The 144,179-nt window shown below is 33.4% G+C and overlaps 7 protein-coding genes across 9 annotated transcripts in view; 3 read left to right on the forward strand and 4 right to left on the reverse strand.

Moving 5' to 3' along the window:
• Positions 1-3,820: 3,820 nt before the first annotated feature.
• LOC113847082 (small glutamine-rich tetratricopeptide repeat-containing protein) lies at positions 3,821-15,443 on the reverse strand. 2 transcript variants are annotated; one of them, XM_027475946.1, is made up of 10 exons: positions 15,193-15,443; positions 14,631-14,902; positions 7,728-7,761; positions 6,816-6,949; positions 6,432-6,498; positions 6,059-6,158; positions 5,299-5,462; positions 4,780-4,826; positions 4,651-4,701; positions 3,821-4,514 (listed from the first exon to the last, which is right to left on the reverse strand). In XM_027475946.1, exons 1-10 carry the CDS (start codon positions 15,269-15,271, stop codon positions 4,152-4,154), a joined length of 1,311 nt encoding a protein of 436 aa, XP_027331747.1. In that variant the 5' UTR covers positions 15,272-15,443; the 3' UTR covers positions 3,821-4,151. The 2 variants fall into 2 exon arrangements, with proteins under 2 accessions (XP_027331747.1, XP_027331745.1); XM_027475944.1 differs by having other exon boundaries at positions 3,853-4,514; positions 6,816-6,952; positions 15,193-15,438.
• Positions 15,444-27,392: 11,949 nt separating this feature from the next.
• LOC113874314 (sister chromatid cohesion protein PDS5 homolog A) lies at positions 27,393-62,890 on the reverse strand. Its single transcript, XM_027512549.1, has 30 exons — positions 62,600-62,890; positions 61,869-62,102; positions 61,544-61,725; positions 61,015-61,150; positions 59,795-60,022; positions 59,439-59,655; positions 59,161-59,306; positions 58,931-59,088; positions 58,695-58,844; positions 58,567-58,615; positions 57,789-57,977; positions 56,460-56,636; positions 52,032-52,171; positions 48,862-48,982; positions 48,350-48,490; positions 48,149-48,226; positions 37,487-37,629; positions 36,813-36,930; positions 35,741-35,875; positions 32,732-32,925; positions 32,488-32,632; positions 32,293-32,406; positions 32,028-32,126; positions 31,469-31,924; positions 30,025-30,074; positions 28,968-29,025; positions 28,702-28,824; positions 28,569-28,601; positions 27,710-27,841; positions 27,393-27,572 (listed from the first exon to the last, which is right to left on the reverse strand). Exons 1-30 carry the CDS (start codon positions 62,693-62,695, stop codon positions 27,393-27,395), a joined length of 4,422 nt encoding a protein of 1,473 aa, XP_027368350.1. The 5' UTR covers positions 62,696-62,890.
• A 33,426-nt stretch (positions 62,891-96,316) lies between these two features.
• Positions 96,317-100,464, forward strand: LOC113847363 (UDP-galactose transporter 1). Its single transcript, XM_027476420.1, has 5 exons — positions 96,317-96,664; positions 97,274-97,523; positions 97,596-97,803; positions 99,240-99,471; positions 100,095-100,464. The coding sequence occupies exons 1-5, from the start codon at positions 96,554-96,556 to the stop codon at positions 100,296-100,298; spliced, it is 1,005 nt and encodes a 334-aa protein (XP_027332221.1). The 5' UTR covers positions 96,317-96,553; the 3' UTR covers positions 100,299-100,464.
• Positions 100,465-102,048: 1,584 nt separating this feature from the next.
• On the reverse strand, positions 102,049-104,282 carry LOC113848253. Its single transcript, XM_027477695.1, has 3 exons — positions 103,896-104,282; positions 103,278-103,399; positions 102,049-102,208 (listed from the first exon to the last, which is right to left on the reverse strand). Exons 1-3 carry the CDS (start codon positions 104,280-104,282, stop codon positions 102,049-102,051), a joined length of 669 nt encoding a protein of 222 aa, XP_027333496.1.
• Positions 104,283-114,112: 9,830 nt separating this feature from the next.
• Positions 114,113-114,634, forward strand: LOC113874315 (protein FAR1-RELATED SEQUENCE 5-like). The gene has a single exon (XM_027512550.1). It carries the CDS (start codon positions 114,113-114,115, stop codon positions 114,632-114,634), a length of 522 nt encoding a protein of 173 aa, XP_027368351.1.
• Positions 114,635-122,223: 7,589 nt separating this feature from the next.
• Positions 122,224-135,801, reverse strand: LOC113847527. Of its 2 annotated transcripts, XM_027476692.1 has the most exons (16): positions 135,612-135,727; positions 135,298-135,450; positions 134,640-134,936; positions 134,385-134,482; positions 134,043-134,200; positions 133,692-133,776; positions 133,342-133,560; positions 132,349-132,408; positions 127,181-127,257; positions 126,147-126,478; positions 125,960-126,051; positions 125,744-125,873; positions 123,432-124,603; positions 123,054-123,346; positions 122,756-122,914; positions 122,224-122,654 (listed from the first exon to the last, which is right to left on the reverse strand). In XM_027476692.1, the coding sequence occupies exons 5-16, from the start codon at positions 134,045-134,047 to the stop codon at positions 122,516-122,518; spliced, it is 2,763 nt and encodes a 920-aa protein (XP_027332493.1). In that variant the 5' UTR covers positions 134,048-134,200; positions 134,385-134,482; positions 134,640-134,936; positions 135,298-135,450; positions 135,612-135,727; the 3' UTR covers positions 122,224-122,515. The 2 variants fall into 2 exon arrangements, with proteins under 2 accessions (XP_027332493.1, XP_027332492.1); XM_027476691.1 differs by lacking the exon at positions 134,043-134,200 and having other exon boundaries at positions 135,612-135,801.
• Positions 135,802-143,761: 7,960 nt separating this feature from the next.
• LOC113874316 (lysM domain-containing GPI-anchored protein 1-like) overlaps positions 143,762-144,179 on the forward strand; it is a 2,768-nt gene continuing 2,350 nt past the window's right edge. The window contains exon 1 of the mRNA XM_027512551.1: positions 143,762-144,179. This exon is cut by the window's right edge and continues 255 nt beyond it. Coding sequence (XP_027368352.1) covers positions 143,762-144,179 — 418 coding nt within the window.

The raw sequence follows: 144,179 nt of genomic DNA on the forward strand, positions 1-144,179 counted from the left end.
ATTCCACTACAATGCTTTCACCAATTTGTACATATATAGTCATTTACACAATCAAGAAGTGATCCATATTGTCTATTTCACCCGTTTAACCTGCTCACCATCTTGACCGAGACTTGTCTATTTCAATTGATGTCTCTAATAATAATGGATCATAGTATAGAAATATTGGTTTACTTCAATTTTAAAATATTTAAATTAAATATGATTGAATCTGACCTATGTCTACCCCTAATAAAATCTAAATAATGCTAGACAGAATTATGACCAGCTATTTCTAGCCACTTACTTCCTATGTTAGTCGGACCACATAGATGTGGTTGTGATGGTGGAAGATTGATATACTCATCCATGATTTGTCAGCAGCTCTCATGCTTTGAAACTCTCTTTAAGACTTTGTTTGGTCTTAAGGGATCACAACTCACTCTCACTTCTCATCCTTTTTTCTTCATGTTCCACTTCGATAGATTATTGATATAATTATTTTTTTTAATACATGTCTAAGAATATGTAATAAAAATTTAATAAATATTTTTTAAAAAAATTATAGCATTTAATGTTACTAATGTATCATATTTTATAATTTTTAATAAAAAAATATTTTATTTAAGCTTTTATTGTGTGCCATTAAATATATATTAAAAAAACCTCTCATTAAAAATATTAAATTAGTGCTTTATTTTCTTTTCAATCAGTTTGATCCTTCAATTTATCTTTTTGTTTGGAATTTGTCTTCAAATGTCTCTAACACGAATAACCTTTAATTTTAGTATTATCAAGCGATTGCAGAGAACGAGGCCGTTTGAATATGTAAGCTAAAAAAAAGTTTTCAATGTTAGAAATAATATTAAATAAAGATAACAAGTAGAATTATGGATTCAGTTCACACATAAAAAGAAAACATTACTTTCAATAATAATAATAAAAAAAATACAACTTCGTAATAATTAAAAAGTTGAATGTATAAAGTAAATTCAAAGAATAAGTTTAGAATATTCTGGATTGAATCACACCATAAAGCATTGTCTTTATAAAAAAAATTCTTAAAAGAATAAAAATTAATGAACTCTTTAATAATAAGTTCACTCATCAGACTAATCGATGCATTTATATATATATGACTAATATCTATTATTATTATAATTGACAGCTTGCGTTCTTATCCAGACATTCACTGCCAATATTGCAAAAAGCAACTAATGAATTGCAATTTAATCAAACGAGCGAAATAACAAAAAATGAGATCGAATTGGAGATTTGCTTCATATAGATTATGTTGTCGATTAATGGGGGTTAAACATTGGTTTAGAACTAGTTAAAAGCTTTGACACAAATTTGAAATGTTTATTAACAAAAGGATTAAAATAACAACACATGATGTAAGTCATGAGTTTGGTATACCATCACATGGCGATATTCAGAATGCAAGAAAAAGGTAGAAAAATATAGTGCTGATGCGAAGACGAGGAAACAAGTTCCTAATCTCATTATGTTGCTTAAAAATAAATAAAAGAAAGTGACATATATTAAAATTAGGTGTAAAATTTATGCACTTACGCTGTTAAATAACTTCATGCCAAATTGATTGTTAAAATTTCATGATCAAATTGACATATTTTCAAATTAAGAAGGTGAAGGCAAGAGACTTGCACAAAAATAGTAAAGTTTAAGGGGTTGTAATCACTTATTTTGTTCTTTGAAATAAAATATTACATTAATCTTTAACTTTTATCTTTGTCAGATATTTTAGTCCTTAGACTTAGATAGTATTAATAGACAATAATAGAATAGTAACATGTCACGTCAAGTGACACTTGTAAGTGATTACGTGGTAAAAATAATATTTGTATGTGGTATGATATATACTTCCTTCGGTTTTTTTTATAAGAAATAAAATAGAGCATTTTTTTAGTCTTTATTATAAGAAACAAATGATAAATTCAATATGCATCAATTGCTAAATTTCTTTTATACTCTTTTTTATTAATATCATTAAATATATAAATTACTAACTATAACATTTAATGTCATAGATATTTTTGGAATAAAATTTATATTTATAGAAAACATAACATAATTAATTACTTTTCTTAGTCTTAGTGATTTAATCTTTTATTTCTTATAAAAAAGACCAGAAAGAGTATTTTCGTTTCATTTTAGTCTTTGAGATTATCACTTATCAAGTATTTTAGTTTCTAAGATTATCACCGACAAACATTTTAGTCTTTGCTCTTAAAATTTTTCAACTATCCATCCTTCTTCTTTATTTTCCTGGAAACCACTTTCTCACTATAATCATCCTGAGTCTCTTTCTCCCTATATCTTTCTTACTTTTAGCCATTCTCTAAGGTGTCCAATAAAATCTCCTTCACCACACCAACAAAAGAACTTAAAGAAGTGATGGAATTGGTAGTTTAAAAATCTTGGATATAGGTTGTGGTAGTGAAGGCCAGATTTGCCAGGCTCAATATGCCAAATATCTGAAAAACACAAATACAAGAATAGAGCAAGGCATTGAGTAGTTGCATCTAATAGATGGGATTTTAGACCCCCACATCCTTTTTCTGTTGCCCATCTTAGTGACTTTGATTTCTTTAGTGTTGTATTTTTTTCCTTTGTTGTAATGGTCAAGAAGGAATGAAAAGAAACTTTACTTTTCACTTTCTGCTGTAGATGCATTTGTAGTTCTAACTTTGTTGATTGATTCTAGTTCCAATCTAGAATGATATTGTTGATGGTCTTATTTTTTCATTTGCTCCTATAGCCTAAGTATATTTGGTTGTAATATATGCGTTCTGCAGTTATCAGAGATTTAATGTAAAGAAAGTATTCGGCATATGAGAGAGTGGCTAAGAGTAAGAAAGAGAGGGAGAAGGAAGCTAAGAATGATTATGATGAGAGTGGTAGTTTCTAAGAAAATGAAGAAGAAGAAAGATAGGTAGTTGAAAGATTTTAAGAGCAAGGGACTAAAATGTTAATCAATAACAATCTCAAAAACTAAAATGTCTGACAGATAATAATTTCAAGTACTAAAATGAAATAAAAATATATATCATACCACATATGACATTATTTTTCTCACATAATTAATCACACATGTTACTTAATGTGACATGTCAGAATTCTGTTACTGTCTAATAACGGTATTTGTGTCTAGAAACTTAAATGACCGACAGAGATGAAAGTTAAGAATTAACATGACATTTTAAAATTTTAAGGACTAAAATGTCTAACGCTTACTATATTAAGTAACAAAATGTGAGTTTAGTCTATTTTAAAATGATAATTGAAGTTCAAAACATATTACAAAATAAAGGAAACAACTAATTAAATTGTGAAACCTAAGACACCTCATTTGCACTTTTATATAACTTGTGTAAATCTCTTATGATATGACATAGTTGAATGGTATAGCTGCCTCTTAATCTCTTGCATGCCACTTTGTTCTAGAGCTCATCAATTCCAATAAAATGCATTTCAATTTTTTTTTTAAATCATAACCTCAACCTCGTTTAAAATTAAGTAACAAAATGAAAGAAGATTTTTTGATAAATTATAAATATCAATATTCTCTATTCTTTTTAAAACTTTTTTCATTTACCTTCTCTAAAACTTGAAAAAGATAAATTATTTTTAACTTATAAAAAAAAATTATTTATTTGTTGTATTGATTTGTTTGTCTTCTACAAGTATTTTTCTAAAAGCTTAGTTTATGTATAAAACCTTATTTGTTTCATCATTGCATACACTATTGAAGATTAGAAACAAGAGAGCTAACAGCACATTTTGTAATATACTCTTCCACGCACCAATCAAATTTTCAAAAAGTCAAAATCATAAAGATTATCAACTTATAAAGCAAATACTTTGACTTTTTAAAAAACACTTATCCAAAGGCTACATTACTGACATTTCTCTTGCAAACAATGATTATCTAAACTTAAAGATGATGCCCTTTAGTGAATCACAAGTCCCAGCCTCTGTATAAGTATGGACATTGGGTTGCTTCCCAAAAGGGGACGCCTCAATACTCCATAAATGATGTAAAAACGGGGAGAATCTTGTCAGTGAATGCTGTAATCAGTTAAAAAAGAAAAAGAAAAAATAATTTCACAAATTTGTGAGTCTTTACAATCTGACAATGCATAAATAGGCTAGTTTGGAGGTGTTCTTCCATTCATTTGATCATGTGGTTGGCCGGGGGGTACAGCCCCAGATAACATTTCCATCATAGATTGAAACGCTCCTGTTATATCCTCAGGCATTTGGTCAAAGTTTACACTAATATTTCCCCCAATTCTTATTTCGGGTTCATTAGCTCCACTACTGTTGCTATCTTCTTGCCTTTCCTGAGTATGTGACCCCTGATGCACATTTGTAGCATTTGCGGCTATGTTCATGAACATGCTTGCAAGATCGTTGGGGTTAAACGGCATTGAGGAAAATGGAGGCGGCACTGCATGGCTTCTTGATCCTCGTGCAGATTGGTTTTGGAACTCCTGAGATGATCTTGAACTCTTTACAGAATATGAAAAAAAGTTCAGTTGAAAACATTATGTTGGAGCAAACAGCCATCAGGTGTTATCCAAAGACTGCATATGGGTAACACCTGAATATTTGAAAAAGGAATGATAATAATAATAATAACAGTACCTGATTGTGATCTGCATGATGTTGCTCTTCTAACAATTTACGCTCAGCTACCTGTGGTTAACAACAGCATTACAATCACATAGAAAAAGTAATAGGAGAAGCAGAAGGAAATGGAAAAATAGAACAAACCAGAATATTTTCTTTGACAGACTCGTTATTTGGATCCAACTGCAAGGCTGCAGAGATATAAAAACACCTTTAGACAAATAAATTGAGTTCTTCAAGATTTACTGGATTTAACATTTCCAATTCCAAACAGCTTGGAAGTTGGAACCAATACTCATAATGATAATAAATTAATAACGGTTTAAATTCGGTAGACTGAATCATTTTCTCAGTAGAACGAATGAATACAAAATGCATTTTTAGTAAAATCAATTATTTAGACAATAATGATTATAACATGCTCCTGCAAGTGCAGGAAACCCAAATGGCTTAAAAGAAGCTAATCAATTATGAATTTTGAGAAAAACTTGTAAATTTCCATTAACCTTGCATTAGTAAGGTGATAGATCTCCACCATTTCACCTCGATTTGGAACAGTAGATAACAATTAAGTCAACATTCTCCACAGGATTCCAATAAAAACATAGGGTAAAACATATTGTAAGAACCAATAGCATGGGATGAATATAATCCTTTACCAACCTTTTATAAACCCTTTCTCAATAGCATCTCTGTAATTTCCTTGAGCATAATAAGCTAAACCCAATCGACTGTATGCTTTGCTGTAGTTTGGATCAATCTCAATTGATCTAAGGCAATCTTGGATTGCTTCCGTATATTTGTTAATCTGAGTGTAAGCAGCTGCCCTGACGTGTGCAAAAAATGAAGGAACAAAATGCCCCGTCAGTTTAATAAACTGGTGCCTAAGGTATTCTGAACCAGACAAATGTCTAAAATATATATTCTGAAATGTGAAGAAAATAAAGAGAGATGCATTTGAAAACAGGGACACATGTATACACGGGGTATTGTAATCCACCATCACTCCCTCTACCCTCATTTTTCATGGGTAAGGGTCCTTGACGTACCTAAAGGGCCCAAAACAAATTGGTTTATTATATGCGTACCTGAGTTTCGATGAAACAATATAATTTCTCCTGGATGAGTTAAAGGAGATATCCTTAGTTCTAATCTACACTACATAACAAAATTATATTTAGAACTTCGTAGAACTTGTTTCTCATAATTGTATAAGGGTGTCCCCTACATAACAACCATACTTTTTACTAAAATTTGATATCCCAAAAAATCTTAGCATTACCTTTAACAATGTCATGCCATCCCCTCCAAAGAATGGAGGTGGAACTTAATATTACAGATTAAAACAATATATTCAGTGAACTAAGAAATAATATAGCAATATATTTGAAATTTTGTAATACAGTATGAATCAGTGGCATACCTGTTGCAATAGTAAACAGCACTCTTTTCATGGAGTGCAATAGCATAATCATACAAATCTATTGCATCAGAGTATTGCTTAGCTTGCATTGCCTTGTTACCTGAGTGAAAACCCATTTTCAAGCATTAAATCATCTTGCAAAAACCTATCACTGTGTAGATATTCTTTAACAAAACTTGCATACACCCAAATTGAAAAACAATTTAATCACACCAATCTGCAGTGCAGTATGAAGACAGATTACAATTTAATCACACCTATCACTGTACTATGCACCATGCATGCCACAGTGTAAGAGTATGTGTGACAGAGATTTTCAATCCATCCACGGATAAAATCAAACTTTTTAAATTCAAAGTCACTTATATCATACCTAGTGATTTCAGTGATTCAGCCAAATTCTTCAAACTAAACTGATGACACCCAGACCTTTCCATCTCCTACATAGAAGCATCAAGTATAAAACAGACAGCTCTACTGAAATTTTGTTTTAGGATAAAATTGATAAGCCCAATAACATTGCTTGATCCACATAGCCACCCCCACCAAGTGGTATAAGACTTGGCTGTTTTTGTCGTAGAATTAAACAGACAAAAAGCAGGATACTAAAACGAATTACTTAAAATAACAAGAATGGTAGTAGAAATAATAATGTGCATATTATCAACTGATTAGAAGCAAACAAATAGGTATGTTTTGAGTTTCAACATCGATGGGAAATGCAGTATATGTTTATTCATGACATAATATGTCCTACCATAAAAGCCTCATCGAATAAACGACATGCTTTCTCCAGTTGCACTGGATCATCACTCCCATCAGTATTGGTCCCACAATAGTGATTTTTCTCCAGAGCAGCAAAGAATTGTCCACAGAGTTCATCTTTAGATACTGCTGTCAAATATCATGAAAATAATGTAACTTTACTTAAAACTTTTTAGGAACTACATAAGGTTCATTATGAGATATGTCACATGTTGAGGAATAAAAGAAAATCATTTAGTACTCAGTCTAATAAAGAACAATTATATATGCTTTTTGGTTTTTCAAAATATTACATGCTTTTACTTTTCATTTAGTAGTTCCTATTTTTCATTTCTTAACCTATGACCTAAAGGGGTACATTAGCAAAACCGCAAAAGAGAAAAATTGAAACCACTCTTGTTGACTACAAACAAATTTTCATGAAATCCAAATGACAACAAAAATGAGACACTAAATATTGTCAAAGACATCTTTTGTGGATTGAAAACATAAATCAACCTAAACAGGCTCATCTAGATTAACAACAATTCTTTTGGATAATAATTAACAAGAAAATTTTAATGCCTTTTACTTCCATAAATATGTTAAAACTGCAATTTTTACTTCCATAAATATCACTAACCAGAGGAATTATTATATTACTCCTTGTCATGCAAAACAACATAAAGTCATTTAATTAGTTATGTTCGTTATAATGCTTGTTAAGGGGTCTGCACCCTAGAGCATGCTCAAGGTACAACAAATAAAAGAATTGAAAGTTACAAAACTATAAACTTGTCCAGCAAGAAATGCTCCCTCATTAAGAACTTCAAGATCATACATAATATAATACACTCTCCGCATAAACAGTTAAATATATGATAACTCAAATTTCAAGTAAAATAAAGGGGACATATTATCCTACCAAAAGCATGCGAGTCCTGTGTCCAATCTTCATCCTAATCAAGTTACATATTGTGAAATAAATCAGAATCGAGTCAAACTTTCAATAAGACACAATTTTAAATTAATGTGATAGTGTGATGTGCTGCGAGGACAGTGAAAGTAGAGAGATTCAACATGAAACACTTCAGCATCAATGTGGCAACAATTGTTTATTTATTAGAAGTATTGGATTCTAGTGAGGAGTTTATAAAGCCTTGAGCTCTGAAACTATAACAACTAGCTTTTGTGGTGTGCCTCTCCTAATGTTCTTATCAATTGGTATTAGAAATCTTGCACCATGTCTCTTAATTGCAAGAGTGGCGCAGTGGTGAAACCAAAATTGCAGTATTCTCCCGAAACTAGTTAAGGGGCTAGTTCACAGCCAGCCTATGTGGGCATCAAGGTTGCAATACGTGACATAATGTAAGGATCCAATGCCAAGGTATGGAACTTAAGTTTCACATTAGACCTTAGAAGTATGAGATTCTATTGTAAGGTTCATAAGGCCTTGGGCTTTCCAACTACAACTACTAGCTTTTGAAGTATGGTTCTTCCAAAGTTCATAAAGTCATTAACCATTAAAGCACATAGGTAAGGCACATGAATGGTTTTATATCTCACACCCCCCACAAACAAGAGACTCTTGAGCTAGCAATGTGCACCAAGCACAAGCCAACTATCTTATGCTAAAATTTATTCTTTTATTAGAAGAATAGGGATAACAAGGATTGAACTCTCAACCGTAGGTCATATAGGCTCTAATACCATGTCATGAACCAACTATCCCAAAAGGTTTAATTTATTAGAAGAAGACATATGAATAGTTTTTATCTCGTTATATGATTATTTATTTAATTAGGATTAATAGTCTAAAATAAGTACAAATAAAGGTTAGTTCATTGTATTTTGTAACGCTTAATTACTCACCACATTTCAATATTATATTCTATTATTCAAAGTTTGTTCTCTCTTTTCCTCCTCCTCTACCTTATTGTTATATGTTAGAATCTATTAGAATCTTGTAAATATATTAATTGTATATCTTGTAATTATTTACTCTTCTCTATAAATTGGAATAACTCCGCTGTGCCCTAAATAGACAGATTCAATATTTTCTCTCTCAACATGGTATCTAGAGCCTAAGAGGCAATCCTAATCTGTTTTTTTTCCCGGTGGACCCACTATTCACCAGTGCCTTTTTTTTTCCGGCACCGCTGCCGCCGCCGCCACCATCCGACCTCCGATCACTACTGAAACCCTGCCGTCGTGATCGCCCTTGTCAAATCGGCCGAACTCTGCTGACCGCGCTTTTATCGGAGCCCTCATGCGCCCCCTTCTCCTCAAGCGGTTTTCTCACGCGCCACCTTCTCTCTCTGCACGTGACGGCGCGTCTGGCGTCCTTTCCTGACGCCGTCAACTGGGGTTTACTCGCCCCTCTCTCCTCTACCTGTATCTGCTCTCGGTTAGCTGTTTGGACATTTATTCCCCCTTGTTTTGCCCTTTTTCGCTGCTGTTTGGGCATTTTCTCTCTCTTCTCGCTGACCAATGGCTGCCTCTAGCACTCCAAAAGCCAATACCCAGATTTTTACCAACCATGTCACTGCACCTCTTTCTTCTGAGCAGTTGAACGGTAAGCACTACTCTTCCTGGACTTCTCACATTGAACTTTGGCTTGTTGGACAGGGTTATAAGACACATCTCACCCAAACAGCAGATGATGTCCCGGAGGCCGACCATCTTCTATGGAAAAAGGTTGACGCCCAACTATGTTGTATCATCCGAGCCACCATTCACCCATTTCTTTGTGATGTCTTTCACACTCACAAAACTTGCAAAGCTGTTTGGACACAAGTCCAACAACTCTTTACAAACAATTCTCGGCGACTCTACCAAGTTTGTGAAGACCTCATGATTGTCCTTAGTGCCCATCAGATTAAGAATTCTATGTCGACCTATCTAGGCTCGATATCAAGCCTTCTTTGTGAGTTCAACGAATTGCTTCCTTCCGCTGCCACTTTAGATGCAGAACTTGACAATCGCAAGAAGTTTTTCATGTCCTTGGCTCTATACGATTTGCCCCCAGAATATTCTCATGTTCGTGATCAGATCCTGGGGAGCCTCACATAAGCTACTATGGATAGTACCTAGGCGACCCTCCTCCGTGTGCCCCCCAAATCCTCCTCTGAGCCTTTGCTTCCTATTCCTATTGACTCTTTGGCTTTAGTTTCCCGCAACACCAACCGACCTTCACAGTGTAAGGGCGGCAAAGGACGTCCCTGATGTGATCATTGCCACCGCTCGGGACACACAATTGATAAGTGCTGGACTTTACATGGTCGACCTCCTCACATTGTCCAAGTGGCCCAAAGTTTTGTGTCTCCTTCATCCACTTCTGCTCCACCATTGGCTCCGGATCCACATCTATCACCTTCCTATGACAATTTCTTGAAATGGTATGACGATCGTTAGGCCTCCGGTTCCACTGCTGCTGTTGCACACACTGGTAATTCCTTCGTTGGTCTCTCTCACTCTTCAGGCCCTTGAGTCCTTGACTCTGGGGCCACCAATCACATCACTAGTAATAAATCTCTTTTTTCTTCTCTTTTTACTTCTGGTTATTTACCTTCTGTCACCATGGCAAATGGGTCTCAAACTCAGTCCCAAGGTATTGGTATTGTTCATCCTCTTCCTTCTCTTTCTATTAACAATGTCCTTTATGTCCCTAGGGCTCCCTTTAATTTATTGTCTATTAGTCAACTTACTCGGTCTCTTGATTAATGTCATATCTTTTACCAAAAATTTTGTTTCCCTGCAGGACCGGATTACGGGGAGGACGATTGGCTCCGGATGTGAGTCTCATGGCTTCTGTCAGCTCAACAAGCCCTCTCTTGTTGGTTCGACAGCAACGTCTCCACTTTTGATTCATGCTCGATTAAGACATCTAGGTCTTGATAAGTTGAAGCAGATATACCCTAGTCTTTCTAAGTCAGAGTCTTTGTCTTGTGAGTCATGTCAATTAGGCAAACATGTCATAATTCTTTTTCTAGTCGCATTATGAGTCGGGCTTCGTCCCCTTTTGTTTTAGTTCATTCAGATGTTTGGGGTCCAAGTCGTATTTCCTCTACATTAGGGTCTAGGTATTTTGTCACTTTTATAAACGATTTTTCCCGTTGTACTTGGTTATACTTACTGAAAGAACGTTCTGAAATTTTTTCAATTTTTCAGTCTTTTTTTATGAAATAAAAAATCAATTTGGTATCCCTATTCGTACTTTACAAAGTGATAATGCACGTGAATATCTGTCTACTCAGTTTCAGACCTTTATGGCATCACATGGTGTGTTACATCAAACATCTTGTCCTCATACTCCCCAACAGAATGGAGTTGGGGGACGCAAAAATAGGCATCTATTTGAGACCACCCAGACTCTTCTTCTCCACTCTCATGTTCCTAATCAGTTTTGGGATGATGCGGTACTCAGTGCATGTTATCTCATTAACCGCCTGCCTTCCTCTGTTTTACAAGGTAAAATCTCTCATCAAGTTCTATGCCCTCACCACTCTCTTCATCCTTCACCCCCTCTTTAGTTCTACATGTTTTGTTCATGCTCTTGGTCCTGGCATTGACAAGCTCTCTCCATAGTCTCATAAGTGTGTTTTTCTCGAGTACCCACAGTCTCAAAAAGGATACAAGTGTTATTCCCCTACTCTTCGCAGGTATTTCATTTCTGCTGATGTTACTTTCTTCGAGTCCATTCCATTCTTTGAACCTAGAACATCAACACTCGAGTCTTCTCCATCCACGACTGCCCCTAGTTCAATCCTTTTCTGTCCTCCAGAGGCGTCTCCATCGCCTCCACATCCATCGCCTCCACATCCATCTCCTCCACCTTTGCAGGTATATCAGCGTCGTACTCGTCCTGTTTTGGAGCCACCGAGCACTGACAACACCATGGACTCACCTTTAGAACCACCTCTTTCGCCTCATCTTCCGATCCCGCCCTCTGAATTTGACATTCCCATTGCCATTCGAAAAGGTATACGTTCTACTCATAATCCTTCTCCTCATTATATTTCTTTAAGTTATCATCGTCTTTCTCCTTCCTATTATTCTTGCCTTTTTTCCTTGTCCTCTGTTTCTATTCCTAAACGTGTAGGTGATGCATTTTCCCAACCCAGATGAAAACAAGCTATGCTAGACGAGATGTGTGCATTACAGAACAGCAGGACTTGGGACCTTGTTCTTCTACCACCAGGGAAGTCAGTTGTTGGTTGTCGGTGGGTGTATATAGTTAAGGATGGTCCAGACGGCAAGGTTGATCGGCTTAAGGCCCGTCTCGTCGCCAAAAGCTATACTCAAATCTTCGGGTTGGATTATGACGACACCTTCTCTCCCGTGACCAAATTGCCTTCTGTGCGACTATTCCTATCCATTGCTGCCATACGTCATTGGCCTCTCTATCAGTTGGATATCAAGCATGCTTTCTTACATGGTGATTTGCTCGAGGAAGTCTACATAGAGCAACTGCCTTGTTTTGTTGCTCAGGGGGAGTCATCTGGTCTTTTATGTCGATTGCGAAAATCTTTATATGGCCTCAAGCAGTCACCCAGAGCATAGTTCAGCAGATTCAACAGTTTGGCATGACTCGGAGTGAGGCTGACCATTCTGTCTTCTATCGTCACTCCACTACCGGTTGCATCTACTTGGTTGTTTATGTTGATGACATTGTCATCATAGATAGTGACCATCAGGGCATCGTACAGGTGAAGCAACATCTCTTCAAACATTTTCAGACAAAGGATCTTGGCAAACTCAAATATTTTTTAGGAATAGAAGTAGCACAGTCTAAAATGAGATCATCATTTCCCAAAGGAAGTATGCAATGGATATTTTGGAAGAAATAGAAATGTTAACTTCCAAACCAGTCGACACTCCCATGGATCCTAATGTCAAGTTCTGGCCAAATCAGGGGGAGCCTCTTCTAGATCCTGAAAGGTACAGACGGTTAGTAGGGAAGCTGAACTACCTTACTGTTACCCGTCCAGATATCTCATTCGCAGTGAGTGTAATAAGTCAATTCATCAACTCTCCATATAAGGAACATTGGGATGCAGTAATTCGCATTGTTCGATACATCAAAGGAGCTCCAGGAAAGGGTCTTTTGTATGAAGACAAAGGACACACTCGAGTTGTGGGATATTCTGATGCAGATTGGACAGGATCTCCCGTAGATAGAAGGTCCACCTCTGGATTCTGTATATTTGTCAGAGATAACCTTGTATCTTGGAAAAGTAAGAAGCAAAATGTTGTAGCCCGATCGAGTGCAGAAGCGGAGTATCAAGCTATGGCTATAGCGAGTCAGTAGCTTATATGGCTCAAACAGTTGCTTCAAGAACTATAGTTTGGAGAGGTCACACATATGTCACTTATATGTGATAATCAAGCCGCTATGGATATTGCCTCAAATCCAGTATTCCATGAGAAAACAAAGCACATTGAAGTTGATTGTCACTTTGTCAGAGAGAAAGTCATGTCCAGAGAAATATCTATTAGTTTTGTTAATTTCCATGACCAACTAGCAGACATCTTTACTAAGTCACTAAAGGATCATCGGATTAACTACATACGTAACAAGCTTGGTGCATATGACCTATATGCTCCAGCTTGAGGGAGAGTGTTAAAATCTATTAGAATCTTGTAAATATAGTAACTCCATATCTTATAATATTTACTCTTCTCTATAAATTAGAATAACTCCGCTATGCCCTAAACACACGGATTCAATATTTTCTCTCTCAACATTATCAATAACACACTGTAATATTGCTGTAGCACTACGAGACCATGGGCTGCAAAGTTTGAATAGCATTTTCAGATAGAAGTTGTTGCAGATGTATCCATGACCAAAATAATGGCCTTTTGTGGTGCTATAGCAGTGCCAAAGTAAAGAGCTTCATAAAAAAATTCCCTTGAAACAGCACTTTTTAGGGCTTTTTTAGTGACAAAGTTGAGATCTCCCTCTCCCTTTTCAGAACTTAATTGAATGCAGTTTCCAATGCTTCCCTCTACCGTGCAACACCCATACTCTACAGCGAACACCCACCCTTCTGCAGTATTTCTGGTGATATCCACACTCCATTCCTCCTTCTGTTCTGAACTTTGAATCACATTGGTTCTGAATTTTAGTGAAGTTTTTTTATGTTTGAGCTCTTTTATGTATATATTATAAATTATTCAATCTGTATAAAAAGTTTTAGAATAGAGGCCAGTCAGCCACCGCACTATATTGATCCCATTATAGCATTTTAGGGATTGGCCGCAAAGCACCACTATCTGATATTAATAATAAGTATGTGCTAACTAAAGAAGTTTCATCCTACATGACCCCCATCAATATCTGTTTCCTTATTTAATACACTATAAACAGGGTTAGTGCATACTGCATACTGCATTATGTTTGTGAGACATCATTACACACCAAATATCAATATTGTATTTTATTATTCAAACTTCAAAGTTAGCCCTCTGTTTTCCCCTTTCTCTACCTAAATCCCTACAACTATCAGTGAAACTACAAGTGAAACTAAACAAAGTGTAATGGAATGGTTGGGTAAATGGTGTATCACATTATCACGTGCTCCTCGCATATGTCAAATAGAACAAAACAAGAAAAGTGTGAAGCACATAAGAAAAAGACAAGCAATTTTTAATCAACTAAACAATTAAGGGAAAATATTAATTCAATCTACCAAAGAACAAGGTCGCAAAGATCAACAGTCAAAAAATTGATCTTTCAGGTGAATAACAACAACCAAAAAGTTAATACTTGACACGAATAAATTGGCCTAATGCAAGAGTAATGAGAGGGAAAATGAAAATTAACCATAGATTTCGATGCCTGAGAATGATTTTCTGCATGAGCAGGATTCTCGCCAGACAATGAACTGGAAGTGGCCACAGAATCAGGTTGAGGACCAATATCTGACTTACTCGTTTCACATTGCTTGTTAGCTTCAAGAGACTTGAAAATGTCAATCAGTGAATCAGGTTTCACAGGATCACCATTCACAGGAGATGAATTAAGCCTAAAAGCCTCCACCAAACACTCCCTTGCAACCTCAATCCCCTCAGCATCAACCCCTGGGCTGGGTTCAACTATTCCACGGCAACCAAATTAGAGGATATTATTGATTGAAACAAAAACAAAAAATTAAAACTAAATCAAAAAATTCGACAATTTAAATGAAAACCAAGTAACAATTTTCTCTACCCTGTTACATATTACCAGATTAAATGACAATTGGCAACTCGAACCCAATTAATCATGAAAAAATAAAGCGACCCAGTTCATAAAACCACACACAATGAATAAATACGCAGCAAAGATAATTTTTTTGCAGTGAGAATCAAATTGGGTATTAGTGCTTAGTGAGGAATGAGAATACCAGAGTTGAGGAATTGGAGGAAGGCACGAACAATGCGACGAGAGAGAGGGGAATCGGTGGTGATGTGATTATGAGTCATTTGATATGATATCTCAGAAACGGTGAATTGAAAAACGAAGGCAGATGAAGATGACGAAAAAGGCCATATTTTGGTGTGAAGAGTATAAGCGAAACTCGTGTCTTCCAGAAAGTTCGCAGATGAAGCAGCGAATCTAGCTTTAACTGGTTGAAGTCCTGACACTGTGTTTGCTGTGTTTGACGGATTTAAGTTCCGGTCCTTTATTTACAGATTATTTTTTCTGGCATTTCTTTTTACAGGTTTTTTAATTCTTCAAAAACAATTAATAACTTCATTTTTTTAAAAGTCTTTATACAAACTTTTTTTTTCTTAAAAGATAGACTGTTAAAACTTTTAACATTAAAATTTATTTATTTTTCTAAAATCTCGGTTAATAACTTTAAAATCAAATTTCTTTTAAATTTTGAATATTTATGTACTTTGAAATGATTTTAATTTATGTTTTTATGCTTTATATATAATATAGTATGATATAATATAAAAGAATAGTATAATAAAAGTGAAAAATATTAAACTCTTACAAATAAAAGAATTCTTGGAAGTCTGAGGGGATAAAACTTTTAAAAGAAGTTGAATTTTAAAAATAAAATAAAATGAAATTATATAAATATTAGTTTAGAATAATTTTTTATTAGTTGATCACGTATTTGATAATAAAATCATATAAATATTAATTTTTTATTTAAATTAAATTTTAATATATATATATATATATAAAGGAATTAAATTACATTAATATATTATATCAATTATTATTTTAAAATTTTATATTTAATATCTAATTTAAATATATAAAAATTAAAATTATTTAATTATAGTCTTGTCAAGTATGAGTGCATGCATTTAAAAATTTATTACATAAATTTAAAACACAAAAAAATACAAAATAAAAAACATCATACATTCATTCACAGAAAAATGAATAATGATTATACTTGTGTAATAACAATAAAAGTAAATAGATACTCTAATACACTAATGATAAAAAATAAAATAAAATTTATCCATCTTTACACATTTAAACTCCTTAATAAAATATATTTATATTGAAACATCATCAGTTGTATCGATATTATCAAAACTTTTAATATATATTAGCTAGTAACTTGTGCAACAATTCATTTTAGTTTTAAATAGGTATGTATATAATTTAATGATTAGAGGTGAATATATATATATATATATATATATAAGGAATTAAATTATAGCAATATAAGTTATACTAATTGTTATATTAAAAATTTTAAAAATATATAAATCACATTTATAAAATTTTAAATTTTTAAATTTAATATTTAATTTAAGTACATCAAAATTAATGTAATATTTAAAAATATATATAAAAACAAAAACTCCTTAATTATAGTCTTATCAAGTGTGAGTGTATGCATTTAAAAATTTATTACATCATAATTTTAAAACACAAAGCTAACAATAAAATTAAATAAATTATCTAAAACATTAATGATAAAAAAAAGTATCCATCTTTAGACATTTAAACTACTTAAGAAAAGGTATTTACACTCAACATCATCAGTTATATCTATATTATCAAGCTCTTATTTAGACACTTATTTTAATAATCATGACATCAATCTTTTAAAATAATAACATATTTCTTATTACTTCAGATAAAATAAGATGTGATTTGATAAATATATATAATTATAATAGGTATATTTTGAATTGATAAAAAAATTAAAAAATTACAACTCTTCAAATTATGTCATAATAAGATTTACGATTGAGTATCTAAATTCTAAGTACGTAATTTTTATTGTAGGCTAAAAAATGAAAGTTTGTGATAAAACTAATAAGGTCATAATCAAATAGAGTAAAAAAATACTGAAGGTTAACTATCTAAATACGAATCTGAGATAGAATTGTGGCACAAATTAATATTCTCTTTGATTTTATTGATGATTAAAAAAATATATTTTGATGCAAATCAAGAGTAAGAACAACCTAACTCAAGTTTTTCAAGAGATACTTTGCAAATCTCAAACGAACTCATTACAAAAGCACATGTCAGAAGGTCCAAAGATAAATTGTTGGAGTTTTGAACTAAAATGCTACAAAATAAGAAATTTAGACCATGAACCAGGCTTGAGCAAACTTTATTTGGCATTAATATTGTCATATTGGGTTAAATATAATATTTTCTAATTAGCTGATGTATTACAATAAATTTTAGGATTTGCTTTTCATATTTAGGCCCAGTAAATGTAGTTTATTCTCTAGACAAAATTTTTTTAAGGTGGAAATAAACGTAATTCTCTACGCCAATATTTACATAACTGCATAGGATAATTAAAGGCATTAACTGTTAATTAATTCTCTAGATCAACTAAAAATTCTATATATGTGAAAATTTTATAAATTAAAATAAAAAGAAAGATAAGAAATAGAGACAAGGAATAGTCAAGTCTTATATTATTCACATAAGAAATATTTATACAATCATAAGAATTATCAAGAGAAATTAAAAAACTTAAAATTATACAATATATTTTCAAAATTAAATCAGATCATGATAATCTTCTACACATCCATAATTTACACACTTTTCCTTAGATGAGTATACATTATTAATGACTAGTTAAATAAAATATAGTTGGATAAAAACTTATAAGGGGCAATTAAAGAAGAAAATGCATATAGTTCTTGATTATCCCAATTTAGGAAATGTTGCACTATGTGATAATGGAAAGGATTAACCATGATCAGACACTCTGCAGCCATACTTCTCTCCATCTCAAATCTAACGGTTTAAAAGGAGAAAAAGACAAAACTGAATTCACTTAAAGAAAAACGCGATAAGCAGCATATTGTGCATCTCCTCCCGCCAAAAGCAGCAACTCGGAGCTGGTGACGTTGGTCTTTAACGACATTATGGAATGAAGGAACACGACGTAGAGGTTGAAACTCCAATGCGTCGCTTGAACTCACCGGGTCACTGCGAATATAGCAAACACAAAGGAACACACTGCATCTTCCCTGCCCAAATAAGCAACCCGGCAAGTTCGAGCAATCCATAAGAGCTTCAATCTCCACACGGTGTTCTTTTGTTTCACCGTGCCATTACACCCTAACGTCACCAACTCCAATGCATTACTCAAATTTGTCATCTCATTGCTTTTGACGGAATAGAATCACAGTATGTTTCTTATCGCAACACTTGCTCATGCGAATTTTATTTTGTCCTTGTACTTTTTTGACCGTAGATTTAAATCCAAGCTCAGATTTAAGATGTAGGGAACTATGTGCTTTTTTTAACTGTACATTTAAATCCAACAGCTAAAAAAATTAAATGGAGGGAAGGACAAGCGCAAAGGATCCGATTCCTGATTAACCCCTCAATCTTGGGGTCGAGAAGGAGACAAATGTTGCCCCAAAATACGTACAATACGTCAGCTATAGTAATTATTTTTTAATGCAGTCTCAGTAAGCATCCAATTATAATTTACAGAATATTGGGTTCTAAACAAAACCCATTCTCCAATAAGAATTGAGAAATACTATGTGTATAAAACATTTGTAGAATCTTGATTACAACATAAAGAAATCAGAAAAAAAAAGGTGATAAGATGAATGATGTGATGGAGAAAAAAAGAAAAGAATTTGTTGTGGAAATATTATAACCAATAAGAATTTATGGAAGACGATGATTTCGACGAAGAAATAGTCATGAATCCCAAAAACTGAGCTGCGAAACGCATGAACAGAATATGCTGTCTTTTAACACCAAAATATACGGCGCAGAGACAGCATATGCATTCGTGATACTATTTTCTTGATTCAGTGGTATCTCTTTGGCTGGCTTTGCAACCTGCTGTAACAGTAGCAGTAATTTTCTTACATATTACTGAGAAGAACAATTCCCAGCAGAATCACTGCATGAATCACACAATGCCATTAAACTCAGTCAAAAATCAAATATTTAAAAATCTAATTAATCAAAATATTTATTTTAATAATTCATCTAAAGTTCTTTTGGGTCTCCCTTTTCACTAAACAAAGAATCCTGCAATTAACTCTCTTTATTAGTAACTCCAAAGTTCTTTTTTCACATGATTTTTGAAGATTTTTTTCCATTATAGATGCTACTTCAATATTCTTATATACTATCATTTCGTATCATATCATTTTTCATATGTTCACTCATTTATCTTTAACATTCTCATTTTTGTTATTCACACTTTATTCTTGTGTTATTCTTTTAAAGCTCAATATTCACTACCATATACAACATATAATGCTAAAAAAAATGCATAAATAGCATATGAATAATTATCCACAAAAAACATACAGAGAAAAAATAGTGGATTTTTCAAGAGACCATAACAAAGGCAGTACTGTAGAATCATAGAATAGAGAGAAGAAACGAAGTGAATTTTGCCAGAGAATTCATCGAAGAAGAGTAACTTTGCTGGATTGAAGATTGTTGCAAAGAAGGATCAAAGACAAAGATGAGAGGAGAGAGCATCAAATAGAGAATGGGAGAAGAAAAAAAGTAGGGTTTCGTCACGTGTCTCTAGTTGCAAAGCAAAACAGCAACAGAGATGAGAGAATGGGAAATCGAATAGAGAAAGAAAGAAAAGCATGGGAAAAAGTGAGATTTGGTATGAAAATTAAGACTATTTTACCCTTGAAAAAACCTCTAGACTGTCAGCTTATTTCTAAGAGATTAGAATTTAGAACCCTTTCTTCTCCTTGAAAAACCCTAAAATTCCTTCGTTCTGAGGGTAGAAAAGGAAAGTTGGCAACTTTTCTATGGTGGCGCTATTGCACTACAAAAGGCCGCGAATACAGCAGCAATGGCCACACAGCAAAATGCTCTGCTATGCCAAATCTATGGCAACCAAGGGCCACTCTGCCACGCATCGCCGATATTGCATGCTATTGACAATTATGATTTCAACATATACTTTGGTAATTTGATGTGTGCAATTCATGTATTAGTTTTTAGAATGTATTTCTATTTAGGTAATTAAGTCATGCATAATCTTACATTTAAAGAAAGTATTTTACTTGTTTTACACATTTTTTATGTAGAAGAGTGGATTTTGAAGCTAAAACATGGATAACATGGAACTTGGAATGAAGAAAATGAAGCTTAAGAAAAATAAACCTTGGCCAACAAACTATACAACCTGCCTGCGTCAAAAAACACCTAATTTTCTTGTCTCATCTAAAGAAACCGAACAAGTGTTTGGCAGCGACAAATTCAATCAGGTTGTGTTGTAGGGCATGTGTTCGCAATATTGACAACACTTACTGAATTAGATTGAACTTCTCCCTAATGACTCAAAAGAAAAACATTGAAGGCTTATCTACAAAAACCTTAAAAAAGAGAAAGGGGGCTGGAAACTTTTGACTCCGGGGAGTGCTTAGACTTTGAGGTTGAACAATCAGACAGAGAGCACCTTAGGAAAATGGAATTACATAGTAAGGAAGAAGCCACCATTGAAACCCAAAAAGATCAAAGTAGAAGTGAAGACTTTTTGAGGTAAGATCTTGAAAGAAAATTGTAGGTATTTACAAGAGCAACGTACTCCTAAGGGCAACAATTAAGATTCCTCCTTGTCTACTTTAAACTTTTATTGTTTTTGTTTTTCTCATTACATTTACACTATTTTTCTTAATTTGTAATTTGAACATAAGTAGTTTTCTTATTCTAGGTTTGGAAGTAGTGTTAATTAGGATTTATGATGATTTAATGAATCATTTGTTAATCTTGATTTAATTTTTGGACCCCTTATTATAACATGATTTTAGTTGTTAAGGATAAATCACATTGTTAAAAATCCCAAGATTGAACTAGTGATTTTAGACTATGAAAGTAAGCTATGTGTTAGAACTGATTCGATATCGATGGAAAACAAAACAACTGATTGTATTTTATTCAAAAGAATGCCCCTTGATCAAGGTGACCAAGAAATAAAAGGAAAATGCTACACGGTTCATAGGGTAGTTGGGTTCTCACCCCCTCTATCCTATTGTATACAATTTCTTAATAACCACCTCCAACTAATTTAGTTAGTTGGGTTCTGACCCCCTACTCTTTTAATTCTTTTGACGTACACTTGCTTTATTAATGGTTTGTAGTATGCATCTTATCTTGGAGCTTGATCTGCAGAGTAAGCTTGCCAAAATTTGCTATGATTTCACCGAGTCCTGCCAAACATGCCATACCAAGAACCAAATCTGCGCCACCCAACTCAAACAAGTAAAAGTCTTGTGTTGTACTAGCAGATCCTATATCTATACAGGTAGATCATTGCAATACCCTGGATGCTCACTTTGTGGCCATCTCCAACCTTTACCCAACACGGAGGTGTTTAAATAACTGGCAGATAAGAAGACCCACAATCAACTAGAGTCGAGACCTGTTTCCCTTGCATTGTTCCCCACAACTTGAGGGATCTTTTTGACGTAAGACCAGCCATACTACTAAGATCTAGCTGAATAGATTTTACTCCCCATTCTGTATTATCCCCTTCTTCCTTCTCTGTCACTTCCCCTGTTTCCTTCAGTTCCTCTTCCAACAGCATGACCCGTAATAGTTTGGACTTTGTTCTTGCATACATGTTCTGGGGAAAATTTCTCATCATCACACCTTGATTGAGCCCAATTCCAGATTGATCCTATTGAACCATTGGCCCATGAGACAAAGTCATTCCCTAAGAAATTGTTAGTATATTCACGGAAGAAAAGAAAAGGAGCTGACGTGGCATGAGAGAAGGGGGTGCAGGCAGTTAGAGGAGAGAGAGTGAGATATCTTTCTGTTATTTAGGGAATGATGAGGTGCTGAGGAGGGTGTGGGGGCAGTAAGGAGTCATCCTTCTTGCTTATTTCTTCTTTTGTCATTAATACAGGATCAAAGTCTATTTTCTTCTTTAATTCTCTATTTCACTTTTATATTTGTTGCTTGAGAACGTATTATTTGGTCCGACCTGCCGGATATTTGGGTCAGTGAATGCCAACAAAAAAAAAAAAAAGAGGACAAGCGGAACCAGCGGAAGAAATAGAAGCGAGGTTGGGAAAGGTAGAAGGAGAACTGGATAAAATCAAAAACACGATGGAAACCATACAACTTCAACCAATACAAAGCCAGTCAGTCATTGATGCTATGCGGAAGGAAGCAATAGAAAACCAGACGAAACTTATCGAAACCCTGAGAAGGGAGGCAGCGGAGAATCAAACGAGACTGGTGGAATTAATGACAAAAACTTTCAGTAAAGGCACTAATGAGGATGGGGAAAACTCCATGGGAGGAAGAAGGTCTGCAAATTCGAAGGGAAACGTTTATCAGGGCATGTCGGGATCAGGCCTGAAATCTTTGGAAGGTGAAGCTTTAGATGAATTTTGTCAATCCGCTAAGAAAATTGAGCTAGCCTTGTTCTACAGGGAGGATCCGTCAGGATGGATTACTCGAGCAGAAATTTACTTCAGAGTACAAGAGACCAGCGAGGAGGTAAAGTTGAACTTGGCTCAGATTTGTATGGAGGGTGGAACACTCCATTTCTTCAATGCGCTGTTAAATGATTATGAAGATCTCACATGGAAAATTTTGAAGAAGGAGTTGCTCCAGCGCTACGGTGGATTGGGTGAAGGGAGTGTGTTTGAGCAACTCACCTTTTTACAACAAACAGAAGGTGTAGAGGAGTATATCCAGCAATTCGAGTGTTTAGTGGCTCAGGTTCCGAGAATGGAAGATGAACAGTATTTTGCCTTCTTCATTCATGGGTTACGGGAAGAAATTCGCTCACGATTGAGGAGTCTCCATACTGCAAATCCGTTGAGTAGAGGAAGAATGATGAATACTGCACGAGCAGTAGAAGCAGAACTATCATCACGCAGGTCTGTTTGGCAGGGAAGACGAGACATGCGTACAGTAGGGTCATCAAATATGGGCCCCAAAACACATTTAAATGTGATGGGTCGAACTGGGTCACAAAATTATGGTTCAGGGAGTGGATGAATGGGCCTGGCCCAAATACTAAGGATGAGAATGGTGAAAAAAATAAAGGGGGCTTTAGAAACAGAGGTACCACTCACTTAGCTTATCAAGACTTGATTGAAAGACGACGGAAGGGACTTTGTTTTAAGTGCAGTGGCCCATACGGCCCATTACACTAATGCCCAATAAAGCAATTGAGGCTGATACTAGTTAATGAAGAAATTCAGGTAGCATGTGACGAGAATGACCCAATCACTCAAAATTCCGAGAACGATGACAGGGCAGATTTTGAAGGGGAGTGTAGTACTATCAGTTTACTCGGTTTGGAAGGAGAGCAAGAGAGGAACCCTAGCACAATGAAATTAAGAGGAAAGATTGGAGATATCCCTGTTTTGATTTTGATAGACAGTGGAGCTACCCACAATTTCCTCTCTAAGAAATTGGTGGAAGTCATGGGATGGGATTGGGAGTCCACGAAGAAAATGAAGGTTCTCATGGGCGACGGCCATAAGACTGAAACTCTTGGGGTTTGTCGCGGAATCAAACTTGAAACAGAGGCTGGAGAATTTACAATGGATGCTTTTTTGTTTGGATTGGAGGATCTTGACATTATTCTAGGTATGTCTTGGTTGGAGTCACTGGGGGAAACTGTGGTGGATTGGCAGAAGCACACAATGAAAATTGAAACAACTTTAGGAGCACGAGTATTAAGGGGAATAACACAGGGAGAACCATTCATCTCATCCCTTTGTGAAATGCTAAAGGAGTCGTCGATGCAGAAAGAGGAAGATATCACAGGAGATAGACAGAGAGACTTGGAGGAAATTTTATTACAGTATGATGACGTGTTTCAGGAACCCAAAGGACTCCCACCAGTCCGATCCAAGGAACACGTGATCACCTTGATTCCAGGACAGGGACCCATTAACGTGCGGCCGTATCGTTATCCCTATTACCACAAGAATGAGATTGAGAAACAAGTTGGAGTGTTGATGGACAACGGACACATTCGGCATAGCCAAAGTGAATATTCGAGTCCTGTCATTCTGGTGAAGAAGAACAATAAGTGGAGAATGTGTGTGGATTATAGAGCTCTCAACAAAGCCACTATACCAGACAAGTTTCCTATACCAGTGATCGAGGAATTACTTGATGAATTGCATGGTTCCCAATTCTTTTCCAAGCTCAACCTAAGATCCAGATATCATCAAGTGAGAATGAGGGAGGAAGACATTCCAAAAACAGCTTTCAGAACACATGAGGGCCATTACGAGTATTTAGTAATGCCCTTTGGGCTCACAAATGCCCCCTCCACATTTCAGTCTCTCATGAATGAAGTATTTCATGAATTCTTGAGAAAAGGTGTTTTAGTATTCTTTGACGACATACTAATATACAGCAGGACATGGGAGAATCATTTGGTGCAATTAATGGTTGTTCTGGAGGTCTTGAGACAGCAGAAGCTGTTTGCAAATAAGGAGAAATGCAGTTTTGGGAAAGGCAGTGTGGAGTACTTGGGCCACATTATTTCAGCACAAGGAGTGTTGGTAGATCCGTCAAAAGTGGCCAGTGTGATGGCATGGCCTGTTCCAAAAAACATCAAGAGAGTTCGTGGTTTCCTTGGACTAACGGGATATTACCGAAAGTTCATCAAAGACTACGGTAAAATAGCAATGCCCCTCACTGAACTCACTAAGAAGGATGAATTTGGATGGAATGATAAAGCTCAAATGGCCTTTGAGGAGCTTAAGAGAAGAATTACAACTGCACCAGTGCTAACTCTACCTAACTTTGAGGTAGATTTTGAGTTGGAATGTGATGCCTCAGGTATGGGAATTGGAGCAATCCTAATGCAGAATCGCAAACCGGTAGCATACTTTAGCAAGGCCCTGGGTAGTCAAAACTTAGCCAAATCTGCATATGAGAAGGAGTTAATGGCAGTGACTTTAGCAATACAACATTGGCGACCCTATCTCTTAGGGAGAAGGTTTAAGGTGTATTCAGATCAAAAGAGTTTGAAGCAACTGCTGCAGCAAAGGATTACAACAGGGAGTCAACAAAATTGGCTTGCGAAATTGCTTGGGTATGATTTTGAGATAATATACAAACCCGGTTTGGAGAATAAAGGGGCGGATGCACTATCAAGGAGTATAGGGGAAACAGAATTCAGGGCGTTAATATACATACCTGTGTGGTTAGATTGTCAAGAGGCCATAGCCGAAGTACACGCTGAGAGCAATTGGAAGAAGATTATTGAAGATCTGCAGCAAGGAAAAGAGGTAACTCCAGGGTTTACCTACAAACAAGGTATTCTGTTTTATAAAGATAGATTAGTAATTTCAGAAAAATCTGCTTGGATCCCCAAATTTTTAGAAGAGTTCCATGCGACACCACAAGGAGGACATTCTGGATTTTTACGTACTTATAGAAGGTTAGCTGCAAATTTGTATTGGAAGGGTATGAAGAATGACACTCTGAAGTTTGTGCAAGCTTGCGATACGTGTCAACGGCAGAATTATATGACTACTGCTCTAGGGGGCTCTTACAACCTCTCCCTCTTCCAGAAAAGGTATGGGAGGATATTAGCTTAGATTTTATAACCAGGTTGCCCAGGTCAAGGGGATTTGAAGCTGTCTTAGTTGTAGTGGACAGGCTGACTAAATATAGCCACTTTATTCCTCTCAAACACCCTTACACTGCATGCACCATCGCTGAGTTATTTGTGAAGGAAGTGGTAAGGCTACATGGAGTTCTGAATTCGGTAGTTAGTGACCGAGATCCTCTGTTTATGAGTTTGTTTTGGAAGGAGTTCTTCAAGAGGCAGGGAACGACGCTGAAAATGCGTACGGCTTACCATCCCCAAAAAGATGGCCAAACCGAAGTCACAAATCGTTGTTTGGAGACCTACTTAAGGTGTTTTATCACCGATCGGCCTAAAGGGTGGGTTGTGTGGCTTCCATAGGCAGAATATTGGTTCAATACTAATTTTCATTCGTCAATCGAAACTACCCCATTTGAGGCAGTCTATGGTCCTATGGACGAAAATCTCCTATGATGGTGAGATGTGTTCAAGGAGAAATTAGGGTTGAAGCAGTACAGAGGGAGCTCTTAGATCGTGATGAAGCATTGAGGCAACTTAAGAATCATCTAGTAAGAGCTCAAGAGAGGATGAAGTTCCAAGCTGACAAGCATAGACAGGAGAGAAGCTTTGAAATAGGGGACATGGTCTTCTTGAAGTTAAAACTGCATAGACAACATTCTATTGAGGCCAGAATCAGCCCAAAATTGAGTGCTAGGTACTATGGACCTTTTGAAGTCTTAGAAAGGATTGGAGAAGTTGCTTATCACTTGAAGCTGCCCCTGTATACAAGAGTACATCCGGTATTCCATGTCTCTTTGCTCAAAAAAGCAATAGGGGATTACAAGGCTGAACCCGAATTACCAACCGGCTTGGAGGATGATAGAGCAGAAATAAATGAACCCGGAGCAATACTTGCTACACAAAACATACATAGAAGAGGGGAGAACAAGGTTCAGTGGCTGGTACTTTGGAAAGGAAAGACTAGAGAGGAGGTTACATGGGAAGACACCTTAACAATTAGAAGCCAATTTCCTGAAGTTTGTCTTGAGGACAAGACAGCTATTGAAGAGGGGGGCAATGATAGAGCCCAATTCCAGATTGGTCCTATTGAACCATTGGCCCATGAGACAGTCATTCCCTAAGAAATTATTAGTATATTCACGGAAGAAAAGAAAAGGAGCTGACGTGGCATGAGAGAAGGGGGTGCAGGCAGTTAGAGGAGAGAGAGTGAGATATCTTTCTGTTATTTAGGGAATTATGAGGTGCTGAGGAGGGTGTGCTGTTTTTCTGATATTTTGGGTAGAGGAAACTCAGTGGTTTCTCTATTAGGAGCATTGCTCTGGGCGGTAAGGAGTCATCCTTCTTGCTGTATTTCTTCTTTTGTCATTAATACAGGATCAAAGTCTATTTTCTTCTTCAATTCTGTATTTCACTTTTATATTTGTTGCTTGAGAACGTATTACACCTAAAACAAAGGCCTTTCCTCTGTCTTTCATTGTACTCCGCAGCAGTCAGTTCTTTAAAATTCCTTTCTCTTTGACTAAATCCAGTATTTCCAAGAGGTTTGTTGATAGAATTCATGTACCATTGGACGCCGTAGATTCAACACGAGTAACCCCATTTCCTACTGTTGTTCCTCCCGACTTCAGCCTGCCACTGTAATCTCCTGCATATGTTCCTTTTCTCAAGGTTATCTGATTTTTTTCATCGATTAACTGTGCCATGTCCATCATTTCCACCAGAGATTCCATCCATGCCTGAGATAAAGAATGAGAATGACCTTAACTATTACAGGCTTCACCACAGGATAGAACTCATGGTTTCAGTATAATCAAATTGAAGCTGCTAGTAGAAACTTTGTGCAACCAAACATGCCTTTTGCAACCAAACAAGCCTTTTGCTTGTTAATATTACTATCAGGGTTTTCTATGATCCTAAAATACCCATTTGCAGCCAATGGCTTGCCTATGGGCAGGGAGAGGCACCAAGGTTCAAACAATATTGTCATTAATGCATCAAGTTCACACTGCATAGCAGCACACCAATTAAGATCTGCCAAAGCAGCATTTACAGTTGTTGACTCCAAGGTGTGTAATAAAGTTGAAACCAGCTTAGTTTATTTGACAAATTACCAGATTTTGACCTCAGATTGCAATGAGGAGATGAAATAGAGGTATTTGATGTGTTAAGCCGTTAAAGAGATCTAGGCAACATAAATAACATTATTTAGTCTTTATTTTGTCCTTTTCCTTAGAAAACCAACTATAGCTTTGATTCAGAGGAGGTATGCAGAAATGGCAGGTGAACCCTTTGAACGCTTTAATTCAGAGATGTTCGGAAATGTTGTGCCCTTCAGATATGAATTGACACGATTTTGAGTTTCTGCAATGAAGAAATTGTTTATCTTTTACCAGACTTACAAAGAACAGAATTTGAAAGGGAGGATTTTGAGCCAGGTGAAAACTGAAAAGGAGTATAGTTCCTGATCAATGTAGCCCCACAATTTATCACAGCTTGATTGTGATCTTCCTTTATTCTGAATCTGGAATGATTTGAAGGATTGACTACATAGTGCTTCAAATTGAAGCATCAAATTTGATTGAGATGGTATGAAAGAAGTATAGAACATATAACAACAATCAAGCCTTATCTCACTAGGTGAGGTCAGCTACATGGATCACAAGGCATCATTGAGTTCGGTCAAAAACCAAATTTTCAAAAATCTAGTTAATCAAAATGTCAAAGAACATAACATGAGCAAAATTAGAATTTGATGCTGAACACACCTGTCAATAACAATAAAAGTCATAAAGAGAACAGCTTAGATTGGAAAAAAAATGCTGAAAAAGACTGAATACTGGACAATATGCATAAAAAGTGTTGTACAGAGAAAATGACAGGAAGGATTAGAGTGAACTGAGCAAAGCAGGTTGCAGAGGCTGGCCAGAAAATACTGGAAAACGACAGAGAAGACAGGTGTTTGTCAGAGAGAGAACATATTGGAGATGACTGAAAATTTTGAACACCCATAAACAGCCATAAATGAATGTTTATGTAAATTTTGAATTTTTAATATTTTTCCTTTTCACCTCGCTGTTTCACCATGATTTTCTGTTGCTCAAGCAGCTAAAATGGTTATGGCAATGCCAAACTGCAACATGCTTCTCTGTAGCTGCCACGTAATGCAATAATGGCCCCATCACATAAACACTATGGACAATTATGTAGCAAGCCATGATAAAATTAGCTAATGACACAATGTTAGAAAATGATGAGTAGAGAAGGTGAGTGAAAACACAATAAGAAATCTCAGAATCTGAGATACAATCTGTTATGAAAATGAGAGGATTCCGAAAGTATTTTCTGTGATGGAGAGAGTGAAATATATATAGTACACCTAAAGCATAACTATAACAGGCTGTTGTTATAACCAACTACAGCTGTAGCTAATACAGATAACTGGCGGCAAATTACAGCTAACATATCACTTGATAATAACTAAGACTGCGCATGACATACTAAGTGTAATATTCATGCAACATTCCAACCAGCACTGTATCCTAGTGATCATTGCAGCAAATCATAATGCTTATTTCTCAAACATTCTAGCATCCCAGAGTTAAATTGTAGGCCAAATTTGCTGGAGTTAATATGATTTTTTTTCTTTTTTTAATGGGTTTAATTGCAACATACCTTTTTTCGTTTTTTTTATGGGTTTATTTGAGGGTGAGTGTTAAAATATGAGAAATATCCAATAATATCTTGATTGTATTAGATAATAGGATTGGTTTCCATGCCTCCTCATAATTCAAGATTTGCTTCCTAATTTAATTGAGATTATGATCAAGTACTAATATAAACAAGGGCTAATGCTTTATGTTTTGCATCATATTGTAAAATGTCATATCAATCTTAGCATGTTCAGTCTTTTTAAACGCCTTGTGCTTCCCCTGTACATAAAACCCTATAATTCCAACAAATTAATTCAAGAATTTGGTTTAGTCTTATGAAGATAAAGAAAGCAAACACAATTTTAGCTTATCACAGGACTCTCTCCTCCCAACCCTCATACTACTTTTATTTCATTTAATTTTGTACTAAATCATAAATATCAGTCAATATCTCTTTTCAAAACTGTTCAAAGAAATTTGAACTTCGTTACATAAAAAAGGGAAAAGACTAGAAATTAAAAGTTATCATAAAACTCACCAGAGGCTGAATTGATTTTTATTTGAAACATCTGCCAGTATATCTTGTCTCTATACCAAAAAGTCAAATGACATTCATGAGAATAGTTTCCGCAAAAAACACAGGCAACATTGCAAAAGTAAAAAGGAAAAGATGCATGATGTAAAAATGAAGCTCAAAACTGGGGATGTATCAATTCTATTTTAGAAAAGGCAGAAAACATTTTTGGCAATTAGCAACAAGGTATGGGTTAAACAAAGCATAAAGCTACTATGGATAAACTTCTCTCAACAAGCACTTATTAGGAGAAGAAAATAATAAATTTATCAAGAAGGTAAAAATGAATCAAACACATTGCACAAGTTGGAATCAACATATGCACTTCAACATTTTAAGAGACTTTCTCATCTAACTTTTCCATAAGCATCTATTTACAAACCTAATAGAACTTGGCACTTTTGCCTTAGAAAAATCTTAATAGTTGGATATTACAATAAAAAGCTCCCATAAAGTAGAAGCTAATCCAAATTCAGTAACAGTCAGTAACATTGAAAGCAAAGGATTTTGATGACTAAAACCCTAACAATAGGGCAGATAATGCTTGCTATTCCAGTTGCATATTATTAAGAAATTTGGGCCTAACTCACTCCCAAAATTTAGCTTGTAGGAGGAGGACTACACAAGCCCTTATAAGGAGTATTTTGACTCTATTCCTAGCCAATGTGGGACATCTTAACACATATAAGCCACATTATGATACAATTATTAATTGATTTAACATAACTAAGGGCTCAAGCTATCCCAAAAGCATGTGCTATTGCCTATTAGTATTAACCTAATAAATGGTTTACATGGCTTCAGTTGCATTGGGCTCAGAACCTATACAAAGAACCAATATAGATAAACTTAAACCTAGAGGGAAAAAAAAAAATACAAATCAAAGAAATAAAAAAAATCAAACTTGTTCCAAAAGTTAATAACTCGCACTTCAATTTTTTTTTATAAGCTCCATCGTCTAGTTTCTCCACAAGTTGAGTTGCATAAAATTAATTCACGAGAGAGATTTGATTCATATTACCTCCTTAATTTGTATTTTCTTCTTCAATAAATTCCTATTGAGAAGTTCTTCCAAACAACCTTAAAGCACAAGCCTTATGCTAGAATATTTCATTCAGAGAGTCAAGGTGGCAAGGATCAAACTCTAGACCACTTGTTCAAATTAGACTCTAACAAAGCAGCCAATTCAACCTAAATATAAGCTGTAATAGACTAAGAATGGTTAATATCTCCAACAAAAATAATCCTTTGGGCTTGAGTAGGCAAGAACAAGGAGGAAGCTGACATATTTTCAGTTTTTCCCACACTATATATCTTTTTCATATTATTCCTGAAATATACTTATATAAATGTGCAACTACAACAAACAGTATTCAACTTTTTATTATTGAAAGAATTTCCCACCAACCTTAGAGCCACATGTATCTTTCAGTTTGGTTCTAGGACATTTGGAAGGCTGAACAGTATGTTTGCTACTTGTCACAGCATTCTCCAATGAACAAGCAGCTGTTCTTTTTGTTTTACAGGTTGGCACATGTGATTCAGACAGGGAACCCTTAGAGATCACAGAATCACTTGATGAAAACAAGTTACTCTCTATGCTCTTTTGACAATGTTTTGATGGTAATTTTTGTTGTTTTTCAATTGTAGAGCATTCATGCAAACCAATTGATCCAGAACCAGACTGAGACACACATTTTCTCCTTTTCACTGAAGGGATATTAGGCCGCACAGTTTTGGCATTTTCAATTTCTCTCCTTGGCAAATTGTCTGGTTTGCTAGATGCCAAGTCCAGTACACCATAAATATACTTTGGGACATCCTGATGACCCTTATGACCATGCTTAAGAAGTGTTTCTGCAGTCTGATAGGAAACCACATAAAAAAAGGGATATAACAAAAATGAATAGCATCATCACAAAGAAATGTGAAACAGTTATTGCCTATTGTTGAAATGCAAAATATACCTTTTGAGTATATCCCTGAGGCATAGATTTCTGAAGTGTGTGAAAGACTCTACTTAGAAAATTTTCATCAAAAAAGGATTTCGGAGATTTTGAATTAGCCTGCAGTTAAGAATTTCAACCAAAACAAAAGAAACTAAATGTGTAAGTACACAATAAAAAAAAATTACAATCACATTAAATCTTCTGTGTGAAAGAAAAGACAAACAGAAATCCCACCACTCTATAATGCATTTAAAGTAAATTACAATCACATGATGAGACTCACTCTATATAATGATGAAGGCAGTAAAACTTGTCCAGGTACTTGGCAAACAGAAATCCCATCACCCTTTAACGCATTTAAAGTAAATATCCCAATTTCAGCCAGCATATGCAGCTTCTGCATTTCACAAAACTCAATAAAACTTGCATACATGAAGAAAAAACTAGTCGTTAAAAGGAGGGTGTTAAAAAATTTTACAGTTGTCATCTGCACATCTACAGCATCCTCAACTTTTCTGATTGCTCGAAAAATACTAAAGAGATGTGAGACAGCGTCATTAACAAGGTTCAGGTCACCAACAATACTGTCATCAATTAATGCCCGCAAGATAAAGAAGAGTGGGCTACAAAGAAGCAATCAAGATGTGTCACGATCCTTAGGGTGAATTTTCCTAGCCCAGAATTAGTAAAACTAAAGTATGAAGGATAGTAGCAATATTTACCTACAAATATCAGCATACTTTTTTTCATCTTGACAGATTTCAAATGCAAAGTCATTATTCCGAGCAAGCACGTGAATCAAGAAGACCAAAATGTATGCAGGGTAATCAATGATTGCTCCTTGAACAGCAGATGTTTGTCGTGTATGAGCTACTATACTGTAATCCTTTATAAACTCTGCCAAATATTTGTAGTTCTAAAATAAATAGCATCAGTAACCATTAATCAACTTAATAACAGAACAGATTAAAAAAAATATCAAGAACTAAATAACATTCAGAGAAATGTGGGGTTTCTTCTTCTAGGTCTATAAAGGAGAAATGAAGCACTTCATTATCTTCTTCCAGTAACTTGTATGACTAGATAAAATTAGACACTACAGTCTTCTCTTGTCTTGCTTTTTTTATTAAAGAGAATACATTAAGAGAAAGGATAATCCCTCTAGCATTAATTTTATTTATTTTGACTGTTATGCTGGATAAGCTTAAAGGTGGGGCAATATCTGCAGCCTAACGCCCATAAGTAGAGAAGTTGTTTCCAAGATTTGAACCCATGACCTCCAAGATACAAGATAACAGCCTCACCTGTGCACTAAAGCTTACCCTCTATTATATTTGATAAGATTGACAGAAACCAGATGTAACATAAAACTCTACACTTTTTCACATAAGACTGTACACTTTTTTCCTCTACTGCAAGTTGTGCGTGGGTCCTCCTCCCACATTTGGCACTCTTCTTCTGCAGCTCTTTATTAGCAATTTTCTGCCTTCAACCTGCAGGCTTTCTTCTCCATCAATGGTTGTCTTCGACAGTAAGGTTTTCCTTTAGATTGTTCTGCATCTACAATTGGGTTATTTGTTCATCTCTCCTCTTCTATTCTCTTTTGGTCTCATTGGGTCCTTTCTAAAGTTACTGAAGTGAGTGAAAATGTCCTTAAAACCTGGCTCAGCAGCTGAACTTGGAAACTCTAGTGCTGGTGCTGCTGTTGGCAGCTCCAGTGCTACTAGTGCTGCAAATCTGGGTCCTCAAATAAGGCCCAAAAAAGAAGCTGGAAATAGGAGTGATGTGGCTACGAAGAATGACATTTCAGTTGATGAAGTTGTCAGAAGAATTCAATGCACATATTGTAAAAGGATAGTGACAGGGAAGGGATTACCAGTTGAAGCATCACTTTGTTCAAATACAAAAAGATGTCGGTGCTTTCCCAGCAGTTAGGGATGATGTGAAGAATGAAATGTAGGCAATTGTCCAGTTTGAAAGACAATTTGATCAAGAAAACGAAAACCAACTTTTAGACATAGTTATCAATCCTGGATTGTGGCACGCAGCGGGATTAGCAGTGATTAAAACTGCAATTCTGTTTTTGTAAATTTGAGATTTCTACTGCTTCAGAGTCAACTGGGAGTAAACCAGAGGTTGAACAAAGGAATTTTGGTAATAAATGTCAAGGCCTGCATCAACTAACATACCAAGAGTTGATGGACTGGAAAACAAGAACCTATGTTTTAGGCATGGAGAAAAATTGATTCATTGTTTACACTATAGTAGTCAATCCCAAATAGAGGCGCGGAGCAGTTGACTCCAAAAACTGGATAGCAGGAGGATGACCGCTAATCTAAAGACAATCAAAAACAGAGAAAGAAAATAGAACAATGAGTGTTTAGTCAATGAAAAAAGCTCTAATGCCAATGGTCTCACCATTAAATGTCTCACTATCATCAGAAAAAGTCTACATCATGTCGAAAATAAATTGAGTTATACTGCAGATGAAGAAAATAACTGGAAAGTGTCTCTACTCACATTAGAAATAAGTTGGGTTTTGTCAGAAATGATGACTTGCACCAAAAAGTGATGTTGGAGATGGAGGACGAAGCAAGAGAACAAGAGAATAGAGATTGCCCCCCTAAAATGCATTCCAACTTTCAAAAAGGGAGGGCCAACTTTCTGAAATGGCAACAGCAATGGAAAAGCAGCACCCAGCTGCTCCATTCCACACCTCACGATAGCAGCCGCTATGGCCACTATTGACTACTATGGGTTACATCAATGCAAGGAGAAACAATAAAAATAGGTAATTTTGGGAGATAATGAAGTTCTAAATGATGAAGTAACTGCCATTGAAGTACATTACGATGATGAGGAAGAATCAGTTTCCTGCTTACAGCCTTGCAGACAAGGCTGCATTTTCAGCAGGAGGTGAAGATGGGAACTGACAGTTAGGGGCAGTTTTGACAGTTAATGGTAGAAAGTAGGAACAGTAACTTATTATCAGAATGTGTAATGATAACTGTCATGTTAACAGTCTAGAGCAGAAAAATAAGATTGGTTACATATTATTAAATATGTGTGTAATAGGAGAATGGAAGGATATGTTTGCTTTTTTCTTGTAATTTGGACAGAGAACTCATCCCTGTAGGAGTCTATGACTCTGGGACCGAAGTATGTATTTCATGTGATTTAATAATACTGTTCAATTTCTGTTCTATCAACGTTGGTGTTGTTGGTTGCAAAAACAGCTACAGGAGACGCTAGATTTTCCTTAGTTATGTTTGGAATAATAATGGAATGGAATGATACTAGATTCCCTTGTTTGAATTGTCTAAAATAAGATGGAATAGAGAGCAACCTGATGGAATGTATTTCTTACCATACATCAATTTTTCTTCCCCTATAATTTCAGACGTACGGAATGGAACCATTCCCTTTTTCTTTACAATCATAAATAATATCAAAATAATAAAATAGTACCTCTGTTTCATTTAATTCCACTCCACTCTATTTCATTCCAACCATCACTAGATATCCAAACATAGCTTAATAACCATAATCAGTCATACAACTCATACCAATAGTTGACATTGAACATTAATTAAGACATCACAATTGGAGTGAGCCGCAACAGCTTTAATTTATTTACAGCTATTGCCCAAACATGCACAAAAGTAATGCAACATAACATGAATTAATCATAAATTAAAAATCTCATAAAATATTTGGAGACATAAACATACTTGATATTGCAGATCGTCAAATGCATTAGTTGCTGCCAATGCAAAAGCACAAGCAAATCTGATAGGTAGTTTACGCTCCTTCAATAACTTTTGTGTCTTACTGAGAAATCTGCTCCTAACAAAAGAAGAAGAGTCCTGGAATATGGAAAATGATACAAAAAACAGTTGAAATAAATAATACAAAAATGAATCGATTTGAGAATTAGTAAACAATTTACAGTTTAAGGAAAAGCCATAAATTAGAGCAATTTTGGCATAACACATTTAGGATGCTTGTTTCCTACTAATAAATGTTCTTTTAATCATTCTTGACGGCAAATACTTTTTATTTCCTTTGATACCACAATAAGCATATTTCATAGATGGTGGGTCGAAGCAAGATAATAGATCGAATAGCATCTTGAAGATGTAAACCAGATTTTTTGCTACCTAAAAAAGGCTCCTGGGAAGGAACTACTGTTCCAAAAGAATAACCATCCAATGATTGAATGCTATGCTGATGCAAATTGGCCAGGCCAGGCCAGGTTGTATAGAAGATGCAAAGTCAGTGACTAGGTATTAGACAGAAGTATGGGGAAATGACGTAACTTGGAGAGGTAAGAAAAGCAAACAGTTGTTGCAAGGAATTGTGCAAAAGCAAAATATAGAGCAACTGCACAGAATAATTGTATGATTTAAGCAAAATATAGTTTCCAAATCCTGAGACGAAGCTACGGAAGCAGCAACATATGACCAATTGCAATTATGTTATTGAAGAAAACCTTCAGGAGAAATTTTCATTAGCATTGTCAACTCAAATTACAAAGTTGACCGACTAACTAAATCTTAGAGAACCACCTGAATTGATTATAAATAAGTAGCAAATTTTGAAAATTATATATTTACACCAGCTTAAGGGAAATAAAAAATTTTAGTAGAGCTCCTGACTTGGAATCACTTCTCCGCTGCCCCAGCCTTCATACCAGGCCATGCCAAGCCTACTTCCATCGTTGGATCAATAAAATGAGGAACCAAACCCCTTTCTCTGCCTACTGAATTATTTCAAATGTAGACTACAGTGCAGTATACATACCTTTGCAATCAAAATAGTGATGTGAAAAATCTGAGGAGTAATATGTAAATCCCACTTCCAAGCAAGACGAAGAATTGCCTTTGCAGCAGCTAATCTGATTTGAGCCTTATCATTTTCACTACATAGTAGACACAGCAAAATTTATATGCAAGTTCAATTGCATGAAAGGATAAACATAATCCACCAAAAGCTGTTTAACAGGAAGGTTAGAAGTTCAGTAAATAAAAACATCACTTATATTAGTCACTCACTATTCACTAACAAGCCTGAAGACCTTTCACATAACAACAAAAATCAACTACAGACTGTTGAACAGATAATTTAGAAGCTCATTCAATATGAGATCCATAGCTAACTCACTCTCAATGAAGCAGCTGAACTGCAATAAGTTAAAAAAATTTGAAGAGATATAATAGTGATATTTCATATACAAGAGCAATAAAAGATTATATAATTATGAAACAAACCAGGTTTAAATTACTATGAATTCGATGCCAAAGTTTTAAGTAGGAAAATAAAATCAACTTCAATATTTTGTCAAAGTCTAAAGTAGAAAAATAAAATCAACTTCAATATTTACAGGTAATGGGGAATGAAAGAAAAAACATTGTACCTAGAGCTAGTGCTACATAAATTTGTCCTAAAGAAAAAGAATATAACTACAAAAGTCATACCATGAGCCAGTAGCTGTGCTAACAAAACCATCACTTTCCAGTAGCATTCTTGACAAAATATCCAACAATCCACTAATATTATGTTTGACAGGGCTCCCTTGATAAGGCAAAAAACTCTTCACCAACGTTTTCAGTCCATAAATCTACAAAATCATGATCATGAAGCTAGACAAATTACAGAGCCAATATGAAATGGATATAATGAATGCCATTTGAAACATTCCAGTGGAAAAAGAAGAGGTTTATTATTCATGTTGAAAAGGAAGAGGAACAAGAGACATAAGATGAATCCATATGTCTAAACTACATAGTGGAGTATATATTTATAAAAGGAATCATTAATAGAAAAATTAAATAAGAATATGCAATTACATAATTACCATAATTACAAATATCTAACCTTCCCTATTTACAGCATTTCTATAATTATATATTTCTAACAACTCAAGCCTAAAAACCTTGTTTTAGCACCACAGCATCAGATTTAACTCAATTTTCTAAACCCATGTGCAAAAGCAACAAATTTCATAATGCAAAAATAATTGTTACATAGATGCTTTAAAGTGAAGAGCAATTTTCAAACTCCAGGATAAGATGTTTGTGTGCGTATTGGTGCTTAAGAGGCGCATATTTAATAAACTACTAAACTGTCATTTAAAAACCACAATTTCATTGCAGAATCCCCGCAACAACTTTTTGCTCTATTAGAATGTTATTAAAGTTAAAACTATAGCAGCTTTTAGCTACAATATAAAAATTTAAAATAATAAAAAGGTATATAAATAAGAAGTGCATTAATACAAAGTGACAAATAAAGATGATACAGAACACTCCCACATTGAACTTGTATTGGGATCATTCATAAAATAACACAGTTTTTAAAAGAAAAAAAAAACCTTTATTTTTTGAAAACCATTAAACTTGTTCAATGTAAAATGCCACAAAGAAGTGCATGACTGCATGCCAACAAGATCCATCTCATTCTTGAGTTCTCTGGTTTCTTCTCTAACAAAGTTTACTGTGCAATTATATCAGAATTGTATATCTGGTTAAAAAGTCGACCAACATATGATTTTATAATAATGGGGCACAGATTGGATGGGTGTTCAAATTTTTTAAAAACTGGATATTTAAGTGAAATGGAGCCAGCTTTCAATATAAGGTGTTTGGTAACTACTTGAGGTTTGGATGTTAATAACTTGAACCAAAAACATGCAGAGTACAATTGCATAGTGATCGTGATTGACTTGATTATTCAAAACAAAAGATGACATGATTTATCAAATAACATCCAGTGAGAACAGCACCATCACTAAATTTTAAGGGACCATTAGCCAGAATTAGCAAAATACAAGCAGTGCCAAGTAATAAATTAAATATACTGAGAAGTTTGGAGCATTGTAAATTTGAGCCTATGCATCGTCAATGCTACCAGTCCAAATGGATTTTGATGAGGGGAAAGGTTAGTGATGTAAAAGCACTAAGGTGCCCTCACACAAAAGTGTATTGCCTCAGCTAGCTACAACTGAATTTCCTAGCCTGATGTGACTCTACACTGGATCAATTTACCCAAAGCTTGGAGTTGGATGGAATGGGTGACTTCTCTCATTTAATCATCCACTTTATCAGAAGTTGCATAGGGCATCACAAAGAAGCCAAGCTCGCACTCTAAACCCAGTAAAAGGATGAACTATACTGCTCCACAGGCACCTAAATGGTTGTACACCACTGCCAATAATATCTTGTCAAATACGAATTTGTATAAGGTTATTAATACAATGGAATGGTCACTTTTGTAAACTTGATTCCTGTTGAAAATATGTAATTAGAGTAATGTTGTAAATATGGAAGTTAATATCTTAGTAATTACGGTAATTAGGTAATTATATTTCATTATTTAATTAGTGTATCAATGATTTCTATTATAAATACATGTTCCGCTGCGTAGTTTAAATACACAGATTCATCCTGTATAACATTCTTCTTTCTCAATATGGTATCCAAAGCCAACCCTAATCCATAATTACCCAGTGGGCCCACTACTGAATGGTGCAAATTTTTTTTAAGACCAGTCCTCTGTATTCAGTTTTCAGTCATTTGCACACTGAACCAGTGCTTATACTGACCCGGCAACCACCCTCAAATCTGGTTCGCCTTGCTCAGTTCAGCCTGTCCCCAAAGTTTTGCTCCAACCAGAGGTCTCACATGCTCTCACACGTGTCTTCTCCTCTTAAGTTTTCTCTCTGCTCGCCGCATTACTGCCTGCACATGGCAGTACGTCTGGCATTGTTTCTAGCTGCCGCTTGTTTTGTCAAAATCACCAAGGCTGTTGCACTCCAATCTGTCCTTTCTTCTTTGGTCTAGGTGCCTTGTTCAGTACTGTCCTGCCACTATTTGGCACTTACCCATGGCAGCCATTACCCTTCCAGCAATAGGGGCTTCCAATTTTAGCAACTATGTCACTACACCACCCTCTTACAGCGACTTCTTTCGATGGTATATGGAACATCAAGCCTCCGTTTCTGATGTTCTTGTTGCACATACCGGTAATTCTTTTGTTAGTGTGCCTCAATCTTCTTTTGGTTTATGGGTCCTTGATTATGGAGCCACCAATTATAATATCCATAATAAATCTCTTTTTTACTATTTCTACATATGGTTATTGACTTTCTGTCAATAGGAAAAGGCCTTTCCTATTTCTACATATAATATCCATCATGCTAACCGGTGGACTGGGTGTATGTTATCACTATGGCTAATGGATCTCTAACACAATCTCAAAGTCTTGGTATTGCTCACCTTTTTCCTTCTCTTTCCATTGATCACGTCCTTTATGTCTTTGGGTGTCCTTTTAACTTACTATCCATCAGTCGTCTCACCCACTCCCTTGAATGCATCATTTCTTTCACCAAAGATTTTGTTTTCCTGCAGGACCGGAGTTTAAGGAAGATGATTACAACAGGATGTCTTATGGCCTTAATCAAATAAAACATCTGCTTATGCTAGTTCGGTAGTGGATTCTCCTCTTCTAATTCATGCTCAACTAGGACATCCTAGTCTAGCCAAGTTACAACAACTAGCACCAAGTCTTTCAAAACTATCTAATTTGTCATGTGAGTCATGTCATTTAGGAAATCATACTCGTAGTTCTTTTCTTTTACTAATCATGTCAATCATCGTTCCACTTCTCCATTTGCTTTAGTTTATTCTAATGTATGGGGTCTGAGTCGTATTATGTTCACTTTAGGATCAAAATATTATGTTAACTTCATTGATGATGACTGTAGATTTACTTGGTTATTCTTTAATGAAAGATCAATCTAAGTTATTTTCTATCTTCAAGACTTTCTTTTTTGAAATTAAAACTCAATTCGATGTTTCAATTCTTACCTTATAAAGTAATAAGTGATAATGCTCATGAATACTTATTTATTTCAAAATTTTTTGGCTTGTAATGGCATTCTTCATCATACCTCGTGTTCATACCAGTCAACAGAATGGGGTTGTTAAATGGAAAAATAGACATTTAATTGAAAATGCTTGTAATTTATTATGTCGTAGTCATGCTCCTCCTCACCGCTTCTGGGACAATGTTGTTCTTAGTGTTTGTTACCTCATTAACAAATACCATCATCTTTTCTTCAAAACCAAACACCTTGTAGAGATTAAGAGAGAGAGAGACAGATTAGTGTACTGGAATTGGATACTCTACAATGTGTAGAGACCCTTATATTTATAAGGATACATGTATAACCCTACTGGGTCAAGTCCATTATTATAATACTAAAATAAACCCTAATCCTAATACGTCTATTCTAACTATTCATAATACTCCTCCTCAAGCTGGAGCATAAATATTAATCATGCTCAGCTTATTACAAATATAATTGCTACATGTCCCATTTAAAGCTTTTGTAAACACATCTACTAGTTGATCGTCTGTCCTAACATGAGAGATGGCTATAAGCTTCTACTGAACTTTTTTTCAAATAAAGTGACAGTCTATCTCAATGTTTTGTCCGTTCATGAAAAACTGGATTTGAGGCAATGTGTATCGCTGCTTGGTTGTCACACCAAAGTTGCATAGGCTTAGTGCTATCAAATCCTATCTCTTCCAACATATGCTTCAACCAATATATCTCAATATATTTGAGGCAACGTTCTGCTTCTTACTTTTCCACAAAATTAAATTATCTCTAAAGAACACACAGTATTCAGTAGTAGATTTTCTGTCCATAGATTCTACCCAATCAGCATCAGAAAACGCCTCTATCTGTGCATGTCCATGATCTTTGTATATAATTCCTTTTCCTGGTGCTTTCTTCAAATACTTCACAATGCGGATTAGTGCTTCCCAATGAGTATTCGTCGGAGATGACATAAACTGGCTAACAACACTCACTAGGAAAGCAATACCCGGCCTTGTGACAATCAAGTAATTTATCTACTAATCTTCTGTATTTCTATGAATCTGCAAAAGAAACTCCATTTGTTGTCAGTTTCACTCCTAACTCCATAGGTGTCTCACATGGTTTAACTCCTTTTAGTCCAGTCCCAGTCAATAAGTCTAAGACATATTTTGTCTTCTATAAATTGGAGTGCATGACTTTAATATTCAATAAGTATTCCTAAGTCTTTTGTCTGAATCTTGGTTTGAAGAAATTTTCTTAGATTGTTGATTTCTTCTTTGTCGCTACCTATAATAACAATATCATCAACATAAACAAGTAAAATACAACCGTGGTTAGTCTGTTTGTAAAACACTGTATGATCACTCTCACTCCTCACTAATCCAAATTCTAGAATCACATTACTGAATCTCCCAAACCATGCTCTAGGCGATTGTTTCAAGCCCTCTTCCACACTCCCCCTGAGCAACAAAGCCAGGTGGTTGCTCGATGTACACCTCCTCTTATGAGTCTCTATGTAAGAATGCATTCTTGACATCTAGCTAGAATAATGACCAATGATGCATAGCCGCAAGAGAGATGAAGACGTAAACAGATGAGAGTTTAGCAACTGGAGAGAACGTATCAGTGTAGTTAACGCCGTAAGTTTGGGCATACCCTTTGGCAACAAGGCGTGCCTTCAAACAAGCCACAGAACCATCCAGATTAACTTTTACAGTGCAAACTCACTTACAACCAAATCCCAAGTATCATTTGTCTCAAGAGCCAACATTTCTTCCTCCATAGCATGTCTCCAACCATCATGACTGAGGGCATTTGCAAGAGTCTTAGGAACAGAGAGTCTACACCAACCATGAAGGATTTAGATGTAGTGGACAAATGAGCAGACGTCACATAAGAAGAAATAAGATATGTGCAAAATCTCTTACCTTTTTAGATAGCAATAGGAAGGTTAAGATCAGACATAGGATTGTTGACACTTGAGGAGATAATGGTCAAGGTTGAGTATCATCTTGAATATTATTAGCCATTGGGGACATATCATCTGAAGGTTGTTTTGGCCAGCAAGAGTATATTCGCTCAAAGAACTTGAAATCTGTATCAATAGGAGCCAGAAGTGCAACAGTATGTGTAGATTGGACAAGAGTATAAGTCAAGAAGAGTTTATGTACCTCATACATGGACTCAAAAGATGAGGACTTAAAGAATGGAAGACCTTCAAAGAAAGACACATTAGAGGAAATAAAATAACGACCAAGATTAGGAGAAAAACAACGTTAACCTTTTTGTGACCGAGAATAACCCAAAAACACACAATTGAGGAATTTTGGATCAAGTTTAGTTACCTCAGGACGAACATCAAACACAAAACAAGTGCAACCAAAAATTTTAGGAAGTAAAGAAAAGAGAGATTGTGATGGAAAAAGTATAGAGTGGGGAATCTCACTATGTAACGCAGATAATGACAAGCGATTAATTAAATATGCAGCAGTAAGAACAGCATCAGCCTAAAAAGTTTTAGGAACTTTCATTTCAAACAGTAACACGGGCTGCCTCCATAAGATGACGATTTTTTACATTCAGCTACTCCATTTTGTTGTAGAATAACAATACAAGAAGACTGATGAAGTATGTTATGTTTATTCATAAAATTAGTAAAAAATGCAAAAAAATATTTTTTAGCGTTGTCACTTCTAAGAATGCGCACACAAGTATTAAATTGAGGTTTAGTTTCAGCACAGAAATTACAAAATATAGAAAAGACTTTAAATCTAGATTTCATAAAAAACAACCATGTTGCACGAGAATAATCATCTACAAAGGTAATAAAATATTTAAAACCAGAATTAAAGGTAACTGGGCAAGAGCTCCAAACATCAAAATGAACAATTTCAAAGAGGGCATGAACCCTTTTATTTAAATGAGGTAAATAAACATTACGATGATATTTAGCAAACTGACATGACTCACAATAAAAATTAGATTCTATACTAGGACATAATTTCCTAAGAACTCCTAAAGACGATGACCCATACGGCAATGATGTTGGAAAGGAGACACTATTTCATTCCTAGACGCAATAGAAGCTTGCAGAAGTCCTTCTTCTTCCAATAGATACAGCCCATTAAATACTCTACCTCTACCAATAATCCTTTGTGTCATTAGATCTTGAAAAACACAAGAATCAGAAAAGAATGTTACTGGGAAATTTAATGATGAAGTGATTTGGCTAATGGACAACAAATTTAAGGAGAATTGAGGCAAATATAAAAAGAGGATAAAGGTAAGGTTGAAACTGGGGTAGTACACCCGCTGCCCTTAATATGGACAGTAGAACCATCAGCGAGTGTTACAAAAGAATGAGAACTGGGTAGACAAAAAGAGGAAAGGATATTTGAATCCCCAGTCATATGATCAGTAGCACCAGAATCAATGACCTAACGCCTAGAAGAAGAGGAAAGACATGCAGTAGGATTACTTTTTTGGACTGAAGTGGCTGTAGAGGATGTAAACGGCTGTTGGAAAATTTGAAACTAAGTATACTGAATAAATTCCTCATCACTCATACGCACAGTACGTTCTTCTTTCTCCTGAGTAGCTGTATCAAGTTGAGACACTGAGTTAGCGAAGCAAGAATGACCTTGTGAGTGAAAAAACAACTGATTCTGCGGAGGATGAGTGCACTGATTCTAATAATGGCCAAATTCGCCACAGTTGTAGCACTGTACAATACCACAACCTCCACTACGCCCACGGCCACGACTACCTCTACCACCATTACGACCACCACGGTGACTGTATTGGGCTGCCAAGGCAGAGTGGTCAGGAAACTCATTTTCTATAGTGCTCTTGAGCTCCTCAAAGGAAGACTACATAACTTTGGAGAAGACATCGGTAAGATTATCAACCTGCATACTTAACAGAATTTGAGACCGAACTACCTCATTCTGAATCAAGTCCAGAGAGTCAACTTAAAGCCATGAGTTTCTTTTGTTGCACTATCATCTCGTCAATAGTTTTGCAGGCTAAAAGAGATTGTATCTCCTCAGTATGCTTCTTAAACTCCAAAAAATAATCCATTAGTTTCCGCTTATTTTGTTTGGGTCGATAAACTTCCTACAAGAGAGCATATAATCGATTCAAATTATCAGATTTCTCAAAAATAAATTGCAAAAATTCCCACAACTCCTTCACAGTTTTGCAATGGGTAATAATTGTTTGTATTCGCCTATCAACAGAGTTTACTAGCAAAGCAAAGATTTTTTTGTCACGTATCTTCCATGTGTGAACATCCTTAGAATTGACAGGTGCTGTTTCAGTCAAATGATTATCCTTTCCCATTCCATCCAGGCTAATCTCAACCAAATACTTCCACTCCATATAGTTCACACCATCTCCATCCAACTTAACATCAGTAAGTTTAGAAAGAGATACAATCTCCATGACAGCCCCCTTTTGCTGTGCATCCTGCACATCCTAGCTATCACGTTCAAATATTGTAACACCGCACTCAAATTGTAAACGTTGAATTGCTGCATATTTTGGTCACCGGAAAAATTTTCCATCCCCACAGCAGCCATGGTTGGCCTTTTCTGAAGATGCTGTTTTTTTTTTTTTAGGCAGCGGCAGCAGCGCGGTGGTTGTTGTGGTGCGGTGGTGGCGACTAAGGAAAAAACCTAGAAGGCTCTTGATACCATTTAGAGATTAAGAGAGAAAGAGCATAGAGAGAGACAAATTAGTGTGCTGGAATTAGATACTCTACAATGTGTAGAGACCCTTATATTTATAAGGATACATATGTAACCCTACTGGGCCAAGCCCATTATTATAATACTAAAATAAACTCTAATCCTAATACGTCTATTCTAACTATTCATAACACACCTCACTCGGTCTTGTACCCTCATCAGTCTTGTCTTTAGGTCTACTTGCTTTGTTCATAATCTTAATCTTGGACTTGACAAACTCGCACCACACTCTGACAAATGTGTTTTTCTTAGTTACACTAGGTGTCAGAAAGGTTATAGATGTTGTTCTCTAGCCCTATGTTATTATCTTGTGATGTCACTTTATTTGAATTTGTCCATTTCTTTAACCCTAATCCTCCTACTACTACTTTTGAGTCTGTTTCTTTACCTCTTTCAACTTCCATTCCTTACCACTATCCCCCACCAACTTCATCTTCTACTCCTGAAGAACTACTTCCTTCGCGTCCTTTGCAAGTTTATCACCGTCAACATCAGCCACCATCTATGCAACATCCAGCTATTAAAGGGCCTCTTCCACACTTGTCTTCAATGCCACTCACTCTCTCCCCTCCAGACTTGACTCTAATGCTACTCATAATCCGTCTCCTCATTATGTCTCTTTCATTGTACATGTCTATCTTTTTTATCATCTATTTCTATTCCTAACACTATAGGTAATGCTCTCTCACATCCTAGTTGGAGATAGGCAATTCTTGATGAAATGTTTTCCCTTCAGAACAATGGTACTTGGAATATTGTTTCTCTTCCTCCTAGGAAGTTTGATGTTGGTTGCATGTGGGTTACAATATCAAAGTTGGTTCTTATAGTAAAATTGATCTCCTTAAGATTCACTTGGTAGCCAAAGGTTATAAGCTGATATTTAGCTTAGACTATGATGATACTTTTTCTCCTGTAGCCAAAATGACATCCATTAAGTTATTCTTATCGATGGTTGTTATCCACCATTGGTCCCTCTATCAATTTGACATAAAGAATGTTGTGTTTCATGGTGATCTTGCAAAAGAAGCCTATATGGATCAACCTCCTAAAGTTGTTGTTGAGTCTTCCAGATTTTTTTGTCATCTCTGAAAATCCCTGTATGATCTCCAACAATCTCCAAAGGCATGGTTTGGTAGATTTAGCATGGAGGTTTAACAGTTTGGCATGGTTCAGTGTGAAGCTGATCACTCTATTTTCTATCATCATTCAACCTCAGGTTGTATTTACTTGATTGTGTATATTGATGACATCATCATAGCAGGAAATAATCACCTTGGCATTTAACAAGCAAAGCAGTACCTTTGTCATCACTTCCAAACAAAAAATCTTGGGAGACTTGGATACTTCTTAGGAATTGAAGCAGCACAATTCAAAAGTGGTATTGTGATTTTGCAAAGGAAGTACGCAATGAATATCATAGAGGAAGCATGATTGATGGGGGCCAACCCTATTGATACTCCTATAGACTCTAATACCAAACTTTTGCCAAGTCAAGCAAAGCCACTTTCAAATCTAGAAAAGTATAAGATTTGTTAGAAAATTCAACTATTTAACTTATACTCACCCAAATATCTCCTTTGCAGTCAATGTGGTAAGTCAATTCCTCAACTCTCCATGTGATGGACATTGGGATGTAGTAATTCACATCTTAAAATATATTAAAAGAGCTCCAAAAAAAGGTCTCTTATATGGAGAAAAAGGACATACTCAGGTTGTATAGGGTATTCAAATGTAGATTAAGCTGGATCACATAGTGATAGGATCTTTACATCTAGTTACAACATCCTTATGGGTGGTAATCTGATTTCTTGAAAAAGTAAAAAGCAAAATGTAGTTGCATGGTCTAGTGCAGAAGCAAAGTATGGAGTCATGGCTTTTTAGCCACTTGTAAAATTATTTGGCTTAAACAATTGCTCAAAAAATTGATATTTGGGGAGGTTACACAAATGTTACTTATTTGGGATAATCAAGCAGCATTGCATAATGTCTCAAATCCAGTTTTTCATGACAACTGTATATTGAGATAAATTGTCACTTCCTTGGAGAAAAAATCTTATCTAAAGACATTGCTACTAGCTCTGTGAATTATAATGATCAATTGAAAAATGTCTACAGCAAGTCATTAAGAGGTCCTCGGATAAGTTATATGAGACAAGCTTGGGGCATATGATTTTTACAGTCCAACTTGAGTATTTAAGGTGACCAAAGGTGTAGTGAAATACAAATAAATTAATAATAAGCTAATCTAAACACACTAATTGCTTTCTAAACTTAAGTATTTAAGGTGACCAGAACTTTAACATTGAGCAAGTGTATGCAATAAGATTGTCTCTAGGAAAATTAGCTGCAATTTGAAAACAGGAAAAAAAAAGAAATTCAACATAAAATGTATACAAGGACACAACATGGCACACAAACAACGTATCAGCAAAATTCTTTCTTCGACATACAAATATATAGTCTAAGGAGAACTATGAAATCAAAATCAGAATCTTCATACTAACCTTTAATTGACAAGATTCACTGCATTGAGAAGTATCCTGAAAGGATGTTGCATCATGACTGTCTTCCATGTGCTCCATCTAACCAAAGAAGCAACTTATTCCACAAACAATCCAAAAGATAATATACTTTGATGCAGTATCAACAAAGTTCTGGCATAATAAACTAAACAATAAATACTATTTATTGTTAAAATCAATTACTTGAATGATCTTCTGGCTTATATATGATGTGATCTCTTCATGCCGAGTTTCAAAAGTTGAAACAGAGTATTGCGCAATGCATCCCAGAGATTGCAAAACTGTTGGTACATTCCACTGGCTATATAAGGAATCAATTAGTCCCTGGGCACATGCAGAAAAACAGAAGTGTTAACCAAAGAAACTTTGCTCCAGTTTCTTAGTGAAAAAACTACTTAAGACTGCATCTGAATATTGTTTCTTACATGAGATTTCATTACTTATGAGTCCTTTATCTATTTTGATTATGTAATTTCAAGATTTCAAGAACAGATTGGCAAAAAATTTAAGCTCAAATCTTTTTCTCCAAAACAGATTTGGCTTTGATGATGCCCAAAGCAATAAATATTTGCTTTTAGAGTGAAAAAGTAAATAAAATTTTGTTTTAGTTAGCAGCAACGAAACAGATAGTTGTTTTCCTTTACAACTATTACAAATATATATTGCTGAATGTAGCATTCATGAAAAACGTGTACCTTGAATAAATCTAAGAAAACTGATTGTTCAGAACTTAAAGCAGCAATTGCAGAAACCGCAAATTTGGCCTGTCGCGGAGTTCCATCCAAGCACATTCTCTCAAGAAATGGATAAATCTCGCTGCAAAGTGAAAACATAAAGAAACTAAATGAGAATGGCAGCCAAATATTAGTTCACTTTCAATCAAAAGGGTTAATTCATGTTAAGATTCAGAGAGAAAGAAGAAAGAAAAAGTTAAGAGAATTATTCATATATTGACTTATCCAAAATATCAGAGATTTACAATACATGCATATCATCTTGTGTGTGTGTGTAGAAGGGGCATATACAGTGAGTGGACCTTTTTATACGAGAGACAAGAGGAGATAATCTTGACCGTGCAAGCATATATAAATGGTTAAAATTTAAAGTTTTTTAATACATCACATGATTTCGTGTTTTAATCTTAACCATTCATGATAAAATACTACAGTTAATCTCCTTTAATATCAAGATGCATTAACATCAAGTGTCAAACTTAATAACTTTTTATAAAATACAATATTAATCAATCTAACCGCTAGTTTGAAGGTTTTTATTATGTAGACTAACCTAATAAAATTTCATTCAAAAACAAAATTAATAAGTACTTCATTGCATTACTTTATTTTAATGTGTAATAAGTTTTAAAATATAAATAAATATTAAATTTTATATACCATATTCACAAATATCTAAATTATGTAAAAAAAAAAATTTATATACATGATTACAAAAATAATGTAAGATGATTCAATACTTAATTGGGTATTCTTGCATTCTATAAAAAGTTATTAAGTAGTGTAAATATCTAAATTTGACACCTAGTGTCAATAGATCTTGACTCTATATATACATACATTATGATTGAGCCCAAACTATCTACCTAACTGAATCAATTAGTGTGTAAAAGTTTATTGCAGTTGTCTGTTGTTCTAATCACCATAGCAACCAACTGAATAACAGTTGAGAAGCTAATTATTACAAAGATATTTACTCCAATATTGTTGCCACAAACTCAAAGAGGTTGAATGCTTCCATATTCAGTTTGTCTCTAAGATAATGAAATCTGGTAGTTTCCAAGGCTTTATCAAAATATCAGCAATCTAATCATGGAAATGAATGTGTTAGATCATGTTGATAACTATTCCTTTGACAAAGTGCAGAACAAATTTTCCATGTGTTTTGTGCATAGCGAAGAAAATGATTGTGAGCCAGGGAAATATTGCTGAAGTTGTGACAATATATGATGGGAGTTGATGTAGGAATCATTAGTTCTAGTAGTCAGAGTGATTGTATCCATAGAATTCCTATAACAGTGGTTGCTAAACTTCAATATTCTGCCTCTGTACTAGACCATGCAACAAGGTAAACAAGATTGTCCCTAGCAAAGTGACTCACACTAACCATGTTCTTGGTAATTGAAGGAACCAAGAAAAGGTTGCGAAGAAGAAATGAAGTGTGATTTAAGTGGTGACTAAAACTGTTAGCTTCCAATTGAAATAATGGGCAAACCTTGACTATTTCCAATAAGGACTAGATTTGTTCCTTGGAATGGCAAAGGATATAGCAGATTTTCATCACGATGTGTGATATGATGAGTGGCACAAGAGTTAGGAAACCAGTCATGGCTTGGCACTTCTGTTGGTACTGTAGAAAATGTGGAGGAGTTGACTTGTCAGGCATAGGAGTTGGTGCACTAACATTCTATGATGGAAATCATGACAGAAAGGGAGGAAATGGTTGAGAACTATACTGTTGATAGAAAATTAGTTGAGAAGCAATGTAGTTATGATCAAAGCAATGATGACATGAGAGAGCATCATGACCATTCTTGCGACATACTTGACACGTAACAAATTCCTAGCACCACGTCCTTTGCCTCTATAAAGACCTCAATCTATGCTAACACGACCATAGCCTCATGTAGGGTTTCCATGATTGACAAAAATAAATATTGGAATCAAAATTAGATGATTCTTGATGCAATGAACTAGTATTAACAATGTTCGCATTATTAATGTTAACTATGAGTTTGAGCAACATTTACTGAAAATGCATCAATCATCATGTTTTGACAAGACTTCCATTATGGCTTCATGTGCAAGGAGCAAACCTTCAAGTTCATTGATTGAGTTTGGCTCCAATATGCTAGAGATAGAGTTCACGAACATGTAATCATCTGTTAAGCCATTGAGAATAGCATCAATATGATCTCTTGGAAGAACTGAGTCATCAATGGAGATCAATGAGTCGATTATAGCCTTGATGCAAAGCAAGTACTCAAATGGATCTCATGACTATCTCTGTGTTCCTTTAGTTCAAACTGCAATTCACGAGCACAAGCTCGAGTGTGAGAATCAACGAAATCATGAATCACATCCCAGAGTTGCCACAAGTATGTGCAACAACCAACTCTATGCAGCTAATGATAATTGCATCAACTTGTTTCCAAAGAAGAATATTCTTCTCATCAACACAGACTGACATTGAGTGAGAGAAGGTAATTGGGGTTGAGAAAGATGCCGATGGTGGCACACCAACTAGAGAAGGCATGGCTCTAGTTCAAAGACAAGTTCTTGATACCGGTTTAAGATCCAAAGAGAAAGAAGAAAGAAAAGGCAAACTAAATAATAGTTGGAAAACTAATTACTACAATCATATTTACTCTAACAATCCAAGCTGAAATTTCTCCAACAAAACGTAAAAATTCTACTTAATCCAAAAACTTCATCATCTTCACCATAAAAATAAATTGTTAGATCATTTGGCCAACTTTACATCTTGGGAAAGCCCAAAATATCAGTGAAGAAAGGCCTATCTTTGAAAATCAGCAAACTTAAAAAACAAAGGCGCAATATCTACATTCTACAACTTACTATATGTCTTGAAACAAAACCCCACTAATTGCATAAAAAATTCAGAAAGGCAGCATTTTCAAAGAAAATACAGATAAAACTACTAAAAAATTCAAAAATAAATCATTCACAAAAATATTTCAAATTAAAACAAAAACACATTTACATGCCATAAAAATATTCTGACATGGCAGCATAGCAGTAACAGTAAGTTTTGTTAAAGAAGACTTTCTGTTGTATAATTCTGTTATAAACATTCAGCATATATACAAAATATTAAAAGAAGAAGCTACCTAAGATTGAAAGATGTGTGAGAGCCTGCCTTTGCTATGACCTCAATCAGCTTGTCATTAACAGGACTTGTCTGCTCCAACAACATTTGGAACTTCTTTTCCAAGCTTTTCAGCATAGAGGGGAAATTTTGAACAATAGCCTGGATCAAGTAAATGGCAGCAAAAAATTTATCAAAGCATTGACATTAAATTACTATTGACTGATTCCTACAACCACAGAGGCTTCCTTCAATTTGGTTAACATAGCCCAAATAATTTAAAAATCTTATAGTAGCTATCTAATCACTTCATATTCAAAACCCTCTGCACTTTTTGAAATAATTATTTAAACATAAGGACTAATTAACATTGCTAGAGAAAACCCACACAAGCATGAAAACCATTCCTTAAACTTGATGGCTAAAGCTTTTGTATTTAAATAAGTTCATTCCTGAGGTATCTAAAGTCTAAACTAAACATCTTTCATCGCATTTTCAAGAATTGGATCCTCAACATCCAACTACAATGCAAAGATAAGTGGACATGTATCACACCCTATGCAACTGAAAAATCCATGTACTTCAACTTGTTTTGAAACTTTCTTTATATTCTTTGTTTATTTTGTTGAGCTTATGTGCATTTCAATAATGTTTATTAACTCTTAAGTGTCTTTTTGAGTCTCTACATTTTGAAGATATCCAAAAACTTTCAAGAGGTCTTATCAAAATGTTTCAAGTTTCAACACTCTTCGATATTTGACAAAACTGGTAACCAGAAAAATTTCAAAAGGAAGGAAAGTGACACAAGGACCAGTGTAACATAAATACATCTGTATCCCAACACATTTCCATTCAAGTTTGAATTTTAGCATAAGGCAATGAGGGATCCATCATTTATGATTTGTTATTCTTCAAACCTGAAGATATGTCATGTGCAGAGTGTTTAAACAAACATATCATAACCATGCTTAAGCATCATTCATAGAGCATAAGCTTTTAGGATGAGACAATGAGTAATTATTTGGCAGACATAATAACAACAAAAAATCATTTCTGATTGCACCTGAATAAATTCCCCATTGTTGAAACTAACCTTTAATCCCCAGATATACACAACAGAAAAATAAATAAATAAATAAGCACCAGTGTTTGAAAGTTTTGAAATTTCTGCTAAAAGAATAAATGCTTTTGTAAGAATTTATTCTGTAATAATCCATTTTATGTATGCAATTTATCCAAAAGGCACCAGAAAGTTAAGGTCCTTTTGATCAACTAATATTATGAAAATATATTTTATTTTTCATTGTCAAAAACTTGAAATAAAATTTCAAATAAGACATGATTTTAACAATATTAACCAGATTAGATTTCCAATCTCAGTCCAAACTCTAAACTGTACAGTGCCTTTACAATACAATAGCAAAAGTTTACCTAGACATCAATTTTATACCAAAATAAATTCCTCCCACTGAAAGTGATTACTCTAGCTTTAAAGCTCACCCAAATGCATCATTTGAATCACTAAGAATATAAGGCAACTATGATAAATGGTTCATGCTTTGACAAACATGACACATTCTTGCAGAAATTGACCAAACTCTTTCTTTTCTATTATTTTAACAGCTCAAAAAAATGCATATCAGCCAAGGACTTGAGGGCATATAGAGTGTGAACTATCTTGAAGTTATATAACCATTTGGCTAATAAATTTTTTATTAAACCATACATACCACAACATGACCACCATGTAAAATATACATTGAAGCAAGATATACACGACAAGAAGTAAATTAGTACCATGAACATATTGTGCCAATGTTTAGTTTAGCTACTTTTGTTGAATGGTTCATCAGTCATTATCACACCTTCCTAATTGGCATTGTCCATGTTAGTGTATCTACTTCAAGTTGTATTAGTTCAGTATAGCTGTAAACTCAACAAAGCATTGTATAGTCTCAAACAGGCACCTAGAGCTTGGTTTGAAAAGCTTGCAAGCAACCTTCACATTTATGGGTTCAAAACTTGTTGCTATGACTCATTTCTATTATCTTAACCACATCAACCCACACTCTATATGTACTGGTCTATGTGGATGACATACTAGTTACTAGAAGATCAACCATCATGGCGGACAGTGAAAAAACTGCCATAAAATTATGGCAGATGCCATGGCGGCATATGACCATCATAATGAAATAATTTAATACATGTATTATATCTACAAAAATATATAAAAAGATACTACAGAATGTGATTTAAAACCAAAAACTAACTACATATGAAAGAAAGAAGGTTTAGAGGAAAAAAGGATAAAATGGTTGTAAAACATAGAACAAAAGCTGAAATTGAGACAAAAAAATAACAGAGAATTAAAAAATAGAAATAGAGAAGGAAACTTGAAAGTGAAAACAGAAAATTAGAATAAAGAAAAACAGAATAATAAGGAAAAACAAAAAAAAGGGGGGAAATTGAAAACCAAGTCAAGGAGAATAGGAAAAAAAAGAAGAAGAAATGGAATGGAATGGGGGAGGAAAATAATAAAGAAAAAAACTAAAAATGTCCATTCACCAGAAAAATAGGCTCACTGGAGTGGTGACAGCCACAATCGCCCAAGATGGAGGCAGCGATAGTCATTGGAGACAAGGTTGTGGTGGTTGCCAGGAGAAGAGACGTTAAGTGAGGGAGAAAAGAAACATTGAGCAAATGGAAAAGAGATATGCTGAGAATCAAAGACGAGAGACTGGACAGAGAAGAAAGGTGTTGCTTGTGAGAAGAAGAGAGCTGTTACAGTGTTTTTCTTTTTGCAGGTCACTCTGGACTGGATCAGGTCAAAGTCCCAGTTTGTTTGTTTTTTTCAAAATCCCAACATTTCCCGCCATGACCATCAAGTGTGTAACGACCACCATGGCCTGACATCCTAAATCTGCCATTTTCCACCACATAAATGGTAGCTTGTTTGAAAACCGCCATGGCTGCCATTTGACAACAGTGAACCAGCTGATAGCCAAACTCAACTCTACCTTTTCCCTAAAACAACTTTGAAACCTAGACTACTTTCTACAAATTGAAGTCAAAAGACACTCTAAAAGGTCACTAATCTTATCTCAAACAAAATACATTTGAGACGTCTTGGCTAAAGCCAAGATGAACAAAGCAAGAGACACAAGTACCCCTATGGTTGGTGGTTCAAAATTGTCATGATTTAGTTCAGATTACTTTCTTGAACCAAGTCTCTACAGAACAATAGTAGGAGCCCTACCATACGCTAGAAAAAAAAGACCTGAGATCAGTTTTAGTGTCAACAAAGCATGTCAGTTTTTATCTCAAACTCTTAAAAGTCATTGGAAACTTGACAAAAGAATTTTGAGGTATCTACAAGGTACAATTTGCTATTGGCTACTTTTTAGACCTGCTGTCACATTCACCACTCTGTATTTGTGGCTTTTGTGATGCTAATTGGCATCAGATCCTGATGACAGAAAATCAACACCTGGAACATGCATTTATCTTGGTCCTAATCTTATATCTTGGTGGTCAAAAAAACAAACCATGGTTGCAAGGTCAAGTGCTGAAGAAGAATACCGTAGCTTGGCTGCTGCAGTTGCAGAAACACTATGGTTCAAGTCTCTACTGCAAGAATTGACAATTTCTACCACATCTCCTATTGTCTACTGTGACAACTTAAGCACAGTATCACTTGCTCACAACCCAGTCAAATGGAACTGGACATGTGACCTACATTTTGTAGGAGAAAGAGCCATAGATAAAAGTCTCATTGTTTATCATATTCCTCCTCATGATCAGATTGCAGATATTCTAAGCAAAGCTATTGGAAGTAGCAATTTCAGTCATCTTAGAAGCAAACTCACCATAGTTGATTCATCCTTGATCAATCAACCCTTGAGTTTAAAGGGGGAATGTTAGTGTATCTACTTCAAGTTGTATTAGTTCAGTATAGTATTCCTTCTCTTACACAGTTATAACAACAACAACAACGAAGCCTTAATAGGTGAGGTTTGACTACATGGATCACACGACAGTTGAACAACCGTCACTAATTTAGTTACAGGTCTCAATGCAAAAGATTCTCAATTCATTGTATCGCTATATAAATACTGTAGTCATTGTAAAATTGAGTGGCAATAATACAATTTTCAGATTCTCAGTTTTCTCTAACTCTCTTTTATATCAAATTCTCTCATACTTAATAGTCAAATACATTGAAGCATGATACATATAACAGGAAAATTAGCATCATGAACAGATTGAGTCATTGTTTAGGTTAGCTACTTTTGTTCAATGCTTCCCCAGTCAATATCGCAACATCTTAATTTACATTGACTAGTACTTAATTTCATTTTCATGAAGCATGGTCAAATAATTTATCCCCCTTCCCCCCCACCCAAAAGAAGGGAACTAACTAAAAGAAAGTATACTAAGATCCAATTACCAGCAGAAGATTCACAGAAGAATCCTTCAAATCCTTATTTCCACTTTCATTATTGGAAAGATAATCTAAGAGGCATTCAACATGATCTGAGCTGAAAATGTTGGATGAACATTTGGACAAGAGTGAATGTAAAAACTCATAATATGGATTGTTGTCTCCAATCACTACCAGTTCATCCTGCAAAAATGACAAAAATAGACAAGATATAAAATGGGATAAATGGATGTAAACAAAGACAAAAACAATTACTTAGGGAAAAAATAAGAATAAAAAAATGCAAAGAGGTGACACAAGATTTATACATAAGCTCAAGAAACTTCATAAATGAAAAAAACTGCTAACAATTTCTCAAAAAGCAGAGTGAATTAATCTATCCTAAAAGCAATTCAATATGTAAGAGCAGTCACAAATCATAGTCATACAACACACACCTATACCAGAACCAGTAGTGACAATTTTTCTGATCTATTAAGTGAAATCATCATTGCAGAAGTCATTTACCATGGAAGTGAAAAACAAAGCTATTGGAGGATTATAAGCAATGAAAGAAAAAATATCAGAGAACCACAACCCCCTTATCTCCAACAAAAAAAAAAAAAATCACTTCCAATCACAAGTGTTATGGAAAAATTATATAGGAGGACTAATTAAGTACAAAATGCATCACTAACAGTTCCCGTTAAGCTGATGCCCACAGGCATGCACGCACACAAAAGAACACTATGCTTGACACTCTTCTATTAGAGTACTACAGAGTATAGATACATAACAATTCTCAATCTGCATAAGGTAATACTGTAAACATCAAACTTGATAAATAATCATCTTTTTTTATCAGCCACCTCATAATTTACATATTAACAGCCATACGAGATACATTAATACAAGACAGAGAAGACCAAACAATCCAAAAATATTCAAACAACTCCATTAAGTATCTCATTCTCAGGGTCGTTCTGGAAATTTTATACTTTTGGCACAACAAGCAACAGCTTCACGCATTTAAACAAAAACAATAAGACTCAGCTCCCCCATTTCCATTTATCAATCTATCTATCCTTATCAACAGTATTATTATATTTATTCCACCACCAACAAATCCAAGAAACCAAACAAGATAAGTTCAATTCAAGTACCAAATTGATGTATTATATAATACAATACATGCACCCAAAAGGACCAAAGGCCAAAGCACTACCTATACAATTACAAGCCAGCATGCTAGCAACATGCATACACAGATTCTCAAATAAAAACTCAGACAAATGGCTGAAATAGAATACTGTGTGCATAAAATAAGCAACATAATTGGATAAAGAAACAACATACTTTAATAGTTTGTCCAGTATTGAAGGTTTGTTCCTCCAAAAATTTTTCAAGTAATTTAAACACATTATTATCTTTAGTCTGGTTTAACTTGTGAAGACACTCTTCTGCTTTTTGAGAATCCGGGAAGGATGTTGCTATTGTTGTAAACATACTTTCAATCTTCTTGTGTATTTCTTCAGAACAAATTTCCTGAAAAAAGCAACGACACTCCATGATAACAGACCTATCAAATCATACGCAGAAAGCATAAAAGTGCCCATTCGTTATGCTGACACCATTACTTAAGTTCTTACGTATTAAATTTATCAATTGGGGGAAAAAGTAAGGATTTACTCACAGTAAAACTTTTCTAGTTTAAAATTCAGTGAACGAAGATTTCTACCCCATAAGAATGGTAAGTAGTAATTATTGAAATTCAACCATAATAAGCATGTACACAGGCTAAACCTTTACCCTCATGACTCTCTTGTTATCATGAGAACCATCATTCTTGTTCTATATTGTCTAACCAAAAAAAAATATGATATTCATTACTATCCTAGTTACATACATATGAATGTAACAACACACTATGTTTCCCACTCCCATATTCAACACTCTGAAATTACAAGTCACAAAGCTCTACTCAATACTTACTAATAAGTTTGTGTACAATATTCTAAATATGGCATTTCATCACCAATATATTAACAATTTAGTCAAGTATAAGTATTTCACCTATTTCTAACAAAAAGGTTCCCTTATTATGAGTAAAAGCTGCTAATCATTGAATTTGTACCTTCAAATTCTTTCTCATAGCCAAATAGTTTTTCATTTCATTTTGCAACCTGAAAAAAGAAAGACAAAACAAGTTGTAAACAACACTCTGCTTTCATCATGTTCACAGAAGCATGTTGGTATCAGTACCTTCTTTTTTGAGTCAAAATAGAATTTAGTGCCTTTTCATGAGGAGAACTGAAAAGAGAAAACATATGTATCCAATGCTTTGTCCTTTCCTCAACAGAAAGATGTTTAGGGAATAGATCATCAGCAAGAACAAATTCCATTTTCTGCAACCTGAAATTCTATCAAAAATAACCTTTACTTCTGACAAGAGAACTCTAATTTTGATTCAATTAGTGATCTTGAGTGCATAAGCTGACCTGAACTCCACACAATCTGTATCGTAGCATAGCATCATAATTTTACATGGAATCTCTTCAAACTGATCACTGATGATCATGCTGCCATTGTAACATTTGTTGCAGTAATCTTGATATACCTCAATCAACTTCTGCAAGGCCCTCTTTCTAACAGATATCTGGAAAGGCAATACAAATTAGTAGGAATTCAGTATTTTGTCCTTAAGGCATAAAAATTTGACAGCACATGCCTTTTTATCCCGAAGCCTTCCAGTGGCTTGAGATATTAGTTTGGATGGAACAAGTTTCAGGTTTGAAATGGAAATATCACAGGCAACAAGAACTGCCAGCATTCTCACTCGGTCATTTACATCTAATAATCGACCTTCAACAGAAGCTGCACATTTGCAAGGTTATCAGGAATCACTTGGATGAAATTATGAGGACATTTGATTATTGAATATGGAACCAAACTACATAATAGCAATAAACAGTAAATAAGGACAAGAATATTTGTTAAGCAGCGTACTGATAATTTCATGTGATTCTCTCCCATGGGGATTTGCCAAACAGAGAGCTTTGGCACATTGTAGAGCACTAATCCTAACATCCACAGATCTATCAGAAAATCTTTTCAAAAACTCCACAAAAAGCTCATGATACTTCTGTGCTACATGATGTTCAGGAAGTGCAAAAAGCTTTCCCACCAAATTAACAGCTTTTATCCGAACATCAACCTGATCAGCCTATGGAGGGAATTGTAGAAATAACAAAAAGAATAAATATATTAATATATTTGAAGAAAAAGAACAGAATAAGCACATAAATTTAAAGCAGCTTCATCCTGTATAAAATTTTCAATTTTGCCTAAAAGGAGTGACATACCAACAGCTCTATAATTAAGCTGGGGATGACAGCAAGAAGCATCTGAGGTGCACACTGGAATACGTTAAAGATAATTTCATGGTAAAATTCTTTAAGTACACAGCTTGCAGCTTCTCCATCATGTATGCAAGCAGTTAAAAGCTTAGAAATTAGGCGGGTAAGCTTATCCTCTTGTGCACAAGTTTTGATGACTGATACAGCCAGTTCATAAGCAGCAACAGTTGCTTCCTGTTGTTTAGTTAAAAACAGCTAAGTGATATCTTGAAACAATCTGGGTCCGTTTGACATAGAAATGTGTTTTCAAAACCCAAAACATTTGAGTAGAGAAAAGAAAACTTTTTACATATAATAAAAATGGCTAGTACTCCATAATTATGAGCAATGGCATTCCTAGTAACTAAACTGAAAATCAAATTGCTCAATAATTTGCATGCCACCTCATAATGCATTAATCTAATCAAACTTTACAAACCAAGCCAAAGTATAAGATTTTAAACATCGATTCTATTCAGTTTTGCACTGTAAAGATATAGTATTATCAAAGAACAGGGAATAGCCAAAACATGGCTAAAAGAATGGCTTCTCACAACATGAATGCAGTGAAGATGATTCAGAATTTTGGATAATTTAGTTAAGGTGGTTTGGATTTGGACACACAAAAAAGACCACTAGAGGCACCAATGAGGAGAATGGATAGCATAACTTTTTTTGGCCCAGTGAAAAGGAATAGAGAAAGATCTAGAGGCACTTTGGAGGGAATTATTAAAAGAAATTTCATGGTCAATAATATGTTGGAAAATTTAGTTTTTGATCGAGCTCAATGACATCATATGATCCATGTAGTCAACCTCACTTAGTGGGATAAGACTTCATTCCATTGTTGTTTGATTGTTAGTTATTACATCAAGCAGATATTTTACGGCAAATTGTTCACTAATAAAGGTAGACATAGTCAGTCATCCATTGCTTTTCAAGAACATTTTAAATATGTTGTGTATCTTGATGCAAAAAATACATAACATTAAACAACTTGAATAGAAAACAATGAAGCACACTTTTTGGACAATAGCCACATTCTTGCAAAGAAAAAAGGACAAATAAATGAAAATGCATTACAGTCAACAATCTTTAATCACAACAATCTTCTCTGTATGAGGCTTGTAAACAAAATATTAGAAAAATACACTAAGATTAACCAAAATAAAATAAAGGGCTCTTACTTTTTTGCGCTTTATAAGATTTCGTAAAATCACTTCCAATAGTCGTTGCTGGTGCTGAAAATCCTTCTCACTCTCATTCAAACTGGTTATCATTATAGAAGTCATGGCACTAACCAAAATATCATGGTGATCATCTCTGCAAAAGACGTGAAGTAGATTAGGTGCCATTAACTCTTTCATTAAAATTAACAATCATAAATGGACTGCATTCTTTTTCTGTAGTTATTAAGGAATGGCTGTTGCAGTGGCACAAGAAACTACTAAGGTTATTAAACTACAACCTTCCACCAACTGCTGCATTCCATGACTTTGATATTATTCAGGGCCAACGGATAATATATGACAAATACAGTACAAGCTAATACCTAAAAATTTTGTCTCAGAACTCGGACACCGTTTGTTACATACAAATAGACCTTGTGAGGAATTTAACAAAAGCTAATAGGTTTGTTTCCAATTAGATAACAAGTTCAGAAAGCCAGTAAAATGGCTCAGCACATGGAGGCAGATAGAGAGAGTAGATCTTAACCTCACTACTGAGAAGAAAATGTTGAACATCTCAAGAACCAGGTCTACGCCACCAATATCCAGCATTATCACACAACACCTTAATTGAGCCACGGTGTCCAATACTTTAACCCTTTTCGAAAATAATATATCTCCAGTATCAGCTAGATCCGCAAACAAACTAATGATAAGTTTAAATACATCCTAAATCAAAGAACAAATAAATCTGCAGTCAGCACAATAATTAAAGTAGTATACGATTTAAGCACTGAAGTGCTTACAAACATAACATGCAAAGAAAAATGGAGGGGGGAGGAGGGGTCAACTATGCTACACGTAATGGGTACCCTCAAATGCTTCTCTTCAAAAGGACATTCAGGTGCCTCGAGTCTAAGAAGTTCAGTGACACAAATAGCAACTAGAAGCCTAACTTCCTTATCTGCATGTTGAAGCAAACCACCGCAAACCACAGCATTTGCCAGAGGCTTCAAAGCAGCTTTTCGTTTATTAGTACCTTGTGCTGCTCCTTTGGTTCCCACTTGAGGACATTGTTCTAACTGAGACAAAGCATTTGCAGCTTGCTGCAAAAATGCATAAAATAATAATCAACAACAATAACAATAATAATTATTATAATCAACAAATTAGATTCGTACCAGAGTAAACTGAAATCGACAACAATGGAGCCACAAAGTGACTGATATATGCATAGAATAATAACTAATTATCCAGTTAATCGCAACCGTCTAACTAATCACCAGCTAAACGAATTTAATCTGTTGCGGTAACACTTGAGACTGAGAATTCAAACTACGAAGTACAAATTCCCGCATCAATTAAGAAATCTATTACCAATCCCAATGCAATATAGGTCAACGCACTTACAAGTTGGTTGCAAACGATAAGAAAACGCAAACAGCTTCATAAACGAATGATAGGACCGAATTCAGAATCAAAAGATAAAAGAGTGCGAAATGCACCGTCTGGCTTTATAATTGGTGCGAGTGTCACGTTTGATAAAAGAAAATGCAACGGAAGAATGAGTTGGTTGCGGAATGCGTGGGAAGGTGAAGCTTACAGTGAGGGATTTGACAATGAAGTCCTTGTTGGGACGCGTTCGTTGTGCGAGGTGAGTTCCGATTTTCGAGAGGAGTTGCAGAGAGGACTTGTCCATGGAGGAAGTAAAGAAAGAAGCAGGCAGAGAGAGAGAGAGAGAGAAGCACAGTGGTGAGTGGAGGATTGAATGCGTTTTGAGCTTGCTCGGGTGTGTGAAGCGAAGGGAAGTTTTGCTTGCTTTTGAGCACGGATGATCCCGCCCTCGCACGCGCGTGAGGTTTAATCGCCAATGTCACAACGAAATTCAAAAGGAGAAAACATACCGAAGGGAATGAAATGAGGTCGAGTCGTTTTCTCTCTTTTTTGACGGGTATAAATATTTTAAAACTATTCTATTCACCGTTAAGAAAATTTGATATATCTAAATACACGTGTTAATAGTTAGTTAACACTTTGTTTGTTTTAGTAAAAAGGAAAATGTAAGAAAAGAAAAGTATAGAAAATAAGAGCATGTTTTTTATATTTTTTTTAAAAAAATAGATTTCTTTTTTTAAATGAAAATAAACATGCTCTAAATATGTTTAATTTTTTAAAATATTTTTTTATTTTATGCTTTTATTTTTAATTATAAAATACTTATTTTTTATATTTTATAAGATTTGTATAGAAAATATAGAATTAAAAAAAATTATTTCAATGTCTTTTTATGAATCTTTGGAAATAAAAAATAAAAATATTTTTTTAAATCAAACAGCCTCAAATTTTTGCATTTAAATGTTTTGTCTCACACAATTGAAAAATATTTTTTTTATTTGAGCTTTTACTATTTTATTATCTTACACAAAATGGTGAGATTTTAGATAGGGAGAAATGTGGAATTTTAAAATTTTGTATATTTTGTTAAAAATAATTAAAAATTATATGATTGAGAAAATTATTATTGTTAAAATATTTAATTTTTTGTTTAAAATTGTATTTTTATTATAAAAAATTATATAAATTCCCTTTTGTATTTTATTTATTTATTTATCTAAATAAATAAAATAAATTTCTTTTATTTTTTTCTTATTTGTATTCATTCAAATGGCATATCTCGTTCGTCTTTTTCATCATCTATTATTTATTTTTTTTACTTATTTTCTTTCAATTCTTTTTTCTTTCATCCAAATATAATATAAAAGTCTCCCCCACTTAATTGCTGATTTAGTATATTAGTTTATCAACTCTCAATTTTTTTCAGTTTAGTCTTCTATTTTTATTTTTATTTTCTTAATTTATACAATTGTTTCAAATAAGTCTCTTTTTTATTAAAAAAAAAAAAGAATGTTAATTATGTTAAAAATATATCACATACCTCCATAATATGTTCTTCCTTTCTGAAAAAAAAAGTTTTATTTTTCTTATTTATACAATATATACATGACTAAATTATTTATTTTATTTATAAATTAATATAAATATGTGATTTTATACTAATACAACCCATGAAAAATGGGTAAATTGGGTGAGAAGGCATTTCAAATTATATGTTCTTACACTGCACGCATAATAAATGAAATAATGGAGATGTAAACTTGCTATGAATGTGTTTTCATTTCCCCTCCCTTGCGTATTCAATTTTTATTATTAAATTATTAAATGAATATTAATAATTAATAAGGGTGTTCAAAAAATCTAATTTTATAAATCTAATTCATAACCAATATTAAATTGGTTTTAAAAATCTATATCTATATTCAACAGATTTTTTTATTAATTATATTTGTATAACTAGTTTAGTATATAAATCTACTTTTTAAAATTAGATTTTTTTTAGTTATTCTCTCTCTTTTTTTTCACCTTTTTTTCGGTATTTTATTTCATCCTTTTCATTACTATGAAGTGATATTCATTCTCTTTAGATAGGGTTTAACATAAAGAACTCAAGAATTAACCTGATTTTTTATAACTTGTACCAACTTGCAATTATTTTTCCTTTCATTTGAGTCAATTATTTGGAATCATATATGCATGTATATTCTTAACTAGTATTCTTAACTACAAGATGAACAAAAAAAAAAGGATAGTTTGGTTAATCACAAAATCAAGTGCGTATTTTTATTTTGAGGTTATTTTAGGTGTTTAGTTTTTCTTTTATATGTGTCTATTGTTTGAAATTATGTATGCTTGTAATGTTTTCAACAAAAAGATGAATAAGATAAAAGAATGATTTGATAAATTAAAAAAATAATTTAGTAACTGTTTTGAGATTATTTTAGGTGTTTATTCTTGCTTCAATTTGTGTTTATTGTTTGGAATCGTGTATGCATGTAATATTTTCAACTATAAAAATGAATAAAAAAAAGGAATGGTTCAATAAATCACAAAATCAAGTGGACAGTTTTATTTTGAGGTTATTTTGGGCATTTACTTTTGCTTCCCTTTATGTCTATTGTTTAGGACTATGTATGTATGTAATGCTTTCAAAAAATTGATATGTGAATATTTAGATTTAAATTTTGTGAATATTGTGATCTTAATATGGTTCTACTTATCATGTGACATTGGATAGTAATTTTTGTTTTTATCTCGTAGAGTTATGTTTTTGTGATTTTTTAAATAAGAAGAATTTGATATTTATTGTGATATCTCATGTCCATTAATTGTGTTGAGATTTGATTGTTGAAGGAATAAAAATAAATTTATTTATATTAAGGTGTTAAATTAAAACATAAATAAAGAGATTAGGTTGACAAGACATTTTTTAAACTTTATTACTTGATAGCTTTTGAAAGACATTTTAATATTAAGATTCAAATTAAGAATAAGATTATTTTAATTAAGATCAATGTAACACTTTAATTTAATTTCTAAATAAATAAATTTCACAAAAATAGAAATAATAAAATTTTTCATTTAAACAGTTCTCAATACATAGTTCAATAAAGTATTTTAGAATAAGGGTGGATTACAATTTATATCAAACGATTGCTACAAGATTAATTTAAATACATCAAAGTTTTCAAAATAACTTTCTAAGACCTATAGCAGTTTCATTCATCCCTTCACTGAGTCTGATGCTGATCGTTTTGGTCCTGAAAAATAAATGTAAGGGTGAGTACTTTACACTATCACACATAAGCACAAAGACTCACCTTGCACGTTTCACACACTTACTAACGTAATTTTTAAATCATTCATCAACTAACACGAGTAATACTTTTCAACATTTCATTCCAATCCACATACACGTGCGCTCATTGCACGTCAGTCATGCTCACTGTGGCACTATGATCACAGATTCCTGATGCCCTCAACTTTAGAGACTTATTCAGTTCACACTATGAATGATCGTCGGATAGCTCCTACTCCACGGATACGTGTTTGGTATTGAGCCCCCAAGCAAATGTATTAATCAGAGGCTGGGTCAAGAGGAGAATGTGTGACGTATGGTGCACCCACGTTCACTGTTAGTGTCACTACCACTCTCTCCTTTCTACTGCCCTTATCTTCCATACTCCTAGTATATTGCTGAACCATTCATAGTTTTCAATCATTCCAAATACCATCACAATCACACCCAACATGCCATTCACACATATTTCCAACCATTCACATTATTCGGCACAAATCAATGGCATGTTAGTACACACATTCACCCACATTCTCATTCAAGGACATGTCTACCCATGTTCAACCACATTATATCCAACCACACACTTTCTATCCTAATTTCACCACAATCAAGTTATTTCATCACACATCATACACAACATCAATCACATCACACTCAAATACTCCATTTCTCATGGAAACCCTGCTACAATCAAGTCATTCACCGCACACATGTCCAATATTCATTTCTTCATGCTCAATCAAGAATCTTTTGTCAAACAAGCCTATTCCTACATTCTATCTCAATCACATTACAACTCATAGCAAATAAACAGATTCAAAACAAAAAGAGATAGCGTAGAGTCCCTTTTGACCTCGAAATGACGACACACAAACACAAATCAATGGTGAAAGCGTTTCTCACACGGATTTTCGTCCAAAATACATGAAAAACTTCATGAGAAACTGAAAGAACATGAAAGGAGAACAAAAACCAAAACCCTAACTCTTAGAACTTACCTCCAAGCATCTCAAACACAATTTTAACCTTCAATCTTACTCTCAAACGGCTTTAGAGGTAGTTTAATCGATGGAAATGAGTTAATGGTAAAGAGAATCGAAATAAAGATGAGAGAAAGAGTGGGAAATAGGTTTTCACGAACCCTAAACCCTTCAAATACCCTTCCAATCACGATATTCTTGCTATAGCGAGGTATCTTTCGTTGCTCGCTGCAACGACACCCTTTTTCACTACAACAAAAATCTCAGACAAATTTGCACTCTAGTTTCTAAATCTCGCTATAGCGAGGCCTTCTCACTGCAACGAGAATGCCCCTTAGCCTACATTTCAATTTCAGCACAACCACACTATACATATATCTTCACAATTATATTCATATCCAAATCATCACACAATCAAATGCATATTCAAACATCAATTTTCAATATTTATATTAATAATCAAATAATTTACAAAACTTGGGACATTATAATCAAGATTAATTAACATTAAGATTAATGTAATAGTATTACTTTTAAATTTCAAATATAAGATTCATATTATTAATGGAGAAATGAGGGATTATGATGGTTAAAGCTAAGTCCATAAGCTTGTCAGGCACACATGTCTTCTTCATATTTTCCCTTCTAATATATATTACTCTTCCTCTTGGCAAGTTCCACAGTCATTTATGGGATGTCAGACACAATTTTCCTTCTTTCTCTACTTTATATACATTTCTAGTTGTATTTTCTTGCTCAGTCAAACCTTGCTTTCCTTTTCCACATAGTGTCACCATGGAAAGCGGGCTAAAGCGACGTCTCTTTTGCCTACAAAGACCCGTCTTTCTTGTCTCCTTGACACCAAAGTCGCCTTCCATCTTGCTAGACAAGATAGGGGTTGTACCAATAACCCTTATTCAGTGATTAACAGGGTCATTATGTTGGAAACTAGTCACACTATCTTGGCCCGTTAGGTGTTTTGTCTATTCACCTGGATGCACTTTACCTTTCCCTATCAAAACATCTCTTCCACATGTACTCCTCCATTATGCTTTTAGATATTTTTTTTTATTTCTCTCTTGAGTTGTTGTGTCTTTTTTTTTTTTTCTAATTGCAAGAGATGTGATATGCGTTTTTCTTCTTATGTACCATGGTATGTGTGATTTATAGACAAGTTTAATGATGATTATTTATTATGTATAAGCTTCAATATTTATTATGCAAGTCCTAGCATCTTTGTCTTTGCATGTTTGCTTGTCAAAAGCTGTTGGCTCTCATTAGCTTCATTGTACTTAGATAGTCTTTATGGTCGTCTAGATCAAGTATCAAAACAAATGCACCTATCTTTTGGTCACTTCCTACTTTATAGTTTTGTTAATGTAACCTTCCTTCAATAGTTCTTTTTTGAGTGCTTTCCAGAGTACACCCTTCCCTACAATCCCGCACTTCCTCCTAACAATTTTAACTTCTCCTTGGTTCCTCATTTGTGGTCCTAGTCTAGTTTCACTCCTTCTAGTACCTCATCTTTAATTTTTGACAAATTCCAATCTTTAATTATGTGTCCCTATGTTCGCTCTCCTCCTAGTGTTTAAGTATTGGATATTTATGATGAAACTTGTTCAGCCTGCACAAAACCTTCATTGCAAATGGTGTATATAATTTTTGGGATGTATGTATATCCTCTAGGTACCTTTAAGGCTTCTTAGTCACTGACTCGTATGGCATTCACGGTAGTGCTTTGTGGCCCTTTGTATATCGCCCTGATCACATTATTCGTCAGGCTAATTGGGATCAAGCCCCTTGCTCACTCTTCTTGAATGTTGTTGATCTACGCTCTTGCATGAAGCGCATCTTGTCAGGTGACTCCATGGCGCTCCCCTCCTTTGGTAGCTCCCTAGTCACCTCTCTTTGACGCAATGACAATTTCTTGTTTACTTGGTTAGTTTTTCATTATGCGGTATTGGAACATCTACATATTTTTTAGCAACAAAAGAACACTCATTTATTTTCGTCAGACTTTATTATCTTTTGTGACCTTTATTACATGACTTCTTTCCCAAGTGTTAAACATGTTGAGTGCCTTACTATTTTACTTTGTATGTAGTTGCAGTCAACGATTCTGCTACTCACAATTGCAAGTCTAACTGTTCGCTAGAGGTACATTCAGACTCTTTATTCAAAGGCACTAGTATACACACTTTAAGTGTCTTTTCTACTGTGGAGCGTCACTCTCACGCTCACGTGGTGTCTGCTGATAAGTCTATATTTTGGCATGCTTTTACAATATATATATAGTCATGTGTGACCATTATTTTATTAGGATTTTGCAATAATTGCTATATTAATTATGCAGTTTAACACAAGAAGACCACAATTAGATTTTAGGTGCATTTTGAGTTCAAATTGGATGGAAAATAGAACGCCATAAACAGCATGCCCATACCCTAGCAACCATCACGGGAGTGCTTCGAGTCACATGCACAACTGTGCTTATAGCTTTGGGTGGTCATGCTTACCTATGAGAATTCTAACTTTGAAGAAATATTAGGATTTTGAAACACTATTAAAGGAACTTCATAGGCAATGACTTAAGAAGAACTTTTTGCATCTTTCCGATACCTTCAATCTTGGTTTTAGCCAATTGCTAACAACTATTGGAGCTTTGAGATCGTGTCTTGGAGTCAAGAGCTTTCTTTTTATTTTCTCTATTAGAAACTCTTCTAGTTTGCATTCACTTTTTGAATAACTACGCATTGATTTATTATTGTTTTGATTTTCAATTATATTATGTCTATCTAAATCCATAGTTAGGGTTATGGTGAACATTTTACATGACTCTATGGGATCTTTGTAATTAATGACAATTTCATATTTCCTTTATTGATTAATGTTTATCCTATTGCATTATATTTGTATGTTCAGAATTGACAACTCTTAAACATACCATAATTAATTATATTGTAGGCAACGGTACGACATATAGTTAATAGATCTATAGAGTAAAATGAGACAAAAGATTAAGCGGACCAAATTTAGTTCTTCTTTTTTAATCGTTATTAAATTAATAATTCATAAGCTCTTTATTCTTTCTCTTTCTTTTACTTTGCGTGACCATTGGGGGTAATAGCTTAAGAAAAAGACTTTTAACATTGCATGACTATTAGGTGTTAATAGATTTGGTATGTTTAATATAGCAAAGTGTAAAAGTGAAATCATACGCCTTAGGTTCTTCTTAATTAGTTTATTATTAAAGGTTATGCTTATTTAATTCTTTTTATTTACTTTTATATTTGAATCATTGTTTTATTTAATTTCATATCCTTTAAGTTCAAACAATTGAATTAAAAAATTCTTAGTAATTGGAAATAATCCTTCTGTGATGATATTTCAAAAACTTATTTAGAACTCCTTTATTACTTTTCAACTAATACACTTGCCCACAAACATCTATTGTTACTTTAACTACACCAGGTGATTTGACCCATTGGAACTCACTCTCTCAGAGTCTTGGTGTGTCTCCCTCTAAGGCTCTCTCTCTTTCTAAAAAAAAAAAAAAGAACCTTCAGTTACACTTGCTCGCTCTTTCGCTAGGTTGTGCTCTTTCTTTAGGCCAACTACTCCAACCTCTCCCATCCTAGTGGATTTAACAATTGTAGAGCCTAGGGCCTTTGATGATTCATTGTCTGATTCTGTGGTCAATGTTAATGTGTAAATTTCTGGTGATGATGAAGACGCCTATAGTGACGATGAGGTCGACAACGCATTGGGTGCGAAGGGTGGTGAAGGCGGTGAAAGCAGCCCTGATGGTGAAAAAGATAACTCCCCTAATATTGTAGAACAAGAGGTAAAGGGTGCTCCATCTTTTGATCTTTCCTCACCTGGTGTTGCACTCCTTGCTCTTGGTTAGAGCATCACGTATTCTCCTATGGTCGTTTCTGGTTCGGGCGTCACTGTTAATAATTATTAACGTTCTTCTTTCGTCTCATTTTTTTCTTCTTCTCATGTTTTTATCCTTCTCTCTTCTTGTTTTTGAAAGCACAAGGGGTGTTCAAGATGGTTTAGCTCCTCTCAGTCCGAACCTTGTACCTAGTGGTGCTTTAACTCTTGCCATGACTAGTTATGAGACTTAAGGCTTGGATGTTGTTCTTGTCTTGACATCCACTCTTAGGTTCTATCCCTATCTAACTCAGTTATGCACTATTTTCTTTATTCAACATTTTTGCTGAAGATGTCTAGTTGCTAGGGAGTTTCACTACATGTCATCCTAACTTCGTCCTTCTTTCATCTTTACCCTTTCTTCTGTGTCGAATGACCTAGGCTCGATTTGCTACATTTTTTCGTGCCTTTAGGATTTGCTCTATCCTTGATTGGTTAACTTCCTTTAGAGATAAGCTGCGCAATTATTTGGATACATTCAAAAGCCTTGGTTTTAAAGGTGAGTGACTTGAATCCCTTTACTCACAGCTTGCTCACCCCATTTGTAACACCTTTTTTTTCATTATTTAGAAAAGGATGTTTCATTTGATATTAAATAGTATTAGGGTGTCTTCAGGAGTGAATTATGAAAATTTTTAGAAGAAGTTAAGTGTAGGAGATCTCGCTCAAGCGAGGCTGAGCGCCCAAAAACACCTTATTTCAAGGCAATCTTGCTCAGGCGAGATGATTCTCGCTCAAGCGAGATAAGATAAATTCATCCCAATTGTCCTCTCGTTCTCAAGCGAGAGCACGTGGGGCTGAAGGGTATTTAAGATATTTTCAGCATAAAAATTTTATTTCATTTCAAAACTCACATTTCTCTATCATTTTCTCTGAACTCTTTCTTCCATATTCTAGAGAAAAGCTTTGGAAATCCCAAAACTATACCGAATCCGAGCTCAAACTTTGACTCCACAGAATCATCAGTGAGTATCTCAGAGCTCGAACTCCTTATTTTCACTTCTATCTTCTTTATTTCCTCTTTACTTAAAGAGTACTTTTTTCTGTAAGGTGTAGAACTACCTTAGTTTGTGAACTATCCTTTCCTCACTTTTTCTTTACCAAACTTGTCTTTTAAGGTAAGGTGAGCTCTATCTTGTTATTGACAAAGTGATGTGTTTGTGTTTATGAAAATGTGTGATTTTGAGTATATGTTGGATCAGAACATACTTTTGTTATGTTTGAATTATGTTTAGTGATGTTTGATGATGTTTATGATTTTTTATTTGAATGTACATGCATGTATGTTGTGGACTGAGTTCGAGGGTGATCAACCTTTGACAATGATTGATTTATGTATGATGTAATAAGGAACTAGAGCAAAATAGAGAGATAAAAGGATGAAAAATATGTGAGCAGAAAATAATAAAATTTGGAGCATAAGGACTAATGAGTAAAGTAAATTCATAATGAGAAATATAGAAAAGAAAGGAATATAATAAGGACAAGTATGGATAGTTTAGAGGTACACTAGGGGTGTGGAAGATGGAGGCGATTGAAAAATCTTGGAAAAATAAGGGTGGTGGATGCTCTTCTTAAATTGCGCATAACAAATGAGGATAAGAGCACCGTAAGCCTCACTTGTTTCTTGACTTAAACTCCTGACCATGTTTTTACTAAAAAGGGCTAGATCGACACACGTTATATCTATTTAGCTACGATTATCCAACAACTATTTATACTAAGGAGGACCTCGAGGGATCCTAAGGGCTATGAAAGTGAAAAATGAGAGCTCTAAGTGCTAATAAAGAGAGAATGTAATAAATTGAATAACTAATAAGTATTATTTTTTATATGAGTATGATCTTGTGGCATGATGTTTTGTAGTATTTGCCTTATTTGTATGGTTGAATTGGTTGTGCATGTATGCTTGGTAATATGAATAGAGACTCATCCTTACGTAAATATTTCAGGAGACCTAGATGACAACACCCAGAGAGAGAATTAGGTTGGTAGGTAGTTCTGTATATAATAAACTTAACTATGTATTTAATGAATATCAATGATTATGCTACTTTAGAATTGCTATACATGTTGATGATGTGCCTAGAAATATCATTATGATAGAGATGGAACTATACTATAGTATCCCTTTTGATTTTCCTATAAGTAGAATACGTCATACCCTATACTTATATATATATATATATATATATATTCCCTGGTACCATGAGAACTCCAGCCACTGTGGCCTATTTGTTTACATACCATGACCACGACTATCTTAGAAGACCATCTAGATAGACTTTTGAGTGAATTACTGGCACGTAGGTTATTGCGGATTCGAGCGATCAATACCTCGAATTGGATGAGGATCTCAATTTTGATGACATTGCAGAAATAGAGAGATAGCACGGGAATGACTAGTATCTCTTCGATCTTTTGGTGGATAAGCTACTCATTAGGACTTGTTATATTTTGTATTTTGTAAATGTTGTAAAAAGGTCCTAATATATTTTGATATATATTTTGTTAAAGTCAACTTATTATAACCTCTTTAGAACAATATATCTATGAATGTTATTTCACATTTCCTTTTTAATTTGTTTAACTTCTATGGATTTGTTCTCTAAATTTTTATAAGTTTGAGTAAAATAAATGAAATATTTTATAATTCCACGTCTTATACTTAACTGGCAATGGATTTAAATTAATCATTCCTTTTTGACTACAAAATTATTCTCTTATTATTTTGAATAAAATAAGGATGTTACACTATTCCTCCGATGGAGGAGATTTATGCTTTACCACTTTGAAGGACAAGTTATTTGAGGAGGTACGTCAAACTTTCCTAGAGGTTTTTGCCTTGATTTTGCAATTGAGTGTGGCTCATTTGAAATTAGCCAAGGCTAAGGGTGAATTGAGCAAGCTTGCCTCCTAGCTTAATGAGATGGTAGTGGCTCAGTCCATGTTGCACCAACCTTTCTTTATCTAGCACATTCATTATTTACTTTTCTATTTTTTAACTTTGATGTTTAACATTCATTTGATGATTGTACTTGTTATTTCTCTAACACCTGTACTTTATTATTACTTCAGTAATTTCCAAAGTTCATTTTCGTTCCTTGTCTTAGTTGAGTAGTCATGTTCTTGTTGCGCTTAATTTTATTTTATGGGTATCCCCTACCTCTGCGTCTCCATATATTGTGCATTTCATTTTTGTGTTGGTAAGATAGAGGAGTTGAAACTTTATCCCTTTTAATTTTTCTTGATTAATTTCTCTTTCTCATCTTTTACTTGTTCTAACTTGGTCAAGTTCATTGAAGGGTTTCACTATCAAGTGTGTTTTGGAAAGTTCACCTTTATATGCTTTCCAATATCGAGACACTCTTTTAGTATTTATTGTTAGCAACTTTAGGTTTAGTTTTTATATTTTATGCAACTCCCTTTACCAAGAGAGGTATTCTTTCTTTAAATGTATTTGGCGTAATTTCTTTGTTAGAGATGATGTATTGCATTCACTCCTCACTTTGGTCTTTATTTTTGGTTGCTTTGTGCCACCTTCACATTTTTCCTCTAAGATTGCTTTCCTCTATCTTCATGCCTAGCTAGATTCAAAATCATCAAGGCTTTGAGTCTATTTATCCCTAGAGGTGCTAATTCATTGATGTATGAAGTGTTGACTTGATACGCTTCCATTGTTTCAAATGGGGCTTTGGTGTCTGTATTTCAATCTTATTTCCTCTGGAATTGGACTTCACACACTTATGTAAGGTGGATGGGATATGTTGGTGCAAATGTATCCATGGCTGCCCTAACAAGATATGGTAGCTAGGCTCTCCATCTACCACTTGAAATGTGTTCACTGACTTAATGGATCTAACTTCTAAGCTCATTGTCACTTACCTTTTGGGTGGGACATGCGCTCCGTGAAACATCTCCATCATGTACCATGACTTCCTTAACCTTTCTTTTTCAATCTTCAACATTTCAAACATAAATACAGGCATGACATTTAATCTTGAGCTTCTATCCACCTACGCTCATTTGACTTTGGTTACTTCTATAATGGCTTTCACGTATAGGGTGCAATTATGCATAAGTTCTCCTCCTAGTTTCACATGTTCGCTAAAAATCAGCATGGCAGCATGGGATTTAGCCTACCTATTTAGAGGCATGTGTTAACTACTCCTAACTTGCCTCCCTTCCTTTTTATTATGTGCACTAGTGCCCTCACTGTCCTTTCTTGTGCGCCCTCATCCATCCCAAGATGACTAAAAAAAGACTCTACAACCCCTTGTCTTCATCAACCCTTTGGCCAGAGTCTCTTTTGTATTTTGTTCTTCCTTTTCTTTCACTGCAGTGCCATTCACAACTCTCCTTTGACTTTTCATTCCTTCGATCATAGTTTGCACATTGTGTAGAGGTAATGGCCATTTAGGCAAATCTAACTCTTTTTTCCCTCTCTTTAGGTAGTAATATCTTCCCCTCTTTAAATTGTTTTTGGAATTCGGACCACTCAACAGTCAACAATGATGTGCAATCTCGTTCGATGAATGAGGCAAAAAGTGAAGTCCTTGTTCCCGTCTTCCCTTAATGCCATCTACTATTCTCTCAGCCTCAAAAGGTTGTCACTTAATCATGTCTTCATTAATTGTCTAGCTGGTGCTCTAGAGATTGGCAACATAAGTATCTCTTCTTTCATTCGCTGTGCATAGATTCTTGGAGAAGGGACTACTTTGTACTTCTTCTTCTCTTTGTCATCTACTACACATACATCCTTTGCCACTTCCACGCTTTTACTCATTTTCCTTGATTTTTCATTGCATCTTGTACGTCCATTGCTCATTTCATTAATTCAGAAAAGGTAGCAATGCCTCCTATGAATACAAATATTTGAGATTCGTCCTCTACATTCTTTATGCATCCATATACTAGTTAGCCTCTAGCAACGTTTTTTACATTGCATGATTTTGTCTCAATATCTTTTGACAAAATCCACCTAACTTTCATTGATCTTTTGTTTGACATGATCCAAGTCCATGATATGAAGACCCTTCAACACAATAAATGTGGTCTATCTTTTATTTTGTTATTATTATGTATCTTATTGGGTTATAATTTTTAGTTTTTATATATATAGGGGCAGGATCTTCTTATACTTGTGCAAGTCTAAAAATTCTTACACCCAATTTAAATCTTTAATTTAACTTACATCTAACGGTCAGTAAAATAGTAAATTATAACCCGTTATATGTAAATTAAATGAAAGGTTCAGATTAAGTGTAAGAAAATCCTTTCCCATATAATAATAATAATAATAATAATAATAAAAATAAAAATAAAGAATTTACTTAATTCATCAAAAATAAAATGATGCACTCAATCATACACTAATTTAATGTTCTAATTTTTTCTAAATTTCATTTAATTAATAATTTAAATATTTTTGTCTTTAGGTTATGAATTTTAGTTTTTACAAATAATTATAGTAATAATAACAAAGGAGATTAAAAATGATAGAAATATTAATTTTTGAGTAATATAAAATAGGTAGATAATATTAAAAATAAACTACCACTGTAATTTTCATGCTATTTTATTATTTTTATTATAGTTATTTGTTTATCTTATTTATTTGGTCATTATTTTTTTTTATTATATCTTGATATAATGTTGACATAATCTAATTTTATATTCATGTTTTTTTTTTTACTTATTTTTTTAATTTGTATTATAATAATAAATAATAAAATATTTACATTAATGTATAATACTAATCTATAACTTTTTTATTTTAAATGTTATAATGTTACATTCCTATTTTATATATCAATTCACTTTCTTTCATATAATGTTACATTCCTATTTTAAAGTAAAGTATTTCTTTTTTCATATATACTAACAATGTAATCCATCATTTTTTAAAGTGATGATATACAAACATATTATATTATATGAATGACGTTTTGGGGCTTGAAGCTCTAAGATTTACTTTCTTGAGCGAAGAGAGAGTCTATCCAAGAACTCTTTTAGAGTTTTCCTATCTCTAGGATTAAAAGGGTGTCCTTGTTCCCTTCGGAGGAGCTGGATCTGTGTATATCAAAAGATGATCATGCTAGAAGCGATATGAATCAGGTGATACCAAACCCTAATGTTTCTTTATGCATGTCTTATAAAGATAAGGTACTTGCAAGTAATGATCTAGATCTAGTCTTAGATGATGAAAAAATAGTTAAATCAGTAAAGGAAGATTTTAATATCCATTTAGACCCTGTCGATTCTGAATCAGAGAATACTGATACTGTTGATCTTTGTCCTAAGGTTAAAATTTCATTAGAGGACTATGAAACATGGTGTAATCCATAAAATTTTACCTTGATAGTTAAACTCTTAGGACGTTCTATTAGTTTTAATTTTTTGGCCCAGAAAAATGAATAATATTTCAAAAAAGAATGGAAGTCTTAAAATCTTACACTTTAACAATGATTTCTTTTTGATAAAATTTGATAACTTGGATGATTATAAGCATGCTTTTTTTGAAGAGCCTTGGCTTATTTTGGATCATTATCTCTTAGTTCAGAGATTGAAGTCTTTTATTTATACTTAAGGATCATAATCTTAGGAAATTGGCAGTCTGGGTTAGGATTCCTAATCTTCCTCTTGAGTTGTATAATGAGAAGTTCTTGTGGCAGGTTGTTACTTTCCTGGGATCAATGTTAAAGATTGATTCTCATACGTCCCTTTTAGCTAAGGGTCGCTTTGCTAGAATCTGTGTTGAAATTGATTTAAAAATGAATCTTATTTTCTCCTTTAAAGTTCTGGGGCAGGTGTTTAGAATAGAATATGAGGGTTTGCACCTTATCTATTTAATTGTGATAAATATGGGCATAAGTTGGAAATATGTGTAGATTCCCCTCAACCTTCTTCAAGTAGGATACTGACTGAGCATAATCTTAGTCCTTTTGAAGTGATTAAGAATAATGTTTTAGGTGTCCTTGATGGCCCATCTAGGGATGCTCTCCAAGATTCCCAGAAAGATATGTCAGGTGAGGAGCATAATTAGTTTAGTCCCTGGATGTTGACAAAAAAGTCTGTTAGAAAAAAATCAAGGCAGGCTCGAGGTTCTATAGGGTTCTCTTTTAGTAATAAGAGTAAAGTATCTTATGCTGGATCAAGATTTGATGTGTTACTAAATTTAGATACTGACTTAGGTCAGGAGTCAATCACTGTTCAAAAAAGGCCTTCAGTAAGTCAAACTACTAAGACTAGTTTTAACGGTTTCAAATTTTTCTAGTGGACTTAAAAATAGACAACTAGGTAAAGTCTTAAATGATTCTAGTACTCCTAAGCTATCTAAAAAAAATCTATAGGGGTGTTAAAGCTCAGGCTGATGTTCAGAGTCTACCTGAATCTACTAATGAGTCTCTAGATAAAATTAATGATAAAAATAAGGATATCCTTCTTCTTATGAGTAAAATGCAGAAAGAAATAGAGGAAAACCTGCCTAGTAATTAATCAATCTAGGATTTACTAGGCATAAACCTTAGAATTGACAAATGGGTCAACCCTTACCTCTTTAGCCCTGACCTATGTGGGCTAGGGCTTAAAAGCCTATAGGGCCAAATAGCCCTCACCCATTTAGTGGGTTAAAATTGACCAATGGATAAGCTCACAAAATAATCAATAAAGGAAAAAAGGGGTAATTACTTGCATTCTTCACCTCAATGCGCTCATTACCAGAAACCTCATTCTCTGTATTGTTTTAACTTTAAATACATACTTAGATTCATCTATCTGTAGTAACAAAAAATTGATTACCACACATGTAAATTCAAGGACATTTGTGATTTGACTAAGATGTTTAAACTACTAAGCATTAAAATATTAATGTTTTACCTACAAATCAAGACACAAAGGAACTTCAGTTTCTTCTATTTTGGCTTCCAGTGATAAGCATGCTACAGCCAACAAATGCATTGTCCAAGCTCTTTGCTTCTGTAAGAACAAAGATCAGGTCAACAAAACCAATGGAGAACATAAAGGGAAAAAACAATTTTTGATTGAGTTTACTTCCAAAAAATCCAGATGCTTTTTCAAGGTTAAGTGAGTTCACTTCACCTTTTGATTTTGCAATGACAATCTTTGTCCTTGCTCGTTTTGAAATTGAATCCAAGTGGTTTGTGGGCTTTAGCTGATCATTTCCTTCAATGCAGCTTGGACACTGCCACTTCCCATTAGGGATGCACCTCAAGAGATAATATCACAAATGATTGAAAATAAAATCATATTTAAAAAAAAAATACAAGAACCATAAGTTGTAATTGAAAAAAAAACAAGGCATGCAACCAGATTTGAACATACCTTAAGAGGTGAATCAAGACATTGTAAATGATAAGTACGAGGACAGCTATCACAGCACAATAAATTACCACCAACATCGTAGATCACACAGTTATAGTAATATTGGATCAAAAGTTTCATTACACCAAATTAGAACAGTCAAGTAGAAATAATAAACAAAAGTCTTAAACTGGAAGCATCCCAAAATGTTTGTCTTGTAAATAGAAAAGAAATATAAATTATTAATCAAGAAAAGGTAGAAGTATGAAAACACAGTATAAGATACACTGCTAGAAAATAAAATAGATGACAAACAAAATAAAAGGATATTATTGAGATGACAATGACATCCAAATCCAATACCAGTTTATATCTGGCAGAAGATATTTTTTTTACAAGGAGAGATTATGTTAACATAATAGTACAAAGACAAGAAAGGAAAATACATCCTCTAAAAGGCAACAAGAAAGAATAAACAAATTAAATAACTTCAGGAAAGTAAGTTGATTATGGAATGACATATTAGACAAGACTCCTTCAAAGAGCCCAGTAGCTCAACTCCATGAAAAATAAAATTATAATTTTTCCCAGATAAGAGACATTACTATGTACTTTTGAAAATATTTTTGCATTTCTTTCCTACCTTAATATTCCAAATAAATGCATACGCTGCACATTGCCATATTCATCTCACTCTAAGTCTGCCAAGCTACCAAACAATGCAAAAAGTAGGGCCTATTTGTGTCAAGACGTTTTAGGAACATGATACAATCTTTGTAGAAATTAGAGAGTGTGCTGAATTTTGCATATCTAGATAGCATATTGATCTCATTTATAATAAAATTACAATCAATTATCAAGCAATGAAGCAGTTGATTAGGATCTATTGAATAAATTGACAGCAATGATCATAATTATAGGTGACCATATATACACATGCTAAATACTTCCATTTGCAGAATCACGCATGCGTCAAATCGAAGGCCATCAAAAGCATATATGAAAATTTTAAGAAACACCCATTTCAAGATCAAGAAAGAAACCATCCATCAAAAGCATATACGAAAAGTTATACAAGCATAATCGAATTGGTGAAATAAAAACTAATTGACACAGTATACTAATAAACTGACCTCGTTTTTTTTCATTTTCCATCACTCTATCAACTAGGTGATAACCAATGAATCTATCTCCTCCCATAACCAAGATTCTCATGTTGGACTATTGTCAGGAATGAAAAAAATGGTGGTGAAACAAGGCATTAATAAGAAGTATATTGTATAAACTAAGCGATTCTTTATGAGAAATGACCTATTTATACTCACAACAAATTTCAATCAACAGTAGTAGGATGATATCATATGAAAATTTCAACTGATCCTCAAATTTCTGACAACAACACTAGGAAACCAATGTTTAAATAAAGAGGTAAAATCTATTAAAGACAGTGAAGTAAATTGCTGACAACAACATCAGGAAACTAACGTTTAAGCAAAAACAACCCTAAAAACCACTTTAAGTTTGACTATCTTTCAGGCAAAAAAAAAAAAAAACATAAAAAGTCTTCATTCTTCAATTCATCATTAGCTTTCAATATCATCTTTTTAAAGCATATTCAATTCCTCCATCCCTCGATAAATAAGTTTACAATCATCTTCATCTAAAACTCACAAAAAATAGAGAAATAATTAGATAAAAAATCAAATAAAATTAACTAAAAGCCTATACAATTATAAAAATACTGTCTAAATTATTACCATTAGGATTCAGAATAAAAACCGTAACCAATTTCTAGTGCATATGAGTATTTGGACATAATTAGGAAGGGTAGAACTTCTATATTTAGTAAGAACTCGACCACCAATACTAAAAACAGATTGTGATGCTACTATAGGAATTGGAATGCTTAAAACATCTCGTGTTATAATTGTAAGTGTCAAAAACCTTTTCTTTTTAGACTTCCAATAACTTAGCACATCTAAATCCTCATTATCATCATAATCAAGTGATTTTTCTTCCAAATAAAGATCTAATACACTATTCCCAATGTTAGATTTGGTTTCTTTTGAAAATTTTTAAACTCCTGCAATATATAACATATTAATCACTTAAACAACATAATAATAAAAGTATAAATTTAATAAAGGAACATAGAAAAATACCTTGAATACTTTTGATCTCTTGTGCCTATTTCCTTCTTCACTTGCCTTATCTAATGTACTAGATTCAGCAAATGATTGAGATTGAGAAGTATTTGGTGTATTGAAATGATTACTCATATACTCTTCATATAGTTTGTCAAATTTTTCTTTCACACTCTTAACTTTACCTTTAGAAGTTGAACAATCAAGTTTAGTGTGGCAAAAAAGTATAAAATCTAATTTCAAACGTGGGTCGAGAATAGCTCCAAACGCTAATACCATACTATACTCTTTCCAATATTTGTCATTTTTTTTTTCATCCTCACAGACATTTCCTTTTACACCTAATCATCATTAGCCAAGTTTTCATCTAACATGCACTCAATCTTCCAAAATTGCAAAAAATATAAATTTGAGGTTGGGTAAGAAGATCCTGATATTATATTAGTTGTCTCATAAAATGGTTGTAGAAATTCATACATTTTCTCTCCCCTTTTCCATTCTTCTTCTGATGGACAATGTTTATAATTTGTGTCGATTACTCTAAGAATATCAAATGCTTTTGCATATTTGATTGCACTTTCAAGCATCAAATATGCTGAATTCCACCTAGTTGGGACATCCAATCATAAACCAATACTCTTATCAATATCAGCTTCTTTCACACAGTCTTTAAATTTAATCATCCTTCCATCTGATCCTCTCACATACTTAACACTCTCTCTAATTTTATAAAGTAATTCACCAGCTACTTTCAAACCCTCTTGGACAATCAAGTTAAGAATATGAGCACAACAACGAACATGAAAGTATTCACCATCACACAATAAATTATTTTGTAAGCGAAGATGAACTTTCAAAATATCTTGCATACTATCATTAGCAGAAGCATTGTCTAAAGTGATAGAAAATATATTTTTATTTATTCTCCAATATTTCAAGCAATCAAATAGGATAACTTCTAATTCAAATCCAGTGTGTGGAGGTTTCATCTAACAAAAATTAAGAATTCTACTGACTAATTTTCATTCATCATCCACAAAGCGTGCTTTTAAACAAATATATCCCTTAGTGGTAGAAGTTGTCCATACATCAGAAGTTAAACAAGTTGTCCATATGAGCTAGTTGAATTTAGTCATTTAATTACAAGCCCTGGATGTGTAGTTGGGGGCTTTAGTTCTGTGCTCTATGATAAGGAAAAAGTTGGTGGTAAGGCTGCTAATCCCTAATTAATCAATAAGTTTGCTGAATGTTTAGATGAGTGTGGCCTTCAAGATTTGGGATTTAAAGGGAATCCCTTTACTTGGCAAATGGGTAGCCTTAAAGAGAAAATAATAGGGTTGTAGCTAATGAGTAGTGGTGTGCCTTTTTCTAGAATAGCTTTGTCACCACATTCCTGCTCCTAAATCTGATCATGTGGAACTTTGGCTTAAAATTTGTGATAAGGATAGAGCTTCTCCTATTAAAAAACCTTTTAAGTTCTTAGCTCCTTAGGTGACCCATCCTAATTTCCCTCGTATAGTTAAATCTTCCTGGTCCATAACTAGTTCTTGGGCTGATAATATTCTTAGATTTAAGAATGATATTTTTGGGTGGAACAAGTCTACATTTGGCAATATTTTTCACAGAAAGAAAAGAATATTTAGCATAATAGAGGGGATTTCCAGAAAACTTGCCCTTGCTGATAATCCTTTCCTATCTAATCTTTTGCAATCTCTCTGGAAATAGTACAATCAAATCCTAGACTATGAAGAATCCTATTGGCATCATCATTACAGATCTAGATAGATTAAGTTAGGGGATAAAAATACTAGTTACTTTCATAAAGCTGCAGTTTTTTGTAGAAATAAAAATTATATTGATGCCTTAAGGGATGAGGTTGGGAATTAGGAATTTAACCCTTCTAAGCTTAAACAAATCGCCCTAAATTATTTTAAGGAGATTTATCATGATTCCTCCTCCAATAATTTTATTCTGAGAACTCAGTCTTGTTTTCTTGCTTTTAGAGAGTCTGATACCCAACGCTTTGTTGTTGTCCTTTCCATAGAGGAGGTCAAGGCCTCTCTTTTTAGCATTGGGAATTTTAAATCCCCAGGTCCTGATGGGTTTCATGTCCTATATTTTAAAAATTAATGGAACCTTCTATCCCCTATCATCTACCAGTTTGTGCTTGATATTTTTCAAGATCCTAACAAAATTTCTACTGTTAATTAGACTGTAATTACTCGTATCCCTAAATTGGAGAACCCTGAGGTCATTAAAAATTTTAGGCCAATCTTCCTTTGCAATGTGAGTTATAGAATTGTTACTAAACTCCTTGCTAATAGGCTTTAGGATGTTTTTTCTCATTTAATTTCTACTAATCGAACTAGTTTTATCCCTAGAACCAGGGTATTAATAATGTCCTTATTTTGCAAGAATTGGTTCACTCTTTCCAAAATCTTAGGTGTGGGGCCAGTTATATGATTGTTAAGGTTGATTGGGAAAAAGCCTATGATAGGCTTAGATGGAATTTTGTTACGATACTCTTCATAAAATAGGTCTGGATGCTAACTTGGTTGATCTAGTTCACCATTGTTTGTCTTCTTCCTCAATATCCATCAACTGGAGTAACAATTTTTCTAACTCTTTTGTTCCTTCCAGGGGTATCAGTCAGGGTGATCTTATATCTCCTTATCTTTTAAGTCCTTTGTATTGTAAGACTTGTCTATTTTATTAAGGATAAGACTTCTAATAATGACTGGATCCCTTTTTCCTTTAGACCCCAATTGTAACACCTTATGTTTAATTTCAATAAATCATAATTTCGCAAATTCGGAATGAAACAAATTCGAGCTCCAATCTCGCTCCCGACGACTTTGGAGGCAATTAATCGGTGGAATAGGGCTTTGGGAATGAGAGAATCCAAGGAATTTTGAAGGGAGAGGGAGAAATCACTCTCCCCGAACCCTAACCCCCTTTAAATCCTTTTCTGATCGCGACACTCTTGCTACAGCGAGATATTCTCGCTGCAGCGACACGCCCTCTTGCTACAGTAAAAAAATTAGAGAAAACTGCACTCTGGTTTCTGCAGAATCTCGCTACAGCGAGACCCTCTCACTACAGTGAGACTGCACCCAGAAATGCATACCAAACTGTCGCTTTCTCGTTACAGCGAGAAGGTGACAGTTTCAGTCCTTTTCTCAGGTCCCTCTCGCTACAGCGAGAACATCTCAGTATCTCACCCTGCACTTAGGCACTTAACTCATTTTCAGCCTATCCAGTCATACATACACGTATATACACACATCCATGTACTTAATACACATAAACATCATTTTTAAATAAATCAACACACATATGAGTGTATATATATATATATATATATATATATATATATAAGAACAATAATAATTAATATTACCAAAATTCGGGTCGTTACAACTCTCCCCACCTTTAAGGAATTTCGTTCTCGAAATTCACCCAAACATACACAGTTACAAGAACAACCCCGGATATAATTCTCTCATTCTACTCTCCGTTTCCCATGTGGCATATCCCTCATCACTTGAGTTCCATATTACCTTCACCAATGAGATGTCATTGGCCCTCAGCTGCTTATCATGGTGATCCGCAATCTTCACCAGGTATACGTCATATGATAAGTCCTCTCTCACTTGAACCGGGTAAAAATCAATCACATGAGAAGGATCCGGCACATATTGCCTAAGCTGTGACACATGGAACACCGGATGTAGATTCGAGAGGTTCGGAGGCAACGCAATCCAGTATGCAGCAGGACCAATTCTACTTAGCACTTCAAATGGTCCAATAAACTTAGGAGACAGCTTCCGAGACTTCAGAGCTCTCCTAACTTTGGTTACAGGTGAGACCTTCAGAAATACGTGGTCACCCATCTGAAACTCCAACAGTTTCCTCCTTTTATCATAGTAGTTCTTTTGCCTATCTTGCGCAGCCTTCATTTTATCTCTGATCATTTTGATTTGCTCATTCTACCTTTGGATTATATCCGGCACACACAAAGTTGTCTCTCCAGTTTCATACCAACACAACGGAGTCTTGCACCTCCACTCATACAAGGCCTCAAACGGTGCCATTCCAATACTAGCATTGTAACTGTTGTTGTACGTGAATTCCACTAGCAGCAAGCACTCTTCCCAAGTTCTCTGCTGCTCGAGTACACAAGCCCTCAACAAGTCTTCCAGGGATTGGATGGTCTGCTCAGTCTAATCGTCAGTCTGTGGGTGATAAGCTGAGCTCAGTCTCAACTTAGTCCCCAACACTCGTTGCAGGCTCTCCCAAAACTTTAAGGTAAACCTCGGATCTCTATCTGACACCACACTAGTCGGCACTCCATGCAGCCTGATTATCTCCCGCACATACAACTCTGTCAGTCGCTCTAACTTATACTTCATGTTGATCGGAAGGAAGTGTGCAACCTTAGTCAACCGATCCACTATCACCTAAATGACATCATTGTTGTTCCTAGTCTTAGGCAGCCCAGAAACAAAGTCCATGGAAATACTATCCCATTTCTACTCAGGGATTTCCAGCAGCTGTAACAACCCAAGTAGACGCTGGTGCTCTTCCTTCGCTTCCTAGCAAGTTAGGCATTTAGCCACATATTCAGCCACATCCTTCTTCATACCATTCCACCAAAAACTCTTCCGAAGATTCTGTTTCATTTTAGTTGCATTGGGGTGAAAACTCATTCTGCTCTTACGCGCTTCCTCAAGCACCATCTGTCTCAGCTCATCCACTTGAGGAATGCACACTCGGTTCCAGAACTTAATCACCCTGTTCTTATCACGGTGGAAATCCAAGTCATTTCCCTCATCCTTTTGTCCCATCATGTCCTGCAGGAAGGCATCTCCTTGCTGAGCATCTCGGATGTACACCAGAAAGTCGTTGTGAATCGTCGCCGCTCTGAGATACAAACTCCTCGGCCTCACCTCCATGGCCAAATTCATGTCCCAAAATTCCTCAATCAACTCCATCTCTTTCACCATCATTGCTGCCACATGCAACAATTTCTGGCTCAAAGCATCGGCTACCACATTTTCCTTGTTAGAGTGGTAAGACAATGTGAAGTCGTAGTCCTTGAGAAACTCCATCCATCTCTTCTGCCGCATATTCAGTTCCTTCTGATCAAATAGATACTTCAAGCTTTTGTGGTCACTGAACACCTCGAACCTCGCCCCATATAGGTAATGCCTCCATACCTTAAAGGCGAAAACCACCGCGGCTAACTCCAGATCGTGTGTCGGATAGTTAACTTCGTGCGGGTGTAACTGTCTTGAGACATAGGCAACCACTCGCCCATCTTGCATCAAAACACAACCAAATCCTTGTCCAGATGTATTGCAATACACATCAAACTTTAGCTCCGGGTCAGGTAGAGCCAACACTTGCGCTGAGGTCAATCTTATCTTCAGGTCCAAGAAACTAGCTTCACACCCCTTGGTTCACTTGAACTCCTTTCCCTTACGGGTCAGCTTCGTTAAGGGCAGCGCTATCTTGAAAAACCCTTCAATGAACTTCCTTTAATAGCCCGCTAATCCAAGAAAACTGCGCACTTCAGTCACATTTGTCGGCCTCAGCCACTCAACCACTGCTTCCACTTTTGCAGGGTCTACCATGACTCCTTCCTTCGACACTACATGTCCCAGAAATTGGATCTCTGACAACCAGAACTCACACTTGGAGAATTCCGCATACAGCTGTCTCTCTCTCAGAATTTGCAAGACAATCCCCAAGTGCTCGGCATGTTGTTCCTGAGTCTTTGAATAAATTAGGATATCGTCGATAAACACTACCACAAACTTATCCAAAAACTCATGAAAGATCCTGTTCATGTAGTCTATAAACACCGCAGGCGCATTGGTCACCGCAAACAGCATCACCAAATACTCATAGTGACCATACCGCGTCCTGAACGCCATCTTAGGTACGTCTGCATCCTTCACTCTAATTTGATGGTATCCCGACCTTAGGTCAATCTTTGAGAATACTGCGACTCCCCTCAACTGGTCCATCAAATTATCGATCCTCAGAAGTGGATACTTGTTCTTGACCGTTACCTTGTTCAACTGCGGTAATCTACACACATTCTCGTGCTTCCATCCTTCTTTTTCACCAATAGCAATGGTGCTCCCCACGGTGACACACTCGATCTCACAAACCGTTTCTGCAATAGGTCTTCCACTTCCTTCTTGACCTTTGCCAACTCCACTGGTGACATCCTGTAAGGTGCCACAAAAATTTGCTCTCGGAATGAGGTCGATAGCAAACTCTATCTCCCTTCAAGTGGCAGCTCGGAAACATCTTCGGGAAACACCTCCAAGAAATCCTTTACCACTAGAATGTAATCTGGCTCCACCACACTTTTGGCTTCCCTTGAAAACATAACCATAAAGGCCTTGGCGTTCACCGTGTTCTCCCACGCTCCCTGACTCATAAGCCTTGGAACCTCTGTCATTGTCTCACCGAAGATCAAAGTCTTCTCCCTACAGTCCAGCAGCACATGATTGACAGCAAGTCAATCCATTCCTAGAATTACATCCAATTGCGAAAGAGGTAAGCAAATCAAGTCCACCTCAAACTCCCTACCATGTACCATCATTGCACACCCCACACACACCCATGACGTCACAACCCGCTTACCCGTAGGGGTAGTCACCACCACATTACACGGCAATTCGGTCATATACAAGCCCAAACCCTTCACACAGTCCACAGATATAAAAGAGTGCGAGCACCCGAGTCAAATAACACATCAAGTAATCTGCCTTTAATTATACATTTACCTCGGATTAGCTCCTCAGATTGTGAAGCCTCTGCCCCACTCACAGCAAAGACTCTCCCGGGGATGCTTGGCTTCTGCCCATACTTGGCCTCGTACTTCCTCTTGATTCTAGCCTCTAAGCTGTACTTGCACTACCTCCCCTTTTGGCGGCCCAACACTCATTGGCAACATGCCCTAACTTCCCACAGTTGCTACAAGTTATCTTCGGCTGTGAGAAGTCCTTCACCATGTGTGTCCCTCCACAACTGAAGCACTTAAGCGGCCTTCTGAAAGAACTCGATCCTGAACCACTTCCACTACTCCTCTCTCGGGAAGAACTTCCTCAGGATTGAGAGCTGTTTGAACCCGAATACGGTCCCCTTGAGAACCTAGGGGGTCTTTTATCTTGCCTCACCGGGCCAGCTCCCCTAGTGTCCACTGTCTTCCCCCTTGAGTTGGCTTCAAAGATTCTGCTCTTGCTCACCAGAGTGGGCAAGTCCGTCAGTTTGAACACACTGATTGCAATCCGGATGTCCGGCCTCAATCCATGCTCAAACTGAGCACACAGATCATCCTCTCCATCACCATGCTGATAGTGAGGCCAATATTTAATCAACTCTTGGAACTTAGCTGTATACTCCTCCATGGTCATGTTTCCTTGTTTCATCTCAAGAAACTCCCTAGCTTTCTGCTTCCTTAGGTCCCGGGGAAAGTAGTTCCCTAGGAATATGGTCTTGAATGTCTCCCACTGCATGTAGCCATCTCCTTGTGGCAGGGTCTGACCAGCAAACCTCCACCAGTCCTCAACCTCCCCACACAGCAAGTAGGTGGCATAGGCAACCTCGTTTTCTTCACGACACCCCATTGCATTGAAGATCTTCTCCACATCAGCCACCCACCTTTGAGCTCCTTCGCGATTGAATCCACCCTCAAACTTTGGAGGATCATGCCTAGTGAAGGCAGATAACCCTCGATACTCAGCCAGCTCTCCGCTTTGATTGTGCACCATGGCTTCCAAAATCTGAGCCATGCGTTCCATGAGGTCATTGGTGCCTCTAGCTCCTCTACCTCTACCTCTACCAGACATATTCTAAGCTACACAATTTAACAGTCACAATCCAGCACATCAAGCCAATAATACATTTATAATTCAGGCAAACAAAACAATCAACACTTATCCTGGATGCTTCAGCCCGATACCCCAATCTAGTTTGGATGAACTGCTCTGATACCAAAATTGTAATACCTTATGTTTAATTTCAATAAATCATAATTTTGTAAATTTGGAATGAAATAAATTTCATTTCAAATAAGGTTCTCAACCCTTAGTTTCATCAAATATTTTTAAAATAAGTAAAGGGGTTAGAATTTTTATCAAGTCACTACTACAGGACCCATTCAAATACATTAGCTTCAAATTAAACTCCTAGTCTTATAGCAGTTCCATCCACCCCTTTCACTTAGTCTGGTGCTGATCATCTTGATACTTGAAAAATGAATGTAAGGATGAGTACTCTAAGCTACCAAAACACAATCAAATATAGAGTCTCACCTCCAACACATTACACAATCACAATCATAGGCAACATTTCACATTCATAATTACAAAACACAAATCCTTACATATGCACACCAGCCACACTTACTGTAGCATTATGATCACAGATTTACACCATGAATGGTCGCTGGTTAACCCTGCCTCACGGATACCACATGGGCAGTCACGGGTCGCTCAGTAAAGGTAACGGTCAGAGGTTTAGTCAGGAAGAGAGTGTGTAGCCTGTGGTGCACTCGTTCCACAGTCAGTGTCACCACCATTCCCTCTTCTCCAAGATATTTCTACCGTCCTCATCTCCCACACTCCAATATATCGCTGAACCATTCACAGCATATTACAACGACACTAACATGCCCATTCACACATATTTCATTCCGCATGCAATAATCATACTTACACACGGCACACAGCCCATATTGCATTCAAATTAACGGCACTAGGCCCACATTCATTTTAAATTACACAGCACACAGCCAACATTCATCTATATTACACGGCCCTCGGTCCCACATTTGTTCACACACCGCAATACATAGCAAAATTCCATCAACCACATATTCTCTCATCCATACACATAATATTCATATATCACGGCACATGGCCCACATCATATTTCACAGTAATTTCCTATCCTCTAGTCAGCCACATCACAATATTAAACTAAATAACGGTAAATCGCATACAAAGAGTAGGGTAGAGTCCCCCTTACCTCAGATCGACGTCCCACACGCTAAATCCACCAAGAAGCGTTCCCCCTCACGGATTTCATCTTAAATACATGGAGAAACTCCATGAGAACCAAGGAAACCATGAAAATAGAGAAAGGGGGGTGAAGAACTGAAACCCTAACCATTTAAAAATTCACCTCCAAACGTTCCTAACACAAATCCGAGCTCCAATCTCGCTCCCGAACGACTTTACAGGCAATTAATCGGTGGAATAGGGCTTAGGGAACAAGAGAATCCAAGGAATTTCGAAGGGAAGGGGAGAAATAACTCTCTCCGAACCTTAACTCCTTTAAATCCTTTTCTGGTCGCGACACTCTCGCTACAGCGAATATTTTCGCTGCAACGACACGCCCTCTCGCTACACTGAAAAAATCAAAGAAATCTGCAATCTGATTTCTACAGAATCTCGCTACAGCGAGACCCTCTAGCTACAGCGAGACTACACCTAGAAATTTACCCCAAACTGTCGTATTCTCGCTACAGTGAGAAGGTGACAGTTTCAGCCCTTTTCTCAGAGCTTTCTCGCTGCAGCGAGAACAGCCCAGTATCTCACCCTGCACTTAGGCACTTAGCCCATTTTCAGCTTATCCAGTCATACATACACGTATATACATACATCCATGTACTTAATACACATAAATATCATTTTCAAATAAATCAACACACATATGAATATATATATATATATAAGAACAATAATAATTAATATTACCAAAATTTGGGGCGTTACACCAATGGCCTAAAATTTCCCACCTATTCTTTGCAGATGACTTAATTCTTATGGCTAAAGCTGATTCTCATCATGCTACAGTTGTTAGTGAGGTGTGGAATGAATTTTGCTCTGCCTCTAGTTTAAAAGTATATGTTGACAAGTCTTTTCTTTTCTTTTCTAAGCATATGATAAATCCATATTTTCCCATTATTCTACCTTAGTTTTAATTCATTTGATAAAGAAAACATGTTAGTAAAAGTTAAAAAACTCATAAAAATAATAGAATGTTTAAAGTCTTTCCTAAATACATAGTTGTTTAGATTTTATGAATTTTCTGTGTAAAAAGTAATGATTTAATCATATTTTTGTAGGAAATTATGAGCTAAGTTCATAAGATTGGAAGATCAAGGGAAAGATAGAAGAAAAGTAGCAAAAATTGGAAGCAAAGAACAATGTCTGATGAAGCAAGAGCTGGGCGTGATCACTTTTCCTGGCAAAAGTGATTATTTCAGAGCCTAACATTGAAGAATGACCTATGCGTTATCACTATTGCTAATGATAGTGATCGTTACAAAGAGCTTTCAAGCATAGTAAGGTGCGCGTTATCACTTTTGTTCACAAAAGTGATCGTTCCAGAAAGTCTTCCATCACTGCAAGTTGCGTTTGTCTCCTATTATTTACGAAAGTGAACACGCGCAGATCACAAACCTCTGAGTTTTTACTTTTATGAAGAATAGTGATCGTTCTAGTCATGAAGATTATTAGAAAAGCCTCTGCGTGGCTACTATAGTGAAAAATAGTGACCACGCCAGAAAAGTGAAAATTCTATAAATACGAATTAGCTCAGATCAGTTGGGATCTTTTATTCATTTTTACTTTCCATTTATTTTTTGGTGTTGAGAGAGTCTGAGAGAGAGATTGGGGACGAACACCAAGCTTCAAATCTTGAGGAATCAGATTGAAAATTGGCTTAAATATGCTTCTTTATTCATCTTCTTCTTTTCTTTCTTTCTCTTTTCATTTTGTAATGGTTGCTTAAACTCTTTGTAGTTAGGGATTGTGGATCTGAAATGGAAGTGTTGAATGGATTTTGGATCTGAACTTTGAGTGTTGGATTGGATTGAGTAATTGATTATGCTTTTTCAAGTAGTTGTTGAATGGAAATTTGATTAACTAATTACAGAGGAACTTTTATTAATAGAAGTTGAACTTGTTTCTCATATCTAAATCAATTACCAAGATTATTGATTTCTTAGGGATGAGACATCTTTATCTTGCAATCTTTTGGTTTCTAATGCTTAATGCAACATTTAATTGAACCAGATATAAGGAATTAGAATGATTGAATTAAATGTTAGATTTATTGAGTTAAGGAATTGACCTTTGATTAATATATTGTGAAACTGATTGTCATTCCATCTAAATACTTGCAAGTTCAGCACTTTATTGAATCAACACTGAAGTTTTGGTGAAACAAGTCCCTAACTATGTTTTCTACATCTGTTAAATACATATTTTTATGATCTTTGTTCTGTTCTATTTTCCGAGTTTAATATTTGTTGATTTTGCTTCCAAACTTCAACTGAATTTCTTTAGGCTCAAATAATTGTGAACTTGTAAAGTGATATTTGAGAATTCTATTCCCTGAGGACGATATTTGAGACTCAAACATAGTTCTAAATATTTTATAACTTGCTACAATAACACTAGTGCACTTGCTAGTCAAAATTACTTCTCTTTAGAAGGTAACAACATATTGATGCTGCTATTATTAAAATGGTTAGTGACCAGTTGTCCATTAAGCCTATTAGTCAACTTGGTAAGTATTTAGGGATTCCTATTTTGCACCAGAAACCTTCTAGACTCCAGGTTTCATTTCTTTTAGGCAAGGTTAGGAAAAAATTGGTCCTTTGGAAGATAAATTTCCTTTCTCTAGCTGGTAGGGTTACTCTGACCCAAGCCTGTCTTATGAGTATAGCTGGTTATGTAATGCAGTCTCTTACTCTCCCCTTTTCCATCTGTAATGAAATTGATAGTTTATGTAGAAAATTCATTTGGAGTTCTTTGAGTAAATGTAAATGTCATCTTATTGGTTGGCATCATATTTGTAAACCTAAAATTGAGGGGGGCTTAGGTTTTAAGGATTTGCATTTACTAAATAAGGCATACATGATGAAACTTTGTTGGAGAATGATCTCCTCCCCTTTTGATTTATGGTCCCAAGTTTTGTGTCATAAATATAATTTTAGCCCTGGTCAACTTTTAGGCATTAAGAAAGTACCTAATCAGTCCCATTTATGAAAAAAATCTTATTAGTATTTGGCCTCAGTTTTTCCAAGGGTTGGGCTGGCTTGTGAAAGATGGAATGTTGATTAAGTTTTGAACTGATAATTGGATCCTTGGTATTGATAGGCCTCTTAACCATATTACTCTTCCTCATTCTGATCTTGATCTTGAATCTCCTGTAGCCTTGTTTTCTACCCAGGGCTAGTAGCAGGACTAGCTAATCAGTCCCATTTAAAGTAAGGGCTAGCCTGACTCTGCCACCTCTGGTTGTTCCTCCCCTGGAAGGGGTAGTTGCCTTTCTAGGCATCTTACTTATCCTGTAAATATTCACGGGTAAGGTAGTCAGGAAGAGAGTTTGAAGTGCCTTTGAGATATTCGATATCAAAATCGAAAACACTTAAAATTGCTTGCCATCTTACAAAGATTTGTTTTGAGGCAAGATTTTTTACATCTTTTTGTAAAATTTCTTTACCAGACTTGCAGTCTACTCTAATAAGAAATTTTTGATTTAGTAAATCAGATTGAAATTTTGAAACACATAAAACGATTGCCAAAACTTCTTTTTTAACAGTAGAATAATTCTGTTGTGCAGAATTCCAATGTTTAGAAGTATATGCAATGATATGCTCATGTGACTCTATTTTTTGTTTAAGGATACCCCCGTAACCTATGTCTGAGGCATCAGTTTCAACACTTTTAAAGGCTTGAGGGATAGGAAGATATAAGCAATTTATCTTCCTGACTCTGTTGGTGGGGATGATATTTTCCCCTTGTTTCTTGGGAGTAGGTTTTCTATTGTACTTGCGTTTATAAGGCTTTTTGTAAGGTTCAACAGCCTCTTTCTTAGGAGCATGTTTCTTCTTTTTGGAGGAGCAAGATGGAAGACCAAACAAAATCACCTACATAATTAAGACATCCTAAAAACCTTTGTAATTGGGTTTTATCAAGGATTCTATCTGGAAATTTATCAGCAAATTCAATAGACCTGCTGATAGGAATAATAGTACCTTGGTAGATATTGTGACCTAATTCCTTTTTGCTCAAGGCTTTTTCTTTGGCAAGCTACTTATGGAGTTTATCCTTCTGGCAAGCTTTAATACCATTATGAATAATAATGGCAGTAAGCTGACCATAATCATAACTATTATAATTGATTTCTCCAGTAAGAGAACGACTTCGGAGTTTACTTCTAATAAGATCTCTGAAAGCTTTGGGAAGCCCATCTAGATATTTTTCTTTCCAATAGGCTTGGTTGCAATCTTCTCTGGTTAGGACCCTAGACATGAAGGTATCTTTATACCATTTGAAATGTTCTAAGGAATCACATTTGAGGTTTGAAAGAAGTTCACCAGATCTTTCTCTCCAAAGAGAAGGATCTCTCAGGAAATGTTGGAATATTGTGTATAACAATGTATACACTGCATCAGGGAGACACTCATTGTCACTGACAATAGTTTTCCCCTTATCATCTATTTTAACTGCAGAGAGGATGTTTTTTCTATCAGTTTCAGTGAGATAATTATCCCACAAACCTTTGAGTTGGCCAGTAAAACCAACGACAAGAATATAGACAATGGTGTCTTCAGGCATATTTTGGTTAGTAAAATAGCCAATGGCAACAACCGACATATTTTGGAGTTTGGCAATGATATTATATTCAGATAATCTATCAATATTCCAAATATAAATATCATTAGAATTGAAACTTTGAATAAAATCTTGTTTTTCTTCTAAAATAAGATCAGGAGCAGTAGCTCTATTATAATAAAGCTTGGAAGAATTTTTCCAATTGTTGATTGGATTGATAGCTAAAATAGAATCTGTTTCAGAATAATGTTCTGAATCAGCTTTAGAAATAACATTGACAGAAGAAGCTGGTGACTATGGTAAAAGAACTTTATAAAAAAAAAAAAGTTCACAAATAACCAGATCCAGTCGAATAAGTTATGAAAAATTAACAGATATATTGTTACGAAAGCAAATGAAGGTGATGAGCCAGAAGTATTTTATTATGTCTAAACTTTTGCGTTCTTTCTCCCGCATTTCTTTCCGCTCTGGCTCTAGTTCATCTTCTTCCTCTCCCACAAAAACCAATCTCTTTGATGAACAGGAGAAACATTCTCCTGAAATCACACCCAAGCACAATTTATAATTTATATATCTTCATAATTTTTAAATAAACTTGTTCAGGTCAACAAACAATATTCTATGATTGGATTCAACAATTTGTATGAATTTACTGTAAAAATTAGCTTTTTATATGTTTAATGAATATTTATTAAAAAATTATGGATTCTTCTATAATTTTTATGATTTTTTTTTCTTTTAGATAAAGAATTCTTATTTATAATATAAAAATTAATTAATTTAATATTATTTTATAAAATTTTTAAAAAATAGTATAAATTTAATTTGTTAATTTTTTATTTACATTTATATATATTATATAATTTATAAAATACAAAAATAAAATATTTGTCCTTTTCCTTCTTTTATTTTAGAACACAATTCTTAAACATATCCTAACAAATAAGACATATATACAATTTTACAGTGTGTTATATAGACTTGAGTATTTTTTACGCAACAATTTTTTTAAACTCATGTTAATTTAGACATTTCATAATATTATTAAATTGAGTATATTTTGAATTATTATTTTATTTTGATATAATGCATTTAAACTAAATACTCAACTGACTATTGATTCGAGACACATTAAAAATTTGTTTATTTAAAAATATAATATTTTAAAAAGTAAATATTTTTATAATATGTACTTAAAAATGTACAATAAAAATTTATTTATAGTAAATTTTTATTAAAATAATAAATATCATAAAATTTAATATATTAATAATATTGAATATTATAATATTTAATAAAAAATGATTAAATTTATATTTTAATATGTACTCTTAGACACACAGTTATATATTTAATTTGTTAACTAATATTTGAAAATATAAATTAAAAATAAGCATGCAAACCCCAATAATATCATAACTAAGGTGTGTAATGCTTGGAAATTAAGGGCATGTACCGTACCCAGCCAAACCATAGAGTGAGCGAAAAAGGTTAGTGTGCGTGTTGGGAAGAGAAAGAAAAAGCGAGAGAAAGGGACTAATTGATTAAACATTTGGATTTGGAACATAATTTCCATGGCGTAATAAATAACAGAGACAGAAAGGTAAAGAGAGAAAGAAACAGACGAGTGAGGTGAGGGATTGAACGAGAAAGAAAGAAAGAAACGTTTAGAATTATACTAATTGCATCATTAAATAAAAACAGAGTTATTAGTGTGACACAAATCACGTTCCCAGTGGAAGAAAGAAGAGCTACCTTTCTTCTTCTTCTTCATTGTTACCAAATTCCAACTCTTCTCTCTCTCTCTCTTCGTGTATTCGGGTTGTGATGGAAGAAGGGTTTGTTTGCCAGTGGAGCATGTTCAGATCTCTTTTGGCAATCCTTCAATGGTGGGGTTTCAATGTCACTGTTATCATCATGAACAAGTGGATCTTCCAGGTTCACACTTCATTTCCTTCTTCCTCTCCCAAATCTGTTTTACCTTTTTTAAATTATTCTAAATCTAATCATTTTTACGTAATTTTATTCCAAAACAACGAGGAATTATATTATTTATTTATTTCTCAAGAGTTTTATTTTATTTATTCGAATCCCAATAATTCTCTGATCTCTGGAGTTTTGATTAGATATAATTTATTTACCCAAATTTTGCACCACACTACATATTGAAGTAGAAAAGTTTTTGTGTTTGCGTGTGTGTGTGAATTTCTTGAATTTGATGAACCAGAACATATTTAGTGTGTCCTTACGATGAATTAATCAAGATTGGTGCTAAGAAGTTTCTAGAAAAGTTTCTACTATCATATTGACGTGTGGAATGAGTTTTTTATTTAATTTTTATTACAATGAGTTTTTTTTTTTCTACTATGATCCCCAGATTATATAGATCTTTTACGTTCTTGTTCCATTTGTGAGGGTATAGGTTTATCAATCATCTTTAATTTATGTTTCTTTATTAGTACTCAACTTGGCCTCTTAACCATCATGTGAAAAATTTATATGAATTATAACAAATTCTTTAAATTTAATTTATTTTCTCTTTTGCAGAAATTGGATTTCAAGTTTCCACTGTCAGTATCCTGTATCCACTTTATCTGCTCAGCCATTGGAGGGTATGTGGTGATTAAGGTGCTGAAGCTTAAACCGCTGATACATGTTGACCCTGAAGATCGCTGGAGAAGAATCTTTCCCATGTCATTTGTGTTCTGTATTAACATTGTGCTGGGGAATGTGAGCCTACGATACATACCGGTTTCTTTTATGCAGACAATAAAGTCATTCACTCCTGCAACAACAGGTAAGATTCAATGTTTGTGTTTATGTTGTGATTTGAAGGGCATTTTCATCTGATCTTGGTCAAGTTGTGCAGTTGTTTTGCAGTGGCTAGTGTGGAGGAAATATTTTGACTGGCGTATTTGGGCTTCTCTTGTACCCATTGTTGGAGGAATTCTTCTCACGTCTGTTACAGAGCTTAGTTTTAATGTATTTGGGTTTTGTGCTGCCTTGTTTGGCTGTTTGGCTACGTCTACAAAGACTATCCTTGCAGAGTCTCTGTTGCATGGATACAAATTTGACAGGTAGAGATTTTCATGCTTTGCCTTTTCTTTACTGTTTGTATTTTGTAATTTATTATTGGTCTTTTTTTCCTGGGTAGACTTCTGTGTTATTTATGGGTCTGCAATGCCACCTTCTGGTGGACAGTAGGTTTTCAATCCCCACATTGAGTCAATTAATACATTTGCGTAGAAAATTTTTAGCTACCTTGCTGCTAAATTTGATAACAGCACCTGCTACCAGTGTCCATCAAGCATCGAACCTGATGCATGTTAGACAAAATTTAGAACTAGGAAGTTCCTTAATCTGACTCCTGATCTGTCCATATGTGTGTTTAGTTACAACCTTCTTTCTAGTGAATTTGTTTTTAATAGAACAAGTTGTTTATTTATATGATAAGATTAAAGTAGATCAGGAATGATTTTGCACTCTAGATAGGAGAATTGCATATGCATTATTTGTAGCCATAAGCACTGTTAAAATGGGTGATATTTTTTGTACAAGAACCAGAATGGCTGGTGTAAATAACTGCGGTCCATCTTTTTGTTTCCGTTGGATAGTTGGATGTATACTTAATAAAAGTCAACTGCCCAAGCTTTATATTTTTCCATTTATCCTTTTTGATCAACATACCCAACTGCATTTATGATAAGATAACCTACTACAAAATGATGTTTTTATCCTTTTGTGTTTTTTATGCTAGCTTTTGATATTCATGATATGGATATATGCATTGGAGCAAATATGCCATCCTACCATTTACATAACCACTAACTAATAATTGCCAGGCTGTTGTGTTTATATCATGCTTTTGTATGCTTCTGTCCTTTTTTTGTCGAGTTACATTGGGTCAAGCACCTGAGGTGGGGAGGGGTAAGGTCCTGAAGGACTGAACCTCCAACATCCACCTCATTCTCAAGATTCTTAAAACTTGGGCTGATATTAGTTGTGCTAGAAACTTGTTGATAATACTTCTATTTTTCCTTTTCTCCAAGTAATGTATCCTAAGTGGACTGATATCTGGAACATTCTCGTAATTACTCAACTGAAAGAAAGAAGAGAGATTATACAAGATGTGGGGTCTTACTTTGGCTCTCTGTGTCAACTAGCTTCCAAAGGTTTCAATTAATACTTGAAGGAGTATGAAAATCTTTCCTATTGTAGTTAATAGTTTGGCTGTCAGTGTTGATTATCTATGGAAGAATTTCCGATCAAAATCCACTTTGGTGTTAAGTTTTCAACATTTTTTTTCTTGTGCGTTCTTTTATGCATTAATTTTAAAAGAAAAGTGTTTCTGCTGAGTAAGTGGTGATGTTATTCCTTTTATTACTGCACTGGTTTTAGTCTTTAGCTATACTATACCTTGTTCTATTTTGTGCTTGTGTAGGTATCTCTGAATTACCTAGGAATCATTTTTCTGCTGCCGCATAGGCTAATTCTTCTTGTTTTGTACTTTTAGCATAAACACAGTTTATTACATGGCACCTTTTGCAACCATGATCTTGGCAATACCTGCTATGTTACTTGAAGGAAATGGAGTTCTTGAGTGGTTAAGTACTCATCCATATTCTTGGTCGGCCCTGATCATTATTTTCAGCTCTGGGGTTTTGGCGTTCTGCCTTAACTTCTCTATTTTTTATGTGATTCACTCCACTACTGCTGTAACATTTAATGTTGCTGGAAACCTTAAGGTGAGATCTATCAGGGAGATTCAAATGCTTCAAGCTACTATATTATTTTGTCGTAACATTCAGATTTCAGATTCATCATTTTTGTTCATTCAGTTCAATTCATGTATTATTTCTGAAACTCTAGATATTTTCCAATATAATATCTGGAGAAACTGTGGCAATATTATCCTTGTTCCCATAACATGCACTTTTTCTGTTTCATTCTGCCTTGTTAATAATCCCTTAAGTGGAATCCACATCCTTTGGTGGGACTCACTTAACTTCCATCCAATAGCAAGGACTGTGTTGAAAACATTGTGATAGATAGTGTATTACTAACTTTAATCTTGTATGTAAAGTGCACCACAGGATTAGGAAAATGTTTCTTATACACAAATGGAACAACAAAAGATTGTCCCTTTGATTTTAGGGTGTATTTTTGAGATATGTGCATATGAGAAAGATAAAAAGTAAGTGAGAAATAGAGGTTAATTTTTTTTATGTTCAAATAATGGAACTGACTGGATTATTGATGCCAGGATAGTATGATTGACGGGGGTGTGTGAATGGTGAAACCAAACTGACGTCTTAAATCATCGTTATCCTGCATTTACCAATTGACTATAATCATGCTTTTTGTACAGGTTGCTGTTGCTGTCCTAGTTTCTTGGCTAATTTTTAGGAACCCAATATCATATTTAAATGCTGTTGGATGTGCCGTGACTCTTGTTGGATGCACATTCTATGGTTATGTCAGGCATTTGCTCTCCCAACAGCCACCACTTCCAGGAACTCCTCGGACACCAAGAACTCCTAGAAGTAAGATGGAATTGCTTCCTTGTAAATGACAAATTAGATGATAAGGTCTAATTGGTTTAGGCTACGAATGAGGTTTCTGCTGTTTGGATGGGCAGTGATAGCTAAAGGTAGAAAAAGTATATAAGTAAAGTGACCTTGATTATTTGTTGCGTTAGATTCCCTTATCCCCACAGTTTTAATAGTTCTTTTTTGAAGCCATCTTTCCCCTTTTTTGGTCTGATATAACTTCTTATGTCTCCATTTTTTCTATTTTGTTTCCTGATATGACCCTGATATGACCGCAGCATATTTTTAAATTAAATTAAATTATAATGCAAATAACATTAAAATTAAATTATAAAAAAATAAAATTAATATTGAATTAAAAAGAATACAATTTAAAAAAAATTACTTTGTATGATAAAAAAAACAAGTAATACTTAAGTGTTCTTATTTAAGAATTCGTTTTGAAAATTCTCTCGTTCAAGAATTAATATTTACAATTTATATATAAATATTGATAATTGGTCAAAAATTTTTAAAAATATTTAAAAGAAAAAAATTATAATTAAAAATTTGTAATTTAATATTTGTTACTTTAACGAATTAAAATTAATAAAAGATATAGATGTTCCTTAATCAAGATCCATAGGTAATAATCCTCAATCAAAGCTGTAGACAGCGGTCAAATAATCCTAATTGTTTATATAGAGAATGCTAATAAGTGTTTTTAGGAATTTGATTAAGGAATAAAAAATGAAAAGTTAATGTCATTAATTTATCTTCTTGTGATTTTTAAAGTAATGTCATGATTTTTAGTAAAAAATATATATTTAATGATTCTTTAATCAAATTGTTGAGGGATTGGTCAGCAAAATTTTATTTTATAGGTGCAAATGAAATGAATGAAAGTTGAAAAAAAAAGAAAAAAAAAAGAGAATTTAATGGACAAAGCTGAATATACATTTAACAAACTGTTCACAACCTTCTATTTTGCGCTAAAATCACAGATAACATTAATTGGTTGCTAGTATTCAGCACTAATGCCGTGAAGAACTGCTTGATGTATGTAATTCGCAGAAGAGAATATTTTTTATTTGCAGAGTTGTTTTAGTACAGGGGTAAGAATGAAGTTTGAATCTCACCACCCCTTAACACTTAATCCCAATATTGATCGTTATTAACAAAAATAACTTAATCCCAAAGTCTCCATTGACAACATTTTTGTTACTATCATATGTTGTGGGTTATATAAAGTATTATGAAATGAAATACATTATTTAATTCATAAGAGTATCTTATGTTTGAGGATTCTTTCTATTTAGAAAATGCATATATTTTTATTTTTCCTACTAGACCGGAGGGAGAGTCGTAGGATTTTACTTGCTAGTCGTTAGTTGTTAATGATAGGTGACTCCTATTTGTATAGGTTTCGTGTTATTACGGTGATAAAAAAGAGTGCTAGCATTTAATGCTAATGTAATTGATTTCTTCTACCTCCTGCCTTGTGGTCCTTCGTCTGTATAGGTGGGGGTGGTGGTCCATGTGGATATGATTTCACTGAAAACATTTTAATAGCTGTCTTACCATTCCGTATGTTCATTTAAATAATCTACACTAAATAAAAAAAGAGGAAAGAAAATATCAGTGATAATCATGTTCAATCAATAATAAGATACTAGTAATATTATGAAATTAAATTCATTAGTAGTAGTTAGAACTAGAAGCGAGGGTACATATTGATGTTATTGTGTTAATGTTCCCTTTTGTGAGATTCTAAGTAGCAACTATTGAGAAGATCTAAGCCAATAGCCAGAAGTTCTTCTGCCACCTTGTGCTGATGAGGTAGCCATTGGTGCCTTGACTTCTCTTCCTCACTCCTATTGTCAAGCATTCTGCATTGTTGATGCAGTGCTCGGCAAACTCCTCTGAGCTGCTGCTACTGTTGCTTCCACACAAGCTGCCATAATTTTCTAATTAAACTTCAAATACTGAAGCGTTTTAAAGCTGAGTTGGGTCATGAAAGTAAGATTTGCCTCTTTTATGGTGAATGTTGCATTTCGGAGGACGAAGCATGGATTGTTTAGTTTAGATGCTTAATCCCAATCATAAAGGTTAAAGATAATCAAACTGTTTATTATATGCATATAAGACAAAATTATTATAAATGTACATATATTTTATACTTAGTTATACTTTTGACTTTTTAATGATTAATGTATAATTTTAGTCTTTCAATAATTAGTTTTTCAATTTTTTCGGTTGTTACAAATAAGTTTATCACATTTTTTCTACTTAAAAATATTTTTTATTTTTAACTTAAATTTTTCATTTAATTTTTTATAAATTAAATTAATTAATCCGTGTTAGATATTTTATTTTTTAAAATGTCTACTAAAATGTTAAATTTTACCTAAAATAAAAATATATAATCTCCTCATAAATTTTAATCTCACATCCTATTTCACCTTTTCAATTTTACCAAAATTTTAGTTAATTTTCAAACTTTAAACTTTAAAATTATTATTTCATATCTCAAATAATAATCAATCATAACTAAGTATTTAAATAAAAAATTAAATTTATTTAAATTTAAAATAGAGATATTTAATTTGATTGAGAAAGACTTTGAACCTGATAAATTACAATTACCCTCCAAGAAATGATAAATTTTTACTCTACCATTTATTTCTTTAACCTTACACAATTTTTTAATTTTTTATAATAAAATAATATCATATATTTCTCTCGATAAAGTAATTCTCTCCTAATTTCTTATATAATTATATAAATGATGGTTAAAATAGTGAAAAACAATAAATATTAAATGAAATTTCGTTAACCTTCAAAGAATGTGAAAGTAATTTGTTATTAAATCTATAATTCGTAACAATCTTGCCGTTCTAAGGGTTATTATTAATCCACATTATACCATAGCAAAATCCAAAGAAAAAAAATGTTTACAGAGTTGGAGGATTGACATTTGAGAGTTGAAAATTGCTTTAAAGGATGGGTAATTAGAATCTCACCAGCTTAAAAGAGGAGAAGGCTTCTTTTGGCCCAATACCAAGATAGAGACCTCTAGTTTCTTCACTTGGCTCAACACTGTGCCCAGTTTTGGTCCTTGGATTACAAGTGCTTCCACTTCCACCTATGTCAGGCCAAGGCAGATTCAATAATTTTTTATATTTCTGAGCGGTAGTGCGCATAGAAAAACTGAATCATATAAGCATTCTCATTATTAATCTCTGGAAAGTGAAACTAAAAGACCCGAATAATACAGGAATCTCAGATCCTTTTCCCTCTAAAGAAGAGAAAAAGCTTTATAACATAGTGGGCAAAAGAAATACTTTTTTTAAAATTGCATAATAATACATTAAAAATTCTGAAAGATTACATTTTTATATTTTTTTAATAAAAGATTTTACTTTGAACTAATATTTTTTAATAAAGAGAGAGAAAAAGAAGAAACTTCCTACTTCCATCTTGTTGAATTGTCAAGAACAACTTGAATAAAGGATCTACCAAGCACAATGGCCATCCCTCCCATCAATGAATGCAAAAAGAAAAAAAAAATTGAAAAAAGGAAGTTAAGATTAACATGTTATTATTATGTTAATATGAATGACTACAACTTAGGAATATACCTCTGGCTTGCAATCTTTGCAAAGGGAACCAAGATGATTGACAAGATAGGCAGAACAAGAAGAGTCAGATCCACTATGAGGAGGGACAACATGAAGCAAAGTGAGCAAATCACCCTTGTTTGCTACATGGGTAAGTGCCCACATCATTGCGTGCTTGGAATGGGAAGTGTGATCCACCACCACCATCACTCTCTTCTTCACCATCATCCCATTTTCTTCATTCCCATACATTGCAAAACCTTCCATTTGATTCAAACTTGCCTCACACCCATCAAAGCTCCCTCCCCCAACACTGTTATATTTGTCCTTCCCACTCCATCTATTTGATGTTGATTTCCAAGCCTCCTTCACACTCAACTGTTTCAACAATGACCCTGCACTTTGCATTGTCTCTTTTAACACCCCTTATGCTTGATATATCCAAAAATGAACAATAGAAGTAGCACTATTCTACTTGGTGAAGTGATGGCACGAGTGAGGGGTGAAAGAGTGTAGCAGAGGTTTTGTTTGGCAGGTTATTATAGCAAGAAAATAAAAAAGGGATGAGGGGGTTGTTAACTTTTGTGCACATTTAAGTGTCACGGGAATCCCTGGCTAGTTGTGGCTTTACTCTACATGATGTTGTTTAATCTGTTCTGATGATGAAACAAGATTTCTGTACCATCTTTTCTATTCAGATTCTTTTGTACTTTAGTAAGATTATTTTAACAAATTTTGTCATAATAAACTGACTCATAAACATTTTTCTACATAATAATATAAAACTAATTATCCACGAATGATGGGTTACCTCATGCCACATGATGTATAGTCTAAAGTGGTCCACTTTGGAAATAAAAAAATACATATCCACAGCTCTAAATGCTGTTAGATCTGTCCATTGATAGATTCCCATAGAATATGGTTGCAACTCATTATGGGCATACGAATTTGTCTAAACTAAGAACAACTTTTGCATGCATAATCAAATTGCATTGTCACATCACTCTCTACGACCAAGTTTGATACATTAGTTTCTCTTTTAATGTATCAACGACGGCTTTAAATTATTTATTATTATTTTTGTTTAAGTAATTTTAAAATAATATTTTCTTGCAATTATATTAGCAACGGAAGTATTTTATATAAAGTTAATAAAATGAAAATTTTCAATTAAATTGAAACAAATGCGTTTAATAAAATTTAAAGTTTAAATTAAATTTTTAGTCTAATTTGATTAAGTTTATACGAATTAAGTCTGTGAAAAGTTATATATATATATATATATATATATATATATTCAAATTTATTTGTTTTTTTGGGTAAGCTCAAATTAGATTTATTTATTTTTTTTATCTTAATTTGCTAAAGTTTAATCCACACTAAACTACTCTAAATATACCAAATAACTTATTTTATCGCTTCTGATTTTACATAACTTTTTTTGAAATAGAAATAATATTAAAAGACACGTGATATTAACAATAAACACACTTTTGAATACTCTACGAGTTTAGGATAAAATTTAGATAAATATTTTATTGTTAGATTGTTAAATTATATATAAATATTTTTAATCTTAAATACTTTTTATGAAAAATATAATGGAATTAAAAAAAACTATTCAATATATCATTATTTTAATAATAATAATAATGAAGCTGGTTTGTGAGAATATGAATGGCGTTGCAGGAAGCTTCAATGAGGGATACTTACTCCCGAATTACTAGTAAAAGATATTGATTGCCTTAGAGATCCGAACTAATGGCCACAGAGGCCATTAATGAAACGAGTAATGTCATCTTTTAATTTGTTCGTACTAATTTTATTAATATTTAATTAAGCAAGTATTTAATAAAAATATCAATATATTTAATATATGGAACCATAAAATGTTTTTAATTTTTTTTGTCTTCATTTGATAAGTAGGAGAATTTGTAGAAATTACTATTAGATTAACACATATTCCTACTCCCAACATAAATGAACAGTGCAGTCACTATCAATTATTATCCTCCCACACTAGAATTGCGACGTATTATCTTTAATAATATAAGGGTGCCGTTGATTAGTGTTCTAACGATATTGATTAAAAATGTTAATTAATATTTAAAGGTATTTATTTAATGTTAATAGTGTATTTGTTCTAATACTTTTTAATGCATTTCTTTAATAATACTATTTATTAATTCTTTAACTAGTATTATTGACCACACCCTAGTTAAACATTGAATAAATATGTTTTAAATAATATTAAAATATATTAATAAAATTATTTTATTTCTTAATTAATATCTTTAAAAATAAAAAAAAACTGTTGATTTTATTATTTCTTATTCACTGTTCATCAAGTCAGCCACACAATAGAAAATTGTGATCGTAATATTTCCTTGGATGTCTTTTATACGATCAAAACACTTAATTCTTCACCAACAATAAATAATAATTTATATATTAAATTAAATAATTAAATATATTTATTTATATAAATAATAAATAATTATATTTTTAACATATATATTATAATAAATGAATTTTTTTATTTCTTATAATTAAAACAAAAAGAAAATATTATATATTATTTTTTATGAGACATTTAAAAGAAACAGTTCTAAATTTTTTAATATTAAAAAATACTTTTTCCAATCTTTCTTATTTATATTATAAAAATAAATACTAACTTTTAAATACATCAGTTGTTAATATTTTATACTTTTATTTGTTATAAAGTTTATGTTAATAAAATTCTACTCCTTCTGTCTTTGAATTTTTTAAATTAATTTTATTTTTTAAAAATAATAGTTATTTTATAATTCTGAAATAACTTTTTAATTCTTCTTTAAAATAATAATTATTTTAAATTTTATTAATTTTTTATTATACAAATAAATTTTTAAATAAGTATGATAAAAAATTTTATGATATTATTAATAAAATATAATTAAATATATTTTTTAGCTTTTATTCCTCAGTTTTAAATGACTATTTTTAAAACAAATGAAAGACGTAATTTATAATTCATATAAGTGAATATTAATTTTTTAATTTAATTTAATTATTTAATAATATAACATTTTAAACATATAATATAAATATATGATATGTAATTATTGTATTAATGTTAAAAAATAAAATAATTATTTTTATAAAAGGAATGAAATAAAAATTGTTTATTTGAATGTTGCGTATGAAAATGATGAGAAGGTGTCAGAAATAAAAAATGGGACCCATGGTGAACTGGGTCTTGTGGTGTTTTGGGTGCTGTTACACTTACACCACTCAGAAGTGACAGAGTCGTAATTGCAAATAATTGCTCCCGGGTACCTCGCTGAACCAACCAACTCTCCTTACACTCACAAGGAAAACTACCATTCAATTTCAACCCTTTCCCTCTTTAGTTTTTCACCCTTCCATACTGTTCACTCTATGCAGTTTCAACATTCATATTATAGATGCTGTTAAATTTGCTCACACCTAGCTTTGCCATGGTTTTGTTCCTAGGCTGTTAGGCCTCGTTGATATTTACAAGAATACCTACTGGAATACATTCAAATTATAATATTAAAGACTCAAATGAGAATTTTTTTAATAAATAAACCATCAAGTAAAAAATGTTATATTCTTCTATTATTTTTACCTATAAATTAATTTTCTCATTCATATAAAATTTGAACATGTTTTCAATCAATTAATATGACCCAATTCATCACTCTTTCTGTTTTTTTATTGTATGTATTTAATTAAGTAAAGTGAACAAGCAAGAGTGTTGTTGTATGTAACTTTATACATAATTTGTGCTGAAGTTACTTACACGTATATCACAAGGATCTGCATGCAGGTACACTGCTTTTAATTTTGTTTTATTTCACTGGTTCTGACCAGACAATCCAATTATTAACGCTGGCTCTCTGGACTTTTTTCTAAATGCAAACTTAATTTTGCGAGAGATGATAGGAAAGAGTATGAAATTGGTGGAATATGCTTCATAACACTCAAAATATTTTTGATGCATCCCATAAGGTTTCAAACTTTATGGTTTTATTCACCAAAAATAAATCTAATGTTTTCAACATGTTATGAAACATGCAAGACACGAATACAGAAGATGTAATGGAACGGTGAAAAGCATATTATATAAAGAGGTTGGTATACTACATATTATCACGAAAATTCTCACCATTTATTGTTGATTTATATATTAAAATTAACAGTTATTAATTCTGTCAATTTAACAAAAACACAATGCCTAAATAGAAATAATCACAGAATTCTCATCCATATGATAATATTAAAACATAGATCAGATTGAAGGATTGTGTTTCATACTATTGTATGTATAAGATTTTGAGAGATGGTCTGAACAAATATTATTTTTTTAAATCGTATGAACAAAAGTTGATTTTACAAGAGGAGAATGGATCAATTAATTTGAATTTATGTCGGAAGGGTTTATAATAGAAGTTATCTATTTTCTATGGGACAACACCAGCTAAGTATTAAAAGAATTGTAGCAGAAGACTTTAAAAAAGAAATGCGTTTGTGTAACTTATATTTAATATGATTATCTTGGATGCATGGTTAAGTTTTTTATTTTTATACATATAAGGAAATACTTTAATCTAATCTTACATGTATTTATTAGAGATATATATATATATATTTTAAAATGTATGATTTTTGAATAAAATTAATTAATTGAGGAATTAATGTACTCTTTCTTGACTTGGCTTTTGGACATAGAATTTGAAATTAAGAGATTTTTTATAGAGTAAGATATAATATATGTATTATAGTTTTAATAAAAAAAATAAATTTAAAAATAAAAATTAGAGATGATTTTGTAACATCTAATTTAAGTATACAAGATTAGTTTTACAAAATGATAAAATAAATTAATATATTACACAAAATATACAAACTAAATAATTAAAATTAAAATATTAGCAATTATGTGTGACTATAAAATACTAAATAAATTTAAAGAAAAAATTATTGAAGTGTCATAAAATTGGATTCAGATTGTCTCCAGTTTGCATGGGAACTAGACGACCAGTCTATTTTTCACTTAAGTGGATGCAATTCGCTTAAGTAAATATAGCTGATTTTCGCTTAATTACATCAAAAAAATGGCTTGGGCGAATTTTGTTATTCCCTATTAGCTTAAGCGAGAAAAAAAAAAGAAGACTTAAGTGAATCTTAGCTTAAGCGAAAATAACAGGCTTAAATGAAAAATGGACAGAGAACTTTAATTTTTAGACATGCATTACGCTTAAGCAAATCAAACTAGCTTAAGTGAATCCTGCAAAATCGCTTAAGCTATTTATAATAGCTTAAGCGACAAGTGGACAAAGAGCACCCATTTTCAGAGTTCAAATTAGCTTAAGCCACCAAAAATAGGTTAAGCGAATGGTTTATTAGCTTAAACTATTTTTAATAGCTTAAGCGAAAAAGAGACAGAGAGCACCAATTTTTAGAGTTGATATTCGCTTAAGTGTGATGAGAATAGCTTAAGCTATTACAAAATAGCTTAAGCGAAAGTATAATAGCTTGAGCGAATAAGGATAACTTAAGCGAAATTAGGAATGCTTAAGCAAATATTGCAGAAATTAGAAAAAAAAATGCATTAGAACTTAATAGAAGCAAATGCAATCATATTTTAATATTTGGAATGCTTAAACAAGTGCAGAAATTGGACAACAATGCATATTAGAAACTGGTCATCAAAGCTATAGCATAATATGAGTAAATGTAATCAAATTTAAGAGACAATGATATTTTTATAGTATAAATAGAAATTTCTAACATCAAGTTTTTCACATTACATGCCTTGAAACAAAAAATATTGGGAAAAAAAACTAAAATTAAACATCAAGTTAAATATGCCTAATAAAACAAGGAAAATAGAAAATAAAAGAAATGTTTATTCTTCAACAACAACATCATCATGAATTTGATCTTCTTGCTCAATGTTATGCTGCTTTTGATGACCCACTACCTCTTGACCTTGTCCTTCCTCTTGAGACTCTTGTGTGACCCCTTCATCAGCGCCTACTTGCCCTTGTTCATTTGTAGGAAACACTTCACATTGGTTGGGATGATTTGGGAATGAAGGGGGTGTCTCCAGGCCATGAGACATGTGTTGCAAAATCTTCAAGTGTTGGCCATGGGAATGTTGAAGTGTCTTGTTGGTGTTAGTGTAGGATAAAATGGTAGAATGACTCATTGAGATGTGTATATGTTCAATGGTTTGTTGCTATCTGGTGGTGAATGTGGGTATAAGCTTGATGATTGACTTCCATATATGATGTTGTATTTCAATTAGATGTTGTGTGAGGCGACACTCCATGGGTGTCATGTTATGAGTAGGCGGTGATGTTGTTGGTGATGCTGATGAAGAAGGTTGAGAAGCTGTATTTCCCTGTTCCAATTCGTTGATATAATAATTATTGATGAATTGGGCATTGATGGAATTTTTTAGTTTATGGGTCAATGAAGCCCGATTTGGTATTGGAACACCTTAGGTAGCATAAAGAGCAGTGATAAGTGCTGAAAATTCCAAGAGTTTTGTGGCAATTGCAGTATGAGAGCGAGTTGAGATGAAAAATTGGTAAATCTTGTCAGATGCAATTATGGCAATATCCACGGTGATTCTTTTCGTGATGCTATATATAAGGTAGGCACGAGGCATGCAGAGGTTTGATGTGCGAGTTGTTGGGGCAATATTGGCAAACAAAAAGAAGGTCTAAATCTGAGCTAAGGTCTTCAAACTCTCCCTTTTGAACCTCAATGGCTTGCCTTGATGATTTGTCTCATAGGATTTGCCCAGAATGCACAATGTTTAAGCTACCTTGTGATCTAAGAATCCAATAAAGCTATTTTTCTTTTGCTAGTAATGGCATAACTCCCCTTCTTGTAAGGTAAGGGGAGTTTCCCAGCAAGTTGTTGATTGCTTCCCTATCATATGAGATTAAACACCTATGAACCCAGGAAGTCCTGTCAGTTTGATCTAGTTTCAGTGGCCATGCGTTGGCATATAATTCTTTCACTATGTCTGCATTAATCCTATTAGAAATTTAGCCAATAAATCTCATTTCCTTCTAGAAATTTCTTGGCTAAACTGTGAATTCTGCTTCTTGCAACTGCACATTTCTTTCTGCCAACAATTCCTTAGGCTTTAAATGAAGGAACCCTTCATATTTGGCACGAGTCTTGAACTTGAATCTGTCAAACCCAATACCAAAAGTGGGACTGCTTGGTGTTTGTTGTTGATTACCTATGCCCTCATTATCCTCTAAGGCAGACCCTACCACTTTAGAACGTTGCCTCTTCCTTTGAGGAAGGATCTTCTTTGGTGCCATTTCTAAAAAATTACGTAAAATAAATAAAACAAAATGCATCAAGAATTCTGCAATATTTTCTAAAGCAAAGAATTTTGCTTAAGCGAATACTATCCACTTAAGCAAAATAAAAGGGATTAAGCATTTTTTTACAGAGACGCAAAAATACACAAAAGACAAGAAATCACAAACAACTACTCTCAACCCCAAGTTTTAAACCATTATAATCCAGAATAACGCATAGAATAACATAATTTTTGAGTGAAGAAAAAAACCTAAAACCTTATTCCAAGGACATAGAGCACCTATTTTCATTTTTAAACCATTATAATTCATATTAAAGCATAGGCCTATCATAGTTTTAAATTTAACCACAAAACCTAAAATCCTATTAAAAGATTCATAGAAAATGCCTAGGACAGAGGTATTGGGTGTCCATTTTCAAAAAAGCACAATGGTAAGAAGATGAAGAAGATGAAACCTGAACAATACTTTAATAAGAGAGGAAGGATGAAGGAGAGGAGGAGCTTTTAGAAATGCAAGTGAAGATAGTGACGTGGGGAATGAAGGAGATTTCTGAAACAATACTTAGGTGTTATGAAATGTAGGTGTTATGAAATGTGAAAGAGGAAGTAACTTTTTTTAAATCTTGAGTTAATGGTTAGATTTTCCCAATTTGCTTAAGCTTTTGATAATAGCTTAAGCTAAAAAAAAAGCTTAAGCAAAAATATTAGCTTAAGCGATTTTAAATTGCTTAAGCTAAATTATTGATATTTTGGCGTGCAAATAGAGTAAGATTGATGTATAATCCAAGAAAAGCCAAATCCACTCATTTCTCTTTATTAACATTAAACTCAGAGTTAGGGATACAAAACTTCATCTGCATACATAATTTAGGGGGCATTTTGCATACTTCCAGTGTAACACCTTAAATTAATTTTCAATTAATTATTTCACAAAATGGAAATAATAAAATTTTCATTTAAATAAAAGATCCCATCACAGAGTTTCATAAAACAGTTCAAACAATAAAGGATTACAAGTTTATATCAAAGACTGCTACAGGACTAATTCAATTACATCATAATTTCAAAAATACAATCTAAGTCCTATAGCAGTTCATCCTTCCTTCACTGAGTTCGATGCTGATCATCTTGGTCACTTGAAAAATAAATGTAAGGGTGAGTACTCTACACTATCCAACACCCATAAACATAGAGACTCACCTCAACTACTACACGTTTACTAATCATATTTTAAATCATGCAACCATAATATAAGCATCTCAATCTCAGTCATAATCATCATTCATCAACTATTCTAATTCAAAACACAACAGGTGCACTCACTGCACCAACATTTCATACACGTGCGCTTATCCCACATCTAGTCATGCTCATTGTGGCACTGTGATCACAGTTTCACACCATGAATGGTCGCTGATTACTCCCGCCTCACGGATACCGCGTGGGTAGTCACGGGTCATTCAACAAAGGTATTGGTCAGGGATCTAATTAAGAGGAGAGTGTGTGGCCTGTAGTGCACCCACGCTCACTGTTAGTGTCACCACCACTCTCTCTTCCCCAACGTATTTCTACCATCCCCATCTTTCATACCCCAGTGTATCGTTGAACCATCCACAACATCATTACAATGGCATTTAGCATGCCTCATTCACACATATTTTCATTGTACACAATATTCATATCTGTACATTACACTCAATCCTACATTCATTCATATTACACGGCACAAATGCACACACCTATTCGCGTTGCATTTAACGTGTAATAATTTTATGCACACAACATTCAACGTAATCCACATTCACAAATCAAGAGCATAACAACTCAACCACAATCAAATTACCCTATCAAAACATACATATTCCGACCTCCTATCTCAATCACATGGTCACACATAGTAATTAAACGAAATCTAACAAAAATGAGATAGAGTAGAGTCCCTTCTTACCTCAAATAAAGACCCATACACCAATTCAACAAGGTAGGCACTCTCCCACACGAACTTGACTCTAAATACATGGAAAAATCCCATAAAAACCCAAGAAAACCTAGAAAATAGTGAGTGGGAATGAGAAATCATAAACCCTAACCATGTAAACTCACCTTCAAGCATTCCCTACACAAATTCAACCTTCAATCTAGCTCACGAACGACTTTGGAGGCAATTTAATTGGTGAAATAGGGTTTAGAAGTGAGAGAATTGAAGAAATCTCGACGGAAAAGTGAGAAATAACCCTTCCCTAAACCCTAACCCCTTTAAATCCTCTTCTGATCGCGACACTCTTGCTACAATAAGATACTCTCACTACAGCGAAGTCCCCTGACTGCAACGACACCCTTTCTCGCTACAGCGAAAATATCAGAGAAAACTGCACCCTGGTTTCTGCAGAATCTCGCTACAGTGAGATTGCACCAAAAGATGTACCCCAAACTATTGCTTTGTTGTTACAGCGACAAGGTGACAGTTTCATGCCTTTCTTCTAGGCCCTCTCGCTACAATGAGACATCTCTCGCTACAGCGAGAACATTTACACTAAAACACTTAGCCAAATTTCAGTATGATTCCAGCATACACATGTAATCTCATCACCCAATATATATATATATATATATATATATATAATAATTAATAATAACACATGAAAGTCTACGTAAACACTTATATTAATGATTAAACTATATTACAAAATTTGGGGCGTTACATCCAGCAAGCATTAACATCTTTTTCCCCACTACATATAATAACTTATTCATGTTAGGTGTGTTTTTCCATCTTCAACTAATTCTTTTATTATATTACAAAATGATTTGACAAAAAGTTATGTTATTTTAAAAACTATTGATTTACATTTTTGTTTAAGAAAATATGTTAACAATGTGTGACAGATGGAAGCCAGGTGTTGACTTAGAGTTTGAAAGTGTCGATGAAGCATGGGAGTTTTGGAGTGAATATGGTAGGAGGAAGGGTTTTGGCATTAGAAAGCAATACTTCAATAAGCGAAAAAATGGTGCTATCACAAGTTATAAATATGTTTGTTGTAAAGAAGGACTTTGGAAAGGAGATAAAAGAGATTCACAAGTTGTAAAACATAGAGCTGAGACTAGGACGAATTGTTATGCTCGAATTGGAGTGTCCTTGGGAAAGAACAAAAATTTTGTTATACATGAGTTTGTAGAAGAACATAATCACCCTTTACAAGTTTTAGAGATAACCCACATGTCAGTTTCACATCGTAAGATAACCCTGGTCCAAGCATTTGAGATTGGCATTACTGAGAGTTTCGATCTACAACAAAAGTCATCATATCAACTTGCTACAACACTTGTAGGCAATAAGGTGAATGTGGGTTACACTAGGTTGGATGCCAAAAATTACCTAAATGTAAGAAGACAATGAGTATGGAGAAGCTGGTTGTTTGATGCAATATTTTTAGCGACAATTATTAGACAACTAGTCATTCTTTCATGCATACCAAATGGATGAGGATGAGCAAATAACAAATGTCTTTTGGGTTGTCGCAAAGATGTGCTTAGATTACCAATGTTTTGGTGAAGTTGTTTCCTTGGACACAACATATTGCACCAACCGCGCAAATAGACCCCTTGGATTGTTCTCTAGTTTTAATTATTTTAGGGGTGCAGTAATCTTTGGTGCAACTTTGTTGTATGATGAGATGACTGAATCTTTTAAATGGTTGTTTGATACTTTCTTAGAAGTGCATAATTAGAAAAAGTTGTTAACAATATTTACTAACCAAGATAAAGCAATGGCTAAAGCTCTTGTCAAAGTGATGTCTGAGACACATCATGCTTTGTGCACGTGACACTTGGTGCAAAATGGAATCAAACACCTTGGTAATTTGATGAAAGGCAGAAGTCATTTTTTAAAAGATTTCAAAAGATGCATGTATAACATTGGCATAGTGAGTGAGTTTGAGCAAGCTTGGAGAAGTATTCTTGAGGAATACAATGTTTTTGAGAATAATTGGATGAAATCAATATATAGAATAAAGGAAAAATGGGCAGCGTGCTACATGAAGGAAGTATTCGCACTTGGGATGCGAAGTACCCAACTAAGTAAGAGTGTAAATTTTGATTTTAAGGCTTGTATGAAGCTTGGTGTAAACATTAAACAGTTCTTTGCATACTTTGAATGTGTGGTAGAGACAAGTATTACAATAAGCTAGTTTGTGAGCATGAGTCTCTCCATAAACTAGCAATGTTGAGATATGAGATGTCTCCCATCCTATTATAAATAGATAAAATTAACACACATACTATTTTCAACCTATTTCAACAAGAGTTTGCTTCATTTTTTGCATGCTACATATAAAAAAGGAATGAATCTCCCCATTTGTTTGAATATGTCATAACTATAGTTAACGATGGATAGAATCATTTGATCATACCTCAAATTCTACATGTTGCACTTGTAAAAAATTTGAAACATTTGGCATCCTTTGTTCCCATGCATTGAAGGTTTTTGAAGCAAATGATGTCAAGATTGTGCCTGAAAAATACATCATTAAGAGATGGACAAGAGAGGGTCATTTTGGAATTATACATAATATCAAAGGTATAGAGGATCAAAGAGATCTTACACTTGTTATCACAAAACGATACCAACAACTAACTTCTAAAATAATTTGACTCGCATATGAGGTATCTAGTTCAGAACAATACTCTCAATTGATGGATGAATGTGTAAACACTGTCTCATCAAATCACATAACTTTGATTAAAAGAGCAACATGGTGAAAGTCACAATGATGAGGTCTTTACATCAGTCATCAATGATGGTATACAACCAAAGAGTTTCAAGCACCGCCCAAGTATGAAGAGGAATAGATATAAACAATTCAAAAGTTGGGTTAAGCTACAAGGAAAAAGAAAAAAAATTGGTCCATTAAGAGGACAATCCCAAAGGCAAAATGTTGAGGTACATGTATTAATGCACCTATCAAAATTTAAAATTTGTCCATTATTATTTGTCTTTTGTGTAATAATTTGTTAATGCTTTTAGAAATATCAACCCACTCCTTCTGAACCATGTGATGTCCATTGTTTGGCACCTTCATCTTATCATTCTCCACACACTTTCAACAATACTCTCAGTTTTACTATATTATTAACGGTATATTCAGAAACATATAAATCCAAAAATTACCTAAATACCAAACTTATTTTTCTTACTAAGATTATTGATATTTTATCCAATTTTATTTCTTTTTGTAGGAACCTTTGGATGACATAACTTGTTTAATACTTGATCAACTTTAAGGAATTTTGTAACTTTTCTGTATTTTGTACAATGTTAATTATAATTATGTGTAATTGCTTTCATAAATGCAATTTCTAACATTATCGGATGAATATAATATATTGCATTTGCTTCTGTTAAGTTCTAATACATTTTTTTCCCAATTTATGCAATATTCGCTTAACATTCCTAATTTCGCTTAAGCTATCCTTATTCGCTTAAGCTATTATACTTTCACTTAAGATATTTTGTAATAGCTTAAACTATTCTCATTACGCTTAAGCGAATATCAACTTTAAAAACTAGTGCTCTTTATCCATATTTCGTTTAAGCTATTATAAATAGCTTAAGCTAATAAACCATTCGCTTAAACTATTCTTGATTAGTTTAAGCTATTTTTGGTGGCTTAAGCTATTTTGAACTCTGAAAATGAGTGCTCTATGTCCACTTGTCGCTTAAGCTATTATAAATAGCTTAAGCAATTTTGCAAAATTCGCTTAAGCCAGTTTGATTTGCTTAAGCGTGATGCATGTCTAAAAATTAAAACTCTTTGTTCATTTTTTACTTAAGCTATGGTTTGCTTAAGCCTTTTTTTTTCCTGCTTAAACTAATAGAGAATAGCAAAATTTGTCCAAGCCATTTATTTTTATGTAATTAAGCAAAAATCAGTTATATTCACTTAAGCGAATTGGATCTGCTTAAGCGAAAAATGGACTGGATGTCCAGTTCCCATGCAAATTGGAGACAATCCGAATCCTATAAAATTAGCCATCTTCTATAATAAGAAAACATTTTTATTATAAAACAGGATCTTTTTACACTAGTGTAAGTTTAACAACTCTTACACTTCACTAGCCGTTTGATGTAAGTTAAATGAAAAGTTTAAATCAAGTGTAAAAGTTTTTAAACTTACACCAGTATAAGATCTTTCTCCTTTTATTATTATTGTTATTTTTAAACTAGACACTAGGTTCAAACATAGTTTGACACTGCTCTTATAATTAATATATCAATATAGAGCATAGTCAATTCTGCTTATTAATCAAAGTAAAATTTCATTTTATGAGGAAGAAGTTCACGCTTAGGGACTAATTTTAATATGTCATTTTGGTATATACACAACAAAAAAAAAAAAAAAAGCACATTAACGAAAGTGTGCCGTTATGAATTTTGGTTTGTACTAATTAGTAAATCTTTTATATGGTTGTTTTGAATGGTATATTTGTTAAATTTGCTCCTTTTCTTGGATTACTCCTTTAATTACATTAAGTAAAATGATTTTTTTAAATTTTTAAATAAAATAAATATATATTATAATTTGTAATAGCAATACATAAATTATTCTATCATTCACTTATTATAAAAATTAAACACATAAATCTCTTCAAAATAAGTAAAAGTTACTTTCACATTTTTAGGATGAAATTACTAAAAGATATGAATTATTATGTGTAATATTTAGTTTTATATTTAAATTGATTAATTATGAATAATAAAATTAAAAAATAAAAGTTAACTTGAAAATAATCCAATAGGTTTTAATCATAAGCTCTTAAATATTACTTATCTAAATAAGTAACTTTTTTAAAAAATTAATAAAAAATTATAAGTTGATTTTCTATAGTTTATCAAACAAAATAAATAGTATTTTTTTAAATTTTTTTTACATGCTCCATATGAAATAAATCCAATTCAAAGTCTAGATTATTTCAAATTCAGCAAAATTTCAATTATAAATTATTTTAAATAATAACCCGTGCATTAAAATATTTATTAACTTGTGATTTTACTCCGCCTCACGGCTGGCCTGAGTCTTCAGGAGTTGCAATAAATAACTGCGTTTGATTAATTCATATTATAGAAGTAGTTATTCTTATTTATTGACTTTTTGAATACATGTAAATGAAGAATGCTTATTTTTTCAATAATTTTTTTAAAATGCACTCAATGACACATGTTAAAACTTTAAGACAACAAACAAGTTATCAAAAATTATAACATTCAATACTAATGCATTAAATTTTATAATATTTTATCACTTTTCATAAAATTATCATATATAAATTCTTATTATTGTTGGCCTGTGTATAATATCCGTACTCAAATTTTATGTGAAACTAACTCTGTTTGATGACCATAATAAACAAAGAAATGTTTGATGCCCATATAATTCTACCGTCATAAAATTTTAAGTGGACAGTTGATATATTGATGAATAAAAGGAAGATAAAATAATAAATAAAAAATATGCAACTTTGATCTTTAAGTTTAAATTTAAGTTCTTAAAAATAATAAATTTTCATTAAAAATTGAATTTATCACATTTTTATAACTTTAATATAATGAATATATATTTTTAAATAAAAATTTACTACTTTTTTAAATATTAAAAACTTACTGTTTTGTATCCTTAAACTTAACCCTGATACATAATGATATACAATACAATTGAATCGGATCAAATTTCTCTTATAAGATAATCCAATGCAAACTAAAAAAAATAATTAAACTTTATTCATTGTGGATGCTAATTTTTGAGTTTAAATTAGATTTAATATTTTTTAACTGGTCTGTTAGTGCTGTTAAAGCTCACCGCCTACAGTGGTCCGACTTGAATGACTCAAATATCCATTTTGTTTTTTCTATTCTTTACAAGTATCACATTTATACAAAAATATTTTTTTCAAGTAAAAATAGGTTCTAACTTCTATCATGTATATTTAGGGTGTGTTTGAAAACAAAACTCAATCAAGCAGTTATTTAATACATTTTTAATAATGATTTGTGTTATTTTTTATTTATAAAATTTATTAAAATAGCTTGAAATCAATTTATTTTGATAAATTATACTAAAAATTCTATTGAAATAAGATAAAAAAAGCTTATAAAATTATGTTATTTATAAAAAATTTTAAACAAATTTTTAATCTCTACTATTTTATCTCGTCTAAACAAAAACTTTTAGAAGAGGATATGAATTGAATTATTTGAGTTTTTAGTATTTTAAAATTTAACTTCTTGATGAATTATGGTAAGAGGAATTGCTAATAAGATACATTTTGAGACTTTTATACCATTGATGATCAGGTAAAATTTATTTGAGATTTATTAAATGTGTATTTAATAAATATTAAAAGTGTTTGAAAGAGTTTATAACAAAATTATTTGAGCTTACAAAAATAGATTGCAATTATTACAAGCTTCAGGCAATTTTTTTAAAAAAAATAGTTTATTTTAAATAGTTTCATGTTAAAATTTATAATATACTTAAATATGTTTCAGATCTCTGTATTGCGATATTTTGATTTTAGTATTTTAAAAAAATTCTTTTTAATTTTAGTCTCTGTTCTTAAATTCAATAATTTTGATTCCGCGTAACCGATGTGGTCCCAACACAAAAATATGATTACTGATAAGTAACAATCTTATAATTGGTCACATAGTCACCAATGCTTATAAGTATTGAATTTTGAAAATTTAAGGATCAAAATAAAAAGAATAATTTTTAAAGGACTAAAATTATAATTTCATAAAAATAGAGACCAAAAATATATTTTAAATAACTATAAAATAAGCTATCATTTAATAAAAATTATTAAATACATAATTGAATTTTGTATCCAAATACACGTTAAATTTTATGATAATCACATTTTTTTTTAAGAAAAAAACGTGTTTAAGTTATCACTCTTTTCGTGATTGTTTTCATAAAAGTGTTAAGATATCATTTAAAGCTATCAAATTATTTTTTAGTTAACTTTTTATTTTATTTTATCATTAAACGTAATTTCCTTTAAATATAAAATCAACACTTATAAATAATTTTATACTATAGAATATTTTTTTTCTTTTAAAAAGAATCCATATATATATATATATATATATATATATATATAATATTAGGTCTCAATCTAGAATGGATAATTGTTGAATTGAATTCTAAATTGACTATCCATTTAGTTAATTCAAAATTTCCTTTAGGGCATAAGCTTTATCCTATCATCAAGGAGATGAGAAATTGAGTTAAGTTTATTATAATAGTTAGCTTATATCACGTGGAGAAATCATCTATTGTGCATATTTTTAAGTTAATTAGGCTCATTAAGTGCCTAAAAATAACCTATTTTTAGAATCTCTCCCTCCTAGCTTAGTTTTTGTGAAGAGACGGTGAGTTTGGGATTTATTTTTTAGAATGATTAGTTAAATTTTTTTTCTTGTTGCTTTTGATCTTTTTTAGGGTTAAATGATAATAAATAAAAATAATATTAAAATATTTTTTACTTAACCTATCAAAAATACTTTATTTATATAATTAAATATAAAAAATTTGATTATATATAATTAATTACTAGAGTAATATATTTTTCACAATTAATCTAAAAACATTAAATAATATGAATTCCACTTATTATTTAATAAAATTTACATAAAATTTATCCAATAAAAATAATTATTTAAAAAATATATATTGCTAATTTGTAAAATCTTTTTCTTTGATTTGATCAAACCAATATTTACATATATGTGTTAATTTTTTTAGTTTTAAACAATTAAATACTTCTTATTCAAACAAAGCTAAAAATTCATTATGCTTAATGTTATAATAAGTATAGACTTTTTACTATATCTCCATACTAGTAAGATATTATTTGCTCCTCATATTAATAGAGATATCTACCATATTTATACCATACTTATATGTTTTTGATCCTCTACAATTCTAGTAAATGTTGGACTTTGTTCATACATCCCAACAATCTCTCCTTCAAACGAAGTCCTCTAATACTAAAGTCTATCATAGAGGAGCTCTAGCCCTCTTCTGGCCCTCGAGGTACCCTCACTCCAGTTGACCCTATTCGAGAGATCACATGGTGAGCTATGATACGCAGAGCTTGTTAGTTGTGTATGAACTTTACGTATATCTTTATACTAGTATGATGTTATCTACTTTGAATCAAAGTTCTCATGGTTTTATTTTTAGATATCCACCAAAAAGCCTCATACAAATAGAGATATCTATCATACTTATATGCTCTTGATCCTCCTTAATTTTAATAAATGTGAGACTTTGTTTGTACATCCCAACACTTAACTAGTTTTTAATGAAAGAAACATGACAAGTTTTAACAATTGGTTGAATAAATTTAGGTTTAAGTTTTAATTGAGTGAATTCGTGACATTTTATTGTTGAACCCTCTATCTACCTCATTCAAAATTCTTTCATGTCAAATTTAAAATGATAAAATCATGTTAAAATTTTCTGACATGAAAAAAAGTCATGATGGAAAAATTTTATTTTGTTTCATCTCTTTCCTAATAAAGACAAAATAAGTAAATATTTTTGGGTCAAATTTTATTACAATAAAAAATATCGTGTTCATTTTATTTTTCTTGATAGATATTCAATAAGTAACATATATTTAATATTCTCTATTTTTCTTTGAAATTTAAATTTTTACATAGAAATTAAAAAATGATTGATATTCTTATTTCATAAAAATTTCTCATTAAATTTTTTATTATACTCATCAGCTACTTTATTAACATATGTTAGTGAGAAAAATGGGTATTTTAGAAAAGAAAAACACATTCAACCAAACACATTTATTATTAACTGTAAAATTATTCATTAATTTTATAAAACGACAATAAAAAATAACAAAATAATATACTAAATGTAAAAGAAAAAAACAGAAAAAAATATTTATGAACAGATAAATAAATAACAAAACATGAATATAAATCTCATTTAATGAAGCAAAAAGCTGTAAGATTGAAATTTTGGTGCATTGATACAATCACTAAAATTCTAGTTCAAAATAAATAATTTCAACAATAATATTAATCAATTTGACAATTACTACCTCTTGTGCAAATCCTATTGCTGCTCTAGTTTAGTTTGCAATTTCACCCAATGGTCGTAGTCATAACCTTGGCCTCCTCGTCCTATGCAATCATCAACGCTTTTATTTCATAGAATGAATGGCTCTGTTAATAAATCTACGCTCTAAAGGTTAATCATGTACAATTGCTTTCCATGTTAGCAGGATATTGTGATGAAATCTTTCTGTACAAATCGCCCTCACACACCAATGATATATCTTCAGGAGACAACTTCATCCTACATCTGCTCAAATAATGTTGAGAACCCCGCATCCTGCAATAAAACATGCGATTGAGGAGCTACATAAGGATTTGTGGATAACTTTTCCAATCAATCAAAAGGATGAAAACTGAATTTGCTTCACAAACATGTACCTTAGTTTTCTTGTCTTTGCAACGCCTTGTGAAATGCGGAAACCTTCTGAAATTGAAATTTGGCGTAGTGAAGACACATATTCATTGAGTGCAAGACCTTTTAGTGTCAATGACGATCTTGCAGGAACAATAGACCCAATTACGTTGACCAATGATGTTCTGTTTTCATTGTATTGCATGCAACCAATGTAAGATAGACATTAAGCAAATACGGAAAAAATATTCTAAGAAAAAAAGTTCTGGTCAGGTGTGGAATTGTGAGCACTAAACATTAAAATTGAAAACCATGGCCAAATACCTCTTATCATTTGCTGGGTTGTTGACCTCTAATTGCTTTTTAGTGTAGATACTCGTGTATTTTGTGTCGTCCTGTCTAGATAATTTTCCCAGTGCCATAACATTAGTAGTGCAATCCAACATCTCTGAAGTTAGATCTACCTTGTTATTAAAACCCAACCTAGATCCCACATCTGATATATGTTTGGCATAAAAACAAAAACCATGTGCAGCAACAGTAGACATCATCATTTGCTCATCATACCAGTTAAATGTGGCTTCATCAGAAAGGGACAATGGAGGCTCCAAAATACCCTGCACGTTCATTATTATCATAGAGGAGGTAATGAGGTATTGATAAAATACCAATGAAGAAAAACAATTTTTTTAGGGCACTTACACATTGTTTTTGTTGGTGATTACTAAACAGCAAATCAGCTTCTGAAATTAGATTGGTCAGCCCACTAGTAAGTTTAACAACTTGAATAACACCCAACTTTTCTAAGTTGGCATGCTGTCTAAAATTTGTTCGACAAACTCGAAGTTTCCTCCATAAATTTTGTACCATATCTGTCTCCATAGAAGGACTAGACTCAACAAACTTTGACTTCAATGTCATATCAACATGACTGCACTCATCCATCCCATTATACACAGTTTTGGTTTGTGTGCTCTCATCTCTGAAATCTTGTACAGCTGCTTTTGGAGAAGATTCTGGAAATTCAGCATTCACCAATGAATCAGAATTTTGTGGCAATTTGGCTAAGCAATGACAATCACTGTGAGTGAATGGTGTCAGCTCATTGTTCAAAGAAACTTCTACCGGATACGCAAGATGACCAGAAGACACTGATCCCGACATTGTCTTTATTCCATTTTGATTTGCAGTCTCAGGAGGGAATATTGATCCTGTAAAGCAGGATAGGTCCAACGATTTCTGTGATTCATTTAAGCAGACATCATGCACAGTTTCTAAATATTTGCATTGCTCCTCTGAACCATCCAAACCAGAACCAACGAGTTTGCAAAATGATGTACTTATGTAGCTTTGATTCAATTGTAGCTTACAGGGAGATTCACTGTTGCTTTCAACGGAATGTCTCTTCTTGTAAGATTCATCATGAACGTCTGGACAAAGTCCATTATTTGGATCCTTTTCACCAGAATCAGAGGACCTCAGCATAAGTTCCTTTTGACCCTTTTTCAAAGAGGATGTTACTGGGGATCTAGAACAATTAGAAAGCTCAGAAATAGCATTATATTCACTTTCAAACTCACTGCAGTCTGTAAGAGATGTATTCCTCTTTATCCTCTCTGCCTTGGCCTCTAAATAATCAGTCCTCATACATTTCACATCAAAATCATTTTGCCTTTCATTTATGTCAAGCTCTTTATTAACTAAACCCTGCAAGCATGAGTTTTCTTCCATTATGGTTATTGACTTGGCAACTTCCTTCTCAATTAGTTTGGATAGTTCTGAGGGATAATTCCAGGGTAGGATCTTTGGTGTAATTTGATGACAAGCCTCAAGATCAAAGGGAAGTGAGCCATACACCATCTGCACTTTCCTGTCTGGAACAGTAAAGAAAGAACATAAGTTTCTGCAAGCTATTCCAATGGTAATAAGTTAAACAGGAATTGTAACTTGTAATATTTGCCAATATGAATTAGCTAAGCATGTTTATTAGCAAAAAAAGAAAAAAAGATTTGAGTTGTTCGTTTCGGGAAGTGTCTTGGGAAGAAAAATCTTTCCACCACAATGAATAGAGGAAACAATAAATACATTCAGCAAAAGACTCGAGGGAAACAGTCACACACACAAGGCTCCCACCTTGTGGGTCTGGGCAGGCTAGACGTACATAACTTCATCCATGCAAGTGGAGAGGCTATTTCTTGGATTTGAATCCATGACATCCCGGTCACAAGGCAACAACCTAACTGTAGCACCAAGGATCACACTCCAAGAAGATTTACTAATGTAGAAAATACTGACATATAATAGTGTATTATGCACTACAAGAAAACTGGTGAGGGAACATATTGATCCTAATAAATCTCATGGAAGGGATTTGTCCACTATTTTGTGAAAAATCAAACCTTACTTAAACTTAGAAACCTGTGGTATTAAGTCATTTCCAATTTTGACTTTTAATGCATAATCTTCATCTTTGTTTCTTGTTAAAATTGCAATGCATATACTCTGTTATACTTTGACTTAAGTGAAAACCCTTACTCTGCCTATGGTCTCATAATAGATCCCAAGCTAAGGTAAAGAAGGGTTGTGTTACGTTTTTGATAGTCAATGTAAACTTGTTGAAACCTATACATGGATGGCTCACGTGAGGACACATACTGATCTTAATAAATCTCAAGGAAGACAATTCCTATATACAAAGAAATAATTTGTTCCAAGAGAATGAATGAATAAATAAATAACAGTTCAACTGATATTGGTATTTCCTTGTCCAATAACTCCCATTACAAAATGGTTCGACCCCCTCCCCCCCTTGTAAATCCTTTCCCATAATCAATCCATAAATAATATAATGAGATGTTTTCTTTGCTATGTACGTGCTACAAGCTATTTCTAAAACGAATTTTAAAAAGTAGGCGTTAATTGTATGAGAACAATCCAAGAACAGAGTAATTAACTGAAATTTAAACAGCTGTGGTTTTCTTATGAGCATAAACATGTCATGCAATAAATGTAACCTTTTCTATATTTTTTACTCTGGAACCAGAACTGAAGTTGCATGATGGTTTTACGAATATCTCCATCACAAGACTCTATAAATTTCTCCAGTAAAAGAGGATCAATGTTGACTTCTTCTGTGACACAAACCTGCAGTTCATCCACAGAAGACATAAATTTCTTTTTCAGTTTTTCCTTCTTTTGAGGGATTGGATCGGAAATCCTAAAGCACATACCATGTACAAATGGCATAATAACTCATCTGGTGAAGGCAATGTGAAAGAAACATGTAGTCTAGCAAACTTATCTGGCAGTCCAGGCTTCTTACCTAATTTACAAAAAATGATCTTGTCATAAATATGAACACATTGATAAAAGCTATATGTTGATTGTTGAGCAATGAAGAATTAACAGTCATCTCACTATTGCTGGTCAATATAATTGGCCCTTGTGCTGCCTTAGCAATGTGTTGTATGGCAGCAATACAACCACGATCTTCAGGAAAAAGGATGTCCACATCCTCAACTAGAATTAAAGTTTGGATACTATTATCTCCTATATATACAATTTTTTGGTCATGTAACCTCGGAGAAGTTCCAGCAGGACTATGGGTTTCATCATTGGATATGGTAATCAGTTCAATCACCCCATCATCATTCATCTCCTTAGCTGCTTTACCATTAGGCAAAGCTGGAGCTGAGGGCAATTTTGTAATTTTTTTATGTGAACTAGCAGTGTGATCCTGATCCATTAACCTGAAAGAGAAGCAGCATATAAAATGTATTATCACAGAACAGTTTGACAGAAAGGGTTCTTACAGTGATTAACTTGATTCCGTTAAATAACATTGAAAAGCAAAACCATGTAATGAAGAAGCTCAATTTTAAATTCCTTGCTCTTTTGTTTTTCCCCTTAGACGCACTAATTTTGCTTTTCTATTTCACTGAAAATGAATAAAAGAACCCGTCCAGCCCACATGAAAAGGTTATGGCTTAAGGCTTCTAGGGATTCCAACAACACTTCTTAATGGTTAGCTCATGCTTTCTAGGTTTTACAATCCTGAAAATATAAATTTTTCTCTCTTTAATTGGATAATCACCCTACTAGAGCTTGAAAATATCAAACTACTAATGTAAAGAAAACATAGAAGTATGCGATTTTGCAATAACTAACCGTGTTTTACTTTATTCAGCATATAGTATTGTTTCTTCAATAATCTATGGCATCTCTTCAAGGGCATCAATATTCTCATGTTCAATTTCAATGAAACACTGATTACCCATGAAAGAAGAAATACTCTTCCTCAAACAAAATAATAAGTCATTTAAGCCAAAATAATTTTTAGGAAAGTGAAAGCACGTGTACAAGTTATAGTATGGTCAGATAAAATTACTCAGGAACAGATGATTTCAATCAAAATAGTTCTTAGCAAGCGTTGGCAGGACAAATTAATAAACCTGAACCCATGTGATTCAAGAGCATCTCCAAAATTCTGCTTGACAGTAGCCCCATTTCGACGGTCTGATGTATTGAGCTGTTGACACAATATGAATGGTAAATCTTGTTAGTTTTGGCCAGATTCATATACAAAATTCCGGATACATAAACACAAAGAAAGGAGTTGATTTAATTTTAAACAACTAGAAGATATTAAAAAACAGTTGCTCATAGGGGCGTGGAGGATATATGCCAGATATGTCTCTCAAATACTTCCCATAGGAGACTAGGCCAGTATAAAAGCAACACTAGTAATTGTTTCCAACACTACTATTATGATGCTTTCAGGAAAAGAGACTTATGGGTTGTAAAGAAAGTAGATGAAGGCTTCATATGCCTTTGGTTATGAGCCCTCCAATTTGTGAGAGGAATCAGTGGTGTTAGGTGTAGTCATGGGAGATGCACATTGGCGTACGGAAAAATGCTTAACTTTGGCGGTGACTGAATTATAATGCATCTGGTCACATGGGCAATGCTGAAAATCATCATAATTCCCAAAAAGAGAGTGAAAAATTTCAGAATTCTGAAGGGAAAGATATAAATGCTGAAGCATTTACTACAGTTGTGAAGTGTATAGAAAAAGATGATGAATCACCCAAATCACTTGCATTTCTCTAACACATTCTGCTTCAAATTTAATGGATACAATTTCTGAAGAGATACTTGAAAATAAGAGACTGAATATTATTTTTTGTGTATTGAATTTGACCCAAAGGTCTGTATTTATTTAAGTGTACAAGGATCTATAAATGGAATCCTGATATTACGATCCTAATTACCGTATTTATGCAATCCCAATATTATATTTACAAAATAAACATTCCTAGTTACCAAATTTACATATCAATAAAACAAAAGATAATTTTGCACCAAATCAAGAAATATTCTCTTAACACTCCCCCTCAAGCGCTGGTGAACAGAACTTGTGAATAAGAGTTTTGAATTGCTTTATAAGTAGACCCTTATTCAAAATATCCACCAACTGTTCTCTAGAAGGAACATATGTTGTTTCTATGAGGCCACTCTCCAGCTTTTCTTTTATGAAGTTCCAATTTATTTCAATATGCTTTGTTCTATCATGTTGGACTGAATTATGAACAATATTGATTGCTGATTTATTATCACACAAGTGTCTAACATGAGTTTCATAGGGTACTTTGAGGTCATCAAGGAAAATTTCATCCATAGTAACTCACATATCCCTTGAAACAAGCTCAGGGAGGGCAAATGACATTGTCTATAAAAGTACTATCGTGAATGGAGTTCAGGAAGGCAGCGTATGAGCTTCCTGTGGTGGTAGTTGTCGTGGTGAGTGGAGGCACATGGTGAGTTTTCGACGACACTACTTTAGGGTGTTGGATTATTTTAATAATTTATATAGTGGTTTATGTAACTTATAGCATGATTCTAATTAAAGATTTAATGTGATGGTTGTTAAATATAAAATATAAAATCGTTAGGGGTATAATTGTAAACACAATTCTAAAGAAACCCTCCCCTCTCCCTTAAAAAAAATAAAAAAGTAGTTGCCAAAATATGGATTACAGTCTCTCTTTCTTTTCCACAGTCTTACGGTAATAAAAAATGAACATTTCCTCTCAACCATTAGAAGAAAGCTAAAGGAGAAAGGAAGAATTGGATTATTTTAGGGTGTTGGATTATTTTAATAATCTATATAATGACTTATGTAACTTATAACATAACTCTAATTAAAGATTTAATGTGATGATTGTTAAATATAAAATATAGAATCATTAGGGTATAATTGTAAACACAATTATAAGGAAACTCTCACTTCTCTTTAAAAAATAAAAATAAAAAAGTGGTTCCAAACTATGGATTATACTCTCTCTCTCTTTTCCACAGTCTTATGGTAATCAGAAAGGAACATTTTTTCTCAACCATCAAAGGAAAGCTAAAGGAAAAAGGAAGAATTGAAAAAAATACCAAGAGCTCAAGAATATCAAAGGGAGATCACATTAAAGTATAATGGATTCAGGTTAGTACTCTCTAAACCTGATTGTGAAAAAACTTGTATGTTATGGAATAACTTGTATGTTGTGTGAAAACCATGGAATTCAAGATCAATAGAAAAAATAATTCCATAATAGTGAAATCAAAGATAAAATTTACATCATGGAATAAATCTAATACAAGATATGGCCAATCTCAATGCTCCGATTTCAATGGTAATGTTTTTGGTCTGATCAGAGCAATCTCTATTAGTTGATAGTGATGGACGACAATGTATAGTGTTGACAATCTCTGTATTTCTGTTATTATGTAGTTACCACTTTTTCTTTGCATATAGAAATCTGATTTATCATATAAATAAGGTAATTAGGATCAACTGTAATTACTAAGTCAATCCCTATAATGAAGGGGTTAAGTTTGTACTTGCTGAATGACATTAGAGCATTCAAATTTATCCTAAATTAATTGTGCTTCTATCTCAAGTTGGTATCAAAGCTCATATTCCGTGGGCTTGATAAAACAAAATGCAGAGTCTAAAGAACCGTCAATCCTAGTTGTCTCGACGTCCAGCCACCATTTGGCCTGAGTCTTCGGCACTAGCCCCAAAAGTCTCTGATCAGCTGTTCCACCAGTCGCTGCCACCTATTGGTAGCCCACGCACCGTCCTACGCTATACCGTTTGTCTCACTGCTGGTGCCATTCACCTCGTTGGCACACCCTTTGTCTCTTTTGGGTGTCATTTTCTAGGTTGCTGAACTTATTTTAGTCTCTTTCGTATCTCACCTTGTTCAATAGTTATGGCTTTAGATCCAACAGAGTCAACCACTAACTCTAATAGCACCCTTAAGCAAAAACCTTGTATCCTTTGTTTTCTTTGGAAATCCATCAATAACTTGAGAGAAACTTAATGGAAAAAATTATATGGATTGACAAGTTGTAGTGAAAATATGGTTTTCGGGTCAAGATCTCTCTGATCATTTGACTATGAAGACAAATGACATTAATCCTACTGAACGAGATCAGTGGAAGAAGGCTAATTATTAGTTGGTTTCACTTCTACGGCAGTCAATTGATATGAAACTATTAGTCTATTTTCGTAATATAAGACATGTCACAATGTATGGAAGAAAGCTCGTAGTGTTTATTCGGATGATGTTAAGCGTCTCTATGATGTTGTACATAATTTGGCTGCAGTTAAAATGACTGATAACGACCCCCATCATATTTGAATAGAGCACAATCCACCATTGATGAAGTTACGTTAGTCTTGATAGGTGAGGACCTTCATAAAGTCTTAGACAAGATTGATAACATGTGCATGGTGTTCATTCTTCATGGCCTTCACAAAGATTTTGAATCTATTCGAAACCACATTTTGACAAATTTCAGTGTACCTACAACATAAAACCTCATTGATTGTCTATTGCATGTCCCATCTCCAGAAACTATATCAGGAAATGTTTCTCAACCAGGTTTAGAGTCTTTTGCATTCCTTTATAATATGACAAGCCGTGGAGGTTGAAGTTGTGGTCGAGGAGGTTGTGGTTATAGTAATCATCCACAATGCTCTTATTGTAAGCATATGACCCACACCCAAGATAATTGTTATTCCTTGATTGAATTTCCTGAGAATCAGCCTATGTGACATACTCTCAGTCTTCCGCTTTGGAAAAGAAAACTAAACTTGGTGGAGACAATCATAATATTTTGTTAGATATGGAGTATAAGGAGTACCTACAGCTGAGGCAGCAACACAACAATCTTCCCTTGCCATAGTGATTGATAACTCTACAATTTGCTTTTCTCTTTAATCGTCTGTTGGATCTTGGATATTAGATTTTGGTGCTTCTGACCACAATGCTGGTAATCGTTCTCTCTTCTCAAATTTGTCACAACTTAAAACAGCACACCACTTTACCCTTGCTGATGGTTCAAAAGCTAATGCCATTGGCATTGGACAAACTACCCTTCTTCTTGATTTATCCTTAAATTTTGTTCTTCTTATACCTATTTGTCGTCCTTTTGCTGAAGCCAAATATCGAGCAATGATCACTATCATATGCGAACTTATATGACTAAAGAAGCTTATTTTTGAGTTAAAGTCTTGTGAGATCGGATCTATGAGGTTTATTTGTGATAACCAAACAGCCTTACACATTGCCTCTAACCCTATCTTTCATGAGCAGACCAAACATATAGAGACCAATTGGCTGACATGCTTACTAAGTCACTTCAAGGTCTAAGAATAACATACATTTGTGACAAACTTGATGCATATAATATATATGCACCAGCTTGCGGGGGAGGGTTGAGAATCTTTGTATTTCAGTTATTAATGTAGTTACCATTCTTTCCTTGTATATAGAAATCTAATTTATCATGTAAATAAGGTAATTAAGATCAATTGTAATTACTCAATCAATCCCTATAATCAAGGGATTCAGTTTGTACAAAATGCAATTATAAATTCAATGACTGCTGAATGACATTAGAGTAGTCAGATTTACTCTAAATTAGTTTTGTGCTTTTGTCTCAAAGTTGTAGGAACTGAAAAAAAAAAAATTGGCACGATTAAGATTCCAAGCATTGAGTTGTTGCACTCGAGGCAACCTAGGGTTCAAGTTAATGAAGACGGCTATAGGGTTTATGCGCATAGAAGCAGAGCTCCCGACCTCAAGAGCTGTAATACCAACGTGAAAATAAGAGTCTAAATATTATCTTTTATGTGTATTGCATTTGACCAACAGATCTTAATTTAAATAAGTGTACAAGGATCTATAAATCCTATCCTGATATTATAATCCTAATTATCATATTTATGCAACTCCAATATTATGTTCCTAGTTACTATATTTACCGAAAAAAAAAACACAAGATAAATGATGCTTTTACAATAATACAACAATCTGTAAACTGTCATTACTCATATTGGGCATGAAATGAAATAGAATGCATAAATCGAAAGTTCAGAATAGAAGGCATGTTATACATCAGAATAAAACCCAATCTGGCTGATAAATTTCAATGCTTGATAATTAGCAATCATTCTGAAAAATTGAAGGTAGCTATTTGCAGGGTGCATGGGATTAATGAATATCTTCATTACAAATGGATCAGTTGAAAGCATAAATATCCAAAATATAAATAGTGATACCTCTAAAACTTCAAACCCTTGCTCTCGGGCACATGCATACACAGCTGCAGACTTGCCACTCTGCGGTATGACAGACTAGTGCTTTAGCAACCAATATGAAATAACGAATGAACAAGTGATTATATAGAAAAGTATTGAATCTGCAAACACAAATAGTGATGATTTTCTACAACTATGTTGGACTTGCCCACATCAGGAAACTTTAACAAGGGACAAATGGGACATTTTAGATTTTATACACATGCCTTCAATCAAAATACCAAGAAAAAAATGACAACCATTCCTTACTACCTAAATGATAATCAGATTAAGAATCACACAATTTTTCTTGATAATTATAATGCATAATTGAACAGAGGTGCAACGATGTTATACTTATCCAAGCTAAGAAAATTTTGGAAGGAACAAACAGGAAAGTTTAGATTATATACACATTCAAAGCACCAACAAAAAAAAGATTATCATTCCTTAATACTATCATTAGAAGCCCCATTAAAGTCCTTAACTTTTCTGAATATTTTATGATCAAATACACAACAGACTACTTGAAAAGTAAAATAAAAAAACTAGGACTCTATTAATTTTTCAAAAACAAAAATAAATAAAATACAAACAGAGGTTATAAAGAGTCATTAATAACCTAAATGCTGTTGGTAACTGGTAAGGAGAAATAGTACATAAATAAACATAGCTTTGTTACGTAGGATTCAATATGCCATAAAAAAATTCAGGTGCATGGTCATAAGTGCTTCCAAAATATTAAATTCAGTTGTGAAATGGTTTTATAATTGGGTCGTTGATACCCAAACTCTAGCAGTAACCAGGCATTCATTGTCATCCGGTCTCTGGTTAGTTAACAATAAATGTCATTTTTATTCTCCATATCAACTTGGATTTTCACCCATTAAATTATATTTTCATTAATCAAATAGCACAGGATTATGTATCCATTGGGTATATGCCACAGTTTTGACTAAATATATTTCCACACACCCCAACAGGTCCCGTAAGCAAAAGAACGTTCTGTAGGGAATCCTTATCGTCAATATATTTCGGAGCATAGTCACCATCAGAGCAGTTATAATCATCTTCATCATCTTTCATATCACTCATATCCCTGTCAGAGGATTCCCTTCTGCATTGATAACGCTTTTCATGCCAAAGATGTAACCATTCACCCAAGATATTCAGAGCTTCATCATTACCACACACCTAGAAGTCATGAAACAAGAAAAGCATGATTCAGGAAGTAAAAAACATTAAGAATTAAAATATGCAACTCTATTTATACATATACCATATATGTGTATGTTATTAAAATATATGAACCAGAAATGTCTGACCTCAAAGGCCTTTGTTGGCTTGTACTTGTGTATCCATAAGCTGCTCTCAGCCTTATCTTCACGACTATGGTAATAAGATTTCATACTGCAATGCCGGGTACAAGGGAAAACCTCACTAGCAGGAAATAAACTTACTAGCTAAGCTTAATGAATAAGTGACAGACAATTGATGTTGCAGCTGTCCTGGATGCAGCAAACTCCATCAGAAGCAAAGGGGATGGAAATACAACCATTTTTATTTAAAAGATCAATAAATTCCACTGCTAAACTGCTGAGAGAAACTGAGTATAACAGACCACAAGAGAGATAATTTGGAAAGAAGGCACCAGAAATTTGCTGAAATTAGTATACCACATTTATCAAGATGTAGACACCACAAAATGATCTCACAACCACCTTACTTTCAGCCAAAAAAACCCCCAAATAAACCAATTAATTAGGATATATCTTTCCAAGACATATGGGTCTCACAACTGAGCCAAAGTCCAAATCCAAACAACAGTTAGGTCCTACAATGTTAGGGAAGAAAAGTGAACAAAGGCAGTGCAACATAATCAGAAGGTAATGAGCAGCATCTGCAATAACGGGAATGTGCATGACATATATAAAATCAATATAAAAAACTTAACTGACTATAAGATATACAAATATTATTGCTGTTAAGATATTTGGTGTGGTCATGTATTTGTTTACCTTTCTTGAAGAAATTTACTCGATGGCTCAGTATCTGACTTCCTGAAAATGCCCCTATGCCCTGAAAAAGTACTGACTTCATTCACCTCCAAGTCCTCCTGACAATAAATTTTTTGCAACAGTCATAAATCATTGACATGGAGGTGAGAGTATCCCCCCCCCCCCCCCCCCCCCCGCAAACTAGCTTCCACAGCTCCACTTATTACCTGAAAGCTATACAAAGTCCTTAAGGAGATAATACAATAAATTATATACCACTTTGGAATCTTCTGGCTTTGAAGGACATATTGTTTGCTGATTAGCTAGCACATTTGAGTTTGCTAGTGATATTTTCAGCATATTATCTGGTTGTACAGAAAGTTGATCTGAGCAAGAGAAGGCATTTGGAAAAATTGAAGATGAGGATTTTGAAGCACTAAGAAAATGATCGAAATTTAGGGATTCAATAGAATCCTCAAAAGCAGACAAATTTGAACTTTCTGGACCAAAATCCACTTGGGCGGTCTTCCCCAAAAATGTCCAGTCACTCCAATCGAGAGGTGTAGGATCATCCTGCATAGACAAATTTTATGCCTTATTGAAACAAGAAGAAATTGGAGAATTTAATATTGACCAACTTCGATAGTTTTCTCCAACAAAAGAAGATATTGATTGAAGATATTGATTGCGATGAAGCGAAGAAGTTAAAACCAAAAAAGAGGATAAGGAATCTTCCTAGGGGAAATAAGCAAAATAGAAAACTATCATGAACAAAAAGAAAATCAATGAAACAAAGCTTCCCAATCCCTCAACATATTTATCAGTGAAATCCCATCAAAAAGGCCTTGTGCTTTACACCTAATCAATAAAAAATCAGGCTAACTTTGATTATATTAGAGGCAACAACATCAAATCACAGGCACAACTACCATACCTGAACATTTTCAAATACATGAATTGGAACATAGAGAAATTTTCCGCCGTTTCTCTGAGCCATGGATAAATCATGTTTTGAATCATTTTTTCCGCGCTTCCATAATGAAAAAAATGGATGTATTTTCTGTCCTGCACACATGCTTGAATTTTCCTGATTCAAAACAGGACCAAAAGCACATAAAAACATCACAGTTAAGAAGCAAGGAAACCAAAGTTGCAGACTCAAATCTGTCATGCAAACAGTGAATTACTCTAATCCACTCAATGCATGCAGAATCAAACAACTAATAAGAGCATTAACAACAACACCACCTTAGAAGCTCTTTTGCATGGAGTGAGTATTTCGGTGGACTTTCTCTTTCTGTTGACCCCTGCTTCTCGGCGCTTCGGCGTGCCAAGATCACAGGGTTCCTTCATCGCGTAGAATTAAATTGAATGAATTTGGTTGATTGAATAAATAGGGATTTTTGAATTGGGAGTGATGACCAATTAAAGTGAATGTAACAGAAAACAGACTTGTCAGTTCAGTCCCGTTAAATAATACTAGGAAAGAGTGTCCACACTTTAGATTCTTTTTCTAAAAATTCAATTGAGCCTAATTTTACTTTTTGTAGTATTAAATGTTTTTAATATTTCACCCCTTTAAAGAAAGTGAATAATTGAATTTTATCGTCTTAAAACATGATGCATGAAAAGAAAGTATAAAGAGAGACAATGTTTCCCCGGTGGAAATATAACTTGTTTTTAATCTTAATAATGTAATTTTGTAATTATTTACTGAAATAATATTATTTAAAATTTGATTACAAAATAGACGAATTTAATAATAGCAGAGATACGTTAACAAAAGCCTGCAACATAATAAATGTGAATTTTAACTCGTAACTTCTTTTATTTCACACCTTAAAATTAACATACAAAATTTAATACTTGATTGAAATTTGAGTTTAAAATTATTATTTTTTTCACTTTACATAAAGAATGTAAGTTATTATAATGTTTATATATTTTTATGTATTGGGTTTGATTTTTTTAATTTATTTAAAATGAAAAAAATTAATTGATTATTATTGATGGGTTTCAGTTTTTTGTACATAAAATAAAAATTGTGTTGGAGAACATTCCATTGGCATAATCTATAGTTTTTAACAGTTTCAATCAGTTCTTATTTCTTTTCTTTTCGTTTTATTTGTTGAGGGATTTACTACTACTTTATTGAAAAAAACCATTGCTGTCTTTTAGTAGAAATAGATAATTTATCACTCAATTCTAAATCTATGTTCCGACATATAAATCGTGTGACATTAAATTAGATGGTTTTTGTTATCATTTATCTATGTTTATTTTTAATAAAGTTATTTAGTAGCACGTGCAATTCACGTACATTTTACTTTTTATATATATATATATATATATATAATTATTTAAAAAATATTAAAATTTTTAAAGTGGTTTTAATTTAACTTTGTAACTATAAATAATATATATTAAAATGATAAAAATTTAATAAAATAATAAATTTAAAATATAATTTATTTTAAAATAATAGAAGTAATATATTAAGGATTATGATTTTAATACAAAATAAAAATATTTATATAAATTTTGAAAAATTATATAAAATAAAAGGAAATTTTTATAAATGTAAACATAGATTTAAAATTTTTATACAAAGTAATTAAAAAAGGTTAAATAATAAATTTTATTTTCAAATTTAGAACAAAAAATTAATAAAAAATAAATAAAAATAAAGTTATTGCAGAAAGAGAGATCATGTAATTAATATATTATTCTATGATAATTTAATTTTAAAAATTAAGTATAGTAAACTGTGAAATAATTTTTTTTTATTTGAAGGAAAAAAGAAATTATAATTTATTTTTGTTGCATATAAGATTAGATTTTTATTTATTTATTTATTTAGTTTTGTGTGTTAAGGGTCGCTTCCATTTCAAATGTTCAGGATTTAGTCGGAAAAGACATGTTCTTAAAATCAAAATGTGAAGAGGTTCTACAACTATATCTTCAATAAAAAAAATTATGTATTTGCATTGATATTACATATATGTTAACTATTTGTATATATTGTTTGTGTTTGATGGTGAGGGTGAGCCTATTTTATTTATTTTTTATATAATTAAACCACTTCTTTTAGCTTCTACTGACAACTGGGTTGCTTTTATTTTCTTAATTGGTCATTTGATGGATTTTATTTTCAGGTTTGTATGATCTTGACTCAATGATCCAATATATTATTTCTAACTTAAATGTTATTGTTTATAAACATTTTAAATGAATGAACTTTTATTTGGAAGGTACGAACAACTATTTATGTCTTTCCATTCTAACAAATGAATACTGCAACAAAGCTGTTTGATGTGAGGGAAAGAAACCTAAAATTTTAGTTCTGATGCTCAATTTGGTGCAATTCTCTTCTAAAGCATTTGTTCTAAGTTTGAACTCAAATTTCTCCTAAAAGTATGATTTGAATCTATTGTAGTATTTTTAATCTCTTCACACTTCATATTTATTTATTATTTTCACTTTATTTCTAATATATATTGATGACTTAATTATACTTAACAATTTTTGTAAGAAAAAATGGATTAACGAGCCAAAATTTAAATTATTAATCAAGACAACACTTAAAAGTTGTTATTGATTTCGATCAGTATCCTAATATTTGATTTTATGCTTATTAAGAAAAGCTATGAAGAATATAAAAAAGACGCTAGGTTGTTCTTGGGTTTGAAAACATCTTTGAATAATATTTTTTATTTTTTTACTTTGAATTTTAAATCTGTAAAGATATGTAGTTGCTTGAAAATCATTTTGGAAGTTAAGAATGTTGTACATATCATTTGTATATACAAAATATACCTTCAAACTCTATATTTATCTAATTAAGAGCTATCATACTTTTAAAATCATATTAATAAATCTTGCATCACTTTATAAGCAAGGCATATATATTAATTTTAATGTGAAACGACTATTGAATTCTCATTGCAAATGAAAGAATGCGTGTCCCTCCTCCTTTCTCTTCTTTATTCTTGCTGCTTATGTACTACTTACTTCAAATGTTTTTGTTATTTAATGACTGGTGTTATTATGAAGTTTAGGTGTTCGTCCAAAATAACATAGGGTGAGGGAAGGGAACAAAAGTTATAAAAGAGAAAAAAGTGTATAGAACAAATGTATTGGGTACTTATTCCTTTTTACCTGAAGTTGAACTTGATGCTTTCACCATTGTTGATTTCAATAACAAGGGATTGATAAAGCTGCAAAGCTTCGTACTTGGAGGGTGGTCTGAGTCTTGCTAATGCTTAAATTGTTGAAATTAATATGAATTTCTTTGATGTTTTTAGAGTCACACTTGTCTTATTGATTTTATTTTATTTGGTGTTAATGATATTGATATCTTCGTATCATAACTAATGAAAGGTATTATGGAGAAACATTTTCAGTACTTTCTATAATTTGTAGATATAGAAAGCTGCTAATGCATGGTAATAGTTTTACTGGGTGTTGGTAGAGAATAGGTATTGGTTCTAAATAACATACAAGGTACTTGCTAAGTCTTGATCAGTTTACAGTGAAGAAGATGAAAAGATTGATACATATATGTTATAGTTTCTCCAAACTTGCAAACAATACAAAAGGGAAAAACTAATTGAGGAAGAAAAATGTCATGATGCTTATATTTAAATATCTTAGTATAGAAATACCATCTCTTTTATAAAGAATGATAATTTCTTTAGGTAAAAGAATAAATTTTACTTTTATCAATATTTTAATTTATGAATAATTTTTTATTTTTAATTTATAATACAACACTTAAGTGAACTCAGTTACATGTATCATACTATATTAATGAACTTAATTAAGAATTAAATTTTTATAAATATGATTAATCAAAAAGTCTCTTTTGAATAATATCGTTTAAGATTCTTTTGAGATTTACAAGACTCTTTCTACTAAATTAAAAGCCATGCAATCTATTCTCTTTATTAGTATCTTTAAAGATCTTTTTTTTATGTGACTAAATTATTTTAGACACTTTTTATTTTTCTTTTATTATAGGTTAACTTTCAACATTTTGTTGTATATTATCATTTTTTATTTTGTTATTTCTTGTACAACTACTCATTTACCTTGTCATTCTAACTTCTGTACTCTCATTTTCTTCTCATATTGTTCCTTTTAAGTTCCAACATTTACTATCATATAAGATAGCTCAGCATATTACATTACAATAAAACTTTTCTTTCAACTTGAAAAGTATTTTATATTTACAAATGATTTCTAATGTTTTTCACTACTTTAACCACCCTCCTTGTATTATATGATAACATATTCATTGATTTTTCCATCATTCTACAAAATCGACCCGAAGTACCTGAATTTGAAAATTTGTAGTATAATATCATCTCCAATTTTAACCTTCAACACATGATCTTCATCTTATCTTTTTTTTTTTTTAACTTACAATGCATATGCTCTATCTTGTTTCTACTGGAAAAACTCCTAAATTTTAAAGTCCCCCTCCATAACTTAAGTTTAGCATTAACTTCTTCTTTCAAATCCTCAACTAATAATATATCATTTGTTGAGAGCATGCATTTAGGGATAATTTGTTGTATGTCACGTATAAACACATCTAAGACTATATCAAATAAGTAAAGGCTCAAAACCTAGCCTTTATGTAAATCTATCCTTATTGAGAAATCTTTAGATACACCTCTAAAAGTTCTCATGCATGTACTTGTCCCCTCATACGTGTTATGTATAGCTCAGGTATATGTTACACCAACTCTTTTCTTTTATAAAACCTTCCATAACACTTCTCTTGGTATCCGATCATATGCTTTTTACAAGTTAATAGAAATCATATGTAAGTCTTTTTTTGTGTGGCATATGCTTTCATCATCTTTTGTAAAAGATATGTAGCTTTTGTTGTAGACTTTTTTTTGGCATAAAACCAAATTGATTTTTTACAATTTCAGCTTCTTCCTTTATTCCATGTTCAATCATCTTTTCTCATAACTTGATAGTGTGACTCATAATAAGTTTAACCCCTCAATAGTTTGTACAATTTTGGATAGCACCCTTGTTCTTGTGTATAGGAATCAAAGTAATCTTTCTCTATCTACTAGACATATTCCTAGATCTCAAAATCTCATTAAAGAAATTAGTGAGCTACTCAAGTCTTTGTTTTCCCAAAGTTTTTCATACTCCCCTAGGGATATTATAAGAGCCAACCACTTTACCACAATTCATCCTCGTAAGAGCTTTTTTTTTTTTTTTTTTTTACTTTTTCATCTTGAATCTTATGATAATATACCAAATTTAGGTTATTCACTTGCATTTCTAATCTTACTATGTTTCATTTTCTCCTTCTGCATCATTAAAAAGTTTATAGAAATATTTCTCCCATCTATCTTTGATGTCTTGATTCTAAACCAAATTTTTTCCTTCTTCATCCTTAATACATCTAATTTGATTAGAATCTCTAGATTTTCTTTCTCTACTTTTGGCATGCTTATAAATATTATACTTTATTCCAATATCTTGATAGATTTCTTCAAAAGCCTTAAAATGTGTTTCAATTATTGTTTTTCTTGTCTCATTTATTGCATTTTGATACCTTGTCCAACTTTTAGCATAGTTGCATATATGTATGCAAAATTTTAAAACGCACTCTATTCTTTGTATTTTTTTCTTGCACACTTTATTCCACCATCTTGGTTCCTTGTTATGGGTCTGAAACCTCTAAATTCACCCACAATTTTTTTTAGTAACTTTCATGACGTTTCTAGCCACTTTGTGCCAAATAATGCCGACACTGCCTTACGTTTTCTAGATATCCTATGTTGTGTAGTAAGGTTCTTTCTTGAAGTTACTTTACTATTCTTGCAATTTCTTTTGTCTATATTCACCAAGAAAAACTTGTTTTGCAAACTTGAAACTCCACTATTAAAAATGATAAAGATGTTTCTCTCTTTTTAAAACAAGTGTTCATAGTCTTAAAGTCATGAGGAATCATTTTGGTATATAATGTAGATTGATGTTTCTTTTCTTTGTCTTGCCTCACAACCAACCTATTCATTAAAATCTTCACCTATGAAGATTTTTTTAATTTGTGAAATGTATTGGATCAACCCCTCTAAATCCTCCCAAAACTTTGTTTTCAAAAGGGCTTTCAAACCAACTTGTAGAATATAAGTATCGATCATATCAATAATGTCTTGTACAACCAGTAACTTTAAGAACATATGCTATCTTTGTTTTTTTTTTTCCTTAAGTTTTTCTACATACCATAGTTTGAAACCTATAGTATTGAGCTCCTTAACCTTATTTTTAACTTATTTTGTTTCTTAAAAGGCACATGATGTTGATCTGTTTACTAACTATAGTGTCCACCATTTCTAATGACTTTTTGTTGTTGTTGCTGTTAAAGTATCAATATTCCATGAGCTAACCAAAATTCCTGTTTCTAGACTAACTTTTTTACTCCCATTCATCTAACCAAATTTGAGAACTTACGTTTAGGTGCCAATGCAATGACTCTAACTCATTTGACATATTGAGCCATACAATGTGTTACTTATAGTTAACGACCTACCCAACCTAATATTGTCATTGTAATCCATATGAAAGGTTTCAATAAGTTTTAGAAAGGCTCAACACAATCCTCCTCCTTTTCTCGGATTTAGAACTAGCTATGGGGTCACAGACAAAGTTTTGGTTTATTCTTATATAGAAAGGAAAAAAACTTGAAAAATTAAAATGTGAGAAAGACAATAAAAAAAAAGTTCTTTGAATTGAGCAATACAACATGTTACTTATAGTTAACGACCTACCCAACCTAATATTGTCATTGTAATCCATATGAAAGGTTTCAATAAGTTTTAGAAAGGCTTAACACAATCCTCCTCCTTTACTCGGATTTAGAACTAGCTATGGGGTCATAGACAAAGTTTTGGTCTATTCTTATATAGAAAGGAAAAAAACTTGAAAAATTAAAATGTGAGAAAGACAGTAACAAAGAAAAGTTCTTTGAATGAATAAAAATAAGATACAAAGAAATAATAATAATATTTTATTATTTAGATTTTAAAAAAAAGAGTAGAAAAATAAGTATTTTATATTAGAAGATTATTATAATAATTATAAAAATATATATATTTTTATTATAATAATTTTAAAACATTATTTTAATTTTTTGATATTTTAAATTATATGTTATTTAGAAAAATAAATAAAGAAAAAATAAAATTAAAATTATTACCATAAACTTCCCCTTTTTTTTTCTCAATTTTCATGACATGTGATAGATGAATTTTATTTTTTTTGAGATTTGTAAAAAATATTCTTTTATTTTTTTTCTAACTTTCAAAGTATCTAAATAAAAAAAATGATTTTTTTTACTAATTTTTTTCGTATATTTTTTTCCTTTCATATTCCAAAGATACTAATGGTGTGTTTGGATTGAAGAAGAGAAACCAAGAAAGAAAAGAAATACAGAAAAACAAAAAACAGCTATAAGTTTAATCGAAAGAAGGATTTGAATTGTAAAATTTTGTGGTAAAATAAATAAATGACTTTGAGTGATTCTAGGTCACTGAATTCAAATTTATTTGATTAATTTTATCTAAAGTTAGTGATTTTCTTACTACAAAATTAGATATTGAAATCTAGGGAAAAAGGGAATTTTTTTTTTTAAGAATGAGTCCTTAGAAAAATAAAACCTTTCAAAATGGAAGGAAGTGAAGCATTGCTTCATGTTGTTTTTTATTTATTATTTTTATTTTATCCAAACAAATAAATATTTTATATATTTTTCTCTCTCATCTCAATCCATTTAAAAACTATTACTTTTTAATTTATTTTATTTTATTTTTTATCCTCTTAATGTTTTCTTTTATTTGGTAATCAGCTGGGCAAAAAGCCCATCTTGATGTTTTCTTTGGCATGGCTTTTGAAACTATTTGTTTTTGTGAACTTCCCAACTCCTTTCCCTTTCACTAACAACACTCTCCTCTTCTCCTATTACTTGTTCTCAGCCTTCTGGTTCTTTCTTGGGAGGGAAAGAAAATATAAACTTAAAGAATCTCCACCCTTATAGAGAGAACTTTACTTAAAAAAAAAAAACATTAGAAAGAAAAAAGTTCACTACTGTAACTTGCATCTTCTTCTTGGGTCCAACATCTTTTGAACAGGAAGACCACATTTTACCATGTTGATTGTTGGGTAAATCAATTCCTTTATTTGGTCCAAAGAAACTTCATTGCTCAAGTAGAAAGTATCTTAATTTACCAAGAAACATTCAACACTCTACCTACCAAGTTCTTAGAAAACATGTTTGCTTGAGGCTTTTCTTGGTGTCAACACTCTAAAAAACCATTCTTTTTCAGTTTTTCATTCACAAGGAGTGGTGTAGCAAAAGCCATTGCCTCAAAATGCCATATCAAAACCCCATTTTACATATCACTCTCCTCTTGTTGTTACTCTTTCATGTTCTACTCAATGCAGCTCCCATGAGTTGCAAATCCACCATTGAGCCATGCTCCAACATTGACTCGTGCAATGCTCTTCTTGGCTACACCCTTTACACTGACCTCAAAGTCTCTGAAGTTGCATCACTCTTCCAAATAGATTCCACTGCTCTTCTAACTGCCAATGCCATTGACATCTCTTACCCTGATGTAGAGCAACACATTCTCCCTTCACAGCTATTCCTTAAGGTCCCCATCACATGTTCCTGTGTTGATGGGATCAGAAAATCAGTGTCCACCCATTATAGGATTCACCCTTCTGATACTGTCTCTTCCATTGCAGATTCAATATATGGGGGTCTAGTTTCTCCTGATCAGCTTA

The sequence above is a fragment of the Abrus precatorius genome, unplaced genomic scaffold (genome assembly GCF_003935025.1).
Source record: "Abrus precatorius isolate BTA unplaced genomic scaffold, Abrus_2018 Scaffold8, whole genome shotgun sequence".
Classification (NCBI taxonomy): Eukaryota; Viridiplantae; Streptophyta; class Magnoliopsida; order Fabales; family Fabaceae; genus Abrus; species Abrus precatorius.

Excerpts from the sequence above, each read along its gene's own strand:
- LOC113848253 (XM_027477695.1), bottom strand. The coding sequence starts at position 104,282 with ATGCAAAGTGCAGGGTCATTGTTGAAACAGTTGAGTGTGAAGGAGGCT. Across the intron at positions 103,400-103,895 it reads GCAAAGATTGCAAGCCAGAG|GTGGAAGTGGAAGCACTTGT; the intron begins GTATATTCCTAA and ends GGCCTGACATAG. Across the intron at positions 102,209-103,277 it reads CCTTCTCCTCTTTTAAGCTG|CTTGTGTGGAAGCAACAGTA; the intron begins GTGAGATTCTAA and ends AAATTATGGCAG.
- LOC113847082 (XM_027475944.1), bottom strand. The coding sequence starts at position 15,271 with ATGACTCATAATCACATCACCACCGATTCCCCTCTCTCTCGTCGCATT. Across the intron at positions 6,499-6,815 it reads TATTCGATGAGGCTTTTATG|GAGATGGAAAGGTCTGGGTG; the intron begins GTAGGACATATT and ends GCTTCTATGTAG. Across the intron at positions 4,515-4,650 it reads ATCATGCAGATCACAATCAG|AGTTCAAGATCATCTCAGGA; the intron begins GTACTGTTATTA and ends TATTCTGTAAAG.
- LOC113847363 (XM_027476420.1), top strand. The coding sequence starts at position 96,554 with ATGGAAGAAGGGTTTGTTTGCCAGTGGAGCATGTTCAGATCTCTTTTG. Across the intron at positions 96,665-97,273 it reads TGAACAAGTGGATCTTCCAG|AAATTGGATTTCAAGTTTCC; the intron begins GTTCACACTTCA and ends TCTCTTTTGCAG. Across the intron at positions 97,524-97,595 it reads ATTCACTCCTGCAACAACAG|TTGTTTTGCAGTGGCTAGTG; the intron begins GTAAGATTCAAT and ends CAAGTTGTGCAG.
- LOC113847527 (XM_027476691.1), bottom strand. The coding sequence starts at position 135,716 with ATGAAGGAACCCTGTGATCTTGGCACGCCGAAGCGCCGAGAAGCAGGG. Across the intron at positions 135,451-135,611 it reads CATGCAAAAGAGCTTCTAAG|GAAAATTCAAGCATGTGTGC; the intron begins GTGGTGTTGTTG and ends GTTTTGAATCAG. Across the intron at positions 132,409-133,341 it reads TGCTTACGGGACCTGTTGGG|AGTGGCAAGTCTGCAGCTGT; the intron begins GTGTGTGGAAAT and ends GTCATACCGCAG.
- LOC113874315 (XM_027512550.1), top strand. The coding sequence starts at position 114,113 with ATGTGTGACAGATGGAAGCCAGGTGTTGACTTAGAGTTTGAAAGTGTC.
- LOC113874314 (XM_027512549.1), bottom strand. The coding sequence starts at position 62,695 with ATGGACAAGTCCTCTCTGCAACTCCTCTCGAAAATCGGAACTCACCTC. Across the intron at positions 58,845-58,930 it reads ACAGATTGTGTGGAGTTCAG|GTTGCAGAAAATGGAATTTG; the intron begins GTCAGCTTATGC and ends ATAGAATTTCAG. Across the intron at positions 57,978-58,566 it reads CTATGAGAAAGAATTTGAAG|GAAATTTGTTCTGAAGAAAT; the intron begins GTACAAATTCAA and ends TGCTTTTTTCAG.